At 36.8% G+C, this 144,179-nt stretch overlaps 1 protein-coding gene across 4 annotated transcripts; it reads left to right on the forward strand.

Moving 5' to 3' along the window:
- The first annotated feature begins 2,415 nt into the window (after nt 1-2,415).
- Nucleotides 2,416-91,146, forward strand: LOC124368742 (homeobox protein cut). Of its 4 annotated transcripts, none has more exons than XM_046826078.1 (13): nt 2,416-3,314; nt 55,852-55,995; nt 78,598-78,779; nt 79,095-79,240; nt 80,393-80,707; nt 80,901-81,644; nt 83,024-83,187; nt 83,381-83,553; nt 83,923-84,197; nt 84,900-85,150; nt 85,631-85,889; nt 86,256-86,662; nt 87,124-91,146. In XM_046826078.1, exons 1-13 carry the CDS (start codon nt 3,234-3,236, stop codon nt 88,231-88,233), a joined length of 4,251 nt encoding a protein of 1,416 aa, XP_046682034.1. In that variant the 5' UTR covers nt 2,416-3,233; the 3' UTR covers nt 88,234-91,146. The 4 variants fall into 4 exon arrangements, with proteins under 4 accessions (XP_046682034.1, XP_046682035.1, XP_046682036.1 ...); XM_046826079.1 differs by having other exon boundaries at nt 83,923-84,185; XM_046826080.1 differs by having other exon boundaries at nt 83,923-84,128.
- The last annotated feature ends 53,033 nt before the right edge of the window (nt 91,147-144,179 follow it).

Below are 144,179 nucleotides of genomic sequence, written 5' to 3' on the forward strand. Positions count from 1 at the left end.
TCTGGTAGTGAGCTATTATTATTATAAGTTGGTCATACTCTTTATTTATTCTTAATCGAGTCCACAATCTATATCCAATTACTACCGTTTATTAGTGGGAAAGTGCTAACTTAGATTTGGTGGGTTTTCCATTTGTAATGATCATGTTCTTCCTATGTTGTCTATGTTGTTTCCTATATCCTATGTCCTATGTATGTTCATGTTGTCCTATTTAGGTTTAAAATGTAACTTAGCAAATCATTGCAGTTTATGGCGTTTATATCACTGTAATTAACAAACATCGAAGCCCCGGTAACATTTGAAACTGCATTTCAATATTAGAAACAATAAATGATATTGTTATTACTTTTTTTAATGGAAAACATTGCTTGAGCTGTTTTGAAATTGAACGAGTTGAATACTACGCGTTCTACAGACAGTTCTTGAAAATGAAATGAGTACCATTGTTTTCAAGTCCACTGTCGATTCCGCACTAGCACGAACATATAAATCAACGCATATGCTTCTTCGATGTCAAAATTTCTGAACTAACACTTTCACTATATCCAGTTTGAGCTACCACGGTGGACTATGACTGATCGACCCCCACTGTGGCGACGTCCACTTGAAATATAACAAAGTTATAATCATTCTTCAGTAGCTATATTTTTTTGGAAATATGCTTAAATTGATAGTTACAGTTTCGTCAGTTCTTGCAATAATCAGCATCACTGACAAATCACTTTTGCTGTGAAAAGCAATGGAGGAGTCAAACAATTATCCATTTGTGGTTGAAGACCTGATGGTCGGTTGAAACGTCCTCATAATTCCATACAATCGAATACATTCCAACTTGAAAACTGCCAGAATAGAAAATCAGAATGTCTTACGACAAATTGTAGCCTACTGGGCAGGATTTGAACAAAATAAAATAAAAACTTGGTATTTCTAAATAATAGGTAGTGGCCAATATTAGTCTTTTTACAGTACTTTAAAATTATTTCAACTAAGGGCTGTTCACAAAAGAAGCGAATTCAATGAGAACTACGGTTGAAATTTATTAACTACGAAAATCAGTAATAACAAAATATTAGGATGATATGATATTTTAATATTAAAAAAGTTTTTAAACAGGAAATCTTTATGCGAACAAAAGTAGTACCTCAATGCTAAATATTTCTCAATAAGATTTGGAAAAATGAATATTCAGATTTTTAAAATATGAATTCCTAGATAAAAAAGACACGGAATCTCCTTGGTTTCTCAATTAATAGTTCGGAATTGACGAATGTTTGTTTTATAAGACGTAGATACAAAATCAAGTGTCATACTCACATACTCGTTTTCGTTGCGGGTACGAACAGATTCTGAAAGACCGAATTTAGTCTTAATAAGGAAAGTTTTAGGTGGTTATATTCAGGAGACAATATCGCAGTACTGTTCGACAAAGAATACAAAAGAAATTCGCCACAAAACACAACCCGGAACAGTGTTATACACGGAGCGGCAACGGTTCTTACACGGCGGAGTTCCAGTTTTACTCAATAATGCATTGCATAGATCGTACTGTATTAGTCATTGTTAGGAATAAGAGCATTTGCAATATACAAAAACTAATTAATAAGCAGTAAACGGGTTGCAACAAATTATTTTTAACTTGGTATTTTAAAGACTGTTCATTATCACCAGCATAAGCAAGCACACGCCCACAAAAAATAAATGTAATTATTAAATTATGGTTTAATCCTATTTTACAGTAAATGGAAACTTATTTTCAAATTTTACGTTGTCATATTTATACTCATGTTTTTTTTTTTAACGGACATCTGGACAATTTAGTTCAAAGATGGTGGAAGTGTCACTCCACGCGTATAATTTCTCAATAGAATGAGAGGACGTGCAGAAGGTGGTGGCTACAAGACAAGTCGAGGTACACTCACGCCGGCTAGTGCTGTAAGTGAATAGAAATTTCAATCGAGGCAATTTGTAAGTGAGTGCCGTAGTCGGTAAGTAAGGAAGGGAAAGTAGAAATGTATTTGCATGTAGTAGCTGTAGATGTAGCTATAGCTGTAGGTTGTAGGTGTGCTGGCTCCCCTTTCCTCCCCCGCGCGTGGACATCAGGAGCCGACGTCAAATGTGCGCAAGCACCGAGGAAACAGACTAAAAGAATGGGTTTAAACGGCCGGAGAGGGTAGGAAAGGGTTGTCGAGGCATTGGATGCTGCCGGAGATAGAGAGGGAAAGAAAAACGAAAAGAAAACGTAAAAATGTGGCGAAGCGCGCACGGCACGCAGTGTCGCAGAGTTTGCGCCGAGTTCGATTTTTTCCCTCTCTCTCTCCGGCTCCTTCGGTTATCCGCCTCCCACCGAGCTCTCGGGTCCCTCCCTCCCGCGAGAGGTTGCCGCGCGCCCCGCTAGACGGCAGGACGGGTCGGACGGAGGATCGTGGCGTGCGCGCGGTCCGCTCTCTCAGACTACATCAGTCACATTTGTTACGTGGACGGGAAACCACGTTCTCCGCTCACTCCGCCTCACGCTCACGATCACCGAGATACTACAGGCGGCCAGATACTTCCGCGATCTCGACACCCGTTATATCAGTATTTATTTTTTTCTAAATTTTTAATTAATCAAATACAGAAGAACAGTTTTAATATTTTCTGTCGATTTCACGATAAATTTTCTTTTTGCGTCTTGGAAGAATTTATTGACGTCGTCAAGATCATCAAGAGTCGTCTCGAAGATGATGGACGGTCACACCGGAGGGTGGAATGGTCGTCAGCTGGTGCGGTCTCGCCAGTAGTCGACGGCGGAAGAAGACAGCGGCCGCAGCGACAGCAGCTTCTCAAGACGGCGGTCTTCTCCTTCGTGGGTGCCTCAGTGCGGTCAGATAAACACATTATCTCAGTGTTACAGACATTTCAGTCCGACTTTCCAGTATTTATCTTTGTGGTTCACTGTTCTCGTCAAGGTACCGAGAGACTGTCGTTTAGGACAAAGTGGTCGAATAGTAGATATCTGTGATCTGTACGAAGTGCGTAAGTTACAGCCGAGATTCGTGGTAAGGTATCCTGTCGACAGCGGTCTCTTATCACTGACTCAGATACAGTATTGTAGGTTCAGTGTATCGAAGTGGACCAATCGAATACTTGAATGAGAGTTGTTGGGACCAATCGGAGTACGGAGATCACCACGCCCGCGCCCCGACGATAAGGTATCGCTTATCTATTAGCGAGATGACTTAGCTTCTCGAGTGATGGATATTCAAGCGATGCAGTCGATGGACTGGCTATTCAAGAAAGAACGAATCTACCTGTTGGCGCAATTTTGGCAGCAGGTGAGTCTGCAAGTTTCTTTTCAACTTTTTTGCAAAATTCAATTTTCTATTAAAAAATTGGACTTTTTGTGAATCGGAAAGCAGGATTTATAAGTACCGGCTCGGGGAAACGGAAGCGAAAGAATGTCAAGTGTTAGGCTAAAAGTTGGCGCTGCCGCGGGGGAAAACTTTGTTCGACTGCGTAATCGCGGATCTTGACCGCCTTCACTCACACTACCTGCCCACAAACTAGAAATTCTCGTATGGAAATAGCATTTACACATATATACATGGTTCAATAAACTAAATTAAATAAAACACCAAAATATAGAAGAAAGTATTTTATTCCAATATGAAGTTACCGATTGTTCTGTGAAGTGATATTACTTGCAAAGTGTTTTGTTTCAGTGATTGTTTTTAATTCAATATCCATCATATTTCTTGTCTCATATTCTTTGAATTTTATGGTACTCAAACAGAATTAAATTTTGGATAAATTCAGTAAAGTAATGCTTTCAAATTGTTTTCGTCACTGTCAAATATAAAGTTTGTCAAAATTTATCAGCCAGTAAACTAAACCTGAAAGATCCAATGAAGAAATACAATAACAAACGGTGAAGTGAAATACAATAGAAAAGTGTTGAGGTAATAGTAGTTGGAAATTTTGTACGAGATATAGTGAAAGTGTCCGTACAATAATTTTCCAAAATTGTAGTGGCAACTAACTGTCAGTGATTTTGGTGTTTGAACACTTGAGTGTGTAGTGTCGTGTTTGTGCGTGTGTTTGTGCGCGCAGGGCTGTGTGTGTGTGAGTCCGCGAAATGTGTTGTTTTGTCTCTAGTACGTGAATATTATCAAGTGTCCGTACTATATGTACTCGGGTGTGAATCAGCCGTGTTCACACACCAGAATTACTGCTATAGCTTGTTGTTTGATACGACCCGAACCCTGCTTCTCGTTACACCTCACCTACGTTTTCCATATCATAGTTTAACATGTGTATTCCCTCAAAATTCACTGTCATCCGTAACAAGTCACGAAATTTTCAGTGTATAAGTGCATTCATCAACATTGACACTCAAGCTTAAACTAATAAGAACATGTTTTCGTGAAATCCATTTAAAGTGATATTAGTTATGGTGCAATACAGAAGAGTTACTTTCCTCCTGAAAACTTACTTTAAAAATAAAATTTGTCAATTAAATACAAACAAATGCTACATTTTTCAAAGTAACTGTTGAAATTTCAGTGAAATCTTAACTTTTATAGCCTACATTATTGCCAAAAATTGCATTATCAGGTGATTGAATTTATAGTGCTTTTTCTAAACACTAACGATGTTTTATTAGTTACAATGAATAACACGGCAAGTTTCTTGACTTTTCTTGTGTGTTCTGCGAAGAAGATATACAACATGCTTTACCTCATTACCAAGATTACTTTGAAATGTTGAGTGAATTAAAGACTATTACATGCAGTGTTGTTTGAAATTTGAAAGGACAAATTAAATTTTTTTGTTACTGTTTTCAACAACCGACGTTTACACATGAAGAATACTTGTGTGCATAACTATTCTGTGCAAATTGTGCGGTAAATGTTTTTCTAATGTCCGCTTTAAAATCGTCCGTGTTTTTAACAATAAAATAAGATCATATGATATATAAACAAACATATATTAGAATGCGAATATCGAAAGTCCAAGTATAAAATCTTCTTTTATCGCTAATTCTAGTTTTAAACTGTCCAATGCCAAAATCAAACATCAAGATTATAGAATACAATAATTATTTAATTTGCATCGAAACCGACAACATCAAGATATTATATATATATATAAATTATTAAAATATTGTGAAGGATATTACAGTATGGCTACACCAGATTACATTTAAACGAGAAATTACAATATATCAAAGTATGGATCAAAGTATTATATCATTCATGGTCATTAGAAAACTTTTAGAGAATAATTTGCAGCATTACTTTAAAAGCAAACTTATAGTTATTTAGTAAAGAGAATTTAAATGTTATTGATTTGATATGAGATTTATATTTTGGAATCGTATACAATATATATTTACAAGTCTTTATATAACTTTAGAATAACAAGATGAACGTCATTAATATTTATTTGTGTATTGTTGTCTTATGGTGTTTGATAAAAACGGCGGCCTTCACGAATTCGACCATTTTCTTTAAAATGTACATTAATTTTAACTTAAATATTTATAATAAATTATTTTTCAGACTGTAATATTATTTTTTTACTTTTTTGACGTAATTATGTGGAGACTCCGATAAAAAATACGTAACACTTATTTTGGATATGGAAAATGAAGAACTTTTCACGTCGCTTCGAAAAACATGGAACACAACAGAATCGTTTTTCTTCTGGCATTTAATTACTGATTTGATTAATTATTGTTTAGTCTGAAAATGCAAACTTTATTAATGAATTATTTATAAATATAATGTGTCTTTTGCTCATGGTTTGAAATCAGCTGGAACACGTCGATCTGAAGATGGAATTAATTAACATTTTCAATGTATAATTTAAAATTGAATTTTTAAGATCCAATTACTATTGAATTATTATAACATCATATGAGTAATTTTAATAATGAAAATGAATCCGCTGGACTACTCTGCAGTATTTGCAATTAATTTTTTCAATATAAAATGTATTAAAACATTTTCGAAAATTAAAACATTATGCCATTGATTAACAGAAACAACATATTGGCACAGAAGGAATGGCAGCAAGAAATTACAAAATTCATCCTCTGAGTACTTTATATTATATATTAAATTAAATTAAAATTCAATAATCGGACTAATGTCAAATTAGCGCTGCAAAGTTCAAAGAAATGTATCTTAACAGTTTCTGATAAAGACTAATGAATTTGTTTTCATATATACAGTAGAGACAATACATGAACTGACTTTAAATGGAGATACTATGAAAACATAACAGAATTCAACAAGAGAACTCAATATTTTGTTCTAAAACTTTTTCCAAAATTACAGCAAGAAATATATCAAAATATGAATATTCATTTCATATATATTTAAATTTTATATAAATCACCATGAAATAGTGTTTATTAACTTTACTTCTTGAAAATGTCATGTCTCTGTATGTCTTTAAAAGAGAGAATTTAAATTATTTATGATAACGAATAAAACAATGCTTTTATAATTTTAATAATTCATGATAAAAATGGCAGTTGAAAAAGTCAAAGATATTTTCTTCACACAAACAATTTTTACATTGAAGAACCAACCTTTCTTGTGGAATGATAAAGAAGATTTCAGCTTTTGCACAAAATTACTTTGTAAAATCTCATTTTCACACTAAATTATTCTCACTTTATTTCATTTGCAGTACTTATGTGTATTTGTGATTGTAAATATTATTTCGATCACTAAATGTCACAAATAAATATCAACACACGATTCACTTTTTATCCTATAATGTCCCTGCAGACCATATAAAAAGACCATATAAATAAAATGACCCTTGCTTTTGTGTTCCTTTTAACTCTTACCCTCACCTATCTAATGCCACTTTCTCTTTCCAGCTCAAATGCTCTATAAATATAATATTGTTTCTTCATGTAGGCTATATACTAACAACCTTTCCGTCAAATAACTAACAACTGTAACACATCTACTAAATAATGTAACAAAACAATTATTCTGTAACAAACATTCTGTAGTATGAATATAAATTGATATTTGACATGAGTAATATTACGATTATTAAAATTCAAAAGTTTGTTCAAAAGTATGTGAAAATAACAATACAAAAGTAACTTTCAAGTAATGTCATCAACGGAAATCTGTATCCGAATTGGGTATGCTTTGGGCAATGAGAGGTTTGATTAGTTTTTAAAATTATTTAGTTTAAATTTGATTCTTGCAATGTACCCGAATGTAGAATAACTGCGGCAAGTCAGTTTGCCGTCGGCCGCAGCTCAGCGGGATGTGCGGAGCGGGATATCGCGACTATGTGACCGCTTCAGACAAATTTTATAACAAAATATCACCAATGTATCAAAGATTTATACCAAATTTTATCAGTACATAATTTTTATTCTCTTAGATTTCAGAATTTTAACAAATAAATTGTGATATTATTATAACGGTATCAAAGTTGTATTACGCGAAATTTTTCGATGTTTCAAAATAATTGTACTTAAGTTTAAAAATGTGTTTAAAATCTCCTTGTAATTAAAAAAAAATATATATAAAACTTGTGCTTTATATCAAAGCAAATCATACAAAATCGTCATTGTAAATGAAAACTTTTTACAACATAGTCAACAATAATTAGAGGATTTTTGCGATAGAATCGTATTTCATTTTAAATGTATACTCAACATTAGTTATAATGTATTTTTTGTTTTTCAAGAAATTTTAATATTTTTTAAAAGCTGAAGAGAGATCGAATTTGGTTTTCATCATGGAGTAAAAATGTAAAATTTACAGAAAACTATTTACAATTATTTTAAATACCAAATATTGTACAAATCATTGAGTTACGAGAATTGTTAGGACCAAACCGATGTGATTGTCGTGATTCCTTAATTTTATTCTGTCAATGTTGCCAATACCACATTAAAACTTTTTACTATTTGTCAAAGAACAATTTCTTATATTACTTTATTTAAATTCAAATATTTCTTGAGATAATTCATCTAGCCCACATTGTAGCGTATATTTTTGGTCGAGTGTATTGCATTAGACTTGTAACTTGAGTTTTCCACCAATTTCATTACCAAATAAAAATGTAATTTATATATATATATATATATATATATATATATATATATATATAATTATTATATATAATTTATTTAAATGATTTCGAACTTTAAACTAAATCTACATTTTATCCTATTTCCCATGTATAAACATTTTAAAATTAACTCTGGACCTATCCAAACTGTAATGTTTTGTGTCCGAACAATGAGTTTGTAACATCAATGATTGTACTTCTAATTGAATAGTACCTGAAATTATCGTATAACTATAACTCCATTAACATTATTGAATGTGTATGTTTCTTCAAATTTAATATTGTCTTTCCGAATCTTTCCGAGTACAGTAATTTAAAGTATCTATGTTATTACTAAACGCAATTGTTACCCAAACTTAATAGCTTTTTACAAATTATTGTAATTGGAATTTAATAATAGATGAATGATTCCAAGAATATAATTAGTGTTGCGTAAATCAGGATGAATTATAATTATAATATATAGCTAACTATAATACTACTCGAGTTTTACTGACTATTGTAAAAGTAATTAATGAATAATAGAACTGTCGTCCATTCTATAAAGTCCAAATCTCGCAAACATTAGTTCATTTTATATTATTTCGCGTGGTGGCGCGCTCAAGGGGAAAATCAATTGCACATATTATATATAGAAATATAATTAATTTGATAATACTTAATTGAAAATATTACTCCTTCTAGAGTTTTCACGATTTATGAAAAGTCCAATTTTTTGCATGGTATTTATAAGTGAAGTATAGTTGTTACAATTTTCTGTGTATTTTATGTTAAATGTTATTTTATTTTAAGAGAGTGTCCCGCCGAAATTGTTATGACCTTTCCCGTCACGCTGGACTCTGACGAATTCGCATTCTTGGTATAAAATTGTGGACTCTATGACAATAGTCAAGTTCTTCATACCACACCGATTTGAAAAAGTGATCGAGTAATAATTTTAAAACTTCGAATACAACAACGCCCTTAATCAATTAAAGATCCTTCCACTTTTAAATGTAAATTTCAAAAACACGTTCCACTGTTGTCGCCTTCTTTTTCAAACCATAAAACAAAATATTATGTTAATACCATCATTTATATAATCATTAAATTACATCCAGTTTTATAAACATAAACAAAATTAGTTTTAACACTCTTTTTATTTACGGTTCGACGATTCTAACTAAACGTTTGCCTTGTTGGTAACCATAAATATGTTTGAAAATAATAATTAAATAAATTAGAAATATTTTTTTTTTAGCAAACAAATACTTGCATTGGAAAGTAACTGTTGTGTACACATAATCAGTGTCCAATTTCTAGAACTATAGAGAAGGGAACAGTAACTCCTGGGTGTCTGAAAATTATGGAATACCTCCGAAAAAAAGGGGACGAATTTTCAAAACCCTTTGAGGTCACAACACGGGGGACTTTTCTCGGGCAAACTACTTATTTTTCAGAGAGAGAGAGAGAGAGAGAGTTACTGGAACGTTGTTGCGTCACATTTTATATTGTATAAATATAATGTATCAAGTTTAATTTAATGCATTTAAAATGGTTTTATTAATCATTGTTCGTTCTCTACAAAGTTGTTGGAAATTAAATATCTACTTAGTGATGTGATAAGTGTCGCTAAGTGGACTTAATAGAACGATAAGTTCAAAATACCTAAAAGGAATATACTGTTTGAAAAATAATTTGTCCAGATAACTTCTTTAGTTTGTCGAGTCTTGACATAAAATATTTTACGTTGCTTGTCCGTAAACTTTGTTCAGCTCTGCTGAGCATTGTGTTATATAGCGAAAAACACTCTCAATTTACATATAATTTCGGTCACTTGAAGACACACGAGAAAAAATCAGCGACATCGACTTTTTAGTAATGACTGATCACTATTTATAACTGTATCAGTTTATTAGTAAGTCAACGACAGATCGCCTTTAATACATTGATATTGCATAATTTGTATAGAATAATCTTAAAACATGCAAAGATACAACCCAGTGCAACAACCGGTACTCGATGCGAAGCTCCAAATTGCGTAAAATGCTCTTAGTCGTTTGAACGCAATAATGTCGAACATGTAATGTAAATTATAAAAAAAATTGAAGTGTATTTGAATACGCGTACTAGAAATATTGTAAATTTTTACATTTTTTATATGTTTACCCTTAGAGATCGCGAATCTGTGAAATATTATTGTGATTACATGTAAGAGTTGCATCTTACCATCCCTAATCGAACCGTGTGTCACGATATGTGCTAGAACCACGAATAATGTAAAAACTTTTCATGACGAAAACAGCAAAGAACTTATATTTGTGTCATTGGTTCTTTAAACACTCACTTTGTGTCAAAGCATAGTTTTTTTCAACCATTGCATTTTCAAATTAAAATCTGGTTTTTAAACTTAATGTTTCGCAATTTATGCTGATTGAGCGTGAGAGGTTAGTGGTGTTAGTGGAGGATGTATGGTTGTGAGAACCTTGCGTTAAAAATAGTTGATCCTCTTAGTTTCCATATATTACGACGTTTTTACACTAGGAAAACGTGTAATTGTCAGTTTAATTTCAAAGGACGATTTCTTGAACTTCGTCCGCTGAGGTTTCCCCAAGGAATACGCGTATCGAAAGCTGTTAGTTGTCATCATCTTGCGAGCGAGGGCCGATGATATCAGTGCAGGACCCGGACAGCGGAGACTAGGAGATAGGGGGACATTACCCCGAGAGCGTGGGTGCCGAGGAAGTCAGATATAACGTTGCCGGCAGTCTTAGTCTACTTTACCATGCATCTTACTCGTGAACTAGTTCCAACAGTCCATATGTGTTGGGGAACTGATCAACGCGTACAGATCCGCCGCTTTCCCATCTCGGTCTCGCGCATTCAAAGCAAACTGAAACTTTAGAAATCGTTCCCAAATACCTAATGTTAATTATTTACTATTTACTGTCCTAGTGCGTAGCATATAGAATTACTTAAATGTGTTATTCTATAAATAATCATTTACAAATTATAACGCTATGCTAAAGTCTACTATATAAACTCAGTAAGGAACATCCAAACTACACTTCCAAACTTATGGACGAGGTTTTATGTGTCGAAATAAAAATTCAGTTTCAGGACACATAGGTCCTAAATCACTTTGTAACCCGAACGTAAAAAGCGGAAATTGAAAGTTTTCGAACTAAAATAACTTAAAATCCAAAATAGAAAGTGGATAAATATCCCTTTTATATAAATATCCCTTTTAGCAATATATATTACCGTGTACGGTAACTTATTATATCGTGTGCTGTAGAATTCATTTAGAGGTCTAAAATAGACGATTTCCAACCACGGTGTTTTTGGCATGGATGCCATAGTATAATATGATCGTCATTTGTTTGTTTTTATTCAATAGGTGTGTACCTTTAATAAAATCTCATAAAAATAGTTACATTTCGTATTTCTTTGTTATACGTGTGGGTTCTAAGTTATTTCTAATTTATTTTAATTGGAATCCAACATTTTGAATGAAAGTAAAGATGCCTTTTCACTTTGTGGGTTTGAGTGTAAAAACCTATCTAGAAAACCATTTTCTTCAATATTGTTATGAATGAACACATAGTGGATACCTGGACTACAAAACATTTGAAAAACAATTGTTTCTGAAAACTTTTTCTTATTTCCGTCTAATAATGGAAACATCCTGAATAACAATTCGACTAGCTAACAAATAAACCCCTCCATATTTTTATCAACCTTTTATCAGCCGATAAAAATATAACAATTAAACAAAAAGCGCTTAGATGCGTGTTAGTGTTATTTAAAATAACACTCTTCTATAATTAAAAATAAGGCCGTAAAATTGTCTGAGATTTAATGTTGTTCTTGTGGGTCTAAAATCAAAATGGCCACCAGCACAACCGGATAATAATTGTAATAATGAGAGAAACCTTACAGCTCTGTAGCAATTTAATTCTTTTTGAAATGGGCGTACGGACTATCCGTATTAGTATCGAATGTTCGATTGATCTTTTCTGTTTCGATTTTGACTCGATGTTAAATATCGATTGGAACTTTGCAATTAAAAGTAACTTTAAATATTCAAAACGTGTGGTGAGAGTGACCGAAACGATGGCAAATATCGAAATGGAAAAGTTTGCAAGGCTTGGAATCGGTGTTTCAAACGAGAGCAACCAGTGTCGGCGATAAAATCTCTAAACACCAGGGATCGTGAAAGGCTCTCGTGCAAGGGATACCAAAAATAATACCGGGAAAGGTATAACAGGTTCCCCAGGGTGGGTGCCCCGACCCCGACATGGGGGAGGCTCTGCTCCATCCCTCCATTGACCCGATTGGAAACCGATTCATTGTTTACCAGTAGGCTGGAGTAAATGTTTCCTGTTTGATTCGTAATACGATTGTAACTGTTGCACGTTCCACTTTTCAGATGCACTTCAGTTGCACTTAACTGTGTATTGCTTGCCATATATTACACTTGTGCTTCGTAGTTCACATTGGCAGAGACAAAAACTAGTCGGTTTTATACTCAGCCGTGTTGCAAGTGGCTTTTCGTTTCGTGAGTTCCACAAACCTCTTTTATTGTTACTAAAAAATATGATAATTTTATATGAAAGTATCCTATTTTTACAGAATTCGAATTAAAACAAACTTTAGGGTTTGCAGAACCCCGGACTCCTTAAAAGCCTATTCAAAATATATTACGCGTAATACATTACGTAATAGCTTACGTGCACATGTTACTCTGTGGTGTACTTATATTATCATGTTTATAAACATTAGTGAGTTTAAAACAAAGCTATTTTTTTAAACTCGAAATCTTTAAATTTCACTTCTTCCAACTCTTTTCGGATACCCTGCTCAAACTCAGTTTATTTTATTTTTCAACTCATAATTGTGTACTAGATTAACGATTATTACTTATTACGTAAATCATTGTCGAAATCGCGGCCACTGTTTTAGGATTAATTCTTATTAAGAAATCGTGCCAAACTTTAGTGAGGTTAACAAGTTCTAACGATATCATGCGATTTATTTTCACCGCAGTTCATTACTTTGCCCGAGTGCAAAATGAAAGTATGTTTAACGAAAATATGATATGGTTGTCTGTGCAATTGTAGTTAGACATGACATTTTACAGCTGTAATTTACAATGTCACATATGCAATCATATGCAGAGTGTTGTTGCTTGAGATTATTTATAAAGATATCTTATTCTGCAACGTAACAATTTGTTTCGTCATAATGCCCTTAAAGAAATGTTATTGTTAACATTTTCTACATTTTGAATTTTGTTTCGTTGTATTATCTAGTCTTAATGAAGCTGGTGTTCTGTAGAAAGATTAATCCAGGTTTTTTTTTCAGAACAATAATGGTAGTTGTTTTATAAAAGTAGGCTATGCCACTTATGTTGTTTCCAGTTTAGACACCATTTACGTTTGTCGAACAACATTCTCTGTTGAATACATTTTCCAGTTGTATGTAAAAGATTGTAGCAATTATTTTGCACGGTTTTACTAGAAGTACTGTATTTTTGGAAATATCTCACCTTCTGTTACATCACCTAATGCGTAAGCTGTATAGTGGAGACACAAATACTTTCCTGCATGAATATAATACTTTAATTGCTGGCATGCCCAATTTCGTCCTAAAAAACAGAACTATTTTATAAAATCGTGTTTTCAAAATTTGATGAATCCTAATCCAGAAACACTCTGTACACGGTACCGTAGTATAGTACTACAGCATACTTCACATCATGTGTACAGTTCACATAATACTATAGTCGGTTCCCCTCTATAAACACGACTAAGTTTGCACCACTGGTGTAATTAATACAGGTAGAGCTGCCTATTTAATAGGCGAATGGACCGTGGACTAATGCAACTTAGTCGCGGCGCAACATGACGTCATTTTATTCGTAATTAAAATCTTATATTTTAAAACTATACGTAATTTTTAGTTTACACATATAAGTAGGTATTCATTCTAGTTTGATCAATATATAGTTTTTCTGGACTCGAACCAGAATAGTAATAACGGTGCGACCTCTTGGTAACTATTAATATTCATACCTAATAATTTCCGTTCATATCTTATTTTAAATGGGCTATTCCAGTTACATATTTGCATAAGCTCCATGTGTGATTTTCAATTGAAACATGTTGTAGGAAATGTCAGGCAAACCAATCATTTCAATTTTTGTATAGCTATAAAATATGTAATAAAATATTGTACTAAAATAAAAATGTATTTATCTAAATAGCTAACTGGACTCTGGAAGTTTGGCCATGGAAATTTTTCTTGGAAAAATCAAAATGCTGTATATGCCTACCGGTGTTTTATTCAAAGCATTACATGTAACTTACTATCGAATATGGTAACACCATTAATCTCCGCCCTATAGGGGTCTACAACATTGAACTGATAAACTAACAGTATCATGTGTAGACAAGAATCTTTTAAAATTCTACACTAATAGCTTCAAATTAAAAAAAAAATGAATTATTTGTTAGTGAAAATAAAATTCAGTAACTTAAAGTGGTAATTTGAAGTGAATTTAACTTTTAAAGTATACTTCCCATTCATATGTTGAAAAGTAATATTATAACATAAATATTCGTTTTTTTTCATTCAAAGTTTCTTGTAGGCCATCGCATGTCCTTAGCCCTCCAATAGTGATTAAGAGAATGCTTATTCAAGTTGAAGGAAAGGCTCGATTTGTTGTATTTCACTTTATACTACATGATTTAAATGTAAATTTTATCGTAATGCATTCATTGTAAGATGTAGTGTAAATTAAAAATTTGTTTGTAAAAACAATGTCTGCGTAATTAAATTTATTGGATCTGTTATCGTTATACGGGTGGTTTTAATTGCCTAATTTTCAAATCTAAGAGGACATTTTAGACGGTCACTGTTCGAACATATACTATGTGTCCTGTATCTATTTCTGTATGGAGGGTGTGGGCTCTAGAACAGAGCGCAGAAAGAGGACGTGTTCACTGTGGGCGGACTGGAGAACGAGTGGCCCTAGTTTTCACAGCGGCCGCTGGAAGCGCCACCTCCCAGTCTGACGCTCGGCCCAGCCCCTAACCTCCTTCCACTCTTTCTATAACAACTCACTATCATCGATTGCCACAATAAAACTACTTATTGTTATTAAGTGTATAGTGATCGCGATACCCACGCCCCACCCCCACCCCCTCTACGACAGTGCCCTCGTATTACATGTACTCTATCTCCTCTCGCTCTAATCCGGCGGTGTTTGATTTTTTTCAACTATACTAAACGAATCTGCTACGGAATTAAATTTCAAACCGGGAGAAACGGTATTAAAATATTATAGCGAGGCAGGAATGAAGCCCTGTTGTCACAGCCTTGAACATCACACATCGCTGGTAAGTCAGCGGCGAACAGCGGAAACACTGGAAACTTCGCCGCAACTTCAGTAGACCGCCCAGTTTCCATTCTTTCTCGGAAAAGTTACCATCTATTTTTTACTTTTCTTCGATTTTTATTTGTGATCTTGCCGTTTCCCCGAACTTCGATCACGGTTTTGCTAGTTAATGTACACGATAGGGTTTGAAACTGATAAACGTAATAATAAAATGAAATATAGATCATTACTTACCTTCTGTCACAATATCTATGATAAAAATACACAAAAATGTGTTTATTTCTCAAGAAGCAGTTAAAATTTAACGCACAATTCCGTTTGATTGTCATTCTTACAAATCCGGTTTTTCATTTATATGATTCTTTTCATAACGGATTTCCGATCAAATATTTTATTTTTGGATACGTTTATATATTTCAAGTTAAAATTTTAAAACAGCTGTTTACAATATTTTTATTCCGCTCTTTACTTTAAAACCCATAAAGTTGTATATAGTTGTATAATATTGTATATAGATTGGTCGAAAAAGTCTGCTATTAATAAGCAATATTTTCATCGATAAAAATAAGTGAAAATATATTCAACATCTTCTCTAATTAATCGAAAAAGAGACCTAAACTTCAACTAGCTTTAATCATTATTTCCGTGAAATTGTATCTAAACACAAATCAGTAAAGCGAGTACACTGAAAAATATGCATTATTTCGACTGTATAAACAAATCAACCATTGCAAGGATAATTGTTTAAAACTCATATCTCAAAACGAGCCGGCAATAAAAAGATCTCCATCTGAGCCCTTTGACTGAATATGGTTACGCATGTAGAAGGTTTCAAAGCGGAGACCGAAATATCACCAGCTCCTCGCTTAAAAGCGATATGAATTTGACTTGCAACAGCGAATCGGTTAAACCACCAATAATTCGGGACGCTTTAAAGATGTTGCCCTTTAGCCGGGCCAGTCATTAAATGACTTTATCGGATTCGGGTTGTGACTTTGATGTGCCGCCTTTGTAGTCATTGCGACTCGAACATCACATCCTACATCAAATAGTGTTCAGGTCAGGCGACATCATCCGCTACGTTCTGTTCCGTCCGTTTTGTTCTTTCTATCAACTAATCAATTATTGTTCTCTCATCTCAATCAGCCAGGCCGAGTCGACCCGCGATCCGCTAATAGACTTTCCGCCCTTTCATCTCTTCTAAGAGACAATCAGACAATAAACACGCCTTTCTTTTATCTACACCAATTACTTACTATCTGTATTAATTATTTGTCTTTTTGTTCGCTAATGAATTATTGTTCTACCGTTTCAATACCCTTTACTCTATTTATCGCCTGTTTTACTTGACAGCTCAATTTATAAATCCTTTACCCCTTTATTTGTGATAATGTATAGTGTAATGCCTAGTATTGTGCGTCTTTCTCTCCGAGTAGGCCTATATCTCCTCTTTAAATTGAAAACCTCTGTGTTTTCTCGTGGACAAAACACTAACAAAGTATAAGTTCTTGAGACAATAGATGACATGAAATTTGAGATTGTTAGTATTAGATTTATTAATTATTACTTATCGCAGTTTTTAAGTCCTCAAGGGCCTTAAACGTGTCCGATTCAAATGGATATAAGTTAATTTTCAAAAGTGTAGTACCATTTGGTAAGATCACATTGCAATTTCGTTCTGTTAGTTTATTGTCCGTAAAGCTTGAAATTAACCAGAATTGTTCATAGAAAGCTCATTTGATACCGAATTTCTTCACAGAAAACTATGAGAAGATAAAATACTGTATGATATATAGCCATTACTTGCAATGTATACAACTAGCTTCTCTTTTAATACTATAAATAAACGTTTCATGCATAATACATTTAGTTTTCCCCCCAATTTTATGCATTTGTTTTGCAAATAGATATAGTTTAATTAATGAGTTTTGTATTTTGGGTAGTAAGTTATGGGTGGTTTAAATTGTATACTATTTTTTTATTTAGAAATATACTTCAATTTTGTATTGGAAAAAGGTGGGAATATTTAAGTGTGGGAATAAATAATTATATAAGTCCTTTTACTCTCGCATGTCTCCCTGAAGAAATAAAGACAAAACATGTGCCATAGTTGAAAGCTCTTCCTTAACATAATCTATAAGAATGAAAAGAAATTCTACTTTTTAAGGTCTTTGTTTAAAATTTTATTTGACGATGTAAGGGAACATGATTTTTCCGGACATTTCCCATTGATACAAAAATTCAGTAACACTACGTTTCGAGATCTGCAATCTGATTTCTTCTTCAGGTAAATAACTAACCTAACAAATAACTACAATCTACGTTACCAATGCATAACAGAACGTTTATCAGGTTCTTTAGTTATGTAATAGAGCTATAAAAAGAGTTTTAAATGGATATTTCAGTTCCATTGAGTGTAAGAGGCCGCGTGAACATCGCTCCATTAGAGTGCAGAGTGCAGCCGGTAAGCTGTCTAGGTGACGTTGACGACACAAAGAGTGAACATGAACATGAACTGGTTCCATGGACCTCTGGACCGGTCCGGTCCGCCGTTCCCGGCTCCTGCCCGGTCCGGCTCAATCGCTCATTGCAACACTTCCCTGTTTGCTCACTGTTTCCATTTATTTTCACCCCACTTCGGCTCCTGACGGTGATCTATCCCCTCGCAGTCTGTGCTCCTCAGGCGACGTACTGGACATTGACTCGACACCCGTGCCCTGTCTTGCACAACTCTTCGCCCTGATCCGTTCTCGAGGACTACCCCGCCATTGTGACACTGTCTGCAGACAAAACTAAGTAGCTCATGAAAAGATACTTTCAATACCCAACGCTCAAACTGGATCGACCCTTCCTCTGTACGAAATCACAAATACGCTGTTCCCCGAACTAGTTATTTATTCCTTTGGTCTCTCGGAGAATAAAAACGAAAACCGTCCGTTCCTAGCAACGGAGCGATGTAAATCCGCTTCTATTTGAGTAAAAGTTGAAAGCGGCTCAATATCCGCCTATGTGGAGCGGGGTGGTGATAATGGGGGGATGTAAAACAGAACCAAACATATTATCAATATGGCGCAGTACACCAAGAGACTGCAAACAACTATTTAATAACCGAATTTCTTTGATGTATGTTCAAGCATGTTCTCGGTGAGTTCTGGTCTTACTACTGCCTGTAGATTATATGTTGCGCGGAGTCGGGCTTCCTGCAATTTCGAGTGTTGTAAAACATATATAAATATCGCCAGAACATTTTAATTTGAACTCATTTAAGTTCCATCCAGATTCTTTTTAATTCTTCGTTTTTAATTGGAATGGTCTGTTGATAACGAATTATTATGGAAATCTCCACAGGAACCCGATTATAATACTAGAAACATTTGTAACCAATAGTCCAAGTCCGGTTTGAATTTTCCTTTAATTCGCAATAATCGTTCATACACGAATGCAGCCGATTATTGCATAAGAATACATTACGTCATTTGCATTTCTTTTTTTAATTTTGTCTGATAATTTAGTTTTAATTTCATATTTAGTTTAAATAACCACTAAAGTGATAGTAGAATCGAAATCGACAATCCGAAATAAAAAAATACTCACTATAATGGAAATCTTACTGATACATACGGAATAAGTTTTTATGTTAACAGTGACTTAGTGATGTAATACCAGTCAGTGTATATAGAGAGACAAACAAGGGGTGGGGGAGGGTAAGCACGTCAGAACTGAGGCACGGACACTGTATCAGAATCAGATAGTCAACATTCGGCACCTAACACCGTCAACAATTGATTTAGCCACCCTTTCAATCCATGCCCAATATTTGTCTGCACGACCAACCCCTGTTTTTGTACTTTAATAGCTCTTCATTTTCTCTATCAGTATATCATTCATTACACGATCATTTCATCGGTTTTCATTCACGCGTTGAACAAACAGTATTGTTGTTATTTAACCGTCTGCTTTATTTTTGTTTGATTTTGTTCGACATTGCTCGTCCACGCCGCTCCGTACTCGCGCTCAGCGGAGAGCGTGTATGTGACTAATTATCAGCCTATATTTATCCACCCGACAAAACATAATAAATGTTTAGTTCTATTTTGTTTTTTATGTTGTTTGTTGAATCGTGCTTGTTTCGTTCCTGCCAGCTTTCACCTGGGTCGTGGAAACAAGCAATGCTTGCGGTACAAAAAGTTTCACACAAAATCACACATAATATCAGCTTGAAAGATTTAAGGGTTAACGGTGTTTTAAAAATATACGTTATGTTTTCCTAAATCAAATAGAATTCTGTTAATTCGATTTAGAGTAACCACTGTATTAACAGATACGATTACAGATCTACACGAAACCAATATAGCGTTTAACCTGCACCTTGCATTTCAACAGAAAGGGCGCTTTAACAAGGTCGCATTTTACAAATTAATTAATGAAAAACCTAGAACTGAGTTTGCTTTATGGAATCTGTTGTTGAGCAAATGTCGCACATCCAATTCTGCTACGAGGTTGTACGGTACTCTTCATTATTAATTATTTACTAGTGAGTGCTAAAAACTGTAATTTCAGTTATTTTCTGTTGTTCATTTGGCGCTTTTATGATCGTGGTAATTATGTTGGACTACTTATCGAACACTGCTTTACGCAACATTTCTTGGCTGAAAATTAGAAGGTGGCTGATGAAAACTCGGTAGTTACGTTAGGTAACTATTGCAGTTAGTCAAGTACGGTTAGCATGTGGTGTGTCGTCACTCGACGCGTAAAGGAGTCAAGTATCTCGATTGCCTACTCGTTGGCAGGAAGGCGCTAGGCCCCTACGCCCCCGCCCCAATTAAAGACTCGTGTAAAAATGTTACGTACAAACCCAGCCACACTACAGCCGTCCGGGTAGTGGCGGTTTATTTAACCTAAACAACTATTAATATGTACATAACTCCTTCTACAATAACAAGTTTGAAATGTGTGTAACCTTTTAAAAACTGTGCTTTTACAAACTAAAAAAAATTGTTAGTTGTAAAATTAAATTTCAAACTACTTGACGTTTCAAATTAATTATATTAGTGATTTTCATTACATTTTACGTGCGATTCTGGTGAATATTGAAAGCCTCACATTAAGCATTTAGTGCTTTTTAACCAATTTTTAATTTAATTTCACTACAACCCGAGTGGGTTAGTAACCTTTGTGCTATTTAAGTTGTATCCTTTTTTGGCAATTCCAAAAATCAAGTCCCGTAATATTATATACAATTTGCAGTCGATAGTAATATTTTTGGGGAACCACCCCATTTTTTCACTTCAATATATTTCTTTTAAGAAATTAAACTTAAATCAATACCGAGTGGATCTGATATCAGGACGTACTCTTTACCTTGATATATGTTCTTCTATATTTAAAAAAAATACTCTAAACTTGTATCTATTTAAATCGTGAATCCTCAACTAAGGTTAATCTGTTTAAATCGTTTATTTCGTACCTGCAAAGATTGCTTTGATTGTAATACTGGTAATAGTTACCATAGTGCATTGTTAAAGACTTTAATACACTATACCGATGTAGTCAGGTGATAAATTGGAAGCCTCTACCCGGAACGTTCTACGTACACGTGACAGTTCTACGCGATGTGCATGTGATCACTGTAAGCGACACGGTGCGGCGCACTGCAGAAATCACCTGTTACTGTCGCACTGTGACTCGTACACGTGACAGTTCTACGCGATGTGCATGTGATCACTGTAAGCGACACGGTGCGGCGCACTGCAGAAATCACCTGTTACTGTCGTACTGTGACTCGTACACGTGACAGTTCTACGCGATGTGCATGTGATCACTGTAAGCGACACGGTGCGGCGCACTACAGAAATCACCTGTTACTGTCGCACTGTGACTCGTACCTCCCTTTCTGCGAGCTCTACCCCCCATTTATCGGGCTTTGTGGTAATTAAATCGTTCACACTTTCCTGCAAAAAGCCAATCGTCAATTTTGCGGAAGCAAAAAACCTTTTGTGCAACCCCTAATCAACCGTTCGTTTCTCCTGTACGGTTTATCTCATCCAGCTATCTCCCCCTCCTTCTGTTTAGTGACATTTGTTTTGCAAGCATTTAGGCCTATTAGTACTATATAAATACTGTATTGAGGTAACAATCTAAATCGTATAATACAAAATGAGGTTGAACTATAGTCTCTCACCAGCGAAGTTGCACTCTTTATGTACTACTTTATGTTTATTTTTACCAAGGATTTTCATAATTCAAACGATTTCATTTTGAAATGTTTGTGATCGTGTGAAGTTACAAGGAAATAGTTCTTTTGGCGATCAAGTGTCAGGAATAAATGTATTTTCAATCTTCCATGCTCTTACCAAATAAGTTACAGTATTTGTTCTAATTTAATCACTACAATTTTTAAGAAGAAAAATCAAAGTTTGGTTGGCTCTTTGTAACGTTGAAATCAAACCGGGGATATAAGAGAGCATATTTCTGGAACACATAGGTTCCTTATTAGAGGTTTACCAATATAAATTCATATAATTTACCGAGTGCAAAAAAGTGTAAGTATATTTTTAACTTGTTAAATTTTAACTACCTAACATTGATTGGTGGCAAAGTTAAGAAACCTAACAGGTGGTTTGGCTCCTGCCAGCGAGTGTGCCATGTTTTGTTCGTTTTACTTGGCTTTACACATTAATGTGCCATAATTGTTAGTGTTGGTAAGCGGTTCCAGGCGGAGAGGCTATAGGGCGGCGGGGGCAGCGGGAGGGGGCAGAGGTTAAGTTTAGTTTAGGTATCGAAGGCGATTGTCACAGTCACGCTTGCGGTCGAACGAATCGAACCGGCAGCTCTCCGACTCTTGGCACCTCCTACTAACACATACATAAACTATTTTTATATCACTGTCAACCTAGTAAGGGTTTTAACTGATCAAAACTGGCCAAATTATCGCCCTCTGTCCTACCTACCGAAATAGAATCTTATTTTTGCTTAAGCCTTTGCAACAATTCAACTGGAAATAGTTTCTCACCCAGACGACCTACACATGTGTAAAACAAAAAAACATCCGTGCTAACTCCAATAGAAATATTTCGGACTGTGCGATGTATTTCTGAATTTATTCTATTCGTATGTAAAAAAATATAATAAAAAACAAACAACGAATATGCAGGAACTTACTAATAATACAACTAGTTTGATCGGTTAGTGCACTAGGCTATGTCTGTTGTAAAAATATGTTCAGGTACTCCAACTAAGTAACGTACCATTGAAAGTTACTACAAATAACTTTGATTTCGGCTACTTACTGAGTTGAGTTTTAGTGGGAAACAATATTGCGCTTAAAGTATGTGAAGCTGTCAGATACGAACTATACATTTATTACTTTTATATCCATAGCCTATATAAATATTGTACTGTTTGAAGTCATATAAATGTTATAGCAAAAAAAAATTCAAAACAACTCTTCCCTGCGTAGATTTCATGCGGCTTATGTGGGGATATTTAAATAAATTATGTAATATGTACTTATATTGTTCGAACAGTTTTTGTTATATTTTTTATTTTTTTTACGCTGATCTATAAAAATGTTGATATAATTTTAAGTTCTATTTTCGTATTTATGACAGGATAAATTGTTAGTCACTATGTGTTTTCATTTCGGAAACCAATTTCTAGTTGTCCTCAAGATTTTTATAAACAGTGAAACCTACAAGGGTCATTCCCCACATCTGCCTCCCCGTCTGTAATAATTCCCCAATATGGCGGACACCGTGGTATAACGTGCACCGTGCCCTAGTCGTGGGCGTGCACTGCAGACTCCGCTGCACTCGGTGGTATTCCAGTCCGTTTGGCATGAGAACACATTTTCCTTTTCTAAATGTACTTGCGCAAGATGAGAATAGCCACATTCACGACGGCAGGTGGGCCACAATGGGCGGCCGTGTCCCCGGTGGCTGTCGGTGGCCGTAGTGGCCCGGTTATCAGGATTATATTGGACTCGGTGTCTGGCGCTGGCGCTGCGATACAGTGTGGCAGCGGCACAGCGATCTTCTCGCCGCGCTCGCCAGTGTGTAGGACCCAGGGCGCGTGTGCAACTTCTGATCTATTTGGGAAACACCTGTTAGTAATCAGTTTCCCTGGTGTTGAATACGCCGAACTCCGTCTTCCCCTCACTTCGGCCGTCTTGGCTCCGAGCATTCTCTCCGAGATTTCTTCGGTTTCACTCGACTCGAGTGATCAATCCTATTTCGTTAAGGCCGACAGGCCTGCCACGGACAATTGCTTTGTTTTAACTGTTCAACAGAAATCAGTCGTGGTTTATCTTTACACGTGAGGTCTGTTTTGTCCTGGACGCCACATTTATTTGAATTTCCTACAGTTCGATTTTCCTTTTCTATTCACACAGCTACTCACACAGCTTTGTAGTTTTCGAACATTTATACTTTTGAGTACGGGACGCTTTGAAATTCACACGATTCACACTATGTCACAGAGAATCGCGGTAACATAAAAAAATACTTTAAAGTGTGTTCGTCCACATAAAATTCCTAATTTCAATAAATGAACACTAATTTCCACAATTTCGGCTTGCATTACTGCTACACTCACTTTTTTTGTAAAACTCGAAGATTACTTTGTAAAAATCTTCTTTGCACCCACTCCAAAACGGATATACCCGTATATTTCCGTATAAATAATTAAACCTCACATCACTTAGGATACTCGAATACGTGTAATGCTTTATCGCATACGTTGACGGTGAAAGATTCATTCATAAGACCATCAACTAACAGTGTATCAATGTGTCCTTGCGCTCGTGTAAATCTCACGGAGGGGGGAGAACCAGAATATTTCGGGAAGGTTGCAATCGCGAAGTCGAAATGATCGTCGCCATCGCTTATACCATCAACGCCAGTGTCCACTACTAATTATAATAATAATTCTAAATGTAGACCCGCCGTTGCACTTTTGAACGTGAACGAGGATGTGATTTTTGGCTCGCGGTCCCTTATTGTTGCTAGACCAGCTCCACAGCACGGCCTCACTTTCTTGTCACCGTAATTAATAGTCTTCTGTCGGGTTTCTTCCCTTGACCCGAACGAATGCAACATTTTAGCTGTTTCTCGCCGCACCTGTACATTAATTCGTGTGTTACTTCAGCTGCGTAAATTCACCAAACGGACTCGTATGGTAACTAGTGTGCATCAGCAGTGGGCATCTTACCGCCCCGACCCTCTACATTTCACCTTCTCTTCTTTGTTTGAAGTTTGTCAGTAGTAGGTGGACGGTCGATGAATGCAGACATACCGTGACCTGTATTCTTTAGTTCCGTTTTAATAATTAGTGTTTAGTGTTTTTTTTTATTAAGTGCACGTTTTAGAGTTAGTAAAGTTGCCACACAACTAGGTGACTGTGATTCCTGACTTATGTGTATCGCAACGCTCTGGTATGATTTCTTTATTTTAACCTAGATTGTAATTATGTGTTAGGTTAGTTATTTACCTGAAGAAGAGTTCAGATTGCAGATCCCGAAACGTAGTGTTACTGATTTTTTGTACCACTGAACGATGGCAAAGGCCGGGAAAACTTCTGTTTTCTTTAACCTCCTATCTGCTTTAAATTGAGTGTGGAGTTGTACACCGCCGTCTTCAGACGAACTGTAGCTGATCGTATTCAGACGATGAATGCCGGCAGCAAAGTAGACGAAGCGGGACATCACGGAAGTAAATGGGTCCCCTTTCATTTAACGTATCGGGTTTGTGCCCATCGACATACTGGAGTCGAACCGGACAAAAGTAATCTTGCCTCTGGAGAGGGACATCTGCAGCGGAGAGAACGGCGGGACGGCCGGGGGGGGGGAGGTAAGGTCATAAACCGGAGAAAGAATGCCAGATATAAAGTGGGAACATTAGGAAGCTGGAGAACACGGGTATATTCAATAAGAGCAAAACAATGGCAATAATAAATGTAATGTATAGAGTGAGTGCTGGCAAAAGTGGCATAAGAGCCGGCAGATGTCTAATAAAATATATAGGATCTCATCGGTGGGTGGGGAAGGGGTGCGGGGGGCGACGGCTCGGGCGAAATAGATAAACTCATTTGAATATTCCAATTGACTTTATGTACGATGGGATCGAACCACGACTGTACTGAGGAGCCCGACTCCGAGATCGGGCGGTTCTATTCGCTTCTCTCCGATGAATTTTCGAACTGTCTCTAAAATATGGATCTGTTTCGAGTGAGAGACAAGTGAATGTTTATGCGTGTGTGTGTGCGTGTGTGTGTGTCGGAGGGAGGGCTGATACGATGAAAGGGTTGAAGGAAAATGGAGAGGGGGGTATTGAGCCTTAGAAAATGAGGGCTGATGAGAAATATCAGAGGGTTTGGGCGGGGGGCAAGGGGTTGCCGGGTAATCAATAATATCTCGTGTACACAATACCATCGGATGAAACATTATATATAGCTTTGATTTCTCTTTTGCATAGCATCTGTCTCTGCGCCTCGTCGCTCCGGTCAGCGATTCCCTTGTCTTCCATCGCGGATAAATAAATGTACTTAAGACGACATCAAAGTACGCGCTCCCTCCGCCCGCCGATCTGGTACATATTAACGCACCTTGCGCCGCAAATTGTTTGCGACTTTCTAACTTCTCAGCGATCGTTTCTTCATCAAAGAATCCACCGCGGATCCACCCGTGTAGCCTGATATAAATACGAGCGTATATACACGCTGCGTTCTTACTAAATATCTTATAAAAAACTCTTAACTTTTTTTCGACAGATTTGCCTTTATTAGTTCATTTTACACGTAGAATAAAGTTAGGAACTCATATTATAAATTATTTATTTGATTGTTGTATAAAAAAATACAGTATAGCAATAAAAATTATATAGTTTTTTATGTAATCACAGTACACAATAGTTATTACGGTTTGTGTGTTTATATACTATTCAAACTTACGCAAAGTTTCACAGTGAAGTACATGGAACACGTACGAATTAGCGATTTTTAATTTAAGCTAAATTGATACGAAGTGTCAGCGATAACGAATCGATGCTTGTCAAGCTGTAAGAGTAAAGATAGCGAAGTGAAAGAGAGATAGAATGTTATAATTGATAAGGCTTGGAGTGAGAAGAGATGCAGGGGAAGCGGTGTTATTGTTGCAAAGCAGTATTCTGTCAGTGTTTACCGATAGTCGCAGAATTAAGGCGGATTGTTTCATTAGGAGAAGCTCCGCTTGAGCGCACAAGGTAGGGGGTTCTACAGCTAACGGAATTATGCCTAAGAAATGTAACACTCATGCCACATTCAAAACTTAAATTATTGTCTGCTCAGATAGGGGGGATTAGTGGGTACAGCTCCCCAGGGGATAAGGCGCCATTGTTTCTGAGAGCACTCTTACTTCTACAGCACCGTTGCGGCGTTGCATCACTACCCTTCTAGTTGGCGGCTACAGGTATATCTTCACCTACGCCAACACTTACAACTACACCAACACGTACACCTTTATCTATACTTTACTTTCGAGTTACAACTCGGCACGGGATATGGAGCCATTGTTTCTGAGAGCACTCTTACTTCTACAGCACCGTTGCGGCGTTGCATCACTACCCTTCTAGTTGGCGGCTACAGGTATATCTTCACCTACGCCAACACTTACAACTACACCAACACGTACACCTTTATCTATACTTTACTTTCGAGTTACAACTCGGCACGGGATATGGAGCCATTGTTTCTGAGAGCACTCTTACTTCTACAGCACCGTTGCGGCGTTGCATCACTACCCTTCTAGTTGGCGGCTACAGGTATATCTTCACCTACGCCAACACTTACAACTACACCAACACGTACACCTTTATCTATACTTTACTTTCGAGTTACAACTCGGCACGGGATATGGAGCCATTGTTTCTGAGAGCACTCTTACTTCTACAGCACCGTTGCGGCGTTGCATCACTACCCTTCTAGTTGGCGGCTACAGGTATATCTTCACCTACGCCAACACTTACAACTACACCAACACGTACACCTTTATCTATACTTTACTTTCGAGTTACAACTCGGCACGGGATAAGGCGCCATTGTTTCTGAGAGCACTCTTACTTCTACAGCACCGTTGCGGCGTTGCATCACTACCCTTCTAGTTGGCGGCTACAGGTATATCTTCACCTACGCCAACACTTACAACTAACACCAACACGTACACCTTTATCAATTTTTTACCTTTTTGGACTGTACAGTTATGATTTATTTACGATATCATCTCAAGCCCTGATGTCAGTTACAGTGTCAAGTCAGACATGACATTTTATCGCTGAAAGTAATATTTATATTTTCGACCTATAACCCTCCTGACAACCATTCTCCTACGGTCATCACTGCACTATGCCCAGCTTATAGTTACATTACTTTTGCAGTAGTAATGAGACAATTCAGAATTGTGTCAATTCTTGATTTTAATTTGTTAAAATAACCGTTACAAACGATTTGGCCGAGCTAGCTACAAAATTGCACATAAGTAAAATCTAACGAAGTTTCCTGCATATACCTGTTTTTTCATTCCGACTTTTATTGATACTCTTTAATCGTGTTCTAAAAAATTTACTTGGTAAGTTCTGTTAAAATTTTACAATTCGTGAAAAATCAGTTCATTTGTAGTTCATACAAATATGTGTGATACGGAAAGTGTTAGAGAGTATCTTTGTATTTGTATGTTAAATAAGGACTGCTAGGATATTTGAAGATAACATTTTGTTACCACAATCGAATAGCTCTGATTACGAAGACTAATAACAATCGATGATTGGTCAATTGTCCTGGACGGACGAACGTGCTAAGTTGTGGACGTCGCCTCAACTTAACGCATTATATCCTGGTTTTATACCAGTTCTTGCTTCCTCCTAACATCAATGTCGTCTTATATTGCGGCTGTTGGTATAACTGGCCCATACAGCTCCCGGGTCAGGCTCATAAATATAACTGTTTTGTGGTCGTATTATCACGACAATCGTATCTGTTCGTATTGAACTATCGATGTTTTAAGAAGTATCTACAAATCGATTGTTCAAATTTGTGCACTCGGAAACATAATGCGGAAATAGCACTAAGTACGAGCTCTCTTACGCTCTTAATGGTCGTGAAATGTCTAAGTTTACATCGGTACTGTACCGTTTGTATTTCGTCGAGTTTTGGCAAAATTTATAGTTTTGATTTACAGCTGTGGCTAAATACAAAGGCCGGGCGTACACCCAGCAGCCATCCGCGATCCATCTCATTTCATCGCATCGGGTTATTTTGAGGCAGAAACTTGTGAGTCAGATGACACTTTACTACGTTAGCGTCATGTCTGGTGTCCGACCGACTCGCTCCCCCTCTCCCCCCCTCAACACGAGGTCCGCGCACACGCACACGAACACACACACCAGATGTATTTTCGATATGCCGCCCCCGCAACTGCCTCGCGACCGACGGGTGGAGGGAACGTTTGAAATCGAACGTCTTAACGACACTTTATTTTAGTTGCCACTAATTTCGTCGGTGGTGTTCTCGATACAGCTAAATCAATGCCAGACCGCTGCTGGTCGGTATTTATAATTTCGCTAGTTTTGTGACAACGATATTTCAAAGAGCGGGAGCCAACTTAATGTTCGGCCAAAATAGATCGCTTGACAAGACGCTCTTTGTGCATCGCTACCACGCTACTTGTCCTTTATCTTAATGACGCGAGAAATCAAATTTCAATGTTTCCCTGGTATAAACAAGGGCGAGAGAGTCGTTATTCCTCGGCCTCACTACAAACAAATGGCAGTGGCAGTGGTACTATAGAAGACACTATCCTGAACTCTGCCGTCGCGAGATAGTCGCTATTCCTCGGCCTCTCTACTATCAAATGGCAGTGGCAGTGGTACTCTACAAGACACTATCCTGAACTCTGCCGTCGCGAGATAGTCGCTATTCCTCGGCCTCACTACAAACAAAATGGCAGTGGCAGTGGTACTCTAGAAGACACTATCCTGAACTCTGCCGTCGCGAGATAGTCGCTATTCCTCGGCCTCTCTACAAACAAATGGCAGTGGCAGTGGTACTCTAGAAGACACTATCCTGAACTCTGCCGTCGCGAGATAGTCACTATTCCTCGGCCTCACTACAAACAAATTGCAGTGACAATGGTACTCTAGAAGACACTAAGGCTTTCGTTTAGGCGTCTTCAGCCCTTCTGATTACATATTATATCGGTAACTCGCTACTCCATTGATACTAATAACTGTCTTAAGTTTCTAATTATTTCATTTCGGGAGTAGTTTACTTCTAATTTTCTGATAACCACAAGTTATAAGTAAATTGTTTACGTACTATCCAAACGTCTAAATTGTATTGTTTTTCCAGACCCCATGATTACAAATTTCTGTTCTAAAAATGCCACTCTAGTGACATACTGACTCCAGTAGAAAACATTAATTAGGAAGATCAAATTTCAAAGTCACACGCGTTATTCATGGTATCTATAACTATATGAATGATCTTATGTATTTTAAATCCTGTTTTCTTACGCTCTTAGAACGACAGTAGTTGATTTTTCAATGTTTATGGCGACCCAAGGGGGAAAGCAATGTAAGGTTTTGTCCTATTGCCGGGGACGGTCGCTGGGTGAGCGGCGTGTGGTGCCTATAGACAGCCGTCTTGGTTTTTGTGTGATGATGTCGGGATGGGACGGGGAAGGGCAGGCCGAGGGAGTCCCCACCCTATCCTTTCAGCGGCCCATTCCGTCGGATAATTACATGCATGTGGTAGCGATCAGATAAGAGCCTTCTATCAGTGACTGCTACTTGATCAGTGGCTAAACAAACACACAGACTCGGTTCGCTCAATAGCACCACCGCGTAGCGCGTAGCTCGGTAGCTGATAGCGTAGCGCGTAGCTCGGTAGCTCGTAACGCAACGGGTCCTGGACCACAAGGCGGCCTGTTCATTATCAAACACTTTGTGAATATTGTATCAATTCTTCAGCTCATCGTTCTGTATGCATGTATGTATGTATGTAAAATTTCTGTATGCTTTGCCATAAAATTTCAGTACGCTGTTCAATTATTATTTACCCAAAGGACACGATACGGAAGACAAATGACTCCGAGGTTTGTTTATGCTTAAACAAGTCCATAATATTCTGCAAAAATCTCAGTCGTGTGCCATCAGCTTTTCTCTTTCAAACAGTTCGTGCATACTATCAACAATAAAAACATAAGTGTGACGCGAAATGCAGAACAATTGAAAATCATAAAACTGCGGGTGTAAAAGTTGTCCGCTTTTAGACCGATGAATTGCAGGATCTCCATCAAGTAAATAAATTAAGGAACCCTTGACTAATGCAAGTGGACAATAAAATCTCTTACCAGACGGTGTAACGAAAGAAAGACAAATGACAGGGCTAATCAGCTCGTAATACCGAGATACTTAAGAGAACAACAATAACAGTAATAATAATAAAATCCAAACAAACAGACAAAGAGAAAAAACGTCTCTAATACAGCGAACTAGATTGGTTATGGCTCTCTGTAACAACAAAGGTTACACCGTATCAAACTAGCTCTCCGTGTCTCTACATATTAATTGACCTGTTAGAATTGATCAGGAGTGGTTAGAGTCGTAAGCTGAATCCGATTAGAGTAGATCTTGAACGTAGTTGCGTAAGTGTTGAAGCTCTTCGAGGTTGGACTAGGTTATGTTCTGGTTCAGGGCAGTGCGTGACTTCCCATGGCAATTAGATCTTAGATCTACCCGTACGAGATCTCCGCCGACGTATCCTTGTGTTGACGACTTAGGGGGTAAATGAAGGTCACATCTTTGTTAAGAACTATCACTCGCTGTGTCATCGTTTTTGTCTTTATTTTACCAAACCGTAAAAATTCTCGGTATGATTTTTTACGCCCTGGAACGATGTTCTGTCTCAACCAAGTTCAGGAAATTTAGGTTATGGTTACAATTATGATGACATCTAAAGAACTCGCTCCCAATACTTTTCTTTGCAACAAATATGGTAACTAATCTTAATACCGTCCCATTTTGGTGCGATTATTGTAGTTCATGGTGACGTCTATACTTCAGCTACAATTTCAGCTTGGTAGAAGATCTTTGTTGGCTTATTACTTTTAATAGCTGCGCAATATTTGTGTAATATGTTTTGTTACTAATCCTAAAATTCTTGCCATCGGTTGGGTCATTCCGCTTTCGAATATATTTATTTATGAAAAGAACAAAATACATGACACCTTACCTCTGTTAACGTAAATTGGCGCCGTCAGAAATCTGATTTGTTTGCATCCTTTCGTCACTATTCAACAATCCTCCCTTCATGGATATTTACGATTGATTAAGTATTTGACATCTTATTGGCTTATGAGTCCTTGATCAAGTTTATAGAAGAAGGTTCTCGCAACAATATTTATCTAGGATTTGATCTATTATTAGCTCACATAATCCGGTTAAAAGTATCATACCGTGTTATTTATGAAAGGTTTACTGTTCATAGTGAATTTTGATCATTTGACACTTACACACTTACTGACACAAACCAGTCTTCTGGCAACGGATATTCTTTGTTCTGGCAACATAACGACATCAAATAATTGTTATGTTCTGATGACTTCTGTCTGTTCGATGTGTAACGAAGTCTCTGTTAAGCGTTCCACTGACATCAACGAAAATTTCAGTGTATGAATTTATTGACAATGTTATGAGGATGAATTGCGTTAACCAAACCTCTCTAAGTGTTCCACTGATATGAGGTAAACAAAGTCTATATACATATTGAAAATGTTATAAGTGCAAATTTTCTGATTGTCTTTAATAACGCCTCATCCCTCTGGGTTGGGACTATGGCACCATTTTTGTACCAAGACTGTCATCATATTCTTCATTGTCTCGCGAAGCGCGGAGTATGCTGTATTTTATTACATAATCTCCTATTTGCTGAAATGCGGTGTACATAAATACCATTAACCAAGTATTAAGTAGATACAAGGGAACCTTGTGAAATAATTATCTCACAATGTGTGCTCATACGGGTGCTTCATCATATCCTGGCATGACAGTTTTATGAGTATTTGCTGAAGTATCAACACCGGTTGAATGATGTAATGGTTATAATCGAATAGTTGTGTTTCATTAGGTGTACTATGTAAGAAGATAAGTATAACGTGTAAAAGAAATGAGTGCACTCTTTATGCCATTCTTGAGTTACTAGTTTAGGAACTTTAAATGTTGTAATGTTCTGAAAGCATAGGACACCTGGAATACGATGTCTCCTCCCATACTATAAGCAAGTGAGAGACCTTGTTTTCGAGACGAAATCTATAGTCTGGTGGGCTGATCTGACTCTGGGTACTTTATCTTATCCAGGTGATGACGTAAGTGACACTCGTATCTCAGCATCCCATCCATTGTCTCCGGCGTCATCTCTTCTGATTTATTCACTTTTGTTTTGCACTTACAACGCAATTATTAACGGCTTCGGCTCTTCGTTTTCTGTTCTATCAATCTGTCACCGCCCAGCCATTCACAAGCAGGCTGAGTTGGCATTTCGTGATTTTATCATTTTAAAAGTACAAAGTTTGATACGTTTAAAGTGTGAGAGAAAGTAGGGCAGAAAACCCCCTCATATCTATATTTTGTATTGAAGGACAGGGAAGACTAGCTATGTACGTAGCACTGGTAAGTTTCCCGACTCCTGCACGAATATGTTGCTCGACTATCAAACCCAAAGCAGAGCCTACATAATGGCGCATCTTGTCCGTGTGAAACCAGAGAAGAGATGAGAAAGTCACTTCCGAGGGATGTGTCTATCTGTTAAATTGACGTTTTTGTGTTTTTTAAATTGGACGCTGAGGTTCCTATTTAGGCAAAGTGTGGTGAAAATGATCTCACAGTGACTTCTAGGCACGCATAAAGGGAATATAAAGTTTCTTGCTCTCGAGCATTCCCTACTTTCGGGTATGGACGTTCATAGATATTATTTTACCCGTGGGAGTCCCCACGGGGTAAAGTTTTCGTTTTACTTGCAAATCTGCGAACTATTACATCGTGAGGTGTCACAGGCGAGAGATGTTCGTCCGACGTTCGAGGCACGTACCGAGGATGCTGCGGAGGTCCTGTGGACGAACGTACCGCAGCGGCAGCAGGACGGACCGGACCGTGGCGGGCGGGGCCAACGATGATAGGAGGGGGCACGGCACTATCTCCTGCCGCGGTCAGCACTTTTATACGGTATATAAACCCCTCCCACTTCTAACCGACATTCTTTCTTTCTTTTTCTACAATCGCTCCGGTGAGGTCGTATCGGATCGCGTTCGATCGCTGAGGGCCGAGCGGCAGTGCACGGTTGGCCCGCTGCCCGCTCAAAGTGGCGACCTGTCAGCCGAAACGGCCCCTCGGAATCGTCAAGGTCGTTCCCCGCCTTTCATAAAACGTTTCGTTGTACGGCTCGTCTTGAAATATATATTTAATATTCGTCGAGCTGTCAAAATATTTATATTTCAGAGCGCTTTACTGCCGGGTGACGACTGTTAACGCCTGCATCGAGTATCGGAACGATTTCCTCGGTTTTTGACGAGAACGAGCGCGGCGGCGCAACGATGATTTCTTTCCGTCGTCACCGAAGTCTGAAGACACGCATCATTTCGCGGGCTGCCGGGCCTGCGCGCTTTGTCCGACGTTTCGCACGGTTTCGCGAGTACAATCATCATTGACTGTTTGACAATTACAATATTACATACGATCTGACGTGGTCGTCGCTCTGTCGCTTCGCTCGTTACTCCGCTCAGCCACAATGACGGTCTCCGGTGTGTGACTTCGCCTTGGCCGTTGACTTGAACGAGCGTTGTCGTTCTCCTCGCGGTGACTACAATTCAGTGACAATCGTAGCTTTATTTTTTACGCCGATTATTTTCACCGTCCCCCCCCCCCCCCTCCTAAACTCGTGAATAGGCTAGGCTACATCCAGGATAACCACTGTATCCGATGTGAACCATCAACTATTGATTGATCGTGGACTGACCCGTTCTAAATCAATAAATACATCTGAATACATACTGATAGTTTCACAATAACCAACGCCCACTAATTTACACCACCTCCTCTACATATCTCCAATACATTTCTGTCTACCTGAACCACTCCATCAAAACTTATTTAAGTATTCCGGGTGCGATAAAGTCCACTGGAAGTGCTCCTGTGCAGTAAAGATGCTTGAAGTATCTTGAAAATAATCTACTTATATTAAGTAGATTATATGACACTTCGCCCGCGCGGTGTTGGTGAGACCAAAATAACGGTACAACCTCAAATCTTAGAGGGCAGCACTGTTTTATTTACTCTACCTCCAATACTCGATCAGGTTTGTGAATGAGTTTCTTATTATGCTTCTGGTCAGATTGTTTATTTCGTGTAGTTCATATTGAAAAGTCGAAAATAATTTAGTCACGATTATCTCAAATAGAACTTACTTATTAGTACACTTATATTTACGACGATTTGTTTAAAACATTGCAAAATCAGCCCTGACTTTTAATTTCCATAAATCGCCACTCTGGGCTACTTTGGGAACCAATCGAATCGTAGTAAGTATTAATATGTTGGCTGTATCATATCTGGGAACTGGTCAAGGATAACGCCTGAGGCACGGCGATTCTTAGAGACAATGTTTTTGAGTACTTATTGATGTTTTGATACCGCAGAGAAAGCACAACAAAATATACAAGAGAACCTACAAACTATTTTTAAAGTCTGGGCGGACGCCAAGAAGTTAGGGGTCAAGAGTTCTACTCATTTATGTCTCGGGTGTGTAAACACAAAGGCTAATAAAACTGATATCCACATTTCCCAATAGTTAGTGTAGCCTGGTCGTAAACCGGTGCCGAATCTCCAGGCGTGTGTCGACACCGCCAAAGTCTCGGAGTGATTACGGGATAGTGCCCCCGCACGGATGCATACACAGGACATTCGTTTGGGGAGTCAGATATTTGGCCCGGCTCCAGCCAGTTTCTGGGAGGACGCCGTTTTGTTTCCTTATAAATATATACTGCACGTGTAAGTCAGGGTTCCGGCCCCATATACACAGAGCGGACCGACATTATTCGTCCTGACCCCCCCACACATGAAGAAAGGGGTCGGGGTACTTCTTTAGGAAGGACCCCGAGACGTTTTGGCTCGGGATCCGCCCTCAAGAACGCCGGATTTTACAGTAAATTTCATCTCTCTTATCTATATCTTGGTGGTCTATTGTACTGCAGTAGACTCAAAGTTCCGGACTGTACTGATACAACCTTTATGTATATTTTACTCTTTCAATCTCTACTCTAAAACACAATTAGTAATACGAATGATCACACATATACGAACTAAATATATAAATAAAATATCTTTATACTAATGTAGTCGGTTGTTGCCAAAAACAGTTCTGATGAGTGTCATCTACAAATCCAACGATGACACTGAACCATTACTGCAACACCCAACACGTCATCAATCGTTGGTTGAATCACTGTAATTTGGAACAGATATACGATTCATTTAGGTTCACACAGTATAGTGAGTAATTATAATACTGATTGAATGAAGTATGGCAATGGAGACAAGATGTTTATTGTCCGAGAATGAGTAAGTAAGGTCAAAAGTAGAAAATGAAATTAATCCTCTACAGGATTGAAATGGAAAACGTTACAAACAAACTTTTTTTGATAAATATTTGTATATTGCGGTGACTATTCTCTTTACCCTAAATATTAACGTTGACTTTTTATTTTTTTCTCTTAACGTTTGTCGAGTAAAGACTCTAAAAAACAATTTTCAAAAAAAAAACTCCAACATGTCTGACTAGAACACAAGGGTTAAAAAGTATCGTGATTCCAACTACTGATTCATCTTACTACTTTAATCTAAAAATTAGTTATGCGTCAGTGACGTGCTATGTACTTGCACGCCCGTGGCAAGACAGGGGGAGAATCCCGGGGGGGGGGGGAAGTAAGGTGGATGAACAGGGTGTGGGGACGGCAAACTCCACAATCTTGGAAACAGATGGGGCTATTAATTAATTAACGAAAGTCGCGCTTCCCTACTTTATTGAAAGGCTTATACTTATATTTAGAAACTTGAAGACAACTTGGAACCATCAAAGAGTTAAAAAGAGTTGGTCAAAGTCGACTGCGAAACGACAACCTGCATTAATTTAATTAAATCTATAACACTTTTCCCTCAAGTTATTGACTCTGTTATAATGCTCCTACAGTCGCGTTATATATAATGTTACATGTACTTTAATCTGATTAATGTGAATATTTTCTGTTCGTTTGTCACACTATTTGTGTTTGTTTGCTCAAGAATAGCTTACGTGTTTTCCTTGTAATGCTCATTATAAAGAGCGCTTCACGGTGTTACAAAGCAAGCTGTACACATTTATTACCGAGAGAAAAGTTTTCGTAAAAACAGATCATTTGTGTCTGTAGATAGCGGATGAGAATTCATCATATAAACGGTAACTGTAATAGCTGCTGATTCATCCTTAATAGTCAATTTCTTTGGCTTCTTTGTGTTTGGATCGAAAGCAAATAAATAAGGTTCAACACATCTCGTGTAGACTAGTATATTCACAGACATCGAGTGATAAGACATATCGTATTGATACGTACACATGTCGATTGGCCGCATTATGTGTTTTGTATCTCCAAACCACAGAAACCACCGATAATGTGCCGATGAGGAAGCTCATTTATGTTTCACATTCTCGAGCACACAACTTCTGTCCGCGGTGGAAAGTGTTAAAACGAGTAAACAGGACCGTTTAACATTCGAGGGGGAGAGGAGTTAATAGTCCGGTAAACGGATCGGGGATTTCCCCACATCGGTGAAAAAGTCCTTTGAAAAAATTACGATATTCGATAAACAAATCAGGAGTGTAAAAAAACAAGGGTTGTCGGTCGCATAAAGCGATGCGTTCGATATGTAAATAGAGGTTAGGCCTATTGTGAGTAAGCAAGAGATGTCGGCCGCTCTTGTGTTAGGGAGCGTGAGGGGTGGCGGCAGAACGGGGGAGGGGGTGGGGGCGAAACTTCAGCCTTCGTCAAAGTTGGCAAAATCAAGTAATCAGTGACAGTCAGTATTATTCCCGACTCGAGTTCTAATCGGAGAAACAAATGAAGCTCCAAAATAGAATCACTCTTTTGTCTGGTGCAGAATTCAAATGAGTCGACGCGTTGCAGCGCAGAGCTCAGTCGGAAGTCAACACGCCAATCAACAAATCATCTGGAACGATTGTCATCTGCGTTTCCTGTCCTCTCTTTTTTCATTATTGTACATCATCGATTGAGCCTTCCGTATGCCATAGACGTGGGTGATGTGCGATGTGCAGTGCGTGCGAGCGCGTGCGAGCGCGTGTGCCACCCCGACCGTCTAACCGCATTGTCGGCTAACTTCCGCCGTTCTGAATATTGTCCACGCCCTTCTTTTTTCAACCCATTCAGAATTTTATCACTTCCGTTTTTTAAAACGGTTTAGTAAACTAGCATAGTTTTACTGTTACTGACCCAAGAACACCAACGATACAAAGTTCAATCGACTCCTTAGACTGAACTTTCGCAATACTTTCAAATTTGGAGAAAGTCGGAAATGTAAACTTTCCGAAGTGCCGCATCCATGCGCGATCAGCACGTGCATAAATGCATGGATTTCCTAGTGATTGACGTCTCACTTGGCATGGATATGACTTGTAAATCGTAACATCGTTTGCTGGCCGCCATATGTCAAGGAAACGTTTATTGCAGGAAGTTACGATAAGTTACGACTGGACCAATAACATCATTTAAGTGTTTATTCCACGCAGAACTTACATAACTTATCTCACTCTCACTAGAGCGGTGTCATGTGAATCAACCAAGTCTTTAAAACTTGATCACTTCAAAGGGCTTCCAATCAAAGGCAGACATTGATTGTTTGTACCTTCGCAATATTTCCTCCAGTCTAATGATAGGAAAGCGCAAAAATATACTTCATTATGAGTGATGATAAATGAAAAATTCTAAGATAAATTAAAGAATAACTAACTATATCAGAACTATTAAAACAACATTTTAAATATTCCATTACTGTTCATTTAAGGTTGACCACAAAAAACGATATGGTCCATGAGAGGCTTATTAAAACTTCGATGCTAAAAGTAATACAACTTATCTTAGAGCTTAAGTAAGTAAAATCTTCTATGAAAACGCTTCACACCGCGTCTAAGATTTTCCAAAACACCTACAGCCTCACAATATTTCGGCCTTGTTGTGGGGGAACAGTTTCAGTTCACAAACGTTGTCAAACCTGATCTTCTCCCCGGATCCAGGTCGAAATGTCTCAGCATTTTAATTGTGTCAGCAATTTTCAGTGTGAACTGAAAAACTTACTTGGTAGTCATGACACTGTCCTACTATTTCTGCATGGTCGTTCACTAGCGGTTTGAAGTCTCTGATTTCCCAGAACCCCATGTGCGTATATAAGGCGCTTACTATAGCTGTGACATGACATGCAGTGATAAGATGTCTTATTTCTTAGTAGATAAGCAGGTGGATGACTCGTGGACGAGCTGCGATTTTGTCTCCTACAGCTGTAGAACGCCTCAGCACTACGTGACCTCTGTTATCAGCAGCGGGACACTGAGTTCAACATAGGTTGTCAGCACTCAGCCCTGTGGATATATCATATTTCACAGTACTATTCCCCGTGCTGTGTATCACATGGTTCTCACAGTATCCTGCATTGTCTTAACGGACCCCTACAACGGTATACCCGTAACTTCAAGGTAAACTGAAGACAACAGATCTTAAAAACCCAAGAGTCAACAAGTAAACATCATTTGTTGCAATGGAACTCAATCTCGATATTTCACCGATTGCGTTGATGCATATTCTGACCCGCATTATTTCGAAGTGCAGTATTTATTTAGTTAAACAATTGTAACAGTAACACTATTTCATATTCATTTAGATCTTAGCTTAAAATGTAACAGTCGATGTTGCCAATCATGCAGTTACAACCATTTTACGTTGACTTAAATTACATACGTAAATTGTAACAACCGATGTTGACAATATACAATTACAAATACTTTACGCTCATTTAGTCTCACTTCGAAATTATAGCAACTGATGTTACCAATTGTAACTATTACAACAATTTTACTTTTTTTAGATCTCACACTAAAATTAAAAAAATTACAATCATTTTACGTCAATTTAAATTTTACTTCGAAAATGTAGCAATCTATGTTGCCAAGTTTACTTATGACTGTCTTCAAGTACAAGATCTGCAAGACTATATAAAAAAACACAAAATTGTATCAATCGTGAAATCAAATATTGCATATTAGTGAAGTGTCTCAAGCCTAGTTACGGTTTTTAGACAAGGTAAGTTGGAAGTTTCTTTCACATCCACGTATTTTGCATTTAATAACCTTATCAAATGATCGGAGATACCGATCCTTAAGACCTAATCTGCCCGTCCTCATGGGCCACTGGCCTGTATGAGGATCTTATCAAACAGATAAGGGGGAGAGTCGATACAGTACAAGGTCGATGGTACTGATAACAAGTGCTAAGGTCACAGACAGGATCTCAACATAATCTAACTCAGATACGAAGTCCGACGTACTAGACTGTTTGGTTGTCGGTTTTCCCCAAACGACTGATTCTGTGACAAAACCTAAATACTTATAAAACCTTAGAACTTTGAATTATTAATTTTAATTTACGTATTATTGGAGTGACAACACGAGACTTTAACTTACAGAAGGAAAAATAATAGCGAAGTAGTACAGAGGTTAATTGATCATTATGATGAAACTTTACGCCCCCCCCCTCCACATGGTCCAATGTTTGAGAATACATGGGTTGACTATTGCTTGTTCAGCCACTTCTCAACAGTGGCATAGTTCATTTCTCACCCTGACGTCACTTTAATTAATGACTAAATTAACGATTCACAGCCAATTAGACATACAATTGGCCAAGTCAATACGTGCTGGTGTGTCTCCCACTCACTAACGTCACTTGGCCGCCATCGTCCTTCGCTACAGAAACATGGCCAAATCAGCAACCTATTCTACGCATAAAATGTTTGCTACGGGAACATGGCCAAATAAGCAATCTATTCTTCAAATAAAATGTTCCCTACAGAAACATGGCCAAATCATCAACCTATTCTACAAATAAAATGTTCGTATCAGAAACATTGCCAAATCAGCAACCTATTCTAATATCAAAATGTTGCTCGCTACAGAAACATAGCCAAATCAATAACCTATTCTAATATAACATTTTTAAGTTCATATGTTATGTATTTTAATTGGTAGTGTATCATTTGCTTGTACAACCAGTTTTGCCATTTAGTAAAAATAATAAAAGCTTAGAAACAACAATTCATATTGTGTTTTTGATATTTTAACAACAGTTCCTATTCTTTATAAACCAAGAAAAAGATGTACTCTTAAATGTTGATTTTGACCGTTTTATACTGGTTTTGGTATTGGTTTGAAATGTTTTTTTACTTTTTAAATAAGCCGAGTATTTCATGAAAATAACACGTCAAATAAACCTTAACCCACTGAAATACGCCATTATCGATCGTTTTCTATCTGATTATTTTAATTAAACATTAAACATTTATTCTTGTGTGGAAATTGTTTGTTTGTTAGCTTAAAAATACTATTTCATTCTGGGATAAATTATTCTTTTCAATCAATTACTTATTTAGGTCACGATTTTGCAGCTTTTGTATTAACATTTGGTACAAAAACCAACGTCTAATTTTGTTTAAACTGAATACATATATATAGATAGGTATTCACGGATTCGAACTATAATACGTAAAATTTGAGTATAATGTGTGGTTACAAAATTGTTTTCCATCGAAAGACTGTATCTTACATAAAACCCTCTGTTATCAACCCAAAGTAATAAGAAAGCAAATTGAAGGTGAAAAGATAAGACACTTAGTGTTCAACAAATAAACTTATATCGTACAATATTTAACATTCGCAGTCAAATGATCTCAGACACTAAGTTACATTTCATTACACCAGTTAAAGTTGTTTTTGGAGGAAACTGCGCATTTTTCTATCTAACAGACCGATAGCGTGTTGGGATCAGTTTCTAATAAGTTTGTTCCCGCGATGACGCGGTGCGACGCTACTTGAAAATATTAGACTAACAGTTAAATGCCTCATCTCCAAATATTTCGAAACCTATCACTTTTCTCGGTGATCTGTGGCACTAAACATAATGGCTATTAAAAGAATGGGAAGAATGTTTCCTGAAAGTGATTTTTGTGTTGGACTAAACCTACTGTGAATTTATGTATCCCTAATAGTACTCCTGATATTTCTGCAAATTATTAAATCATTGTCCTGATAGAATCACGAATACAATTTGCTTCATACTGATTTTTAGACGTAAGGATTCAGCTTTCCAGCTCTTACAGTTTTTAAGATAGTGCAATAATTATTGGTTTGGAATCATTTTTAATTTTTAGATTGTAACCATTCAAGACAGTTTCCTCGAGAACAGAAACGGTTGAACAGAAATTTCTTATCTCCTACGAATGTTTACAGGTGTTTAAAGTAGGAAACCTAGACACTTTTGCAATCAGGTCCAAATAAAATGGCTGAAGATGGAAAACGTGATTTTTTACAATATTTACATTAGTTATAGATTCAGGGTGTGACATGTTTTTAATGGTTTGTGACTTACGGAAATTACATTCCTGTAACGAAATATGACAATGTCACCTTTTGAATAGAGTTCTCCTTAAAGGAAGTACATTTTTATAAGAAAATATATGTCACACCCTCCATCCATATTTTATATAGATTCTGTAAAATCATACCCTTTATTCAACAGCCTTTTTTATGCCTGATTATGTCGTAATATACCTAGAATCGTTAATCTATTTGCAATGCCTAGGATTCCTCGTAAAATGATTTAGACGATTTTCTATTTTCCTATCTTCATTTTAAAGAGCTGCGACAGAATTTCATCTAAAAAAATAAGAAACATATTCCAACTAAAGACCGATTGAGGTTAAGGGGCAGACAGAACTTTACAGTCCAAACTTCACCTGTAATACAGACATTTTTCATTTCATTGACCATTTAAGAAAGGTGTATCTGAATTTGAAAAACACACTTTTTTTAAAGTCACTGTTTAATAATAAGCGAATGTGGTGAAAATTATAATGACAAGACTTAATATCGTAATCTTTATATTTAACAATAAATAAATACGAACCTTTATTTAACATAAGTTCACCTAATTTTCTTGTTCAGTATAATTTAAAACTGAGTCTCATATCCTCCTGAAAGAGTGGTGATGGCGGCAAGTATACACGATACACTCGGTGCCGTATATCTTCGATAGGTCACGATGGCATAATGTTTTGTTTGAGTCTACAGGAGGTAAACAGTTTTAGAACAATGGTGAAGATGTAGACACAGCACTAAATTAACGGAGTCTCGGTGCAATGTAAACTGGGCTCACTTCTTCCAAATGGTATATGACGACATAGGGCTTCCGGTCGTAGGACATGACTTCCGTGCTAGGATCTTGTAACCGGCTACTACAAACACTCATTAGTACAAGTCATTAGTATACCTTCATGAAGTAAACATCAATTAAAAGAGTTATCATTACTTATTTCTTTAAATCACATTTTCTCTCCTGCAGGATGGAATCGGTGTCACTGATAAAATAGTAAGTAGTAAGTATTTACTTATGTGTTAGCTGCAATCACTGATAAAATAGTAAGTAGTAAGTATTTACTTATGTGTTAGCTACAATGTTACACATTAGTCAAATTTAGATAGTGTACTGACATTGGAAATAATGTAAAGTGTATACCTCGGGAGAAAAACACTCCTGAAATTCTAAACCCCTCATTCCATCAGGAGTGCAGAATGATAACATCGATAAACAAATCACTTATTGCTGTGTAATGAGTGAGGTTTAATGTAACTTGTATAAGAATAAAATTAATACTGAGAGCGTAAGGCGGAGAAGTTGTAGAAAAATAATCTTTCCAAAAGTACTCTACACTTATTCGCATTACAGTAAATCAGGTATTGGTGAAGAGGAATTTACGAACTCTGCAGAGAATCTGGATTGCAGGCTGGAACCCACAGTTATCTAACACAAATTTGTAATTACACCTAATTTTAAATGCTACGGGGTGACTCTTCAATGGTTTATAACGTCCAAAGTGCAGATAAGTCAAACTACTGTTGAATTTCAAGTCCAGCTCCAGTTCACCTTCCTTTAATTTCGGCGTCTGGTATCTGACGCTGTCTCAGACTTGACTCCTGGTATCTGGAGATCGTGTACCTGATGAGACAACGAGACTACAACTTCACCTATTTATAGGTGTCTCTGATGTCGAAACGAGGTAAATTCTTCGTTTTGAACTTCTTCGTCGTCGACTTCTTTGGATCTCTTCAGACGAACATGACTCCAGATTCCAGGACGGTGCAATAAAAGGATGGTAAACTGGAACTGGACTCGAAATTCAATTGAATCAACCCTTCCTACCGTAACTACTAATTGAAACGAGATCGTTACAACTTTGAACCGATCGGAAACGATGATCGCGGAACTCCCACTCCATCAAACTGCCGGTTTACAGCTGCACATATGTTAACAGGGACGATTCATCAACTGTTTAAAAACGAGGGAACTGTTCAAAAAGCGCGCGATTTATGTGCTGTCAGTAGATTATTGGTGTGAGTTATTGTCGCGATTCGCAATTGATGACGACCCGAGAAGAGCCGCCTGGGACGCTGCGTCGTGTTGATACGTGTACTTGACGTTGTTTCAATAACACCCGGTTTTTGTGATTGTCACACTCACGCGTGTCACAAATGTCACCGCTGTCACCAAAGTTGTCACTGTCATCGGCCGTCAATGTGGAAGCGCCTCACCGCAGGTAGCCTCACCCTCACCTTCGCGCCCCCTCACGACTTGATACCTCGCGTTGAAAATGTCTGTTTCAGTTATTTACAACTAGTTTTCCTGTTGAACTAAAAACTAAAAATACGTTTTGTTTGTTTACTATACATGTCAAATTTCTTTTTAAACGAAAATGGTGAAAAAGTCTATTATAATTTTATAAAAAGTTTTCTACAATACAGATGGTTCACTATATAAACTCAAAGCATAGGCGTATTATATTATTTAATGTTTTAATATAAAGAAATGTTTTGTACCTCTAAGGTGATATAAATGTAGGACTTAGCGTAAACGATTAAACCAGTATTATCGATAATTTTTAAATTACTGAGAAATGTTAAAAATTAAACATGTTTAAATTTAAACATGTTAATATGTTAAGATAATTCGATCACACCTTACATCCAATTATGATGAAGAAGGAACGCGTTCAATGATGACGCTCCAGAGTGAATAGCAACATAAGTCAGAGTGAGGATATAGGGAATCTGTGAGGTGCAAAATCAAATCAATTCAGGAATCAAAGTCGGGCACCGAGAACGATAAGGATTAACATTCCTGAGCCTCATACGAGAACTTAAAATCTTATCAAAATTTGTCTATAAGAATTTTATCATAATTCGATCAAACCTTATATTCAATTATAATTTTCCCATGAAGCAGGAATTCGCTCAATGATCTCGCTCCAGAGCGAAAAGCAACAAAGTCAGAGTGAGGAGATAGGGAGTCTCTGAGGTGCAAAATCAAATCAATTCAGGAATCAAAGTCGGGCACCGAGAACGATAAGGATTAACATTCCTGAGCCTCACACGAGAACTTATTGAAATTTGTCGCTGAGAGCACTTCAGATGCTTCTTTCCCCGAGTAAAATTTCAAATTTCACTTCCTCACTCGTTACACTACAGTTTGCCAATCGCAGGGAGCTAATGAAATATCCTGCGGGGCGTCCCTCCACCTCCCCCCGCACACCGCGGCATCGCGCCCTCCGATATCTCGGCAATTAATTGTGATATTTTTATCTTTCCGTAAACGACGCCGTTTAAAGTGAGCCGGCTGATCTGCTGCGCTTAAACGGTTCCATTCCATCCGATCCGTCTGCATCAGAATCGATATCGCTGCGAGACTCTACTGCTGTGTGCTTATAGTCGCGGGACTTGCTAATGGCTCTTGTTTCGACAATTTAGACTACAAGAACAGTTGCTTTTTGCTACTGTGCTCGTTTAAAGATGTTTGGCCACAGAATGGAGTTTTTATTAAGATTTATTTTATCATTATACAAAAATCTATTTAAAAATTCCTCAAAAATTATATACGTTCGGTGCTGACTAAAGTGGAAATTTTGACTTAAGAACGCACTATGAAAACCTAGGAGCCACGAAAAAGAATTTCAATTCGTAATAAAATATCTATCATGGTAAATCACATTCAAATTCGAGTGCGTCACACGGTTTGCACTCTGTTATATCTTGCTAGAATCCAAATTCTTAAAGGAATATTTATTGCTCCAATTCTTTAGAAAGCGACCAACTGTACTTTTATTGCGGTAACTTTACTGTCCGCATCCGGAACTGTTGATGTTTAATTCGAGATGAAAGTTTATTGTGTTGAATCCATTACTGGTGGACGAAATGAAATTAGCACAAATTTCAATAACCCGCAGAAAGCAGATGTGTGCGGCGTTCCCCATTTCCTGTGATTTTCACTTCGTGCACGATACGGAGGCAAAAAATAGAGAAGTATAGCGGGCAATAAAGAGCGGCATGGAGGGGGTAGAACCAGCGACCGTGCGACGTGGTCACTGAGCGATGGGTACACACAGGCATAACGGCGTGGCGCACCGAGGATCCCTTGCAACATCCTGTGATCGCACCGAATAATCACCAGATAGCCGCCATCGCCGTGCGCCACAGCCGTGGCCACAGCGAGCCACCGACCTGAGGAGCTGATACACTGAACATGTCGGTGACGGCATAAAATACGACGTTTTCTCGAGACCGGCCACTTCCCGCCATCAGCGATCCTGCCCGGGTAGGCGCTAATTTGGAGGATTAGATCTTTCAAATAGTCATTAGTTCTAGTGTATGGCCGTAGTTCTGGTTGGTGGCTTCGCAGGAAGCGACAACTGGCCTGCCGACTGCGAGGTCGTTATAGAGCGAGCTCCGCTCTTATCCATTACGAGTGGAAACTACGAACCTTCTATCAGTATCGACCGATATCGTGTTTACTTATCACTTCGGAGAATACCAGCATTAAGTTTTTTATCTGATTACGGTCAATACGACTGTGGTAAATTATTCAGTATTGCCGTTTTTTCCTGTCAACAAGACTCTAGAGCAGCTGCGATTTCACTTGTTGGTGTTGGTGGTGGTGGAGACGGGGGTTGAGGAGCAATAATACTTTCTTCTTGGTGTTGTCAATAAGGAACATATAACTTTGCCCACTCATTTCGTTTATTTTTTCAATATTGCTAGAGACCCCTTATGATCCCAGGCTATCGTAGGCTTGATCTGGACAGTGTATAAGGTAGTGGTGGGGTGCGGTGGTACATCCACTCCAATACAACGTCATTTGCTACATATAAAATGTTGATCATTTACTAATCAGGGACGAATGATCATTTAAAAAATGTGATTCGGCTGGAACTGCAGAGAACAAAATTGGGAGAAACATAACGTAAGCCTTGATATCTGACACCTAGGTGCAGTAAAATTTATGAAATCCCGGCAGCAAAACGACTATAATAGTCGTGAATCTCTTAAGCTGATATTAAAGGACTCCTCGCCAGGTTAATGGACTCTGTATTTTAGGACATACCATGATTATTGTTGGTGAAATCATAATTGAGTACAATAAAGAGGTATCATTTCCAGATTGTCTTGGTAGAAATCATATTTTCCCCCATAAATAAAAATTAACGCAGTATCAATCTTTTGTTAAAGATTTATTAAGCTAAAGTGAAGTATTTCTCCAATTGCAAAGACGAAAATAACTGTAATAAGCTCAACCTTTACTTAGCATTTATTTGTATACGTGTGTAGGAGTGCCGTAGACGTAGGAACGTCACCCCCCCCCCCCCGGGACGGGCCGAATGTACCTGAAGGCCTCGACAAGCAAATATTGGGACTATAAGGCGAGTAGATAACGGTAGTGAGGTTAGCTTTACTACTGAGGTAAATCACTCAGTATAATACTGTACAGGCTTAGTAGATAGTAGGAGTAAACAATACGAGGAATATATTCACAGCTGACAACTCCGCTATTACCCTACTTACCTACAACTATTTTATTGTTTCTTAAGGGATTTCGGTACTCTTTCGTAACCTGTAAGCGTTTTACAACGGGCTTACCGTACTAGGAAACATCGCTTCGCAGCCATTGGTTAATGCTCATTATCTTTGTTAGCCCTTCTCTACACCCCGGTCGCTAATGCCTTCGACAACATTGCTTCGTTCCGAAAGTATACGTTCTCAGCCTAACGGGTAACAACCTTTCGGAATTTAGGTTACCCGCAACTTTTATTTAAGGTCGTAAAAGTTGTTTTTAAATCTAAATATATAGCGGTTCGAAATCAACATAGCTAAAATAAAAGAGGTAATACGTTTATAGCATAACATTATAAATTAAACAACGTTCTGCAGCATTTCCTTTCCTCCTTTCTGAAAAAAACTCATTAAGCTGATATTAGAAAATAAAAGAAGTTAAATCCTCTTTGAATTGGATAATAATTTTCCGCATTTAAACATGAGCGTAATATTTCAATACAAATAACGTCTATTTGATAAACGAAACCCGGGAACGAATGAATAAAATGTAATATCCGATAAACCCCTCCAGAATTTCCGTAACTCCCGATCCGGTATTCACTTCTGTTCCTGTAAGTAGCACTCGAATATCATTAATGGAATCCATTTAGGAATTTAGCACAATAATAAGGCAGGACATATCGTACGCGGCCTGCTGTGGGTGGAGTACGAGTATGCGCTACTGCGCGGCCCACGCGATCTATCGGTACATCTGTGAAACAGCGTTTTTTACAGCGGATAGAAGCTAAATGCAGCACCATTGTCCAACTTTTTTACGAGGTGTGACTACTTCTTTATACGTTTCGCCTTAAACAACTTGTCACATTACCGTACCCCGTATCTAAATCAAAGTCGGAAAAGCGGTAGATTCTTCGTAATAGTAAATATTTTACTTCAGTTTGAAATACTCTAGGAGAGTAAATAACTTTGATCTTCCATATCCGAGTCTTTGCACATATCATAGTTTTTCCCAATATTAAAAAAGTAACATTATTTTGTACAGAAAATTTCGAAATATGTAATTGTGCATTCATTTAATATTTAATTAAAAGTTGTATTTTATCACAACAAAAACATTTTTTTTAAGGAGAGGCCATTAACACTTTAAGCCTTATTCTATCCGCCCTAATGGACCATTGGCCTGTGCGAGGATCTTGTCAAATAGAATAAGGAGATAAATATAATACTGATAAATAGGTAATGGTCGAAATATGTATCGGTACATCCGTTGAATATTTAATTAAAAGTTGTATTTTATCACAACAAAAACATTGTTTTAAATGATATGTCATTTAATCTTTAAGGCTTATTCTATCCGCTCTAATGGGCCATTGGTCTGTGCGAGGTTCTTATCAAATAGAATAAGGGGATGAATAGAATACAGATAAAAATGTCTGACGTTTTATGCTCACATAGGATGATTTATTAATGCCATCTTTTTTCCATCGTTATTATTATTTGTATCTTATTCATCTCATAGAGCATTTTAAGCATCTTCACTATATTCGGCCTGTCCCATAATCATACTAATTGTGTGATGCACCTATTTCAATTATGTGTTTGTCTCGAAGTGAAAATCGAGAGGACCTATTTTAATTATGTGTTTGCTTCGAAGTGAAAATCATATAATTGCCGGGCATTCGTGAAGGATTGCGATGGGTCAGGGCGTCGGTAGCGAGTCCGGCGAGGGATATATTTGTCTTGCCGTCCCAGAGAGGGTGAAGGAGTCGAACTCGGCCCTGGCGAGGGGGTTTTTTAAATATATCCAATAGCGGATCCTGCCCCGCCATATGACTACAGAAAGGGGTAGGGCTGGTTAATTACTTATCAAAGGGGTGCTAGCATAAGGGCAAGGGACGGTTTTTCTCCAAGTATCATGACGAGTGTTGAAGTTCGCTCTGACGTTTTATCTCCGTCGAACCCTTCCTTCCCGCTCTGCCCGCTCTGCCCGCTCCGCCCGCCATGCCTCTCCTCCTCTGCCATTGTTCTGATCGATACCCACACGTATCTTTCCTGTTACACATCCTTATTCCCATTGTATACGACAGAGCTTCGCCTTTGGTCTCATTCTTACTCGTAATGAACTGTCGTTCGTGGCCGTATCTCGTTCGGAATCGTCGCCTTTTGTGTAAACTGGTAAACTGTTTCATTCCGTAGTTTTGAACAGGTGATACTCACCAGCGTAAAATGGTCGAACTATTTGTAATACTTTGTATTACTTCAACTCGCTCACAACTTTTGTTTATTTCTGTACGAGATCTACGATTAAAAAAAAACTCATTTAAAAAAATAGGTACTGTATGAAGAAAACAGGATTTTTCCGGATATTTGCCATCGTTCAAAAAAAATTAGTAACACAACGTTTCGAGATCTGCAATCTGATCTCTTCTTCAGGTGAATAACTAACCTAATATATCAACTAGGTTAAAATAAACAAATCGCACCAGAGCGTTGAGACACGCGTAAGTCAGGAATCACAACCACCATGTTGGTTGTCGACTTCACTAACTCTAAAACATGCACTTAATAAAAAAAACTAAACACAACACTAATTATCAAAACTGAACTACAGAATTCAGGTCACAATAGGTCTGCATTCGTCGACCAACCACTTATGTCTCACGTTAGTTATTTACCTGAAGAAGAGATTAGATCGCAGATCTCGAAACGTAGTGTTACTGATTTTTTTGTATCACTGAACGATGGAAAATGTCCGGAAAATGCTGTTTCCTTCACACTCATTCCACCGTCAAAGACAAACTTCAAACAAAAGTACTGTGTGTTACCTACATTTCTTTGATTTATTTTAATACAAACAATAATCTATATAATTTGCAGTTATATTGACGAACAGACAGATCAGCTGGGATCGCTTCGGATAGATCAAAACTCTCCTGTGACGGTACTCTTTCGCGGTAAGTGAAACGAAAAAATTGTCGAAGACGCTTCGAGGGGATGAGGAAGTAATAGATTTTGCGGCGAGTAAGGCGTAGAAACTGAATATTAATAAGTTTGAGAACGCACACCGAGCAGCCATAAGCCCGTTTCAATATTGTTTCAGCGTATTATTCATTCTGTTTGGAGCATTCTTCACCGCCCCTGTTAACTTTTCTTTGATCCCATAAAATCAGAATATATTCCCCGCAACGCGCTCGGTACGGGGCCCCGACTTTCCTCGGATATTGCGGCCGAACTTGCTCGCATATTCATTATTAGTATCGGAAAGCTGATATCAATTGGCGAAGATGAGGGGAGGTGTGGGGGAAGGGCAGGGTATTTCCCTACAGGGTTGCCGTTGTGGCCCATTCATCAGTGTGGGTTATCTCTACAGAGTACTCAGAGGATGAGGAACTGAGTGGGGACAATCAGATCAATCGTAAGGAGAGCCCACGGACCTCCCGAGCTTCGTAAGCGAGACACTAATTCGTAAGGTGTAATTCTGACACGTTTCTCTAGATTAGACCAGCTCAATTTTTGTAACAATCATTTAAACAACTTTGATGTATTCCCCACTGGATGCGATGTATCGGAGGTGGGATGGAAAAAAGGCACCGGTCCAAAATTTGAAAGGTAAGAGAAAGTAAATAATGAACTTTCAAGGTTACAAATCATTTATCAATACCTAAGCGAGTAAATCACAAAACGGGCTGTGTAGATGTTAACATAAAAGCACTTTTCAATGCCAGTTATATTATTATTGCAGTAGATTACTCGCACTATGGAAAATCTTAAAAATTAAAGATTTTACATCCTTAGCTTGAATTGAGATAGATCTCAACCTGAACTACCTGTTTGGTAACGATGACATCAGATTTACCAAAACATTATATACAGTTCTTCTCTCCAAGATGTTTTTTCTTTTTTTTTTTAAAAAAAAGGGAGAAGACGATCCCCTTTTATGCCTTATTCTGTCCGTCCTCATGGGCCACTGGCCTGTGCGAGGATCTTATCAACCAGAATAAGGGGGAGAGTCGATACAGTACAAGGTAGATGGTACTGATAAAAAGTGCAAGGGTCACAGACAGGATTCAGGATTGTTTTATTAGTCGAATTAATTTGTACAATACCAAAGAACTATACCTAATTCCACCCAAAACAGACTGAGTTATTAATCAATAATGAAAAGTAATTTGTAATAAAATACCCATTGATAGTGGGTACAGTGGATTAAATAACTACAAATCAACCATACTGAACTATTATTTGATTCTGATCGTGTCGTACCTGTGCACTCGCGACAGGTACAATACAAAAATAGAGGAACACCAAACCTTTAACTTCCAGAAGTGATGTTCTAGCTTAAGAAAATCAGTTGAAAGAAGTTGGTGACGGTTCAAGGAACGCACTTGAGACATGCTTGATGTTAAAATAAACTTAATCTTGATATCTTATTTCCGTATAAAATGAAGCATCAGTCTTTTAAAGTCCCGTAAGAAACTCCGCTGGGCCTTTGACTATAATCCTCAGAAAATGAAACCTTTGCCCAGGACGTGTAAAACATTTGGCTTTTCGGGGGATATCCTCGGAGTCATCTCTCGTTTACTACTGTGTCTCTAATATCAATTCGTGGATGGGTGGGTGCAAATAATATGTACAGACGGAAACTACACAGAAGTTTGAGGAATGTGATCCAGTAAAACTACATTCCTGTGACGAGTACGGGAATGCGCCAAAGAATGTACATTTTAATCACACATCGATTACGTAGAGTCGATAGTCAGTGAGTTCCTGTACAGGTACAGACTGCAAAGTACGCGACGAAAGGATAAGTAAGGGTGTGTAAAGTGAGTGAGAGGAAGCGTACCGATCAAGCGACCGCACTGCAAGATTCTGGGAACGCAAAGATGGTTTCCGTTGATAACATTTTATGGTGTTCAGAATGGAAAGCTGTCGGGTGTTGAATTAAAAATCAAAATATATTGCTGTAACGGGCGTATAGGCTTAATAGGTGATGCGGGTGTTAGGGGGCGCGGAGTGTGGGGGCAGTATTGTTTTTTCATATTCCGAAGGGCGGGGAGGGGGAGAAGATGGGTAGAAGGTGAGCCACCCCGCTGAGGCGTTCCCTGTCTTGCACGTTCGCAAATACCTCTCACCGCTCAAAGAACGGGTAGCTTGCGAACGACAATTGCCGCACGATCGCCTCAGCCTCTGCGGCCGGCTGTGTGTTTTATTAGCGATCGCTTACCGATCCGACCGCTTTATGGCGTACATTAACGCTCGTACCGCTTATATTCGTCCGTACAAAACGGTACCGACAACAATACACTCGCAGCGTTATAGTCCACCACCTTCCCCTGTACTCCGGGCGTTGTTGTGTGGACTTAATATATCTATCCGCTGTAAAGCTTTACTTGTACACGTACAGCTGTTTACGGATACAAGAATAAAACATGTAATCGTAGGATTGTTGGGAGGGGGGGGGGGGGTCACGCAGGCTCTCCCAACTAAAACTGTCCCGAATCTCGCCTGTTGCATGGATTGTTACGGCGATATTTACCAAATCATCTGCTAAAGCGTGAGTAAGCAAATACCTTCCCGGTGCAAACTGGCCACACAGTACTGTTTACTGTTTCAGATATTTGATCCATTGTTCTCGTTCACATTATTTGCTGCGTCAGACACAGTAACCTCGCCGTCCGCACGTCCCTGCAGGTACAATCCAAGCCTACCATCCCTACTGCAGAGCGTACGCAGAGTCGGCACTACCGACGGAAGGTGGTTGTGTACATGACAAATCTCAACACGTACAAATTCACGGCTTGAGGGACTTGTACAACAGTGATGTAGCCGGAACCAAGACAAAACTATAAATAACTATGAATCGCCACGTATAGCATATGCCAAGTGTACGTGTGTAAGATGCAAACTAAATCGTTGCACTGTAATGAAACCGGGACCGACACATGAAATCGTGTAACTGTAATCGCCATGTTCTTCCCATAGCGTATCTCAAGAGTACGTGTGTACTATAAAAACCGAATCGGTGGTATTATAGCGCGTCAGAAACCCCTAATAATTAGCTGTAAACAACAATGTACCGTATATAGGTTTAAATTTGTAAAAAGCCCGTTCAATTAGTTATCAGAGGGATTTTTTAATTTCATATCCGAATAATAAAAAGTGGGGTGCAATATTAATGCGGTTAGGCGGGCCCTGTTATGGCAGGCGGATTCGATTGAGAGTACCAACGCCAGGGGTATGATGAACCATCATCGCATGGTGTGAGGCACCGTCTATTAAATATGGACGCTACGGCCTCCCGCGCTTCCTATTGTATTGCTCTATGCCACAATTATTGTCACTTTCATCTTTCGGTCGGCATTTTTATATTCGTTTGTCGCCCAGCCACAGCGCCCTGAATTATATATAAGGGCCGGCTTAGACGTTAATACTTGGCACATAAAAAATTACGCTCTATTTATACACGCGGATCGGGCATTCCCTTTGCATACGTTTATTAAATAGTGGCACGGCTGTCGAATATACAATGCCTGATTGCGGCATTGTTTGCCTCACTTTTGTGTCCCCCGCATTACAAATTACGTGGTATTGATAAAAAATTAAAATAAATCTGTTAATTAGGTAAGGGACGGGGGGAGTGGAGTTCGAATTTGTTTACAATCCACCCGACTGTGCGTGGTGGCAGAAGATCGATAAAGTTCATAGTACACTTTTTCTTAGTTCCTACTTTTACCCTTCAATCAGCATTCAATTGCATATTGTCTTTGAACAAGTCTCAGAAAGTCGTTTTATAATCGTATTCTTGATTTTCAAATAAGCTGTGTTTACTAGGAGACTGTTTAGACATACAGAGCCGTGCGTAGAAACCAACGTGTTGAAGACGGCACAAGTTATTTTATTAAGTATAGACAATTCCTTACGCCCACTAATTTAATACTCTTCGTACATACTTGATGAGTGAAGACGTCCACAAAAAACGTATCCGTCCCGAAATTCTCATCAATATCGTGACATCGCGTTTATTTCAAACTCGTAAGACAATTTAAGACACTCGGCTGTAATTATAGAAGATTATTCGTTCCCATTATCGTGAATCATAGATAAAGCTAAACCACAGATCGGAGAACCGCATTGACGCAAATTTCTAATTCGCCTAACTGATTCCTACATCCTGGTTTTAACCCAAATGGAAATTTGCCAATTGTCCAGGAATCATGGTTTCTTTACTCGCCTATCTAAACGGAAATGATAAAGGTTCTGATATCGGTGGGTTTATCTTGAGGGATAAAACATTTCTTTCATTTTGTCAACCAATTTACTGGTATAGTACTTAATTATATTACAAGTGACTGGAAAATATATCTCTTAATCATACTGCAATTATTAGTTATCCCACTAGATATCCCTTTTAGGGTTAAAGCAACGGTCACATAACTAATCCCGTCGTTTACCTTTTTTACTAATATGGACTTATTAATCTTGAACCCATCAATATTCATAGATGAACGAATCAAGCGTTGCTGCATGTACGGGGGGGTGGGGGTTAGGACACCCCTCTCCTGTACCTAAGAAGTAGCTGTAGCAGATTGTTAGTCTTACTTTAACATGGATCTCAAAATGTAGTTGTACATTAGAAGTGATCAGATGTATAAACCACAAAACTAGAAAGTAAATTTTCTTAAGTTTTTTTTTTATTTTTAGGGGGGGAGAGAACCCCAGACATCTTGCGATTACAAGAAATGCCTCCCTCGAACCTCTAATTTGCATCCTCTTTGTACAACATAATACTAATGAATTACTGCGACTTATTTACTGGAATATTCAACTGTTTAGTTACATAAAACAACGCTATTGATATTTATAGGATATTTTGAAATCGTGTTAGATGAAAATGAGAATATGTTAGCCTAAGTGCTTTACAACAGGTTGACAACTGTGACGTAACATTAGTTTTCATCTATAACTAATTGGGTCAATAGTCCACCGATATCTGTTAGTCTTACCTAACTTCTAAGAAGTTCCATTGTGTAATCGTTATTTTAACCGAATTTCTTTGATAGTTTATTTAGTGATGATGTATGTACTCAGTGATGTGTGTTGTGTTTCAGAGGGCCACACTAGCAGAGAAGGAAGTGACGGCGCTGAAGGAGCAGCTCTCAGCTTCAAACCAAAGTCCCGCCGACAAGATGAGCGGCTCCGACGACATCAAGCGATCCTCCGCGGAGGTCGAGCTCAATGCCAAAGACAAAGAGGTACCCCTCTCATGACCTCTGTTAGTCCTATTGTCTCTGCGGTTTTCTCGGTTACTCGCCACCGTGATAACCTATACTTCGCGGGATCACGAGTGCTGTCTGATAACCACCACCGAATTTCAGCTCAAATGGACGATTTGTTTGGTGGGGTAACCGCTAGGCGGCAGTGTTCAGGTCCCATTAGTTGGGCAATGTAAGAAATTGCCAAGGCCGGAATAAAATACCAGAGGAATCTGTTATGCCGAAGTGAATGCACGGTGAAACAATAAAATAATTGTTTCAAAGACAACCGTAAACTTCCTAACGTATCTCCGGTTACGTTTATTTGTAGAAAGACTACTAAACCGTTTCTCCGAAAGTATCACAACAACGTAGTCACGGCTTTAGTAACACTGTAAAACACAATTTATTACGGTCGGCGAAGACGAGTGCGCTATTATTCCTGCCACGATAACGAAAGAAAGCAGAGAAAAGGCAGAAAAAAGTCCAGAAAAAGCAGGTAACGGGTGGAGGACGCCGCGATAGAGTTCGCATCTATTTTAAACCGTAGTCCCAGAGAAGGGACAGAAGGAGACATGCAAAGAGAAATAGCGACGCTATTATTATTTAATTTTGTGTAAATGATGGGCGCAAAAGCCATTTCGCTGGTGTCTTAATATTTTCATCATCAAGAGAAACTATGCGTTATAAGCGTTCATGCCAAGAATTAAATTTAGCCCGGAGTCGCGATTTCGAGCGTTATTGCTGTATCTCTGCCGCGGTCAACTGGCCGCCATCAATTATTGGCCTATTTGTGCTCACCTGCGACTTCGCGCCCACACACTGCTTGTACACGTATGCGACAAAAAGAACTCGAGTATACATGAACACCCGTCTTAGAGACAGTCCGACACTAAGAAATACGCGCTTGTCTTTCATTTGTGTTGGAGTTTGTAAAAATGTAATAATGCATTTAGTTTCTTATCAAATTGTGAACTATTTTCTGACTGTACGTATTCACATCTTTCATACAGTACTGTTGCTCTTTATTTATGTATGATGTTCATAACCTTTTTGAAAGCATTATTTGCTTCCTCAGTTGAGGAGTATTATATTGCTCTTTCCACACAAAAAATGAAGCAATCCGCTTCTTTTCTGTAGTACGTGATAATGTAGAAGTCCACAAAACCAGGTGCGAGAATTCCTATCTAGGTAGCACAATAGAATCCCAGTCAATCTATAGGCAACTGGAGTCGTATATTATGTAAATATAAGAACTAGTTGAGGCATAAATTACCCTTGGCTTTGGCTATACAAGTTGTCCTGCACGCAAGTTGTGGCGATAAACGTACACGCTACCACTACCCTCCGTGTCCGCTCCACCCCCGCGATAGCAGCAATCTCGCCGACAAGCGACAATGCTACACCCACACACATCTCCACGATACCATTGTCTCCCCCTGGTAATCTCGGTAGCAACAGGTACTGTCACAGGTACCACCATCCGTTATCGGAACTTCATCTCCGCGATAGCAGACATCTCGCCGACAAGCGACAATGCTACACCCACACACATCTCCACGATACCATTGTCTCCCCCTGGTAATCTCGGTAGCAACAGGTACTGTCACAGGTACCACCATCCGTTATCGGAACTTCATCTCCGCGATAGCAGACATCTCGCCGACAAGCGACAATGCTACACCCACACACATCTCCACGATACCCCAATATAATCTCGATAAGTACACAGTGATACATCCACAAAAACCGTTTCCAGAGATCTTAGGTTTCTATTGCAATCAAAAGGGACAGTCACTTTAAGGTGTATGAAAATTGATAAAGGTTCAGTTAGAATAAAAACGTTGCGTTCTTAAAAAATAATAGCGATCCTTTTTTAGTCACTACTTCAAGATTCGATTAAAATCTTAGACAGTGTTATTTTGCTCTAAGAAGAGGTTGGTCGAAAGACGCTTAATCATTGCGCACAATCAAAATTGCAGAAAGGTTTCTTGTGACCAGGAATTGATTGTGGTTCCACACGAGGAGTTCCTAAACGTATTGAATAATGTACCAGTTGTTTTATTTTGTCATCAACGGTCAGACGTCGTATATCGTGTCTTCTGTTCGGTATGCCAGATCGAGTCAGCTTCCATCTGATAATCCGATATTCCGGGTCTGTTGGACACTCCGAATGGAGTTAACCTTATCTCATCGGTTCGTATTCCGCTCTGGGACTCCACATAAAGAGATCGGATATGATGGTCATACCTGGGCCCGTTCCCCCTCATACTTTAAGTAAAGGTTTTCGCCCATAATGATGAGCGTCGTACTCGTAAAACGTGTCAAAGGACTGGAAGCCACCCACCTCGTGTTATCTGAGAAATAAAATGTTTCAGATGACAGGTGATTCTCCAGCCACACCGCCGCGCCGTCTGTTGGCCGACTGGCGCCGTGCATCTCGGTCTCGGCAAATCGGTTTCAACTTTATTAGCTCTTTATGATCGACAAATGTTTACTTGTATCAGACCGCCTCTAGCTCTACCATCTCTACGGGTAAATTACACTTAATTTACGTCTTTATTTGTTTATCAACGGTCGTCTTCGTGTTACGTTCTCCTTTGGCGCTCTCGGCGCTTGATCCTTGTTTATTTACTTTTCTTGTTGTTTTTGAACCGAGTTGATAAGCGTTTTTGTTACTATCTTTGTTTTCGACTCCCCTCGACTCTTTTGACTTTCTTCCACTTTGTATTATCCTGAGTGGTGCAGTTTTACTATCGCGCTGCCCCCTTAATGGTCTACGGCAGGTTTTTTGTTTCCACAGTCGATTGTTTCCAAAGGAGTCAAGAAATGGCCGATTTTATCCTTAAATTTAAATAAAATGCCACACTTGTTCTCATAGTCAGATAAGTACTTCTGGTCATGCTCGTTCGTCGGATTGTCAAACTTGGAATAAGGAATGTCGGCATTTATGGTGACATTTTGTTTACCTCCTACAAAGATGGAATATTGTATTGTACACACACACATATATATATATATATATATATATATATATATATATATATATATACCAACAATATATATATACGGTATATATATATATATATAAAATAACTAAGAAAACTAAAAAAAATTGTGTTTACTAAGAACATTAATTTAATATATAACTTAAATATTGCATTTTCTGTCTTATTTTTTGTATGGGTTGGTTTAATTAAGCATAAAGTGTTTCACTGTTTGTCTGTTCATTATTAGTCTATTTTAAATTTATCACTTCGGAATTAAATTCTCTAAAGTCTTGGTTAAAACTTTTGCGTGCTGATTACCCATTTAATGACGTTAATATACTTCAAATAAAAAATCAAACACGTTTTCCGAGACCGAATTTTGCATATTTTGTCTGTCATCTTAGAAATGGGTGGTCTTATCAGGTCTGGAACGTATTTTATTCAATTTTTAAGTTCATCTGACATCAAATCCAATAAATCTAACCACTATCTCTACGCTATAAAAACAACAGCTTCGCTTTATATCCGTCCTTTCCTAGAAAATCGGGCGTAATCTTTCGCTAGGCGTAACTCGCAAAACAAAGCGTTTCTGGACCTACGTTTATATGAACTGTTTTCATTATTTGATGAGAGGAAACCACCTTAGAAGTTTGTCGGGTTACTCGTGGGTCACCCTGTACATGTAACTACTCTTAACGAGGAGAAATGGATCCGATCATTTCCATCCAGGTACCTACACCCTCCTTACCTGCAGGATACGCGTCCTCCGTCGCTCTCACCTGTGTGACAGACAATACTGTTAGACCTGAGAGTAAAATACATCTACCTGCACCTGTTCCCACGATTGTAGGGAAGAGAGAACTGGGAGAAACGCAGTGATGTTATAAGTTGAAACCTATGTTGTAGGCTGAGAGGATAAGGAAATGCATTAAGTGGAATCTTCTGGAACTTGCGGGTGCAAGTGAGCACTTCCTGTACACACGCAAGAGACACGCTTTGCTAATCACCGGCACTTGCGTCATCGTAGTGCACTCTGCTGCAGTTGCATTGCGAGTTCCCCAATACTAAGAACATGGCGCAAGCGAAGTGTTAGATACATGTTGCCGATGTACAATGTGTCCAATAAGTATAAATATAGTACAGTAAGTAGGTACTAACCATTTTTCAATATATCAATCCGTTAAAAAGTTGTTAGAAATGCAATCATCAATTATCCCTAAGTTTTACTACCCGGAGCATAGTTTCTGAAAATTAAACTATCAACATTTAGATTAGTGCGTACCTACATGACATTTATATGTTGCGTAACTCATGCACGGTGAGCAAACCTGATCTATCATTTGAGGTTATGTTTCATATTAAGTTGAATTATATTTATAACTATTTAACGGTTAGAGATATTTAACGACGGTTTGTGACATTGAACTGAGGAAAAAGGTAATCAAATCACTATATTTAAAATATTAATCCTAAATTTAAAATGGTGGTTTCAAGATGGCCGCTAAAATTCTAACTAGCCAAACTGTAAGAAACTTTAAGATGTACATTATTAGTACATCATTTGTTCACTCAGTCAACATACAAACGATAAAAATTAAACGATAAAACGAACACATCTCATTGCAACATCAATGAGAAGACAATTCAATGACCCCTGAAATCGCCGGCGTCTGTGTACCTAGTGCGCAGTGACATAAACGTCGGGCATTTATTGCCTGTTTGATTTGGGCGGTGCGATGATTTGAAAAGGTTTGACAGAGGTATCAGTGGAACACACACCTGGTGATTGGTAAACGCTTGAAGCGCTGGGTGGGGGAGGGGCTTCTCCCAATCTATTCTACGATAAGCTCGGTATTTCCTTTAACGTAGAAATTTAAACACGAATGGAATTCATACATTTTAAATTGTTTATTTCGTAAGAGCAATGCGTGGTACTTTTTGTGGATTTTTGTCAAAGTACCACTGTTAACTTAGCGTAACAAAAAGCGATTGTCCAAACAAAGAGTTAGTACAACAGTAACATCAGTAAACTGAGGTCAGGAAAAGTTTTGTGATCGAATAATTTGTTGGGAAGTCGCTAGCGGCAATATGTCGAATTGCGGGCGACCAAGCTTTTGTGTACGGGGTGCAAAAACTGCCAAAGGGTCGTCCATCCCACTATATCGAGGTCTGACATACGATTCATAGCCAATTTCTAGCTACCCTATTTCTATCTATTTTCCGAGCTGGATTATAAAATCCACTTTAATTGATTTATAAATTGTCGATTTAATAAATAGACATTCTTTCTCCTTTCTATCTATCTTTTTCTGCTATGGTATTAAAATACACAAATACAATTTGGAAAGATTTTGTACTACAATAATGAAGTTTTAATTAATTTGCTCCAAAACAAGCTACGGAAAAATAATTTTGTCTATTTTTTTCTTCAGATTTTACAATTCATTAATACCAAAGAGTGGCTATAGTGGCGTATACTTAAAACATTAATATATGAATCACATGTTCGAGTACATTTTCTCTTGAACAGTTTTTAGACAAAAGATTTCAAAGAGGCCAGTAAGGCAAATTTTTAATTTGTGAAGTATATGTAATTTATTATAACACTCGTTTACAGTACCGCTGTTTATGCCTTCTGTTCACGCATTGTCGGGGAAAACACTTAATGTACATTTTGTTTATGTTACTTTTTACAAGATATTTGGTAAATAAATAAATAAGTGTAATTATAAACGTCACTGAGAATAAATGTTGAACCGCGGAGATTCGCCGTAGCGCAGATTGCCACCCAATCGCAGAGCTTATACGGGGTCCGAATCTTTGCCGAAATCTGCAAACAGAAGGGAATTCTCATATCAGTATTCCTTTGATATTTCATATCGGCCACAAGGAACGCCGTTGCCGCCAATCTGCATAAAACCGGGAGAGGGACGAAACGATATGAAGAAACAAAAAGTGTCCACTGGAGATGAAATGTTTTTGGTCCTGTTCCAAGAGATGCAATTAGACCGCCCCGCTCTCGTATATTTTATTAAGTCTCGGGACCAGGCCCGGCAAAGGAGTCGCCGTACATACGTGTCCGCACAAAACAAACTACCCTATCATTATTTGCATATTGATCAAGGCCTAGAATCTTTATTACGAACGCGAGGGGAGCCGAGGTGCAGGGGCAGGAAGGGGTGTGGGCCGGTCCCATATCGACTTGAAACGACTTGACCAGTAGACAGAGACGGATACACGTGACTTTCAAATGAATCAATCTACGTAATGAGCAGCAGTGAGAGCGGGCGAGGCGGAGAGTGACTTAAAACAACACTCCGGACCCGGACGGCCTCGGCACCACCGACGTGCAGCCATCTTCGTGCCGATTAATGTGCTCTCCACCCTATTAACGGATCGATACCACTTGCTCATTCCGACTGTCACTCATCTTCCGCTCAACACAGCTTTTGTTGACTATTCTCTTTTTAGATCTCTATTCTCAAAATCTGATACTGAAACTAAAATTCTTCGTACTTGTCGAAATTACACATTTCCCTCGGTTTATAAAAATTATTACAGAACGCTTTCTACAATACGATAAAATAGATTTGTACAATTTCTTAATCTGTACGGTTTAAAAAAATTTCATTTCTAATCGATCACAATGAAATGCACAGTCACAGAATGAATCGGTATCCTCGGAATGTAAGAGAGAGAGATACCGAATAATTTGCTTCTACTCGATAATTTGGGTTCTAAAGGATAACGCTACAGAATATCCTCGGACTGTAATGCCTCTACAAGATAGTTTAGTGTCTCAAAGATTACGCTACCTCGGACTGTAACTGAAGATTGACGCCGCTACACAATATTTTAGGGTCTCGAGGATAACGCTACAGAATATCCTCGGACTGTAATGCATCTACAAGATAGTTTAGGGTCTCAAACATTACGCTACCTCGGACTGTAACTGAAGATTGACGCCGCTACACAATATTTTAGGGTCTCGAGGATAACGCTACAGAATATCCTCGGACTGTAATGCCTCTACAAGATAGTTTAGGGTCTCAAAGATAACACCACAGAAGTATCAGACACTGTCATAAACTAGACTCACGTGGCTGAGATTAGACTTGTCGAACACAGACGCCGGAATGTGGGTAATCTCTGGTCCCGATATGATAACACCTCATTCCATCGTGGCTTTCAATCTATCTGAAAACCGTACAAGAAATATCACTCATTATCGCAAACAATTGTAAGGATTTAAAGTTTTGAATGAGCAGTTTAAAATGTTCTCATATAGAACTTTACGATGAAGTGCTGTCAAAGAGTTGCTTCCCCTGTTAAATGTATATTTTTTAAAAGCTTTTTTTAAGTTTGAGTAATTAGAAACTAAAAAAAAAACTTTCGTAAGATTATCGGGATGATATTCAGGCAGCAAAGGTATTTCTTCATTATAATATTTATACGCTATATTTTTCTCTTACGATTTTTTTTTTTATTTTAGTATATTGCGATCAGTGCAAGTATCTCACTCAAATATTTTAACCGTGTTTCAGAGGGACTTAACGGTAAGCAACCGCAGGTAAATTAGAAGCCGATCCCGTGAAAATCACGCGCGGTTCCCCAATACCTATTGATTGCTCAAAGTTGACACACGGACGTATGTAAACACACAAGTACACGTGTACAATACTTGTGATTAAGCCACTATCGGTGGCCACCCCACAACCAAACTGAATATTGATACAGATGGGCCCTGGGCTTTCATTCGGACTTAATGTAATTATTATTCTGACCACCAAGTTCTCCAATTTGTACATCGTGTACGTTGTCCCACCGCCCGCCGAGCCGCAACTCACAGCCCCTGCCTCTATTTAGGTTCTCCTTTCATTTTCTCTATTAGAGTGGCGTACTGTTACTTCCCAAAATATTCATACCACCGCGTTTCCTTCTTCGGTTTTCCCTTTCCACCGTCCTCTTAATATTCATCGTATTTACTTTACCAAATTTAATTGAACTTCTCCCAATCTGAGTAATCCATTGCTCGACACATTACTCGCATCCTTCTCTTTACTCGGCGAAAAACACGTGTTACATAACTGTGAAAAACGCAACATTGTGTTTATTGTATGAAACCATTGCACATCATTAAGTGTAATACTCGAATTCCATGAAACTGTCGTTAGATTGGCTCTACGAAAAACGTACAATTATAAGTTTTTGAGAATGATATGTAATATCTTGAATAAAATAATTATTGAAACGTTTCCTAATCCCTGACATTGTAACAACCCCATTTTACGTGACGTCATCTACCAAAGTAGTAATCGATGTCTATAATGCACGCTTTTCGATTTTAATGGGGGGGGGAGGGGTAGTATAGCCCTTTAAGGCTAGTGTAATATGGAAAAGTGTGCATCCTGCAGTCTCATCTTCAAGAGCGTAATATAACTATGTTACTTAAGGAGTTAAATAGCTTTGATACCAACTTTATATTATGCGGATAAATAATGACAAGACTCGAGCAAGAAAAAGGATTTATAATTTAAACTCGATCACTGGAATTGATTTCAATACGCTAATCAGATTGTGTCTTCATGATTCACAAGTACAAGATTATTCGTATCGGCGAAATTACCGTGTTAGAATGTTTGAAGCCAGCCACAAATATAAGTCCGTTGTCGCTCCCCCAAGCTCATTCGAAAGAATGAAAACTTGATTTATATCCCCCTAGCCATTCCGCCCCGACTGGATGGTCGCGCTCGTCCCGATATGCAAATCGATCGAGTCCCTTGTTTATAATTATTGTCAGTAATCGGGATGATTCACACGGCAGGGTCAGGGGAGAAGCGTTGTGGCAGCCAAGGAAGCATCGGTGACAACCGGTACTCTAGACCCGCCTTTATATCAGGCATCTCATAACTTGAACTCCATGAAACATATCATGTAACAGATGGATCGGCAGACTTAGCCTACACACATTTATTCTCAATGCAACCTTAAAAAAAGTGCAAATGCCTTTCAAACATTCTTTATTCCAGAAATATTTGAACATCTCTTTGAGTAAATCAATCGAAATTCTGAAATAAAACTGTATATTTTGTAAATAGAGTGGTCATATAAATAATATAACAACCACTATGGAAATCTCGTTAAATATGTTATAATATCAAAACATTTTGAAAACTATTGCAGGATGATTTTATGAACCCCCTTACTAAACAATTTTTTGGTGTTTTTTAACAATCGTTAAACATTGGCATCTTTTAAGATGGAAATAAAGGACACTTTTGGGATTTCTAGAGCAGTTCAATGATTTTAGTTTGGAAAACCCTTTCTATAATTTCTGAGACCACCCTTATCGGTATCGACATCTCTTGCCGTGGAAGGGTGGTTCTCCGTAGTAAATGACCAGACGATGTCCTAGCACCGGAGTACTCACCGGTTCGAGGGTAAAGGGCAGTGTCAGCCGTCAGGTCGCAGCTGGGACCGGTCACCGTTGGCACCGGGATTACGACCGTCACCAGCACAGCGCCAGAGGAGGGTGCAGTCGCACGATTTGACAACGTCGCCGGAGGAGTCCCATGTGTCGCACCGTGACCAGGGCTCAGACGTGAGACCGGAAAGAGGGATGCAGACCGGAGAGTACACCAGGACACCACATGTGTGGATACCACCCTCGCGACATCCGGTCCATCTCGGCCTCCACTCTCCGAAGGCATCTCCTCTCTCGCTAATCCACGAATTATACGTTACCTCTAGAAATGTGACGTCTCTTCTCCACATTACGTTCGGATCCGCGCTCGCTAAACGATCCGAGAAGAGTCTTTAATGAGGCAAAAATAAAAGTGCACTGAGCAGTGAGCAGCGACTATAGCGACTAATGGTGTGGAGAGCTCGAACAAATCGTTATGTATGCATAATATCTTTCTAGTTTTTGTTCTGTGACGCATCCATCGCGAGCGAGATGTTCGCAAACCGGCGTGAAACACGTTACCGGCCCAGCCACCGGGGTAATCAACATTAGCATTTCGCTACCAGCGCCGGCATTAACGTTTAGTTCAAGTATTTGTTTCGATCTGGACGATTTTCCTAATCTCCTTTACAAATAAATTAGCTGTTTTCCTCAATCTATTTTTAAATGTTACGGAAATGTCAACGCCAAAATAGAATAATATAAAGTAATTTCATTTGTCTTTTTAAGACTCTTACAAATTCAATTAGATCGGAACATCACAGGAAAGTTACTAAACTGCAGACTACAAATTAAACTGATTAAATGTTAATCTGTCGCTACAATAACCTAACTGAACAATCTGGAGTTTGGTCGGAATTCAACAATTTGCCATTCAGTAAATTCTAAATAAAAGTTGCCTTTGTTTGTGTCCATTTCAGGGGCTGCCGTAATATAATTCTAAGTATTGCCAAAACTGGTATGACCAAAGGTGTGATTATAATTTTGGAACATTTTTATATAGTTTCTGTCGTTCCCAACTACTCATGTAGGACACTGCCTTGACAAATTAATACATGTTAAAAGAATACGCCTTATGAGTGTAATATTAAATTTGAAATTTTAAAATGCTCTGTCGTGGATAAACATTTTACGTTATATTATTTATAGTTACCACAACAGTTAATTTTATAAGACACTTAGTGTGTTACAAAAATAATTGTTTTATTAGTTATAGATAAATAATACTTTTGAGAGCAAAATGTTTCGGGAGTTTGGAAAACAACAAAATACAAACACCATTTCCCATTTCACACGGAAGTATCCAAATATTTATAAAAGAGCACATTACCTAAAAGGAAAGGAGAGTTTTTGGAACGATTTTAGTAAAGGTGGCAATAAAAATACTACGCGAGCCTTATTGTAATAAAGCCTGCGATACTATTTAATCGACGCGTATATTAGGTGAAAACCGACGACATGAAGGAACGCGAAAATGTAGCGATTAACTTTGGCTGGGAAGATAAGGTGAACCGTCTGCCAGGAACAAAATTCCCGGATAAATGGAGGGAAGAGGGACAAAGATCTGTAATGACGGCGGGAGTGGGTGTAAAAGTCTGAGAAGAGCCGACTTGGAAACGTCTTAAGTTAATGTACGCAATTAAGTGTCCTGCAAGTCGTCAATAAGTGGCATGCAATTGGCCGATCTCCCTTGCCTGGGTACATTATGTCAGGTTTATTAGTATTCGCCTCAATTTCTTTGATTAGTACACTCTACCTTATTGGCATTTCCCACTTTTGCACATAAAAACAGTTTGTTACCTTACCGTTTTAACAAATTATACATGTGTTGTGTAACTTTTACTTTTATAAAAAAATAACAATACAGAAGTTTTAATAGTTTTATTTGTTTTTCAAATTGTTGTCATTAGTGTTAAATCTTAGAAAAGTTTTATTACGGTTTTCAATATTTAAAAAATTCTTTTTGATGTATTTATGCAAAATCGACTGATGATTTTTGTTTACTACCCATTTTAATGATTTTTAAATTGAAATATGTTTTTTAGATGAAATTTCTGAAGAGAGAAAAGATTTAATATAAATTATTTTTAATTTTACAAGGTGTAGTGGGGATTTAAAGAAGAATTTTGGAACATTCAAAAACCCGAATACATTTTAGATCAATTCCAACAAGAATACGGATTTTTACAGTTTGTATGTGGAAGATGACCTGAGGAATGTCAGGTTTTTTGTATGAAAATTAGAATAATTTCATTTAATACATTTACTGAAGAAATGTGTATTTTTCTTAAAGGGTATTTAATTAAAAGTGTGATTTACTTAAGCCGCAAATTATTAAAATTCGACGCCATACACGATGTAGAAATTTCACTTCTTTTTCTACCAGTTTTATTTTTTATTTATTTTTTCCTGATGAAGAAATTTCCTACTTTAAAGGCACTTACTTCTTCCTGCTTTGATCCCATTTTTTTCTCCCACCACGGAAGTTATCTTAAAGTGTTATGATGTTTTCTGAACCAATTGCACTGCCATAAAACGATTCCTATCCATTATTCATTCTCGTTTCTTTCGGTGACTATAAAGGGCGAGGAAATGCCGTTAGTAAAGTATGGAAGCACGTGTTCCAGTCTACTCGAGTCGGCCAAAGTTGTAATAATCAGGTGAGGCAGTTTTGGGGTACTTTAATAAGCGATCAGTTTTGGAACAGAGGCTGAGTAGGTGGGTTAATTGCGCGTAATTAAGTGTCCCGAGTCGATAAGTGACTTCCAATTGGGCAACCTCTCTTTTATCGGCCAATATCCCCCACCCACCCCCTGCCCACCCGCTCGCCATCACCCCTTCCATTCAACACAATTTATAATCTGTAGTCAACTTTCAGCTTTGAAATACTACCAAACTTTATACTCGGATCCGTTTAAGTTTTCTGTTAATGCGACACAATTACTGAACGTTTCTTGCGAACGATTATCGGATCTCGGGAGAGTTCATTTTTTATAGATGAATTATTGTTGGCCCCCACTCCATGATTCAATATGAGAGTCTGTGTCTTTATTTAATCAAACGGAGAAGAAATAAATCGTACAATAACGCCAAATTAAATATTATAACTTAGTTTAATGTGCCAATTTTACTAAAAGGGTACTTTTTCAATTTTACCCAAAATCTATAATACGTCGTCTGCGGTAGACGACATCTCTTAGTATAGAGCCGCAGTGAAGGTGTTAAAACGACGTCATTTAAATAAAAAATGTCAACCACTAGGCAAAATTCCCACCGTAAAAATTCAAGCACTTTGCCAGTGCCTTGGTAATAACATAAAATTTCGTTCCAAGCTGTAACATATTCTACGTATAGCAAACCTTTAATGATGGAATGTCTTAATTAGGGTCAGCAGATGTTATACTAGAGTAAGTTAATACACCATCCTTGACAGTTTTAATCTTTTGTTGAGAGTTTTTATCACATTTCGCATACTGAAGTTCAAATTTTTTTCCTAGGATGGACCCCAAAACCTTTCCACCGAAAGTGCCCAAAGGCCTCACTGTTCCTTACATAGTTCCGTACACACATACCTTCCTTTGTTCAGGAAGGAGGGCGCCACTAATTGTCACGTATACATAAATACATCAATATTGAGCAACCGGGAGGCGAAGAGAGGAAGTGGGCACGAAAGCCCGGAGACGGAGAAATGTCCGGACAGACAGAAGAAGGAAAAGCGTGAATGTTAATGATGAGAATAATGCAGCGTACGTGTACATGCAGTGTTCTCGTGCGGAGAAATCAATGGAACATCACCAGAAACCGCGACAATTGTCGGTTACGTCATCCCGTGCCACAAAAATCAACTATAAACTATCAACATCCGCTTCCCCACACAAATGCTGGTCATCATCCAATAATTTGTGTCCGTCTGTCCTCGCTCGCTTTGGCTTTGTTTCGCGCTGTACCGACGTAACTCTACTCTGCATAGTACGCCGGGGGCGTTTCTAACACCATTCCGTATCTCGTTGATTCGATCCTTGCTTTGAAAAATTACACCAGTTTACTCTCGTTTCTTTCGTAATAATAGGCCGTTTTAAACCGATTGGAAGAGACGGCTCCGTTCCTGGAATTGATGTTCGTTCGCTTGACGTAGTATTTATTTGACACTGAGCCTATCTTAGGGCGTCATTACACCGTTATATTATTGTTTATTCACTATTAAAGACTGTTTTATTTCAAATAATTTTCATTACGTGTGCGATGTTAGGCAATATTAAAGATGGATCGTTGGTTTTGGATATCGCTGGTTTATACGTTCGCGATATTCAAGCAGGTTGACTGTAGGATAATACTCAGTCATCAAGACTTTGTATTATATTCCGATCGTTGGAAAACCTGACATAAAAGTTTAATTATTTCAACTCAAGCAAACCTTGCTACTGTTGAAATTATGGTTGGAAACAATGAAGTCCATTTTTGTATCCAGCAATCTAAACTCTTAACCGTGGAATCGTCATAAAATACACTGTCGTAACAGTGATTTTCTTGCTTACTCATCTAACTCCATGAATAAGTTGCGCTTATTAAGAAAAGTTAGTTCCCATTATGCATAACCTGACTAGCTTGATATAAATTTGATGAAGATTCCAAACAACGGATACAGAAGAGAGAAATAGAGAGAGAGAGAGAGAGAGAGTCGCGTACGAGTATAAGCTCCGATATACAATCAGTGCTACGATAGCTAAGCGATGTCACTGAAATCAAGCAATTGCAGAACAAGTCCAGGTAGAGAGAGAAGCCCCCCCCCAAGCCCCCCTCCGATCCTCCCCACCCCAGTATCGCTTTAATTGTAATTCGAAATGGTATTAGCCCCACAAGAGTATTTGCGTTAAGATTGACAGCACTGAGACCCAACAACCGTTTGACTTTATTGAGCATCTTGACGTTTTTCTTTAATTTTCTCAAGAGTCGTCCCATTCAACTACATGGCCTGTCCCCCTCCCTCTTTAATCCGGATCTTTTCATTTTCCCCTTGTTTTTCTTTTAATGTGTAAGCCATCTGAAACGAAATATTCTTTTTATTCGGCTAAACAAATTGCATTAATTATGTATTCCGTGTAACGTGTCGTTTGAATGTAAGCGAAGACTGTTGAGAAGGCAGATGACTCTATCGTTGCTTATAAACGATTGCCGTGAATAGCTGTTCAGCACGACCTTGGCTCGTAGTTCCTTACCCTCCCCCAATATTTCCATCTACTTTTGTTACAATCGTTGTTAAATTATCAATATTATATTTAATTTACGATAAATTTAAGTTGATATTATATCAAAAACAATTTTCTTCAACTTCTCTTCATTCCTTTTTTGTTTACGTCTTCCCTCTGCATTTTTCGTTTTTGTTACTAGCGATGTAAAAATCCATAAAGGCCAGTTTATTTTGTCCATATGCGCTCCAAAAAGGTTTCCAGGTATCTCTTGTTTGTTTCAAATTTTATCTCGATTTCTTTAGTATCGACTATCGTGCGGATAGTTTTTACTTCAAGTCGAGATTTTACCATCGTATCTGGTATTACAAGTATCATGCTCGATTCGTATTCCCACATAACTGTCTTGCTAATTCATACTTCCATCCACCGGGTTTTAAAAATCTGAAATTAGACTAATTTTTTCGCTTACGTAGCCATCGTTATCGTCAGTAACTTGTCAATCGTACCTTCTTTACGAATGGTCGAACAATTCACTCTAATCGAGACGCTGTTATGTAATAAGACTCTGCCTCAACGTCCGCTACATGAAAGCGGAGAATTGTTCTATTTTACTGGGAAATTAAACCTTTATCCGGTCTTCTAATTGTCCTTACGTCATTCGCAGCGATCGATAAACTTTGCGTTGTATTTGCATTCAAGTCGATATTAACTTAGAATAATGGGACAGATTCATACAATAAAATTGTTACGTATCAAGTTATAATCAAGTATTTCATCGTTAGTACCTCTATGGAAGTTATGTAAATGAAATTTATATCGTAAATAAATTTAAAATTGTGTCTCTCGGAGTGTTGGGTGTGTGGTAGTGGAGCGTCTGTGCCACGGCCGCTTGTTTACGCTCAGACTATACCTTGTGTGTGTGGAGGAAGTGGATAGTGGATGTATGGTAGTGGAGCGTCTGTGTCGCGGCCGCGTGTTTACGCTCAGACTATAACTTGTGTGTGTGGAGGGAGTGGATAGTGGATGTGTGGTAGTGGAGCGTCTGTGTCGCGGCCGCGTGTTTACGCTCAGACTATACCTTGTGCGTGTGGAGGAAATGGATAGTGGATGTGTGGTAGTGGAGCGTCTGTGTCGCGGCCGCGTGTTTACGCTCAGACTATACCTTGTGTGTGTGGAGGAAGTGGATAGTGGATGTATGGTAGTGGAGCGTCTGTGTCGCGGCCGCGTGTTTACGCTCAGACTATACCTTGTGCGTGTGGAGGAAGTGGATAGTGGATGTATGGTAGTGGAGCGTCTGTGTCGCGGCCGCGTGTTTACGCTCAGACTATACCTTGTGCGTGTGGAGGAAGTGGATTGTAGATGTATGGTAGTGGAGCGTCTGTGTCGCGGCCGCGTGTTTACGCTCAGACTATACCTTGTGTGTGTGGAGGGAGTGGATAGTGGATGTATGGTAGTGGAGCGTCTGTGTCGCGGCCGCGTGTTTACGCTCAGACTATACCTTGTGTGTGTGGAGGGAGTGGATAGTGGATGTATGGTAGTGGAGCGTCTGTGTCGCGGCCGCGTGTTTACGCTCAGACTATACCTTGTGTGTGCAGGTGGATCTGGCTGTCATAAATAATAGGTCAAATATTGTATTCTTATATGGCCCTTCTTATCTGCCTCAGATTTCTGTTGACAGTCTCCAATCAGGGCGAGAGTTGTGTCGAATAGCAGAGTCTGTGTAATCCTCTCAAACAATTCCGTATGGCATTTCTCCGTTCCACTTTTAAAGACGTTTTTAACGTTTTTCCGCCTGTCCAGTTTTTAGTGTTACAAAGCAGAATGATATACATAGTTTTTCTATTTTTTTCTTTTTCGATTAAATAGCGACAAAATAAACTGAAGATTTTCAAAAATACCAAACAACCAAACTTTTACGATTAAAAAGTTTCAAATAAAATCTGAAAAATATTATAATTAATTAAAACAATGAATATTGTTTTGTACAAAGTACATTTAAAAATCCTCAGTTCATTTAAAATAGCAGTTAGTAAGGAACTTTAAAAACATCATCCACGTATATTTTTTGGTAGCATAAAAACGTGTTAAAAACATATTTTCCAGGAATCGCATATTGAGGCTTGTGCATGATTAGTACTGAAATAACCTATTAACACATTCCGTGCAGCGATTTACTCATATGGCTATACAATAAATACTATGCACAGAAGTTAATAATTTCGGTTTTATTTGGAACCTAAAGATGCAAACAAAAAATTACAAAACTACCGATCGAATTTTTTTAACAACCGTCCAATTGTCCTAGATTTGCTGTTTTTTGTATCTCCTAAATGTAATATAGAGGACGGAAATCCGCAAGTACAGAATGCCGAAGACCCTAAAACGATTTCTGGAACTGACACGTTTGTGAATCCTTTCGATCGTGAAACCGGCAGAAGATGTATCGCCGCGCCGCGTCATAATCAGCCAATAAGTTATTATCCCGCACGCGTGCCCACATAATACCTTTTCCCTTACAACAGCCAACTTTTTCTGTATTCACAAATGATTCAATGTTCCCCACCCCCGCTCTCGTTTCCACTCACTCGATTACGCTCGTCCCGGATCCGCCGATTCAGAGAGCACCGACGCGACGGTTTGATCTTTTTAATTATTCCAAACATCGGATGCCGTTGAATGCGGCTGCTCCTATATTGATGTTAGTGTCGGCGTGCGTTTTCTTATGTTATTTTCATGAATGGTTTGGCGCACTAAAGCGATGGATTCTTTTGATACAATTCATCGCGTTGTGTGGATACGGTATTTAGCAACCGTTTTAACCGAATTACAACTGTTCCCGCTTTTGTTCCTTTGGTTATCGGTTTTAACCCACGGTCGCTTTACAGATAGCTCAAAAGCTGTGAAGCCAGTGCGAGAATAAATAATCCCTTTTTTCATCGATGGTGACTGTCAATAAAACTCAGTGAGAGCTCATAAAATTGGATTGGACTGACGGTCTCAAAGTGATCTTCGTTTCGGCCTTTATAATCATTTCGCCGATTTTAACCCTTCCACTGCCTACTCGCGGTACTCAACACTGTCTGGAGATGTTCTTATAGACTAACAAGTAATATCTAATACCATAAAAGGCGAATGAAAATGTTACAAATAAAATAGGGACGCATCAGGTAAAATAAGGATCGGCAATTGACGAGGAAGCGAATACTTACGGGCCCAACGAGATGACCCGTAATATCGACATTTTCGAGTAGCGCACCAAAAGAATAACAAGAACTTCAAATTAGTTGGAGTCCCGTCGAGGGAGAAGAATTCAAAACGCCATTTTGGCACAAGATGCTCATCGATTGCAGGTGAAGTGGCAATACATCGCAGCAACCGTTTCAAAAGTTTCTCTCGGTGCTTTGTGGGCTGGGAAGAGATCAGTGGGGGAAGGGGGGGGGCGGGTAATGACAGCAATATGATTTCAGAGACCGGGACTCAGAAAAACAACGTTTTGAGACAGAGCGAGTCGATCTGCCCACCGGAGCGCAAGGCATTGGCAGGGTTCCCACTTAAACAGTACGGACATTAGGTTTATTATGCGTTCCTCGATGTAAATTTACCCGTGAACACATACAGTTAACGGATCTTCTATCTCCTTCATTACTCTGTAAAAATCCCCTCAAGGTCAGATGGACTGGCTGGACGTTCTTGTACCATCACTTAGAACACTAATATTGTTCTCGTCCACGATTTTTATCTCCACCCGCGTTACTAAATAATGCGCTAGTTTGGTAGCAAAAAATCGTGCACGGACCTAAACACGATTTCAGCCATACTTGCTACCCGCCCGTCGACTCAAGGCGAGTGTGGAGCCTGTACCGCTCAACAGCTACATAAAAGAGTCAGCATATGACCATCTAGGAGCCGAGGTCAAGGTGAAGGCAAGAGAAGGGGTCCTCCCGGTCACAGCCGTTGGATGACATCATGAGTTCGTTCCGCGATCACTCACTCCAACTTTTCCAACATGCGTAATATAAAGAGGTTTTGGGGAGATTCCGATTTCTCATTGTTTTTTTTAGTTTTTTTTTTTAATTTTACGTTTGAAAAGCCGAATTTCTTGCGGGCGTTAAAGATTTACAAGTGAAACAACTAATCATTGTTTATACAATTGGTTTATTTTGTTTATTATTTTATATATTACAAAAAAAGTCAACGTAAACAACCATACAACCTTCGTTCAACATTAAGTTTTATATTTATCGTGAAAGAATTGACTTTTCAAAGTAAACGATTTTTTGTTTACACTAATTAGTTTTTTTTGTGTTCCGTGTCACTAATCTATTTAACAACAAACTTAATTCAAGTTATTGTTGCTGAGTAGACTGTATGTAAATGGAACCGGCCGCTTCAAGTTCCTCACGTAACTCGGTACAGTAACAGTAATTGGTCAGGACCGAGCACCGGGAGGTCATCCTACTTAGTGGACATAAGAGTTTCTTCCATATAAAAGCAAAGTCGTGTCGGGACGGCTCGGTCGGGATGCGGCGAGTGTGGATCCTATGTGCTCTTTATTTGAGTATTATTATTGATTATCGGAATAAGGGTTCGGGGATGGGGAGCTTGAGTGATTAAACGGCACAGTCTTCGCGCTCAGCCTTGCTTCTGACAATTAGACAGATTCCCCCCACCCGACCCCGTCCCTTCCGATTCCCCTCCAATCGATCGATTAAATATTCAGACCTTCGTAGTCTGACGTCCTATACAGTTCGTATGATGGATATTCAGAAATGATCAAATCCTTGAGCTCCCCCGCCCTCCCCCTCGCCCACCAGCACAATACCCCGCTCCGAGCCGCGAGTTCTCTTTACGCCGCACGTCTACGTCATCACTGCTACAATACTCTGGGCCTGCTCCTACCCACGTCCTCGGGGTGTTGACGTGCGAGTAAAGTCGCCGGTGGAGATGACGAGATAGTGGCGGGTGTACGTGACGTACGGTGAGAGCGTGGCGTGCGGGCGAGTGAGTTTGGCGTGTGCGTGTCACCACACATGACTTGACAGTATACAACACTTGACAAGTTGTCGAAAACCAAAGTCCAAGTTCTCGTAAATGCGACTAATATTATCTTATTAGGGTTGGCAGGAAATGTACAGAATAGCATTAACAAGCATCACGCTTTGTAATAAATCAATTAAACTAAGACGTTAGTCAAAGTAATGCAATTAGTAATCCCTACGTCCAATAACTATTAAGACAAGCAATGTTTCTTTAGGCACTTGTTCACTAAGACAGATTAATTAGAACTAATATACTAAACAAATTCCACGGCTAGCTAGAGTCAGAGATATAATAAATGCAGTAAACAAATTGTGTAGGCACCGGATCACTGCGATTAATTAATTACAACTAATACAGTAAACAATTCTACAGTCACCGGATTGCTGGAGTCAGAGGTGTAATGAATGTAGTAAACAAATTGTGTAGGCACCGGATCACTGCGATTAATTAATTACAAGTAATACAGTAAACAATTCTACAGTCACCGGATTGCTGGAGTCAGAGGTATAATGAATGTAGTAAACAAATTGTGAAGGCACCGGATCACTGCTACTAATTTTAGAACTAGTACAGTAAACAGTTCTACAGTCACCGGATTGCTGGAGCCAGTGATAAAACTGATGCAGTAAATAAATTATAAATGCATCGTATCACTTGAATCAATGACAGATCTCATACTATAATAATATGGTTAGCAGCTTCTGTACAACCTGGCTAAGCGATATAACTGGCATTGAAAGAAAGTTTTCTATTGACACAAGCGTCCTGCGACCATTATAGATATGAAATGGTAAACAACGTTCCTGTAGCCACCGGATCCACCTAAGGAAAGGCCGCTGCTCACTCTCATTAATAAGGAAACAAAAAATATAATGATAGTCTGCCAGAAGCCAGAAGCGATGCAGCACGCGAGGTAACTGGGGCATAGTCTGCCCCAATTAGCCCCACATCCTTCAAATCCGCAATCATAATTGCTATACTTTTTATTGTTCTGATAATTTATCGGGTTCTTTTCGTTGTTTATGATTGGCAATGGTGTAGTGTGTCATATGCTGTTTCCCCGTGTTTGGAATTGATCTATCTTTGCATTTATCTTTCGGTAAATTATTTACTGCTTGATCGAAAAACGCAAAATTACAGGGCAGCGTCCATCGGGGGTGTGGGAATTTCGCTTCTCAAACAGTTTGAAAATAATAAAAACCCCTATGAGAAGGATATACTTTTGCTAATGACATACGTATTACATAAAGTGTTTAATTCATGCACTTTCAGTTTCAAAATCAAAAATATAAAACATTATTTGTTTCGGGGTACCAGAATTGTTTAAGTCACTTAGTTGTGATTTTATTTTATTTTCTTTATTTGTGTTTCAGAGGATAAGTGTAAGAGAGGACTGTTAAAGTACTAACATCACCTCTATAAATAGATACGCATTTAATTTCATAATAAATCTGAAGAAAAGAGCATACATTGACATAAGTCTTGCGTAAAAACTTCGGTTAATATAGCTAGTAATTTATAGCTAGCTGGGATGTACATTGGCGCACTTTTCTAAGTAGATCAGTAGAAGAGAGGATAATGTATCTAATCAAATCAATTAATGGATTAGGTATAGACCGCCCCCCACCCAAAAACACGAATTCTGGATACGGTACTGTCTAATAACGATGTAATTATTCTGAAATCAAATAATAGTTAGCAATATTTTGATTCACCAATGAGAGGACTCATCGTGATACTAATTCACTCAGAGTTCAAATGATCCAGAGAACGCCAGAAGTATTGTACAAAGATTGGCACGAGATTAAGAAAGCCAGTGTGGAAGCCAGAACCTTGTCAGACAAAGGCACAGACGCGCATTTAAAGTAGAGACCGTGCTCAATTATCGATGGCATTGTTTGATTTTCATTAGGTCTGGAGATAGGCCTTCTTGACGCGAGGACCTGCACCCTTCACCCTATGCCTATAGTCCCCGCGCCTCACTCCTGTTTACTCGACTTCAGGAAAACATTTGTTAATTTATCCTGAATAAATCCACCGCCATTTTAGCATGAATGTTAGTGTCCGTGCAAAGTAGGATGAGGACTGTTGCAGAGGAATTTGCACACGTGGCTCGCATGAATTTAGTTATATCGGTTATGTCAAAACTCGAATTGTTCCTCAATAGCTCACGTAAGTAATATTATTCATAAGCCAATACAGTTCCTCAGCCAACACCAATGTCTATTCCAAACTGTATAATAAATTAATTACAGGTAAACCATATACTTTTTTGCTTTTTATTTTCTAATTATGATTTTTTTAATATACTAAATTAAATCAATAATTTAACACACGTCGAACTCCATAAAATATGGTTTGACTACCTCCGAAAATATATATACTCGTAAAAACTAAACAATTTTTTTGTTTAACTTGATATCTTCTACTCACAGCTGTATTTAATTTCAATGTATGTGTATTTCATAGTCGACGTTCAAATTCTTCACTTTACCACGTTTTATTTGAAATATTATCACTGATTGTACGAGTAAAACCGATTCATGAACCCCTGTACGTATCAATTATTATATAGCGTCAGTCTCTTTAATCCTTAGTGACTCAGTGACACGTACCAACTTTATTTGACTCAGTGGGGAGATGACACTTCGTCGTCTTTTCGAAATATTCAGCTCTTGGGTCACATCGCCGAATTTCCACCCGCATTTAAAATAATTTGCATCGAGTAACTGCTAAATATTCCTCCTAATTGCGTGCAAGTGGTATCCAGGGAGTATCCAACTCTGTCGGGCCTTGACGTATCCTGCTCCAACCCCCCCCCCTGCTGGAACCGCTATTCTCGTTAGCTTCGGACAGCAAACAAATATCAATTCGGTTACTGTGTACTCGACAGATTCACATAATATCGTGTTTGTTTCAGATTTCCCAATTGATCGAAGACGTCCAAAGGTTACAGTCTAGTATAGGTAAGCTGCAGGAAAATTCTGCAAACCAAATCGCACGACTAGAAGAGGAGCTGGAGCACAAGCGACAACTCATCTCCAGACTGGAGGCACGTCTGGACGCACAAAGGGACTACGAGGACCTCAAACGTCAACTAAGGTACGAAAGACTCTAATCTCACTCGACAATAAGTATTAGGTACTTTTATTCTTACAAAACTACTGCCAATGGCGCAGTGTAGTGGGTACGGTGGTTATCGCGAGATAACAAAATCAAGCAATGTCGAACGTGGCTGCTGCTTGGATGTGACCGCTGAGCGATCCTGTCCTTGCAAGCAGCCAACCTGCCCGGTCATTGGTGGTGGTTCGGAAGTCACCTTTATGCCGTTAGTCCCCAGGTTAAGTGTGTCTGGTAAAATAAGACATTACTCTACTTTACTATGCAGAATTTACAGCTGTTTTATTTGCGTTTCAGCTTCCTAAAGTCGATAGAACTTCCACCCAACAGTGAAGGCGACGTGAAGACGCTGGAAAGTCTGCTTCTTGAAAGAACCAAGGCGGCCCAGCACCAAGCCGAAGCTCTCAAAGCTCCTCCTTGCTCGACCCCTTCGGACATGCATGGTGAGTTACTTGAATTAACACTGGTAGTGCTACAAACAAACAAGAGGTCACTAATAGTTCAACTCATGCATTTTTATCCAGTACAAATATCAAAACCGAAATCTGAAATAAAATGATAGTAACACCTGTCTAATAAATTAATGTATATAACAGGAGATTATATACATAATTAGTGGTTTTGAGTTCTACTCTACCCCAATTTGGCAAAATCTTTCTATGCGTCAGCCCGTAAAATTTTTCTTTGCGATCGTAATAAAGTATACAGCATGTACAATTGAATCACGTCTTATTTTTTAAGCAATGTATAAGACATAACAATAGCTTTGTCGTTAATTTACTTTTAAAAGAACAGATTTGATCATTCAATCAAGACGTGATCCCCAAAATTTGATATATACTCGTAAAATAAGAATCTCCAAAAATATACCACGGCCTCGGACGAAACTGTCACGTTTTATTCTATAATAGCATTACTCTACAAATGCAATAGCTTTTTTAAAAGAGTAAGACGATACTATTGTGAAGTCTTATTGCCACCAACGACCAACAGCTCATGTTTGATGACAAACAACTCCACATATGCCACGGGTAGGCTTGGAATCAAAGCTCGGAGACCTGTGTTTGATGTGGTTGGGCTGCAGTGAGGCGTGTAGCTCTTCACTCGCGTTGTTTGGGCGTTTCAACAGTTCTGTATTTTTTGGCACACGCCCAACTTTGGAAACCATCAAAATTTTTGTATCTAAATGTGTCTACAAATGCCACAAATAATGGTAAAGGTGCTGGATTCGTTTCACCGGAGATGTGTTCACCCGAACGTATAAATGAACTAATATGAAGGCAATTCTCAGTGGCAGACCTGGCGGAGTTTTAAAATAAAATAATACATCTCGACTATTGAAGTGTATGTAAATTACTCGTGAATATCTCGTACGTTATTAATTAGTAACGTTCAGTCTCCGATAACATTTACATGAATTTACATTGAAAAGCCGAATATGTTATAAATTCGTTGTGTATGGCGTTAATGTGGTTTTCTTTCAACAAGTCATTATTATCGAGGAAATAAATGACGTAGGCCAGTTGATTCCTTATTAGCTACGTTTATGTTCTGCCGTTGTTGGGTACGGTGGTGATACTTACATGTTTGGGCAGGCGCTGCAGACATGTCCGTGGACTCGAGCGGCCCACTTCTGTTCCCAGCACCCGCGCCCCCTCCGTCCCAGCCGTCTCTACAGAATGTCGAGACGTTCGGCTCGTTCCTAGGGGAAGAGATAGTGGCCAACTGGAGGCGGTCCCTGGAACGGACGATCCTCAGTCAGGGATCGACGCCTCAGCACTTGGGCCGAGTACTGCCGCCTCCTGACGGCCGATCCTCCAGCGTCGGCCCCCTCGCCCAGTCCCCGGTCAACGCAACCCCTCCGCCCCCTCACACACCGACACAGAATGTCGACATCTCCGACGATACCGGTAACAGTCTTTCTCTTCTCTCTCTTGAGATTCTCCTGTAAATCCTCCAAGTCATGCCTGACCGTTTCGTACATTTTGTATCTCCATTATTGTATGGCTAACATGTATTCATAATATGCAATGAGGCATAAATAAGTTTGTGAAACAATTCTAAGGTATCACTGTATTTTCATGGATTTTATGTTCGGTGCAGGAAAGTCAAGGTTCGAGGAGCGAGAGCGGGAAAGGGAGAGGGAGCGAGAGAGTGCAGAGAGGGACCACGAGCCCGCCGTGACCTCTTCCTCCGGCAGCCATCGACCCTCCAGCTCGCCCGCGGTCTCGGCGGATCTCCAACTCAACGGCAGCTCCACGCCCTGTAAGAGCCCCGCGGCCGAGTCCGACCTGGGCTGCAACAACAACTCGCCACACCTCAACAACAACAACAACAACATGCCTGGAAGTCTAGTCAACGGTTTCTGTGGGCTCAACGTCGGCCTGAACAACAACGTTCTTCACCCGTCCTCTCAACTGAATTTCAACGACGTCATGAAGAGCCCCTTCAGATTCGACGATAGGCCGTCGTTCCGGTTCGGCAGCGAGGACCCCGGAGCGATCGTCGGTCGGTTCGGCGAATCGCTGATCCCGAAGGGCGACCCGATGGAAGCGCGGCTCCAGGAGATGCTCCGGTATAACATGGACAAGTACTCCACCCAGAACCTCGACACCCTCCACATAGCGAGGAGAGTGAGGGAGTTGCTGTCCATTCACAATGTGGGTCAGCGCCTGTTCGCCAAGTATGTGCTGGGACTGTCACAGGGCACAGTGTCTGAACTGCTCTCCAAGCCCAAGCCCTGGGACAAGCTCACAGAAAAGGGCCGCGATAGCTACCGCAAAATGCACGCCTGGGCTTGTGACGACAACGCCGTCATGCTTCTCAAATCTCTCATACCAAAGAAAGGTAATTAAAGAAATCTCATTACTCTTTTTCGATGATTAGTCTGGCTTGAAACAGACAATAAATGATTTAGTATAAAGTGTAAGCCCTTTCAAGATTCAAATGACAAGACTAACGACAAATACCAATTTATATCAAATAGACATTAATTAATATTACCCAGTTCATTTACACAAGCTTTAGCACTACACTGAACACATATTAAATTAGTTTCTAATTGTTTTGCTTTAAACGTATTAACTTCCGTTTTTATCTTGTGGAATATTATTATCCTCGGTTGATTCGGCGGTCGGTATCTTAGCCGCCGAAGATAAGTGACCTGAGCGGATAGAGCCAGGATCCTTATCGCTGTTGGTCGTCGCAACCGGGATCGAGGGACTGGAAACTGTATCGATCCGGGGACATTTCCTACTCGGTGCAAATATTAGCCTCGACGACGAGGCCACGATCAATCAAGTTAGCAAAGCAAAGTAAACAAAGATCTAAATAAAGTGGTGTGGACCCGAGCTTTGTCTTAAACCCATTCATTAGAGTGGACGGAGCGGTGTTGCGGAGGGAGGGGGGGGTCGAGGTGCTCTCATTGGCACTTGTTCCGAACCGTACGGCTGCCTAATGACTTTGTAAGTTGAGAATAATGAGCTTGCGATGCCCTCCCTCCTGACCTATGACCCGCACTACATTAGCTTCTGACCTCCCCACCCTGAGTATTTTGGAACTGTGTGTTTGGCTACTACAGTATTTATTGTTGCATTAGAGTATCCCCATTCACTTCCACTCTCTGCTACCGATCTCCGGGCGGCTATACTTCCTCCCACATCTCTCCCTTTGTCTTCACCGCCTGGGCTCTGCAGAATAAGCAACAGAACTGAACGAAATCCTCGCTATACTTCAGAATTAATTATAGGTCACACCTACGTAAAAGTAGTCACAGATTTGTTGATTAGAATAAATTTGTATGACTACTGCCGTAAATTGTTAGTTGACAAATTTATTTCCATTACAATGTATCGATGTGCTTGTGTAATTGTCCAATACACTAGTTACCCTTTTCCTATTTTCTCCTTGGAATAACCAAGAAATTCAGAAGAATGCTAAGGACGATTTGAGAAATTCTGTGTATGGCGAATGAGATTGGTGACATTGAGTTGTCATTTTAATTTTATTCTTAAGTGTTATATATTTTTGTTTGAAATTGCAGAATATATAACAATTACCTCTAATGTGAACGGAAAAAAATTGATGATTTATGGTTGCTATTGTAGACTCTAGCGTATACAAACAGAGGATTTCTGCTATATCTGTTGGGAAGCCTAGGGCATAACTGAGGAAAGGCACCTTCGTATTCATACATGAATATTTCTAACATTGACTGTATGCTGTAGGTGTTGGTTCCGGCAAAGATAGTGGAATCCCTGCCATGTTCGCCAGGGACACCGGAGATATGACTGAAGAGAGAATCGCCCACATACTCAGTGAAGCCAGCCATCTCATGAAAACCGAGGACAGCCACAGCAATGATGACAGTAGATCACCAACACAGCCTCAGGTAACAAAGAGATCTATTCTTCAAAATAAGAAAGACTTACATGATCATGAAAACTTTACTTTCATATAACTAAACTACATTTTCTAATTTTTGTACTACATTATTGTGATTATTGAAGAGCACATCACATTGTATACATTGATTGTTCCCAATGTACATTTGCCAAACTGAATAACATTCTGTTGTTTTTCAGCAATGTTCATCACCACCTGGCAGGGGAGATAACTCCCAGAACCGAAAACTAAAGAAGTACGAGAATGACGATATTCCTCAGGAGCAAGTAGTGAGGATATACCAGGAGGAACTAGCCAAGCTGATGGGCCGCAGGTTCGAGGACTCTATGAGAGGGGAACAGACATATCCTGGGTAAGTCTATGCTGATGATGTAATTTATTCGGAAGTAGTGGTTTTATGCACTGTTCCTTTATCCTCATATCTTACAAGACATTGGAAAATAGCTAAATACACGTGTTAAATCTTCTTAAGCTTTCAGAAACCAGTCTTTTCTAAGAATACACTAAACTAATGTTTAATGTATTCATCAACCGAAAATTCTTAGAAAGGCAGACTAATCATGTAATTTTGTAAGAACTCTTGTACATTTTTGATGTTTTGCTAACAAATTTTCAAAATATTTTCCAAACGAATTTTAAGAGCAGATTACTTTGTATTCTTTAAACTAGCTTCCTAATATTTGTTTAAGTTTTCTGTATTGAACTTTTTTGTTTCTTTCAGACTGTTATTCCCTCATTTCTTCGGCAGTGGGGCGAGCGGGCCCGGGTCTGCAGAGGAGATCCGGATGGCTCTGGACGCGTACCACCGAGAGTTGGCCAAGCTGAACTCTCAATGTGCGAGTGTTCCCGGTGCCAACCTGCCCGGCCTGCTGGCCCTGCAGCAGCAAGCCCTGAGTCAGCAGCAAGTCCTCACAGGACACCACAACGGTATGGCCCAAGACCTTTCCTTACCCAAGGAGCGCAAGGACGCCAAACTGCCGAATGGTGAGCGGCCAGGTAGCGGAAGCGCACAACCCACTTTACACTAATTCCCTAGCTAGCTTTCAATCAAACTGTTCAAAATTACTTCCTTGTGTGAGTGAGCAACTTTTTAAAAACCTCAAGTGATCCATTTTTAAGAAGCTCATAAATACTTAGAACAAAGTTGTCATAGACAATTTTCCGGTATTGTTGCAGCTTGGAAAAATAAATACCAAAGCTATCTGTTACCAAATACAATTAATTTACAGTGTACCTATAAGGTGATCAATAAATCCTCTCGAGTTGAAACAGAAAACCTATGTATACATAAAAAATTCAAAAATGAAATTTTACTTCCTAATTAGTTTTTATGAATTAAAAAATTATAGTCTGTGGGCTTGTATGTTTTTGTGTTATTATATCTATGTAGTAGAAACAACAACAAAATAGGAAGAGAAATAAAAATAATAGTTTGGGTTTTTGAGTATGCCCTATTTAGAGGCAGTTAAATTTTCAGTTGCTTAAGGGTTTAAAATTTATTTTACCTTGAAACCTATTTGAGACAACGCTTTTTTCAAAATTACTTTTAAAACAGTATATTATTAATTTCATTTTCATAATTTCAATGTATTAGGACTAAATTAGAGAATAACTATATCTATTGGCAATTTATTGTCAGATTAAATGTAAAGAAGATGAGCTGTATGTCAAGTTATTAATCAGTAGTGTTGTGTCCAGGGATGTCCGCTGGGAGTTCAGCCAGTTCTCCTCTCGGCAACTCCATCCTGCCTCCAGAAGACTTCTCCCCTTCGGCAGCGGTCAGTCCCCTTCAGAGGATGGCTTCCATCACCAATGCCCTCATCTCTCAGCCCTCCACACCTCACCATCACTCGCCGTCCCAACGCCCTCTCAAAGCTGTCCTCCCGCCTATCACTCAGCAACAGTTTGACCAGTTCAACAACCTCAACACCGAGGAAATTGTGAGAAAGGTAACTTTCGTGTTGTTGAACCACAGGAAATATACTGATTATCACTAACAATTTTACATGAGTCATATCCTCGCCAGATAAGTTTTTACTGGCCCAATCCATAAACTAACTGAAATTCAGGACTATGCCCAAAGTTTCCAAATATCTTTACTTTCGTCAAAATCTTTTCAAGAACAGTGACAACTTAATCTTCTTAGCCATCATATTACTGTACCCAGAGTCGTCATATTAACCCACATTACCTATAGAGGGGATGGTCCAAACCTATAGAATTAAGTACCATAATTGATGCACAGAATGATTGCAAGAGGCCATGTTCCCTCACTGCTATATATATGGCCATCTGAGCACGTAGTAGATAGCTTAATTTTACACCAGCTGAGTTAAAAATTTGTATTAATAAATCCACAGAATCTTGATAGTTACTACTTGTATAGTACATCAACCGCAGTAGTTTGACACTATTATTTTACCCTGCAGGTGAAGGAGCAGTTGAGTCAGTTCTCCATCAGTCAGCGTCTTTTTGGTGAGTCGGTGTTGGGACTGTCACAAGGCAGCGTCTCAGACCTTCTAGCTCGCCCCAAGCCCTGGCACATGCTTACGCAGAAGGGCCGAGAACCGTTCATTCGCATGAAGATGTTTCTAGAGGATGACAATGCGGTCCATAAACTGGTCGCCTCTCAATACAAAATTGCACCAGAGAAGTTGATGCGAACTGGAGGATATGGAATAAATTCTCGTAAGCAAATATTACTACATAATGTTTATTGCAAACTACTTATATCATTTTTTTAAAATTTATTAATTTGAGAATTAATGTATAATCAGTTATTATTACAAAAATTCTCTACCTAGACCATCATACTTTTTTTGAAAGTTTGAATTGAATTGAATTGAATACTAGATTAACATGATTTATTTGGAATTTTGTTTAAGAATAAGTTGCAAATTATGTTGAGAAAAACAGACATCATCGTCAGTTTTTATCTTATGGTGTTCTCCACTAGAGCATAAAATTGTAAGTGGCATAAAGGTATTTTTAACAGTAAAATGAAAAAGTACTTAAATTACTTTCTGGTACTGAAGTGTTCATTTCTTCTTACAGCAGGATCATCTATCTCAAAACCATTGCCTCCAAGTGCAGGAAAGATGCCTCCGATGCCTCCATCAATGGACATGAAACCAAGTGACATGGGACTGAACCACCTCAACTACCTTCATCCACCGCAGCAGGTGCCTCCACCGCCCCCTCCACCACACCACATCCCCCCACCTCACCATCTGCAACTCAACAGCATGGAACACTTGAAGAAGAGTCATGGTGGTCCTCCGACCATGGTGCCCCAGTGCAACACCATGCCACCCCACCAGGTGAACTCCGTTATGAGGAACCTTGGCCAACAAGTAGCACCATCCGTCTATGAGATGGCAGCATTAACACAGGATCTAGATACGCAAACCATCACCACCAAGATCAAGGAAGCCCTCCTGGCCAACAACATTGGCCAAAAAGTAAGCATAGGGAGCATTAGAAATCTCCTCTATTTTGTATATTTTGAAGTAAAATAAAAGTATCCGAAGTATATCCATACAAACTCACAGTATAGGATAAAATATAAATTATTATCAATTAAGAACAGCTCAGTGTTTAGTTAAAGTACCATATGACAGTTGGACTAGAATAAAAAACATGAGGATGTTTTATAGTACAAATAGTAATACTTTGTGTACACTGTGAAAAAAATATTATCATGGTTCCATTTTGGTATCAAATTGTAAATATAAAAATTTATTCAATACATAAAACCATCAGTTGTACTTTGCTGATATCATCATGCATTTGAAATCACGAATCATAATTTACTGTTATTATTACTTTTAAAATGCTCTTGAATATTACTTCCCTCTTAGATATGAGTAGAAATAGTACTTCATAATAATGAAACATAGATTGAAGATGATTGTGTTTTCAGATTTTTGGAGAAGCTGTTCTGGGCCTTTCTCAGGGATCAGTCAGTGAGCTGTTGTCAAAACCAAAACCATGGCACATGCTCAGTATCAAAGGGAGAGAGCCATTCATCCGCATGCAACTGTGGCTGTCGGACACTCACAATATCGACAGACTGCAAGCCATCAAGTCGGAGCGGCGAGAAATGAACAAGCGACGGAGAGGGTCAGGACAGCAGGACAACAGCAGTGACACCTCCTCCAACGACACGGCAGAATTCTACCACAGTAGCGCCAGTAGTCCCCCCTCTGCAGCCAAGAAGCAGCGAGTCCTTTTCTCCGAGGAGCAGAAGGAAGCACTGAGGCTCGCATTCGCTCTGGATCCTTACCCCAGTCTGAGCACCATCGAGTTCTTGGCCAACGAGTTGACCCTCGCTTCTCGCACCATCACCAACTGGTTCCACAACCACAGGATGAGGCTAAAGCAGCAATCACCTCATGGCAGTGACTCCAGTCAATCCAACAGAGAAAGTCAGGGATCAGGATTCGATCCTAACCAGTTTAGAATGCTCCTCAGTCAGCGTTTAGGACTGAATGCTCTTCCCATGCCGTTCCCTACTCCTTATTTCCCTCCAAATCCGGAATTAGCAGCTCTCATGCAACGAGGAATTTTACCTATGAGAGAGCAGGATTCCGGGCTGGATCTGACTGTAAAGCACGAGGCGGGCTCCGATGACGAGGATAATGAGAGTAGGTTAGACTCTGAAGACTCGGACATCGGAGTACCTGAACTTCCTCAAGCTCCCTCCGGGTCGAGTAGACGAAAACCTGCCGCCCCCCAATGGGTGAACCCGGACTGGCAAGAAGAATCTGAGGTCATCATCAATGGAGTGTGTGTGATGCAGACGGACGACTACAACGAGAGGGAGCGAGAGAGTGAGACTGTGAGAGTGGAGCCGACGGCAGTAGTAGAGGAAGACGAGGCTCGAAGTTCCACGCTAACACAATCCTTGCCTCTGCCCTCCCCCTGCCCTTCCGACATCAAACAGGAACCCGTCAATGACGACAACCAAAAAACCGAACAAGAAAAAACGTTACAGACTGTTAAAGAAGAAAAGTGGGATAGTGAATTTTAATACAAGTTTTCCACAAGACTTTGGGATCGAAAACGGGTAAATGTTAATTAAATACTCGGTGTTCATAGAAAATATTAAATGTGATTTCGTTTTTGTGTTCATAGATGCGTGCTAAATAATGTAATGACATGTGAATCTGTTCATGAGTTTTACCTTATGGCTGAGATGTGCATTAAGAACACCGCAACACAACTTTTCATTGAACATTGCATGGAAAAATGTGTTTTAAACACTGCAAGCTGGTTTGACGGCAGTGGAAATGATCTCGCAATACCCGGACTGATCCACTCCGTGATAATACGTTATTTATAGATTCTCGATTAAACTGGAAGGTACAGTGTTATTAGTACTGTACTCTTCAATTAGATATGCTATATCATATCAGTGATATTCATTTGTGTACAGTATCACAAAATCCAGTGTTGTCTTCTTTACGATTCCTCAAAAACGTTGTAAATTATAATTTATTTAAACAATATGTGCAAACATTGAACATTGTAAGGGTGATATGGAAGGATTAGAACTCGTGCGTATGAATCTTGTATTTACAAGACGTGTATATTCTTATCCTGTATCCCGATTATATATTACCATTTGCAATGGAGTTAATATCAAAAGTGCAATCAACGAATGATGTTTATGTAGTTATTTTAGTTTATTATTCTTTTATCATATTTTAAAAATCTTTTAAAGATTAGCCTGGTGTTTCTGTAGATTCCTGTCTGACATGGGCATTTATTGTTTGTAAATATATTGCTGTTTCATGTAGCCATTCTTGTAATATATGTTAAGATCAAAATTGTTTTCTTGTACTTTTTTCTTGTTGTGTGTATATGTTATGTTGGAGTTGTTGATATAATCAAAGATGATAAATAAGACTGGTTATCATTGTTAGTTATGATGTCATCGTTTGACACACTCGACGAGTACAATTGGAAAGAGATGATTTTTGTTTTCACTTTAATTATAAATATATATATATCTCTCGTTTTCCTTTGACGTTAATAATGTATCCTTATTATTGTGATATAAAAGTAGTAGCGCATAATGTATTCTATTGGAGTGCGCCCAAATATTGTTTTTATACATCTAGGAAAAGAATATCCAAAGTAAACGTAAAAGTAAAGATGATAACGGTTCGCTTCAGACCTCTTTATTTTAGTACGTACAATAATGTACACATATTTATATTTCTGTTGGGTGAAACCCTAAAATTTGTCTTCTAAATTCTTCCGTGGTACTTTCTCGTATTAGTATAATTCAATTACACTCAGGACGTTCAAATTTTTCGTTTCAAAATGATTTGGTTTTCTATATTAGTGAATGGTAGATATTCTCGGTACGCGTGTGTGTATGAGTGTTGTATGTTTTCTACCAGACTAAATACGGCCAAATGTCGCTTTAGCTTGCCAACAGTGTAAATACTGGGAACCGGTCCTGTTCTAGAACTCGAGCGGAACACTCGTCATAGAATCATATCATGAAAATACCTCACCATCAATGTTACAGGCTGCTCTAGCTTTTTAATTTTTATAGACAAATTTAGTTTTCCCCTTCAGAGTCGAAGTTATATACATGACTAACTGATAAATATGAGTATTTATAGCATTTCACATGGGCATTTTCCATTCCTCGACACCAGGAATGTTTGAATTAGATTTAATAAATACTGTGTATTCAAATATTCCGCTGGTATAAAATATATATATATATTTTGCTCACGTTAATAAAAATTGTAAAGTCGAAGAAAACATCACAAATGTGATATTTTTCTAAAACAAACTTAGTTTGCATTGTTGTCATCTAGTCTTCCTAATACGTCTAGTCCGACTGTACCAGGCTGGACCGCAGAACACTCTTTACTTTTTTTATATTGTATGTTATTTACTTAGGTTACAATTGCAACTGTCGCCTTATAACTGAATATCAGTAGGCTGTTACTGGATCTGCACGAAAATGATCTCAATTCACACAAGTCACTGGTTATTTTGGTTTTTTTTTAGTCTAAATACTCACATAAAACAAGAAACTGTAATAAATTTAAAACTCCTTAAGACGATTTATAGATTTTTTAATTTAGATTATAAGAAATCAGAGATCCTAATCATTGAAAATTTTGAGTCAGAGATTTATACCCTAATGTTATACATAACGAAGTTCTTCCTTGCTTTGTTTTTCTTTGTAATTATAATCCTTAAACAGTGATTATTTTTTTGCGCCTTTTTATCTATTGTTTTTGGAAGATAACATTTATTTATTGATATGTTGTGATGCAGTATTATTCTCTATCGCATTATATAATAGCTATAAATATAAATATATATATATATACGGTATTATCGTAAGCTGTCGTACCACCAGACGGCTAATTGTACAGTTTTCAACAGACCTAGTTGTATATAACATCCAAAGATTGTTTACGCTAGATACTATTATACTATTATTATTCTATTGTCATCATTATATCTTTTAAATATGTTAACTGTTTCTTTTTTATCCATTTTTCATTATTGTTGGTTATACACATACATTGGATTAATTTAAAATCTACTGTACCGTTATAGTTTTTGTTACTGTGATCCAATGATGTTGCTTTGTTTACTCTTTAAGTTGTGATCAGGGTTAAAGCGCTATTTAAAAATTTAAGAAACCTTTAGTTTGTCCAAATCAACTCAGTAAATATATCATCATCCACAAAATATTTATTTGGCCATTGCTATCATATGTTCAGATTTTTTACTCCCTGTGGACTTAAAAGTTTTACAAATATATAAAAATTGTTTTATTAGTCAATATTTCTTCATTGTAATAAAATATTTTTCTCTTCCCACTAAATAAGATTATTACTACCTGAATGTACATACTTCCTCCATATCATTGTGTCTTCATTAATAAAATGAAGTTTCTAAAATATACAAAAGAGTTTTTATTTGAGTTCAATAGCTTGAGTGTCCTTGTAAGAGTGGTTGTTTGGAGCGATTTAACTGACAGCTAATATCGTACACCTTATCCTTCTGAGGCTGGGCAATCAACAACGTGTGGTCAGCATGTATATACATGTCATAGGCACAGGCACAATAGCTGCGAAAAAATACAACAACCAGAACAATAACTATATTGTAAAAAAAAACAACCATGAATCTGATAAATAATTACTTATGAATTCCAAACCTATAGATAAAAAATAATTCTCAGTGCTACACTATATTATGAAAGTTCACTTGCTGAATGTAAATTCCATTTTATATTCATTATTGAGAAGGAAACAGAAGTTTTCCGGACATTTGCCATTGTTTAGTGATACAAAAAACCAGTAAAACCAATCAGGGCAATATTGAGAATACTTAAAAAAAAGATCGAGTGATTTACAATAAACATTTTGCAGTTACTCAGTAATGCACTGAAATGGGTATACCTCCAACTCATCAATGTTGGTATAAGCATAAAACAATTAAATTTGAGTATTAACGAGAATATTTTTACTTTTCAGATATGAAAATCAAGAGTTAAATCTTATCCATTGAAAAACATTCATAGGTCTTATAGATAATTTGAGATATGTTTTATCACTGGCATAAAATTCTCAGGTCTGCAAGCATTTTATTTCACTTAGGAAAAGATTTTCATGACGCTGTTTTTTTGAAAAATCTAATATAATGGAAAGATTCTTACACCTGTATTGGAACAAATATATTTTTAAATGTCTGTTACAAAATGAATGTATTTTTGTCTGAAAAGGATTCACAACACTGAGTATTAAGTCTGTCAATGGGTCTGATTTAACTTGAATATCTCAAAAACAAACTCTTGGATTTTATGCCCATTCCAGTGAGAAGTACTTTAAAAGGAGATTTGTATTTTTAAATTTTGATGCGGGGGCAATCACAAAAAATACCCTGAAAAGTGGTCCCATCTAGCACTGGCATATCACGGGGGGTCCGTAGGTGCACATGTATCTGCTAATAAGTTGTTTTTTGTTATATAACGTTGGTGCAAAATTTATACTACTACTGGCGTACAAGACTTATGTTATTCTGCTTGCCGGTGCCGGGTTTTACATATTATTTATATTGGTACGTTTATAAGGTGTTTTTCCTCTCTGTCCTATTTCCTACTGACCCTCCTCGCCACCACTTGAATGGTGTGCAGCCGAAACCACAGCAAAATAGTGTTTAAAAACAATCATCAAAAAAGCTTCAAAATGTTTAGTACAATTTTCAAATATTTTTCGGGGATGTGCCCGGATCCCTCTTTTGGTCAGAACACCCAAAGTATGTCAGACACCTCCAAATCATGACCTTGCACATGCCCATGGCCTCTATTGAATTTAAAAACATTTATCCAAATGTCATTATAATTTCTGATATACAAATATTAAAGGAGAATGTATTGTGATGACTGACTAAGAATTTGACGGAAACATGCATTTTGGAGCACCCTGAGCTTGATATATGGATTCGTAAGAAAGTCTGTTGGTGAGTGTGTATACTCGAATCTTTTGCCAGTTTATCTGGAGTTGTGGATTTTTTTTTAGAATCCATTAGGTTTAAAAGTTAGCAGTTACACAGCTGTATCCTGCAAGAGGTAAGGATTACTTTAACAGCTTACAATATCTTGTAGTCATAAATACTAGGTGGGTGCTTGCTTGGGTTCTCAACATTAAACTCATGCCTTTAAAGAGATCCAAACCTTTGACCTCATATCATATAACTGGACTATCCTGGTGGAAAGAGAAAGTAACCATGTAGTTGTTTATCCAAGGAGCTAGATAAACCCTTCTCTAGCTATCTCTCTCTTGTATGTGTAGGGCAATTAATTAAATCAAGATAGAAATAGAAAGAAGAAAACACAATTGCAGGTCTACACAATAAGGATGAGCAAGTACAGTAATAATTGGAATGTATTTTGATTGTAGAAGAGGTAATACTATCTGCCAAGAAAGTAATAAGGATGACAATGTAGAGTAAGGTAAGAAGAACATAATCAGCTCAATTCATGAGCCTGGCGGAGAATATACAGGATGTTTATAAAAATCTTACAATTTCAAAAAATATAAAACCTTTGCTTAATCACATTATAAAATTATGACCAAAATATAGGCAATTTTCTAAAGATTTGTGACAAGGAATTTACCTAATTTTGATGTGTTTCACATTATTTGGATAAAAATAATGGTCTGCTTTCCAGTCAACCCATTTCAGCAAACGCTCCCCTGATTCTTTCTCTCAGTTCTTCTTTGGCATGGACCCGAACCTTGACTAAACCTCAAACAAAAAAATCACACAGGGCGATATCTGGAGACCTAAGGGGCCAAGATATTGGGCCATTATGGCCAATCGAACAGTTTGGGGAATGTTTCTTCCAAACAATCGCAACAAACACACTCCAATGGGAGGGAACAAAGTTATGTTAAAAATTAACTTTTGGCTGCAATTCTTCTAGTTGGGTAAGAGCTAAATTCTTCAACACTGAATCATTGGAAATGTTTCTGTTGATTGTTTTTTTCTAGAAATAAAAAAAGGGCCAATTACTCTATTGTGAGAAATTCCATACCAAACATTTAATTTTTCACTATACATGGTGTGTTTTTCATAACAATGTAGGGAATCCTCAGTCCCCATATCCTAACATTTTGCTTGTTTACTTTACCTCATAAATAAAAAGTAGCCTAGTCAGAGAAACATTATTTTAGATAATTATCTAAAGCCTATTATCGGTGTGTGTAATTGCATGTTCTTTATGCAATTGCATGGTTTAAGTTATATGGTATAATTGCAGCAAATTCCTTTTGTAGAATCCAGCCATGGAATATTACGATTAAACTACCAGCTGATTTAAACTTTTTGAGCCACTCATTCATGTGGTGGCATTAGGAAACTTTATAAACACCCTGTATATTGGTCACCTCACTCCATTAAGTAGAACTGAAAATGAAATAGCGAAATGTCTCCTTAAGCACCTAGAATATAATTATATGTAGATATAATTGTATTTTATTGAACTTAATGTGTTTGGTTGCAATGGAACACCAACAAATACTCGGTGGATAATTGGTGTGATTCAGAGAGAGAGAGAGAGAATTTTCTTTATTCCAAAACATACATTGAGCTACATTAAATGTAAACATCAACTGTACATGAATAGCGTCAATAACTATAAAAATCTAAAACTAAAACTAATACTAAAACTTATATTAAAACTAACACTAACATTTACGATTATTTTTTAAGCAGTTTTCTGCTAATTGTTTGATAATAATTCTCCAGTTGAGTATAAAGCTCTATTTGTGAAATATTTTTTTACTTCACTATCAAACTTTTTGCCATTGTAATGTTTTATTTCTTTGGGTAAACAGTTAAAACATTTTACCCCATATATTCTGTTTTCATTTCATAGAATGTCAAGTTATGTTTGTCAGTGCTGATTAATTACGTGTATTGTAGTCATGCTTCACTGTTAAAAGTTTTGTAGAATTACTTTTAACATATTTAATGACCTCTGTTACATAAAGACTATAAATTGTTGGAATTTTGAGCTCACTAAACAGGTGTTTTACTGAGTCTCGTCTGTTTAGGTTTAATATTATTCTAACTGCTTTTTTTTTTTGCATTTTTAGTATCTTGTCAAGATTTTGTTTGGATGTTGCTCCATAGATACTTATTCCATTTGCTAAATGTGAATGAATGAGTGCGTAGTAAATTTTTTTTTAGAGCACTTTGGTCGCATATCTTTGACATACGCCGTAAGGCGTAGATTCCAGATGAAATTTTATTTAATACATTGTTAACATGTTTATTCCAAGAAAGGTGTTCATCTATGATTAAACCTAAAAATTTGGTACAATTTTCTTGTGTTATGAGATCATTGCCAATTATAAGTGATGGTTAAATTTTGTGCCGATTTTGTTTTGTCGAGAACGTTATGAAATTGGATTTTTTTGAATTCAATAACAGATTATGATTTTTTAAGAATTCTTCAATGGCTGCTAGCTCAATATAGGCAGAAATCTCTATCTCTTCGTTCGAATTGCCCATTACTACCATATTAGTGTCATCTGTATATATACACATTTTACTTTGATTAATATTTTTGACTATCCCTCCAAGATAGCAAATAAAAAGTAGGGGTCCCAATATTGAGCCTTGGGGAACGCCATACTTGATTGTTTGCTGGGCTGAGACGACCTTCCTTAATTCATTAATTAGATTCACTAATTAGATGTCAATTCAGCATCTATAGCAGTGGTTTATTTTCTTGTTGAACTGCAAGGAGCTACTGTCCAGACATATGTTATAACTGTACTATTGTACAAAATGATATAACAAGCTGGACAGCAAAGCATCAGAAAGGAATTCAGACAGCAAAGGCTCTGCTGAACTTTATGTCAGAGTTGAATCTAGTTTTATTGGAGATCTGAATGGAGAAAACAGGACAAGCGCAATAAAGTTTCAGGACAAATAGGTTCCTGATTTCTAAATTGTCATCAGTTACCTTTGTTAGCTCAAAATCAGCTAGCACCAATGGAATTGTTATAGGTATAAAGATCTCAGAAATGACCAGCTGTTCTTTCTAGATACTCACAAATAAATGCAAACAGAATACTGTCCTCCAATCGTGGCTATAAGAGTTCCTGAACCACTCAATCACTCCTAATGGTTGACTTGAACCATTTATGTTTTATGATTGTAAATTCCCAAACAATTCCCACAAACAAATGGATTGTTGACTAAAACTATGCACCTGTACTATATTTACAAGACAACTTCTAGAGCAGTAAGAGAATTCGTAAAAAGTTAAATCTAGCCATGGATTCTTGGGTGAGGATAAGAAACTAGAGATGGCTACATTACATCAACTTGGCTCTCAAGATCTAGCGTACAAAATTGTACAACAACCGAATAGATAACAAAGTTTTTAATCGAAAATAAAATAATCCAACACAGTCAAATTGATTGGATCAATGGAAAGGATTGAGGATGGAATTTGATTTGCAGTCTTCTCGGTGTGGGTCATTTTATTTAAAGTAGCTTGTGAAATGGACAAAGAGCTGTAGGATAATATACAAACTAAATCTTAACAATAAAAAGCTCACATGAATAGATGCAGTGTAGTTTTAATGAAAACATGGACACAATCTTTTTAAGTTTGTTTAAAAAAATGTGGCACCTAAGCCAAAGTACCTACTCAAACACTAAATTAATTGATACATTTTTAAAGTGCACGCAAATATTTAACTTTTGAGCCACATGAGATGTAATTTTGTTTGACTCACCATAATTTTGGTTAAAATTTTATATCTAATAATTGATGATATGATTATAACAGGATTGCAATATGCAATCATCGGTTCAGGTTTGTAATGCTGTACATACAGAACAATAATGTTAAGATGCTAGTATACAAGTCTTTGTAAGTCTTGGGGTAGTTTCCTCAGAACACTGCTTTTGATGCAAGCATTTTACGCTCATGTATGTATATTCCCTCCTATTTGGTCAAATCAATCCCCTCCTTCCCACAGATCATGTTACTGGTTCATTTTTTTGTCTTCATTCACTAATTCCTACTGCCACTTTCTTGCCTGGAATCTTTCAGTTTAAACTTTCTTCCTACTTTATTTCATCTTTCCCCTTCTGACATTTATACTGTATATATTCTTTTTCGTACTGTTTGAAATCAAAATGTAGCATTTTTTGTTAACTTTATCAAATAGCCGTTGGCTTACCATGTGAGTGAAAGAGTACATTTTCCTGTACTATACTGAAGTCAATGGTAAATGTGATACCAGGAGTTGGGTAACCACTATACATCATTCTGTTTTGGAGGAGCTGAATAAAGAAAAATATGAGAGAATGAATGTATGCATGGAAATAAAACAGATTGTACTTACAATATATTAACACTCAAAATGGCCATCTAGTAACTTCTTTACTAGCAAGCTCATTTTAGCCAATTTGAAAGGTGTTTTTCTGAACTGTTATAAAATGTACATATATACAGGGTGTAAATTAAGTACTGATACGCCTGGATATATTCCAAACGGATTGAGATATCGGTGTACAATCTTCACCGTAACTATTAAAATACTTTTTTGGACTCTTTGAAGAATAAAAATATTTCCTCCCCTTTTTCACAGGGGGTAGAAGAGGGTCACTTTAAATTTTCAAATTGCATTCCCTATCTTGTGACATGTCATTTTAAAGTTCTATAAGGGGGTCTATAAGGGGGGTGATGAAACTGTTGTAACCCTAAAAAAATTCAAAAAAGTGAATAAGTAATAAGTATGGTGAATATTGTACTTTGATATCTAAATTGCATATATGTATTCCAACACAGAAATATATAAAAAAATTTAAAAAAAAGTATAAAGTATATACAGGGTGTCAATTAAGTCTGGAACCTCTTTTTAAATTTTTAAACCACAATATAAAAAAATACCAAAGTTCACACGTGCTTACTGGTGATAGTAACGCACATATCTGCCCAATTACCGACCAGATAATCCCTTTAGGGGACGGTCCAGAAGGAGTCAGACAAAATTCTTAAATAGCAGCATAGGTCAAGTTTGGTATCAAATTAAAGGTCTTACTTAGCAGAGTACAATGCCGCAAACCGGACTTTAAAGGTGGATTCATTCAGTAGTTATAGCTATTTGAATTTTAAAACAATTGAACAATGTAAATTATTAAGTATTACAAGTAAACACCAATTTTTAAATATCTTTGATCAAAGTAAGTGTTCAAAATGTTCCCCTACCATCGTCTGGCAATGTCCTAGGCGGTTGTAAAAGCCATCCACTGCATTTTGAAGGTAGTCACGAGGAATATCTTGAGCTTCTTGGACTATGAGATTTCTTAGGTGCGCCAAATCTCGAGGCTTAGTACGATAAACTTTATCTTTGAGATATCCCCAAAGAAAAAAATCCAGCGGAGATAAATCAGGGGACCAAGCAGGCCACTATACTGCACCACGTCTTCCAATCCATCTGTGAAGGAATATTGTATCCAAGTATTCTCTAACAAGGAGAGCAAAGTGTGGTGGCGCGCCATCTTGTTGGAAATAAATTCTTTGAAATTGTCGACCAAGAGCAGCTTGTAGTGCAGGAATTATCTCATTTTGGAGCATTGCTAGATACGAGTCACCATTTAAATTACCATTGATAAATAATGGGCCCATAATTTGATTTCCTATAATACCTGCCCAAACGTTAAGTTTCTGTGGATGCTGTGTTTGACTCAGTCTGCCACTTTCACATTCTAACAGTAGTTGTGTTATTGGTAATAATTATTGATTCCTGGCTTCGATTACTACATTGTCAGATGATGGGAGGGGAACATTTTGAACACTTACTTTGATCACAGGTACTTAAAAATTGGTGTTTACATGTAATACTTAATAATTTACATTGTTAAATTGTTTTTAAAATTCAAATAGCTACTACTACTAACTACTGAATGAATCCACCTTTTTAAGTCCGGTTTGCGGCATTGTACTCTGCTAAGTAAGACCTTTAATTTGATACCAAACTTGACCTATGCTGCTATTTAAGAATTTTGTCTGACTCCTTGTGGACCGTCCCCCAAAGGGATTATCCGGTCGGTAATTGGGCAGATGTGTGCGTTACTATCACCAGTAAGCACGTGTGAACTTTGGTATTTTTTTATATTGTGGTTTAAAAATTAAAAAAGAGGTTCCAGACTTAATTGACACCCTGTATATACATGCTTTTATTAATTTGCTTTAATTCGTTCCAAAAGCTTGCTTCCTCCTTCTAGTTTTGCCACTGGGTCGTCTATGTATGACATGATCGATTTAAAATTTTATTTGGTGCCGTAACTGAAGACGTCGCTTACTTTACATAAAATTGCTATAGGAAATGGAGTAATGCTAACTTTGTTGGTAGATGCAATTTACTTTTTTATTTGTATACAACGCCACAGTAGAGTACATACTTATAGCAACCATTGACATATTTCTAGAGGAACACACACAAAGTATAGTATTAATAAATGGGGACTTCAGCTGGACCCAGTTAGTTTCACGCTCAGACACACATACAGACTCAACATGTACAAGTGTAGGGAATCAGGACTGGCTGCATCACTGTCACGTTAGTTGTCACCTAGTGCATAGTCCCAATCAAACCCAGATTTTTGTAATTTGGAATGTTATCCTAAAGTGATTAGTATATATAGCTAGTAACAATCGTAGCAAGAAAAATTATACCTTACAATATAAAATGCACTTAAATTGGTATAAATTGGCTTATATATTGCACTTAGTCAAAGACCCTCAGCGCTGCTTACCAAGTGACAGAATATTCTAGATGGGTAAGGTTAGGGGGTAGGGGCCGCCTCCTATCGAGATCCATGAGGAAGAATTAGGGCACTAATCTCAAAGTCATGTCTCCTGGCAAGAAGGGAGGCGAGCTCTGAACCAGCCTCTCCAGTCAAAGCAGGCAGGGGACGGCACACCCTTATGTTGAGGCTAGCAAGAACCTTTGACACTTAGGGAACGAACCCCACCGACTCCAACGATCATCTCCCGCAGAAGACTAGACCTATTGAATTACCCTTGCACCCCAGAATCTCGACATTTGCGGTTAGTGATGTGCCGCTCCTGGACATCCATAAGGTTGCCCAGATTTAAGTGACACATCGATTTTTTGTTGTGTCCAGTGGGGGTTCAACTGGAAGGTATAAACCAGCCAGAAGTGATCCCTGGTTGGTATTGCTTACTCGTGAGTCTAAGATGTTTCTGAATAATGAAACAGGACCGGAAACGGAAGACGCAGAGTTGGCCCCAACCCTCTGTGCTCGTGAGTGTGGGGGTGCATGCGTGCGAGTTACTATCTGGCCCTTCAACCATAATCTCTATTTGCTAATACTGTACAGTTTTCATTATTCTACAATAGTAATTCTCACTAAATAAACTGATAAGTTATTTTTTATTTTACAAATATTTATTAAATATATAAAAATACAGGTGTTTGCTATGGATAATATTTGAACTGAAGCATTACAACCCAAGCCAGGAGAACAGTACACATCTGGGGCGATAAACAGCCTTGTAGTATGTCTGACAGAGTCCACCGCACCTAGGAACATACATCAAGATAGAGTTATTCAGTATTAAATAAATTTGTAACTGCGCGTAGGCCACTAACTGACAATAGGTTAGTAAATGAAGGTTGAAGGTGAATAGGAGGTTGGTAGTAAAAGGATCGCTCATGAAGTTATGTACAATAGTAACAATATACTATCATAAGAAAGCATGGAACACCAGTGGTGTAACTAGAACTCAGCTTTGGAGGGGGATGATCTGATTGGGGATTTATCTTCTTCACCCCACACCCTTAGTTAAACCACTGTGGTGGATATTAAAATAGATAACATTAGCTTTTTTATACAAGCCAAAACTACAATACAGAACAGAAATAGGGGCAATAAGGCATTAGGGGAAGATGTTCTTGTTTTAAGTCGTATCGTAAGCACCTCTCGTGATGGTATTGTACTCGTAAATACCAGTCAAATCTAATAATATTTTCTGATTGATGTATAAGCCATCAAAATTTTTGGTTTTGTAGTGATTTTGGGCCTTTGAATGTATAGAATTCAATGTTTTGCCTAAGCCACAGGAGATGTATTGTTAAAGATCTCTCCATGAAAGGAATTTGGAAGTCCAGTTACAGCCTGATTGTGAAATATTTTCTTTTAGAAAAGGGTTAGTATATTTAGCTATGAAAGACTGGTGTCCACACAGATTAAAGCACCACATACAACTGATTCACTAACCTTAGTTTGTTCAAAACAAGTTCATTCTATTTTTATTCTAACATGTTCATATTATCAAAGACAAAAGTCAGATCCCAAAAGGGTGACCAGGCTCTACGAGCTTTCGGATCCCAAAAGGGTCAAAGACAAAAGTCTGATTTGAAAAATGCGGTACTTTGGCAAGGTAATGTTATTAGGACAGGATGTGGATGGTAAAAAGTAAACAATAACATTACCTTGCCAAAGTACCGCATTTTGCAAATCAGAGTTTTGTCTTTGACCCTTTTGGGATCTGAAAGCTCGTAGAGCCCGGTCTCCCTTTTGGGATCTGACTTTTGTCTTTGATAAATACAAACAGTACCAGCTGTAATGCAAATTTCCAAGTTCCATGGCTACTTCGCCATACTGATGAGTTCCGAAAATAGAACGAAAACAGGATCAAACGCAAACTGGTTCATAAATCAATTCCCATTTTGCAAGACACTTTGTCCAGGCGATAAGGATTTGTCACAAAGAGATCGGTTACCCTTTTGGGATCCGAAAGCTCGTAGAGCCCGGTGATCCTTTTGGGATCCGTTACTCCGTGAGGACCAAATTAATTAACAAGGCGGTGTTATACAGATTATTTGTTTTCTCGAAAGTAAATTGTTTTGCTGCAGGAAGGTGTTGGTTTAAAATGAACTTCATGAATCGGTTGAATTCAATCTCAGAAATTCTTAAATAATATTGTTGTTATCAGCAGTTTTTTATGCGAAGATTTAAAAGTTTAAGATGAGATAATTTTGCTCAGTTTAAGTACAAGAGAAGATTTTGTAGTCCTATCTTTGCTTCCAATAAAGTCAAGTTTCATTTCATTTAATTCATTTTTTCATGGTCTACATATAACTCTTCTAAAGAAAATTCTTCGTTTTTCCTTAAAGGGAAATCATAAAACAATGAGACAAGGTGGTCTGTCACAACTTGCCTATTAGTCAACTTTGTCTTAATTTTTTTAACTAGCACACAAATACACAACTTTTGTGCCTATTGGGACTTTTACAATGTAAAAATTGTAACAATTTTAACATGTAACAAATAAGCATTTCCATTAGGATAGAGTAGGTCCATAGTTTTGGTTTTGTTTGCTGTTTTTGCTTTTGTTTTTGTCACAGCCCAAAAGGACTTCTCTCTACTTGAATATATTTGTCTACAATTAGCAAAATCTTTACAATTTTCTTCTTTTTCTCCACACCTAGAAATTCAACTACAATCTTGTACACCAGTTTTAATAATGTATTTTCATTCTTTCCTACGTCCTCTTCATGACTTCTATCCACCATAACTTGGTGTTTTCCTTGGTGTTATCTATATAACATTTCCTCCAATACTACGTATTGTAATTTTTATTATCACTTCTGTTTATGTATACCAGGCAGTATACCTGTTATTGTCAGGTAGCCATTACTTCTATGATTTTCTCTACTTTTTCCACGAATGTTCCGTCTTCTTTCATCAAGAGTTTTCCTATTACACTTCACTGCGATTATTCTATCAATATTCCCCAAGAGTCTACACATCAGTCCAGATGTTGTAGTGTTCTCTCATAATGACTGCAAGAACTTGAAACATCTCAACATATGACTTTAAAATAATCAACACTCCTCTTAATTTTTGAAATTGTTGTGGTATCAAACGAAGTAGACAAGACCAGTTTCCATATTTCCACTTCATCAAAACACACCTGTTAACTTTTGCAAGTAAAGAAAATATTTCTGATTTGACAAAAAGAAGTGAATTTCGTATATACATAATATGTTATGATGCGTAAAAAAGAAGACTTACGCAGAACAAAACAAGTTTTTCTAACTAAATATGTCCATGGCAAAGATACCACCACAGGATAGAAAAAACCACAGACCAAAATCTGAAATACACAATAAAGGACAGATTGAGGTACAAATGATATGAACTGCCGACCAATCCAAGGTTAGTTGGGACACACAATCAACATAATCTGATCTTTTTCAATTAGGAAGTAAAAATTCTCCATTTTCTGAAATACCGAACCAACAACCAGTTAGAAAAACCATCTTGGTGTCTTGCAGAAAGACAACTTAATTAGTTAACATCCGAACCTCTGTCTAAAACTCAGCTTGCGTCTTTAAGACTTAAAACAAACAAAAGAGTTAAAGAATGGCTCATATTTCGTTACAGGTAGTAAGAACTATTTTGAAGCTAGTGACTGGATTATTTATAAATGTGGTACTCTAGAAACCATTATAGTGAGATTCCTCTAGATTCAATCGTTACTTCATAGTCTTCAGATATTCTTCACTATTCTTTGATCCTACATTCAGTAGAATTGTTAGGATTGATGGTCTTGGAATCATATATTCCAACATTTACACAAAGATAGCAAGTATTAACTTTTTGTATGTTTCCACATATCAGAAGAACTTTAATTATCATTATTATCTTACTGGATTAGGAAGCTAGAGGTCTGCTAGATAAGACTGTTTATTCCTCTTTCTGATAGAGCTTGGGTAGAAAGATAACAATCAGAGATTTCCTGAGACTTATCTCCAGAAATTTTTCAATTCATTCTAAGACTGCAATTGACAACTTTATTACTAATATAGAACCAAACTTTACCATATATGGCTACTAAAATCTAGCCATTTGTCCGGAGTCTTGAAATGTTCATGTTTTCCCCCTAGATGCAGACAGTTCTATTTAATAAGTTCTCAGATCCACACATTATTTCACTTTCACTGTATATCCTTCTTCTTTTTTCAGTTTTAAATATTCTATCCTAATCCTAAGAAAAGCTTAAAACATTCCATCTAGCATTTTTTCTGTTTTTATTCACATTAAAAAAATTAAGGTAACAAACATATATAACGTGAATATAAGAATACCATGGAGAACGGTATACTTATTACTGTTTTTGTGTGATGCGAAGAAACACTGGAACAACGGGGAAAAAGGTGAAAAGATTTTCCAGAGTCATCGCTCAGTGATACAAAGCAATCAGTTATAACTTTCAAGATCTGGAATCTGACCCCTTCCTCAGGTGGATACCCGACTAAAAAACTACAGTCTAGGTTAAAATTAATAAATCATACCAAAACATTGTGACACAAGTTGTGTCAACTCCATGCACACTATCTCTAACATCTTTAGTGTGACCTTAGTAAAACTAACAATGTTATAAACTATACTAAATAAAATATGTATATAACACACGACACATCTGCTTGCAACAACCCTTGATAACTGACCATTGTCCGATAGGAAATAGCGATTGTCAAATCAGATACAAGATCACAGAGACAGGTAGGCCTTATTGTCATTTGTTCTCTAGATGAACTTCTTAAAACCATACAGTGACTACACACTGCATTTATTAGCCGACCAACCAATTTATCAACCAACCATGGAAATTAGTCCACTTTGTTTGTGAATACTGAGAAATAGACTAAAAAGAGAACCTAAAGAATCAAATTAAATAGGGAGTTCTTTATAGTCTAACCAATCGCAACCCTTTCCAAAACATTCCATTGTCAAAAATGAACAAAGAACAGGGACAATGCTCTGAAGACCTACGTTTCCTAGGTTAAAATTTCACGTTATGCTATTCAGCAAGATTTAAAGAAGTAAATTACTACCATAATTGAGGAAATGAAAGCTCTGCAAATAAATATAAACCACAATTATTTGCATAATAAATAACTCAAAAAATATAACTGAGCAAAATATTGAAGTTTTTCTTAGTTTGTTAAAACCAAAAATTCTTTTTCTGAAAGATAATTTAGTTCAATGGAACAAAGGGAAGAAACTTTGACATTAGTTCACTGAAGCTGTTGAGATAGCTTTATCATGAACTTTACTATCTACCATGTTAAATTTGAGACATGCATAAGCCAGACCTGCAACCGGGAACCCAATCTTGCTCTAACTTCTTGGATGAGGTGTTGTGGAAAGAAATTGATGAAAAATGCATGAACAGGAGAATGCATCAATGACTGATAGATATCATGATTTTTTTATATCAATAAAACACCGTAACTCAGAATTTATGATACTTAAATAAAATATTTTGAGTATGCATAGAGAAAATAAAAATCATTTGCAGATAGCAGATGTAAGTTTCAAATGAATGAAAAAATAGAATGAATGAATGGTGATGTTAAGAACTTTACTTACTTGGGAATGCTGATTCAGCCTCAGGGGTAGCAGAAGAAGCTGCAATTTTTACATTTGGAATAGTTTAGTTGTCAATACAATGCTCCATATTGTTAAAACATAACAATGAGATACAACCTAAATCTAAACAAATAGCAAAACAAGAAGTTTTACAGTTTTCCAGATGTAATCTTTCTGCTGATAAAACTAGAGGAGATCTAATAGATTTTAACATTTACTTAGTGTATTTTGCTAAATACAAAAGTTGATTTTCAAATGAAGTGATTATGGCCCAATGTCCAAAAGAACAACTTCACCATTTACAGATAAATTTTCTACATTTACCAACATACAAATGAGAATAACACTATTTCATTCTTCTTTATCCCTTCTACGTCCCATTTCCCGATAAACAATAGAGATTGGACATTCAAATATGTTTGATATAGAGGCCTGGACTCTGATGCCTAAGCAGGTACAGCTAAGAGGTCTAGCCTGGCCTAGTCTATCTGTGATGGCTACAGCGTCAGTTGGGTATATGCAAGAGGGAAAAGAGAATCAAAATTTATACCAATGACAACAATATAGTGCAATAAAAATGAGATGATAATACAAACACATTGCATGAACTTACTCATCTACTCGTTAAAAATAATCTATACACAATCTTTCCAGGAAATTCGAAATGCAAGAGCTATAAGTTCTACAGGAATATAGTTGTGGCACTTCTTATCCCTCGTATAACAATTTTTCAGAAAAGGTTAACATAAATTGTGTCAATTTATAAGAGCAAGCAGAAAAAAAAATTAAAAAGAGGTAAAAATAAATTTGGTACCTTCTCTTTATTGCAGAAACAAATAAATTTGAGAATACGGGAAAAATAAAGGAATCTAACTACCCCCTGACTTTATTGTTGGTGGAGATAAATATAAATTCCTGTGGTCACCTCTGCCTCCTCAGTCCTCATCATTCTTCTAGTTGGTAGTTGTTTGCATGTGTTTGTAGATGATGCTGATTCATTGGATTCCAGTATGTTGATGTATTGTATATACTGTATGTTAATGTATTCTGATTCAGCCTCATTTAAGTGTTTTGTATCAGATGATGGTGTTCTGTTAACAAATTTTCTGTTCTATTCATTTGGACATGTCACAATGCTTTGATTTTGATTTATTAAACTGATTTTTTACTTATGCTGTTATAATGCTTTCATCCTTATTAGTCAACAGCTGACAACGGTCTCATAGAATATCTGCACCATGGTTGCCCTTAATCATAACAAAGGACTATGAAACTCGTTATGACTCATCTTATGAATATTGGGCTTAAACCTCGCTCACACAAAGAAAACATTGTGAGTTTTCTCGCACTGTGACCATACACTTGTGCTTGACAGACTCATCTTGTCACTTTTCATGAGTACAGTCCAAGGCCTTCCTTACTCATAAGAACTTGCACCCGATTCTCCCTCATAATTTCTTTGTAACTATTTCGCTTTTCTGTTGTTGAACTAAAATAGTTGAACTAAACATAATGATATGCATAAAAGAACTATTTAAGTGGTAGAAAAATTTTAGGATCAGAATATAAAGAGTTTTATTCAGAGAGTTTATGGCAATGTTTTTCTTGCAAAAAATCAAAGTCTTTCGTACTAGTAATCCATAAATACTTAAAATCCAGATTTTTAAAATTTTAGGTCTTGCCTACATTATTTTAATGAATAAGAAGCAATAATCGTAACATAAGGCACTTGTCTAACCACACTGATCCAGTGAAGAAAATGTCCATTTAGAAGAAACAAAACTGGACTTGGTGAAGGATGTTGAACATTCCATCAGCAGAGCTGATGATTCGGATATAGGGGCTCAGGCAACAAAAAATAGGAAAGAATCACATAAGGTTTGCAAAATACATGTGATCCACATTTTGTATGTAATACCTGCCTAAAAAAATTTAACCAAAATTGTACAATAGACAGTTATTTTTATTCAATCAAGGATACGCATAAAATTTCAAAAGTTTCCTCAGAGTTTTATTCATTAAATTTCTATTCAAAGCAAAATATATGTGCAAAAATACAAGAACGGAACACTTCCTGTCTTAAACAATTGATCAAATATGTGAAGTGTTGCGTAACACAATAATGTTTGGAGGTTATATTTTAATAATAATATGATTATGTGAATAGATAGATATAAAAGGTATAATATAATTAGAAGATATAAAATCAAATACAAAAGCTTGAATAGTGACTAACAGGTTTATCATCTTCCCAGATAAATATACTTTTCCTAACCCTACATAAAAAATAAATTATTAAGTTGCAGTTACATTGCCATGCTTCAACCAGCTAGTAAATATTGCTGGCCAAACTAGGGAATTTGAAATGAGAGAGTCATACTGAATTTACAATCTGAGATAGCAAATTGAACTAACTACAGTGTGTTGGTTAACATGTATGAGAACTGATTAAATCATGTATACGGTTACAATATTTTATGTCATCATATGGTATGAACAATGACCAGGAGGTTCTTTTTGTTCTCTTAGAGTGCACCTAGTCCTATAAGGACTTTTGCGCTGCTTCCGAGTGACAAGATATTTTGGAGGGGTAAAGTTGGGGTTAGGGGCCGCCTTCTATCGAGATCCATAAGGAAGAATTAGGGCAATAATCTCAGTCATGTCCCCCCGGAAGAAGGGGAGGCCAGCTCTGTACCATCCTCTAAAGTTAAAGCAGGCAGGGGGTGGCACACCCTTATGTTGAGGCTAGCAAGAACCTCTGATATACCTAGGGAACGAACACCACAAACTCCAAAATTCATCTTCCGCAGTAGACTAGACCTATCGAATTACCCTTACACCCCAGAATCTCGACATTTGTGGTTAGTTATGTGCTGCTCCTAGACATCCATAAGGTTGTCAAGATTTAAGTGACACTTCAGTTTTTGCTGTGCCCAGTGATAGGTTTAGCTGGAAAGTATAAACCAGCCAGAAGTGATCCCTCTTGGGTAGGACCAGGAGGTTACTTCCCCTGTTTATAAGAATCTAAGTTTATAACCACTGAATTTAGTACTTTTGTTTGAATAAAAAATGAGTTGTTTCTCAAGAACTTTATTCAAATTAGTTGTGTATTACTGAAACACTATTCCAATTATGATAACCTTAATCTTAAAAATGAATTTTTTGTGTTGGTGCTGTGTTTGGATATCTTGAAAATGGAGTCTTGAAAACTACTGTACCTAACAAATTATGTAACACCTATACAGTGTGATTAAATCATGGTGGCCACCAATGGGCCCTCAAATATCGACTGAATTAGATTGTTGGGTAATGTTCACAATCTAAAAATTCATTTCTGTATTTATTCAACGGTCCCCACACACTTATAAGCCAAAATACAAACTTTAGTTTTTCTTTTTAAGTCATGAGGCATACGTGTGCCAAATTCCAACCTTCTGAGTAATCGGGAAGTTGGAGAATTGGTGTTAAAAATGAACTATATTAATTTTTATAGTTCAGTGTTTTCAAGAAATGTTATAATTAAGATATTTTGTTAAATCTAATCAGCTGTTTTCATATGAGTAAAAATGAAAAAAATAACGTTACTGTTGTTTTTGTATAAATGTAAAATAGATGGAGTTAGATAAAATAATAACATAATAATATTTCATTGAAGTTAGTCTTTTATTTTAACATGAAGTGAGAGTACTAGAAAATATAGAGGTTTAAATAGAATAACAAGTGAGTGAGGACTTTGCCTTTTATATACTATAGGAATTACATTCATATACAGAGCATGTAAGTTAAAAACTACAATCTACATAGGTGTAAGAATAAAATTATAAATTTTAATGACTAGCGTCAGCTGTAGTGAGACTAAAACGCCACAAGTCACAAGAGCTAAATCCAACACCACCAACGAATAGTGATCTGACTATTCACATTATTTCTGTTAGTCCTGTTAGTCTGTTAGTCCTGCAGAAAAAGATCACAGAGAACATTCATTTATGTCGTGAGTCATCATCTGACTCTTTAAAATAGCAGGATTTAATCTGTTAACATTTTATTTTCCAACTGAAGAATTCACCAATTCAATTAGAAAAGCAGTGGATCAATCAAAATCATCTCTTCTATAGAGGCTCATTCTGCTAACTTCTTTGCTGGGTCAGCTATTAAGATATTGATGAGCCTAAGAACTAAAGATTATTCAAGTCGAAAGAACCCAAATTTTCACCCAGCTTGGCTTAATAGAAAAGATGCCAGCATGAAGCAGCTGTAAGCTGATCTAATAAGTGGTTTATAGGGATTCAGTCACCTTACTGAATCTGAAAATCTTGTATAATGTTAAGAATGGGAATATGTAAGTTCTCAATCATGAAAGCCTCTTGAGCCTTATATCTGAGGGCCTATATTACTTAACACTGGAAGCCACTGAAAGGGACAAAATTGTGACTACTGATAGCATGATGGGCCTCGCCGCCATAGAGGACATGGGGGACCAATATTTGAAAGGTCGTTTTTGTCCCCCCTCCCCTAAATTTTATAAGAAATTTAACAGAAATCGTAATATTTGTTTTTAAGTGCATAAATAACACAGAAGGCGCACATGCCTGCCCGATCGTTCGCTGCCAGCAAGCATGGTGCTCGCTTGGCTCGTCACTGCTCGGGGCTCCGCAGTCCGCCCGCACTGCGTATACCTCCAATATATCTTCTTTAAGCAAGGGGTCAATTTGGATTATGTACTGTAAAGAGAGACAAGTCTATAATTTTAAAGTTAATGTTTTACGTTGTGGTGTGATAGACAGAATTTAATAAAAGTAGTGTGTGTAAAATAGAGCATATTAAACCTGATAATAATTTTTTATAGAATACCTACATATATATTTTAGTATAAGTTTTCAGTTGTATTTTTAGACATGTTTTCAGACCAAAAACAAATTGATTCAATAAAAAACCGGCTTCTAGAAATGTAAGGTTTTGGGTTTAAATTAGTGTTCAAACATAATTTTAAGATTTTTCCGGACATTTGCCATCGTTCAGTGAAACAAGAAAACAGTAACACTACGTTTCGAGATCTGCAATCTGATCTCTTCTTCAGGTAAATAACTAACCTAATACATAATTACAAACTAAGTTAAAATAAACAAATCTTACTAAAGCGTTGTGGCATGCCTAAGTCAGGAATCATAACCTACATGTTGTTGTCAACTTCACTAACACTAAAGACATGCACTTAATACAAAACTATACAAAACACTAATCATTAAAACTAAACTACGGAATACAGGTCACAATGCGTCTTCACTCGTCTACTGACCACCTACGACTGACCAGAGGGACTAGCCAATGGCAATCGTGACGGCTGGCTAAAACAAGATGGCGGAAATACAAGGGAAGGGGAACAGGAATGGGCCCTTTCGTTATTATTGGTTCATGCGAGATGAACTTCTTAAAACCATATTGTGACTCCGCATTGGTTTATTACAAATATCCGATCCGTTTGATACTTTTGGTTTTCTCTTTAGTTCATTTTTTAGAATTGGCACCCAAAGAAAGTACAACATTAGAACCGCGTTTAAAACAAACAACACTCTTAGACAAAGTCTCGTAAAAACAAAACCAAAAAATGGCACACAGGATTCCAAAAACTGTGTTTACAGTATAAAATGTAGCTGCAATAGGGAATACATAGGCGAGACAAAAAGACCACTAAACGTAAGGATAAAAGAACACAAAGAAAACACGAGAAAGGGTTTCACAGAAAAGTCAACAATTGCACACCATTGTTGGTCCGAAGACCATCATATGAATTGGGATGAAGCCCACATAATACATCGGGAACCACATTTCTTCAAAAGGAAATTAATTGAGGCAACATACATTAATTTGGCAGACCAACCAATCAGTCAACCATCAGTCGAGATTAGGCCGCTTTGGTTGCCAATTCTAAAAAATGAACTAAAGAGAAAACCAAAAGTATCAAACGGATCGGATATTTGTAATAAACCAATGCAGAGTCACAATATGGTTTTAAGAAGTTCATCTCGCATGAACCAATAATAACGAAAGGGCCCATTCCTGTTCCCCTTCCCTTGTATTTCCGCCATCTTGTTTTAGCCAGCCGTCACGATTGCCATTGGCTAGTCCCTCTGGTCAGTCGTAGGTGGTCAGTAGACGAGTGAAGACGCATTGTGACCTGTATTCCGTAGTTTAGTTTAGTTTTAATGATTAGTGTTTTGTATAGTTTTGTATTAAGTGCATGTCTTTAGTGTTAGTGAAGTTGACAACAACATGTAGGTTGTGATTCCTGACTTAGGCGTGCCACAACGCTTTAGTAAGATTTGTTTATTTTAACTTAGTTTGTAATTATGTATTAGGTTAGTTATTTACCTGAAGAAGAGATCAGATTGCAGATCTCGAAACGTAGTGTTACTGTTTTCTTGTTTCACTGAACGATGGCAAATGTCCGGAAAAATCCTGTTTCCTTCACAATCCTTCCATCGTCAAAAATAACCATTAAACAAAGAATAATTTTAAGGTTACAATTTTTCAAAAATGTTCTGAGGAAGGACCCCCCATGTTGCGGGGGTGTGCCCCTGGACCCCTATTTGTTCCCCCAAATTTTTTATGTTGACAACGCGGATGACTGATAGAGCTGATGTATGCATGACTTTGAGCTTCCTAAGTTGATCTTCGTAACTATTATAAGATATTAACTCTAGTCTTGACCTTGCCTTCTGTAAATCCTACTTGAAACTAACATATCAATCTAGAGCTACTTCCAAGTATTGTGGTTGTTCATTTTGCCTCTAAACCAGGTTTTAAACTTACAGTTAGTCATTTAATTATTAGGATGGAAGCAGGAAAGTTCAGCTCTGGAAAAGTTTAGTTTTAGTTTGAAATTGAAAATATGGCTCAAACAGAGGGAGTAGTGTCTGTCATTTTATCCTCTCCATATTATAATACAACAGCAATACCGCCAGCATAGATGATCCTTCTAGAGCGTCTGAAACACCACATCAGTCTATAAACAGAATACGACCAAGTACTAAGACTTGGGAGAGCCAGCCCATTATGAAGAAGCTATCGAAAGTCACTCTCCTTAAATCTCAGGTACACCATGACCAATCAGCTACTCAACATGAAACTTACAAGATGTAAAGGAAAGTGGCAAGGAATCATGTCATAAAGCTTCACTAGAAAACCTTTTCCCATTCTGTATAGTAAGCTGCGTACAGACCTATGACGGAAACTGGTATGAGTACTAGAACCTGATCACACTGTTACAACATGCTTTATCTTCTGCAAACCACTGTTATGTATGAATTATCAATAGAAATAATAAACAAAATTCCAAACTATACACTAACTTCCTCCCTGTACATAATACATCTTGTATTTCACTATTGCTGTAAGTCTAGAGTTCTGGAAATTCTTGTTTAGAATATTGTTTGTATTTACAAATGAAATCTTTCTTAAAAGATAATTTTCATGCAGTCTTTAATATTTTATGTTTAATCATTTAATAGGCTAAGGTGAAAATTTAATCAGAACTGTTAAATCGAGTCTTTAAAATAAAGATTTTAAAGAAACACTCTTGATTTTCTTCTCTACATGCAGTAAGTTATTAACAATTTTACAAGTTTTAAGATTTTTAAAACGATATTTATAGACTGAATTTTTAGGAAGACCTTTAAAATCTAATTTGCTTCCAAAGTCTAAATAGAATGTTACATATTTGTAAATTTGAGACATTTCAAGTTAGAATATAAAACTCGAGTACGCACCAGTTGGGGTATATGTAGTACACAGTAGCGGAGGTGGCAGCTGGTCTTGGAGTAGTGGTTGTGGTGGTAGTGGTGGTGGTGGTGGGAGGTGGAGGTGGAGGTGCCTGAGTGGTGGGTGGAGGAGCTGAAACAAAAGAAATGTTTAGTGTCAATGCTTATAACTGATAGTGATGTAATCCAAAATAGGGATGAGAACTTTAATGATGGTATATTTTCATCCCACCTTTTTAAAAATCTTACTTTTCATTGGCAAGATCTTGTGTTTTCAGTAAAAGACAATATATAATTTGACTGTACTTCAAAGTTTTACACTATGCATTGCATATCATTTGGCCAGGAAGCTTGAACAGTCACTCTTAAAATCCTTGTTTATTATAAATTATTTACAATTCCCTTTAAACAACCTATACGAGTCATAGAAATGGGAGGATACTATCACAGCAAAAGTTTTTGTTTGGTAAGTGAAGAAATGAAATAATTTTCTCAATGACTTAACAAATTTGTAAACAATAGATAAGCAGAAACAGTAGGTTGATAAACTTGATCAACATAGGTTTTATCATTGACAACTTGGAAAGTCAATAGTGTACAGAAATTATATATAATTCTTTATCTGCTTTCACTACAATACAATGTTTTACATCCTTGTTTTTTATATCCTGAATAGTCAATAGTTAGATTTTTACAAAGTTTTAACATTCAATACAATTTTACTATCTATAAGTCAAACTACGAAGCCTTCACCTCAGGAAAACCTAAGTGGTACAAACAGCAATAATAATGGTGGTCAGAAAAAGACACCAATTCCCTTTTCTGGTTAGTACTGGCTCCCAGTGAAATTCTTGCAGTATTGTGTTGTGCTGGTGGAGTGAAACAGAAATTGGTAGTGCTTTTTAGAGAATGGTCAGCTAAGAGGTCAAATGATTAAATGAACCTGTACTAAAAATATTATATAGCAGTTCGAATGTGGACGAAAGAGATGTCCAACAATTTAAGTATCCCATGGACAGTATTTTATGAGATGGCACCACAGGCATTTAGAGATGCTCACAGCTCATAATTCAGTTAAATATTTCATGACTTTTTTATGTTCAGTGAATGTCCACCAGGGGATACTATTTTCTTGAAAATTGAGTAATTGAGAGTTTATAGTAGTGCACTTGAATACAATATTGTGTAACATTGCACTTTCTTCAACCCACCTATTTTTTGTTTGAAGTTTGTTTTAACAATAGAAGTATTATGAAGAAAACCGGATTTTTCCGGACATTTGCCATTGTTCAGTGATACAAAAACTGAACTGTCGTAGTGGTTGGTAGGTGCATGCAGACCTCTTGTGATCTGTATTCTTTAGTTCGGTTTTAATAGTTAGTGTTGGGTTTAGTTTTTTATTAAGTGCATGTTTTAGAGTTAGTGACGTTGACACACAACAGGGTTGTTGTGATTCCTAACTTACACGTGTCACAACACTCTGGTATGATTTGTTTATTTTAACCTAGTTTGTAATTATGTGATAGGTTAGTTACTTATCTGAAGAAGTAATGAGATTGCAAATCTCGAAATGTAGTGTTACTGATTTTTTGTATCACTGAATAATGGCAAACGTCTGGAATAATCTGGTTTCCTCCACCTTATTACATCACTAGGAATCTTTTGCTGTTATTTACAGAGAAATGACTGTAGAGTTTTGATATATACTTTTTACGCAGAAGAGTTATTTTTTGTGCCTTTCTCAAAATGTTTTTATATATCGTCCACTAAGTCATATTCACTATCCGTGTCATCATCATGCAAAAGAAGCCAGTCCTCTATTTGTGCATCGGATATTTTCATGGTACAATAAAAAACTAGAAATAAAACTAAAAAATACTCCAAGACAGGTAACATGTAACAAAACATGTGGTAGCTGCCTGCACTGTGCGACTACAGTGAATTCAGCAAACACTTATGACAGAGGACGAAGGAAGTGCTGACATCTAGTACAAAATGCCTGAAATACAAGCATGGTGCAGGGTTGTCATAGAAATGCTACTTGCACAATATTTCAGCAGACAACAGAATAAAACAGGAACAATATAACAATGTGAAATATTACGTCAGTAGCACACTTTTACACAATCAATATGATGTAATGATATTTAAAAAACCGGCTATGAAGCTCTCTTTAACAATTAACTTGGGGACCAACGGCTTAAGGGTGACTTTCGAACCACCACCAATGGCCGGGAAGGCGGGTTGCTTGCAAGGACAGGATCGCTCAGTGATCACCTATCTAAGCAGCAACCACACTCGACGTTGCTTGATCCGGTTATCTTGCGGTAACCGTTGTTGTACCCGCTACACTACGCCATTGGCAAGGTAGTACAGTACATAATATATATTTTAATTCTGATTTCCACGAAGAGTTCAGAAGCAATCACACTTATAATACTAATCATCTTTAATTTATTCAAATATTTATTCAAGGACCAAGATGTCTTCCTGCTGGTCAGCAAGATTTTATTCAACAAAAAATGGCTAACATATACATATACATATATACAGCATACAAGTCATGTGTTGTGTGTATATTTGACCACACTGTACTAACATAGAAAAAATGCAAATGAAATTTCCAGAACCATTCAGTTTAAACAAATCCCCAGCAAGTTTAAAATTTTATAAAAAAAATATATTGTTGCTGAAGATTTATGTACAGTTGCTAATTGTAAAACAACTCAAGTTTCCCCCTTATTTTTATTTAAATATGATTACAAAGACTTGATTATACAAATTTATACAAACATATTGCCACTATTCCTTCTGTATATGTCATAAAATTATATGAAATAAAATAGTTTTTATTTCACATTTTAGTGTTATGTTTCTCTTCCATAAGACAGTTAATTAGTACGGTTAATTGTTCTTATTAAATTAATTTTAATACTGTAACCTATTATGTTGTTATTGAAGGTGCTAAATAATAACTCAGAAGGTTTAATCAGATAATCAATCAAGTGTTAATAAATACATAACCAAACAATAACTATTCAAGACACTACAACATATATATGTATCCATACATAGAGAAACAATTAAATATGTAATTCTTAAATCATTTCTGAAATCATTAGCCCTTTACTTTGGGGGCAGGGAAAGATCCTAATGTCATTTCTGATTTAAGATTTAAAAATATTAATTAGAAGTAAAATATTGATGAATTTGAAGTTTCCTCTTCCTTGCTTTACTAAACAATACGCATACGGTATAGTATTTTTAAAATCACACATACTAATACAATTTTATGAAAAGTAATTATAATTTAAGGAAACCATTCACTTAATTAGTGATCAACATAAGTAGATCTCTAAACTATAACAAATAATAACAAGTAATATTTTATTGAATAGAAATGAGTTCGTTTTATACTGAACAGTGGGTTATTACAGGTGTATTGAGATCAAATTCAATAACAATATTTAGAAAGACTTATTCACATTATTATTGAATAAAGTTGTTATAGATAATTATATTTACAAACTTAATTATACATTAATAAGTAAGTATAATCAATAGTATATAATATGTAGATAAACTATATTAGAAATTAAATGCAATAATTTGTATTTAACAAATACAAATTAACAACATACAATTGAACAAGTTTGTATTAATCTGTTTTTGTGTTAAACAATATATTAATATTGTTTAACACAACTTAACAATCTTCATATTCTATGCGACTGCCAGTTTCTTTATGATTTGATTCTGTCTTGTTTGTTATTTTACTTTGATTATTTCTAAGTTTTCTCTTATTAACTTTGGATAGTAATATGGAATTTGGAAATTACAAAATTTCAGTAGATAGGTCAGAGTTAGTTCAGGTACAACTCTGGCCAGTGGCTTTAGCACATATTACGCTGACTGCAAGGGGTGTTAACTGTCAACATCGGACTGTATCCCAGTCCGCTGTAGCCAGTGGCTTACACCTGTACAACCAGTACACAGGGGTTCACAGAGACCATGACAAAATATTTATCTTTAGTTTTCAATCCATATAAAGTCAATCTTAAACTCTGAAATGCGTAAAATGAAATGCCACACTTATGACCCCTCCCCTAACTGCATACTGAATCGGCTCCTGACCTACACATGCCCCTAAATCAGCCTAACACAGATATCAGCCTACATCAGACCTAAACAAACAAACAGACCTAAATCCGTCCCTTTACACTGCTTGTTAAGTTTCCTACATAGATTTATACAGAAGTTTAAAGAAATGTGTAGTTTAAGATTAATTAGGGAGCTGCCACTCTTTAAAAAAAAGTACAGTTGATTTTGTCATGAATTTCAAGTTATATATTTATAGTCATGCTTCAATGTAACTGTTGATAGTTAAATTTGGACTGGACAACAATTTTGTACATATTTGTAACTTCAGCTACTGGTGTTTTGTGGACAAATCATACTGTAATTCTTTATATCAAAAAGTTTAAGAGGTCTGCAATACTATCATATAACAATAAAGTGTTCATTATAAAACTAGCTCAAAAATAATGTAACTTCAAGAGCAATTGGTGCGATGATTTGCATGAAGGAAATTTATATCAGCTTAAAATATACATAAAATATCAAACTGCGGAATCAGGCATAAATGCATCTAACTACAGTTACAGTAGTCTTGTAGAGTATTGATTCTTGGGTGAACAAAATTCATATAAATTTTTAACAAACATCTTTCTTATTTCATGATAATTAAAATCAGTTAATGACAAAAGTGCTACCATAAAGTCTTAAAAACATTAATAATCTGTTTGATGAATCACTTCAACAAATTCTTTGGTTTTGGACAAATTTGTCCATAATTTTATCAGTTTTAGTTCCCATTTTGTGTTATGAGACTTATTCATATGTTCATAGTATTTATAATTTTAAAATTATTCAAACCATGGAATATCTGACTCCATTCATCTATATATAGTTTTCAGAAGTTCCACGAAAAAACACTTCCACAAGTTGGATAAGAAGAAAGAGTATTATCAGGTAAAAAGCCCATTTATTCAATTAAAGAATGTTATTATTTTCAAAATTCCAATTTCTTTGTATTAAAAAAAAAATTTGTAACATAAGTTTGCACTTTAGGTTGTGAACTTAATTGAGCGCACCTGGAGGCATGGGAAGACCAGGAGGGGGCATTCCTCCTTGTGGAGGAGATCCAGCTTGTGGAGGTGCTCCTCCTGATGGAGGTGCTCCAGCTTGAGGAGGTGCTCCTCCAGATGGTGGGGCCCCTGCAGATGGTGGTGCTCCTCCAGATGGTGGTGATCCTCCAGATGGTGGTGCTCCTCCAGATGGTGGTGATCCTCCAGATGGTGGTGCTCCTCCTTGGGTTGGTGGTGATCCTCCCTGTGATGGAGCACCTCCCTGTGGTGGAGCTCCACCTTGTGGTGGTGCCCCTCCTGGTGGAGCACCTCCCTGTGGTGGGGCTCCTCCTTGTGGTGGAGCTCCCCCTTGTGGCGGAGCTCCTCCCTGAGATGGTGCCCCTCCTGGTGGAGCTCCTCCCTGAGGTGATGCCCCTCCTGGTGGAGCTCCTCCTTGTGGTGGAGCTCCTCCTTGTGGTGGTGCCCCTCCCTGGGTTGGTGCCCCTCCTTGTGGTGGGGGAGCACCTGCTTGTGGTGGTGGTGCTCCTCCTGATGGTGGCATCCCTCCTGTTAAATTAATATTTCCTACTTGAAGAATTCTACTTGGGTGAACTTTTCCTTAATGATAAACCATTCATAATACTGTTTCTAATCATATGTTTTAAGTTTGGCATTTCTTGCATCACCTTAACTGTGTATTTTATTGATCTCAATCTCTAAAATAATCCCTGCTAAAGACCCAGAAGGTTTCATTTTCCATCTCATTACAGTTGCAGGGAAGGTACTGCTTGAAACATTGTGTTTTATTTGTTATTCTTGTTCTTGATGTTTTACTTTAAGTAATTTAGTTATTGCATCATTTTTTACAATGATTCTATACAGTAAATAAGCCACTGTAGCTTATATTTTACTATCTTCATCATTTATGTTTTTACATTATTTTTACTTTACATTTTAACAGCAACATTTCATTTACTAGATTTCAATTACAGAGTTGTATTCAGAACATTTTGGGTATTTTTCAAACATGGACAAATAAACACTCTAGAGTAAAACAATCTTTTGAAAAGGACCATGACTGTAGTTTCTACTGAGAAAAACCATTATTCCATTAATCATTCAAGTGCTTTCTCTGTGAACTGTATTGTAAAAGGTGTAATTGAGTTTTGACAAATGTTATCTGTTGTGGATACATTTAATATCTGTAGAAAAGCATCACATTGGTTCTCATAGATCTGAGTCATGCATGAATTTTACTAAAGAATCAAGTGAGTTTATGATATACCATACGCAACCAGGCTTTATTTTCTGTATTAGCATAATTTGCCTGGGATCTCTCCCATACTTTAACTTTTATTTCCTGATGGTTTAGTGTATAGTTATAGTGTCATTGATTGATTCAACACAGATTTTGTGAAACCTCCATTTACATTCTTCTATGCACAATTTTGCAATTGTTTAACCTCTTGATCAAGTGATCAAGTCAATGTGGTAAGTAATGTACATTCCATTGCTTCAGGCATTTAAATACACACTTTTTCTTCAGATTTTTAGAGTTTTCCCTCAAACATTAGTTAAAGTACAGATGATTTACTATATGCAGCAATTATTAGCATACTCTGAACTACTTTAGTCAGTGATCTTTAATTTTTCTTACTGAAGATGTTATTGTTTCTTTTGATACCCTGGTTACCATTCTTCGTGTTCTTCTCAATAGTTAACACCAATCTTCACAAAGCGGTAATAGGGAAGCAAGTTCCTTGATCAAGTACAGCTTACTTATTTTCCACCTACAAAACTGTACATTTCTGCATTTCATACGATGAAGTGGATAAAAATATCTCAGGTTTCAATGAGGCAGTCAGTCAAGATGCTGTGGCCTGATTTAAACCAGTTTAAAATTGTATGAATAAATCCATTATATCACATCCACTACAGATGACTCCATCATGCATGAGATTTATGTTTGGACTCTCTCAATATTATTTTCAAAGTTTGCATTAATTTGTAAGTCATTAGTATTTTAGCATTATTAGTAAATTGAATTATCGGTTGAAAACCATAAGGGAAATTTAATTAAACAATATGCAGTATAATTTTGCACCATATCTTTAAAGATGGAAGTCAATAGTTACAATCTTGCTGCTCTCGTCAAAGCTTGATCTGGAGTTGACAAATTTTAGAACTGAGTTGAACAACAGGTCAAATTTTGGTTGCTGCTTTCCGTTTTTGATCAATCGCTATTTTTTGCTCAAAATGCTTTTTGGCCTTCAGTTGTTTTGAGAGGGAGTGAGATAGAGCACAGTGCAGTTGTCGATCATACAGCCCAAATATGGGTCAATATTTAGAAACATGAAACTATCTGCACCTTCTAGGTGCAGTCCTACTTTTCATCAGCGTAGCACTAGCTTAGCCTTTTTAGCTGTTTGGCAAAAGTCTTGTACCACCCGATTAATCAAACCAGATTGAGTCTAAAGATTTTTAAAAACCACATCATGGCGGAGAATACTGATGATAAATGTTCAAGCCAATGTTTGTGTGCTTATAAGTTAATAGTTTGAGGCTGCGTAAGTTGATACAGAATGATCTGCGCCAATGATCTGCATAAGTTGATACAGAAGTTCCTGAGTCAAGATCTGATTTCCCAGCAACACTTCCTCCCCTCCACACACAGAGGATTTTTTATCAGTCTGGTATACTACAGTAGTAGTAATTTAAATGTGACATTTCAGAAATATCAGGTAATCTATCAATTATTTCACCCTTGGGTTAACATCCAATTTGTGTCTTATAGTTCCAAACCATCACACAATCACAAACTAACACAATTTTAACATGAGATTTTTGCCAAAAAAGTCAAAGCAAGTTCGGATTCACAAATATATGTCATAACAAAAGAGTAATTGCTTCCTATAAAGATGTTTAATCTCTCAATAACCATCTTATTCAAATCTTCCATATTATATTTTTGACTTTACGAAAACAACACAGTGCCTCAGGTTTTGGATGCTGTGTACGATTGATGAAGTTAGTCACACAGGAAATGGTTGCAGATATCTTCTCTAATTTGACATTGAATGGCTTTCTAAGTGTTCCTGTTACATACATCCCTTCATTTCCTGCTTATGTAGTAGATTAGGTATGCTGTAATCTGTGTAAATAATGTAGATGAATCCATGTTTGGCTATCAGTAACAATGGTAATTGGAGCTGTCCACCGTTTGCATAGAAATTTATTGTGTCAATTCAGAAAAGATTTCATAAATAACTATTTCAAAGAGATGAGCATGGTAGAGTAGGTTCAGTATATTCCTGTCCTGTGTTTTGGCTGAGGTTGCTTATCTCTCTCTACCTGTAACTGAACCTTATGCTACAATTCTAAAGTAGATGAATCTGATTTGTCTTCTTCTTGGTTCTTGTAGCTTCTCTAATTGACTTGTGGTTAAAGAAGCCAATTGTCAAAAACCTCGATCTGCCCAATCATGCAATTAAAGTCACATCAGTGGGTGTTAGGCATAAATAGATTTCAACTCAACACCTAAAGGAGGAAGATTTAACTCTGCCAGCATTAAAATCAGTGCTAACTCAGCTGAAAATATCAAATTCTAAAAGTGTTGTCTTATCAGAAGCATGATCAAAATTACATTTCTTGTGTTTCAATATTGTGAATGCCTTTCATAGTCAACAATTAGTACCAAACTGAATAGAGAATATTTGATGAGACTCTAGGATTGGAATTTTTGGGTAAAGAGGATAAAAGCAGGCTTTAACAGCCTTATCTTATCTTTTTGAGATAAGAGGAGCAGGCCTACCTTTGATGAAATCGAAGGTTAGTTCCCTTTTCCTTGACATAGACATAAAGTTGGACATAAATAGAATATTGACAACACAGTGTCACAGGACACTTTTTCAACTACAGAAATGCAATAGGTAACTACTCTTCCTGTGGTTGGCATAGTACCCAGTGGGCACAAAATATAGACCTGCTCCTCTTACCCTATCAACACTCTTTTTCAAGTAATTGCTAATGTTTCCAACACTTTAAACTTTCAAAATATTTACTGTTAACAATGAAACAAAGAACTTAACTGTTCGGTTTGTCTTAGGTAAATTACAACAAATATCAAACGGTATTTCAGTTTTTTAGTATGTTTCATTAGTTTATTAATCAGCGTTAAGTAGCAATATGTAATCTCAAAACATTATGTCTCTGTTTGATTCCTTCCACACCTACCTTGAATGCACAAAATAATTAATATTTAATTTAGTTGCCATGCCCCTTCGTCAACCATATTTTGGTTGCAACCAGTAAACAGATTCTGTCTGAGGGCTGTGAAAGTCTGTCTCTAATTTGCTTCAGAGTGCGGATTAGGGGTGCAAGAAGATTAAATGTGAGTGGAATTAGTTTTGAAATCAGAAGTATGTTATACTGATATGTGAGGATGCGTATTATATTATTTTCAATAAGACAGCATGCATTTACTTAGTTGCAGTTAAGGTTTAGTTCATAGTGTGTCACATGAACAAATATTTACTTTTTTCAACCTACAGTAATTACCTTTGATACATAATTGGTATCATTTAGGGTATCATTGATTTTAATTAATGATGAACTGGAACTTTATTGCAACAATGATACTATTGCTTTGGTTGAGATACATTGATGAATTTTGAAAAGAACATGGTATTTTAACTTTCTTCAACTGTGACCTAGTATTGGAAAACTGTCTTCTTGTAAAACCATTATCTACACCTTTGTAAGTTCTTTAGTCCAGTAATCTCCTCACACTACTTGTCACATGCAACCTAATGTATTCTGTGAAAGACATCTAAAACTTTTCAGCTCCCTGTGTAATAAATCCTTTAACTAATAACAAACAAATATTTAAAGACTGTTTTAAAACTATTGCAAGATTATGATTGTGTAAGGTGTTTGTGAAATTGAACGCATTGAAAGTGAGCTATTTATTCACTATAGTCCTTGCAAGTAATTTCTTTTGTTAGATTACAAAAATTGAAAATTTGGATTATCCATTGATCAATTTTAATAATTCTGAAAATTTTCTGTTAATAAAGCATTTGAATTTATTGCATATAAAATTATTATAATGGTTGTTTTGATTTTATAATATTAAAACTAGTAGTGAGCTTTTGTTTGCGTCTAAACCCCATTTTTACTGGTGCATTACTAAGTTACTGTTCAAACGGGATATTAGTCTCCTTTTTAGACTTATTTTGCTTGGGCCCGTACATTACAGATCTGTACATACAGACTTTTGCAGCATGTATATGGGTACGAAGTTAGTAGGCTACTGGTATAATAGAATATACAGAGAAAAATCAAAATGATTTTGGAAAAGCATTAAACACTAAACGTCTTAGAACAGTAGCTCACTAAGCAAGCATTTTGAGAACAAAAGTTTGAAAGAAACCTACTGAAGAAGGTTCCAAAATATTTCCAAGCATTGAAAATTATTCCGAATTGATCAATGAATGTATCCAAAGTTCTATTCGACTATTGAAGTGACTCTACCTGTTGTAGGAGGAGGAGGGGCCGGGGTGCTGGGTCGAGCAGTCGTCGCCGGACTGGGTGTAGAGGAGTTGACGACAATGACTTGTGTTCCGCAGCCTGAGCAGGGAACTTGAGCTGCACAACCGGAACAGGGCAGTTGTGCTCCACAGCCAACACAGGGGAAGCTCACGCCGCAGCCTGGGAAACAGGCATAGTTGGGCAACTGAGGGGCTTGAGGTATGTTGGAACCATACCACGGGAACGGCAATCCGCCATAGCCGGTTGAGAAGATTTGGCCATACTGTAAAAAAAGAGTTAATAAATAATCTTTATGAAATTGAAACACAGATTATTTGTAACTTGAAAGGGAAAATAAACTGAATGTTTGAATCAAGTAATGATTTCCTTGTATTAACATCATTCGCTGCTGGCATATGCAGAGTGACACCGTCTACTCTCTATCATCTCTCTACGCTGTAAGGTATCTGCCACAGTCAATGCGTTGGTTTTAACCCCATAAGAATAATGCTAAACTTTAAACGCTTTTAACCCTTATTTTTAATCAAAGATTTATAGGAGATGTATTATTTTAAAGATATCAAAATTCAAATTTTTGTGTTTTTTCCGATAATTATCTTTGCTATTCAGAAAACATCCTTAGAACTTTATTTTACTTTATTATTTAAGAACTGTATTGGAAAAGTATGCTCTTTACAAGAAAAAACTAAAAACTGTTTGGATGCGTATTAATATCATCTTTGAAATGAGACATCTCCCATGTTTTTATGTCCAAAAAAAAAAACATGAAAGTGCTTGAAGTTTATCTTTTTTCATATGGAGTAAAACTTAATTTGTTTGGCTACGTGCATTTCTAGCTTTTAGATGAGAAAGTCAGACATTACTGGAGGAATATAATTAATTCAAGTACTTCCATCCACTAACAACTTTAGCTTACTTTCTACATCCAGATATCCATGGGGGATTATTGATAATCATCCGCATCAAAGTATCTAAATAAGTTATTTTATTCCCTTACTAATATTTCCTCTAATATGTATATATTATATATATATATATATATATATATATATATATATATATATATATATATAATGAAATACACACACACACTATATATATATATATACACACACACACACACACACACACACACACACACAGTGTTCACAAAAGTGTGTCATAAAATTCTGTGGGTGATAGTATTTCATTTTGAACAAAAATACCCACATACGAACTATCATGTCGTATGTCATATAAACATAGGTTGATAAATGTCTCGTTTAGGCACTAGCCGCTATTTTATATTTTTTATCAAAAACTTATTATCTCTAAAAATAGTCAAGCTAAAAAAACCAAATTTGATACATAAAAGTGAATGGATAAGAAAAAAGAAAAAAAAGTAATTGAGTTATTTTTGTAATATTAACAAAACAGAGTCTGTTGAAAGTTTTAAAGTAAAATAACAAAACAACCAATATCGTTATACAAAATTACTAAGGACTAATTATTTGAACAATTTCCTTAGAATTCCAACGGTACTTTTTCAATGAAATTCGTCAATGCGAGCATTTAGATACGATTGCACAAGCCAGGAGCAACAAACAATTAATTGATACCTCTTAACTGTGACATGTTTGTCGATCCCAAACAAGCCTCTTGTCTGGCTTAGCTAAAGTTCAGCTGATTGCTGAGTTACAAAAACCAATATACAGCTCCTATGTTTATAATAGAAGAATTGGCACGTTTATTCCAAAAGGTGTACTTCTGAAGAATGATGTTACGTCAGTGTGGACTTGAAAGCCGAGTCTGAACCAAAGAATATGAGTGGAGACATTTGCTTATATCTTGAAAGAATCACAAATAATATTTTTATATCACTCTAAAATAAATATAACATAACAATTTTTTTTTTTAAGGAAAAGGAGAGGCCAATCTCCTTTTTGCCTTATTCTGCCCGTCCTCATGGGCCACTGGCCTGTGCAAGGATCTTATCAAACAGAATAAGGGGGAGAGTCGATACAGTACAAGGTCGATGGTACTGATAAAAAGTGCAACGGTCACCGACAGGATTTGAACCTGCGCTATCTTTTAAGTCCGGAAAAAACAAAATACATAAATTTCAATTTAAGAAGTGAGCAAGAATTTGATAATGAAATTATATATAAATGTATGGACTGTTTGCTTAAAAATACCCATTGCAATGGTAGATGTGCAATTGTGTCACAGACTTATAGTTTGAAATATTTGGGAGTAATTTTAGACAGGGAGGTAAACTGGAAGAAACACATTGAAAGTTTAAAGAAAAAGTTATACAATACACTAAGATGTTTCTATTTTTTGAAAAACAATGTGCACGGAAGATGTCTTAAGAATGTTGTATTTTTCATTAGTAAACAGTAGACTGGAATATGGTATTTTCTGTTGGGGTGGGACTTTTGACAACAGTTTGAAACCAGTTTTTACACAGCAAAAGAAAATTATTAAATTAATTAAACGAAAAAGTAAATTTGAACCATCTTGGCCTTTATTTGTAGATTTAAGAATTCTCCCTTTAAAATATATGTTTGTATATAAAGTATTAAAAATTTTTTTCGTGAAAAGTGGGAATTTGAATGAATTAAATAATTGTTACAAAGATAAATTGAGGTATAAAGAACGTTTGGAAGTACCCAAGCCAAATTTGACATTTTTTACGAAAAGTTATTGTTTTATGGGTCCTAGAATTTTTAATATTATTCCGAAAAGCATTGCAAATTGTACAAATGCTAAGTGGTTTGCAAAAAAAATTGAAGTTTTGGCTTTTAAAAAAAGATAATATTGATCACCTTATTAATATACAAGTTTAATTTGTTTGAATCTATATCGTAAAGAAACAAACATTATTCTAAGCGGCTAGGTTTGTTGAAGTTATATTGCCACAATTGCATTTATATAGTGGGACTTTATGTAGTTAAATAAAATATAAAAATCTTTGTAGCGCAAATTGTTTAATCTTGGAGAAGGAACCTCTACACAGGATTTGCCTTAGAGGCCCTATGTTTTTTGAAAGTAAATATATATTGGATATATACTAGAATATGTGTGTTGCATTTAAACTTATATATAGTATTTTTATTCTTTTAATTATGATAATTTGTGATATTGTATAGTTTAATTGCAGTCATTAATTTAGACTATATGTGAATTAATATTATTACCATCTTTTTTGATAATTTTGCACCAGATTATTTTAGTTGTGATGGATTGTAATTACTTTCGAAAAATAAATATATTCTATTCTATTCTATTCTATCTCTAACTCAGACTCAAAGTCCAGCGTCTTAGACCACTCGGCCATCGGCACTCCCCAAATGAGTCTAAGAAGTAACAATGTATTCTCTTTTACCATTCAATAGTGTTAAGTCTTTATGGTAGTATTTAATAAGTATAGATTTTTTCTCATGTCAAAATCCCATGTTATATCCACCATTAGGAAGGATAGAAGGCCACATCTCAATCATGTCACCATGGAAGAAGGTGAAGCTTGCTCTCTTCTAGTCAAACAGGACTTCCACATGTTTAGACTTACAAAAACATTTAGCACTAAGGAAGGTCATTCTCAGTAAACTAGACTGTCAATCAATTTCTCCCCTTTATCCTAATATTTTGACATTTGCCGTTATTGGTATGTTGCTCCTGGACAACCATTAGGTTGTTGACATTTAAGAAACACATCAGTTTTTGCTATACCCAGTGAAGGTTCTACGGCAGGTACAAACCAACTAGATATGAATCTCCCTGAGAAATGTGTGTATACTCGTACACATCACTAGTGGTATTTACTTGTAACAAATGTTGTGCATTAAGAGAAAATATTTTTAAGGCTTGATAAAATCTTTGGAAACAAGAGAGTCAGGAAACCTGGATCAATAGCATAATAAAACAAAAGTATACAGTATTTTCCTATTATATTTCTTATGCTGTTCTTGTTTCTGTGGTAACACATTATAATATCTATTTACAACAACTGTGTTTTGCCTTAGTCAATAGATGGTTTTTGGAAAAGATTAGTTCTGCATTGAATTGTTATTCATAATTTGCATGAAGATCCAAGCACAGAACATTCCAGAAAATTAACATACAAAGCGATACCTTTTTATAATTTTTCAAGGAAACACATTCATTCAGAAATGCTTTTGTTTAATTTTCCTACTTAGTAGTACATGTTTAATGAAAAGTAATGTCACTACTGAACAGCATTTTGTAAAATAAGATTCATACATATTTTTCGACATTAGCCATGCTAGCAGGGATGTAGCCAAAATTAAAACATTGGCGATCTACCTATGAATACCCAATTCTATCTCTTAACCAATTGCACCTGAACAATTATATCATACAAGTATATGTAGATGAAACCAGAGTTTCATTGTGTAAAATTGGAACGTGGTTGCTTTTTTTACTCTAAGCTGGTATATTATAATTTAAAATTTTACAAAATTTTTGGGAACGCTCAGTATATTTAACAAAATATCACATGCTGATAAATATCATTAACTTTACATACTAAAAGTTTTCTTTATGAAACCCATTTAACACCTTGTACTTGGCTTATTAGTTTTAATAAATAACTAACTCATACCCCACTATAGTAGGCTGAAAAATCTGAAGAAGGAAGAAATTGCTGTCCATATATCGGGAAGTTCAGAGGTAAAAACTGGGCACACTGAAACAAAATTTTGAAGAATCAGTGATAACAAACTTGCGTGATTTAAAAAATTAGGCAAGAACTTCCAGAACTTATCAAAACGAAAGTAGATTGTTCAATTTATTAATGTTATTGTCATTTTAAAGTACTGTACAACAACACTGCTTTTGTCTTATTTTAATTAGGAGGCAAAACTGAATAACCTGTTAATACATAAAGCCCAGATTTAAGGTGTTAAATGAATTAGGTATGATGGATTTGTATAAGTATAATGTACTTACTTTATGGTTGTACTTCTTTATTAAGATTGATTGAACTTATGGCGTGTATGAAATCTTTTGTTTCATTAGTTTTGTAATATTGTATGTTTGGAAATTAAAATGATCTTACAATCAAATTTAATAGTTCTTTCCAGATGTTAAAAATGGTTTAATCCACTCTGCTAAGTGTTTGTTTGTCTGTATTTTCCAATTAACTCACAACATTCAAAATGGTTTTAGTCGCCATGTCATTGTACATGAACATTTATCTAATCAAACTTAATTTATTGGGGAATTAATAAAAATATTCTGCATATATTCCAAATAGCAGCCAATTTTTTATTTATTATGTCGAATTTCTTGAAAATGTATATACAAACAAAAAATGTCAAGGTAACTAAAAACAGTATCTTAAAAATTGTTGAGTATTTGAGAGTGCAATTCTGTGTAAGAAAAACAGTGAATTTACCCAGAACATGTGTTAATTTATATGCTTTAGTAAAATTATTTTCAGTAATGAGATCCTAGGCTAGAGAAACACTTCAAATTATTGATTAAAGTTTATGTTGTCTACTTAGGCATTATTATTGGTGTTATATCAATTTGGTAATATTTAAAAATATTATAAAATCCATCATTTTTATTTAAATTATAATTCTTTCCAGTATGTAAGTTACTAATAAGAAAAGTATTTATGCAGTCACAATTGTATTAGCCAAAACACGGTTCTTTTTTGTTAGCCCACATCAAACCAAGTCATCTTTGCTATGATTTTGTATACATTCTAATATTTTAATGCTTTCTCAGACATTTGTGATCAGACCCTTGAGAGTTTTGTTCTGTTACTTGATAGCATTATCTTGAGGGATGTTCTTCTTATGCCGCCATCTGCCTGAGGCATTAGTAGATAAGATAAGATAAGAACGTTACCTGACCCCTACCCCATTCTTGTAAAACATGGTAAATCATGTGTCCACAGAATATATAACCTATGATTGGAGCGTAATGGTTTCTTATATAGTAGGTTGAAAGGTTTGGAGTAGGTCAACAAATATACCTCAAACAATTTTGTGTAATACTGTAACACTATAAGTATAATTTCGTAGAGGTGGAAAGAAGATATGCAAAGTGAGATAACTAACATTGTCAGAGACAATTTTTTTATTTCAACCCGTTTCCTAAGTCAAAGTTGCATAAGTCAAAAGTAGGAGCATTTGTTCGTAATAACTTTGCAATATTTATGGCTCTATTTCTAACAAAATAACAGTGCACACAATATAATAAATACAATATAAATTACATACACATTAATTTTACTATCCTAAGAATCTTTATTCTGTTCTAAGAAGCATATTTATTCTTAAATGATTGTGACGTAATTCAAATCGGATTTTAATTACCTAAATGTTAGTTTATCCTAATGTTTCAGTACTGTCGTTTATGTTTCGTAGAACTAATTCATACATAAAACTAGATCACGTTAAAAGTTGTGAACTAAATTACAAAAACAAATTTTAACAGTTTTGGACTCACTATGAAAAGGGAAACAATTAACTAACGATAACATGCAACAGTATTTGATGGCATCCATGGCTTTATTTGTATCTACAGTTTACTGTTTAGAAGATGCTGGTTAAGACGCTTATATGACCACACTTTAACTACTTTGACGTCATGATCAGTGATTTGACTGTTGAGCAATCGGACAGACTGCAGCGTGATCAGAATTACAGCATTAGAATTATTTTTAATTTCAGACGTCATGAGTACGTTTCACAATCTTTTCAACTCACGAAACTTCAAGAACTACGCCAATTCTATATTACTTCTATATTCAATTATCAAAATTAAATCTCATATTTATATGGTGATCATTTCAATTATATCCTATATCTATTTTAAATTTATATTATCATTTAGCTTCATATAAGTTTAACATTTGTGTTACTATATATGCGTATGATGTGTTAATAATATTGACGTTGCTTGTATTCAATTCTTGTGAATTTCTGGTATTTTATGAGGTTGAGTGGTAGAGCGGATTTGATAGCCCAACGATGCCCCTTTAATAGAGGAATTTTTCATCGGAATATTTCCTTACATTTCATTTCACGTTGTAAGATTTGGATTCCTAGTAAAGAGTTTTTACAAAGGTTCTTAGTTTCATATTAATAAATCCGCTGAATTAATAAGAAATCTGTAGTAGATTATACTAATCGTTCATTGCATTCTACTCGTGAGTGTGCCTTCAAAAAGCTTCTTGCAATGCTGAACTGTGTGTGTTGCTTGCCAGCACCAATCTGTTTGAAGGGGCTAAGAAAATTACTACAAACAGCTACAAGCTTAAACTATCAAATAACAGGTAGCTGAGAGGCAATTTTCATTTTATAACCACACGACCTAGTTTTTCGTAAAATGGATAGAGGCAATTTTCATTTTATAACCACACGACCTAGTGTTTCGGATAATGGAAAGAGGCAATTTTCATTTTATAACCACACGACCTAGTTTTTCGTAAAATGGATAGAGGCAATTTTTCATTTTATAACCACACGACCTATAACCACACGACCTAGTTTTTCGTAAAATGGATAGAGGCAATTTTTCATTTTATAACCACACGATGTAACCACACGACCTAGTTTTTCGTAAAATGGATAAAGGCAATTTTCATTTTATAACCACACGACCTAGTTTTTCGTAAAATGGATAGAGGGATTTTCCCTAGGAAATAAATTGATCCTCAGTTGCTGGTAATCGAAATGGAAAGATTTCGGAGGGTTAAAAATATAAAATTACAAATATTTTTACAATTTGTTTTTATTAGCATGACTAATTTAGAACCAACTGTTAGATTTGTAAATAGTAGTTATAGTACAGTACATTTACGTAGGCCAGAGAGTTAAACAGAGTGAGAATGTGATGTTCCTATTGGACTCTATTTATGTATGATGTTGAGATACCCTATGTACTAATCACGTTGACGCGGCTGTTCCCGAAAATGTTTAACTGTCGTATATTTCGTTTATATATTATGTATGTTTCCGTTATTGTTATTAAATGTTAAAAATTATGTTTCCTGCTTGCGTTCACTTTGAACTGTTTCAGTGCGCCTGAAAACTGAACTAAATTTTAATGTGATGAAGCACTTAGTTCAATATTACTGCAGCATAACCTCTCAAAATAAAGCAAATGTTATAAATAATAAAAAGCTTACTGACCTTTTTTGTTTGTCCATTGTACCCGAGTGTAATAAGGCGGAATTCAATTATCAAAGTTTGCAAACGGTTTCATGATGATTTACGCTTACAAATTTTCCAACGTTTTAAACCAAGATCTTCTTAAATTTTATGATTATTTCAGCAATCGTGTATAAATGAATAATGACTTTAATATTATAAAAATTAGAATCTAAATGATATACCTATCTATTCCAGGACTGACAATCTTTAACATGGTTTCCTATTTTATGGATTGTATGAGTGTTTTTGGATTTTAAAAGCATAATCTTACAATAACTCATAACTATTTGCGTAAGAAGACTTCACGGTTGACTTAAAGGTGTTTATTTTAATTAGGTTTTATTTATTTGACTTTTTCAATGTGAGCATACGTATAATCAAAAATACACAATTGCGGCACCGTATTCAATTTAGAAAAAGAAATACGTAATTATGGCTAGCCTTATTTCAGTACATGAACTATTGCTAGGACATTTTACTATGGATAACTACAATAACAATATTACGGGACATTACATAATATAAATAAATGTTATACTATTTCAGTATCGATGACGACTGATGTGCAATAGTCATTCTGCTTGTTTATTATAAAATCAAATAGCTATTTTTAAAACTTATAAATAAGATCGCATGTTAGCATCATCAAGCTGACTGAGATTGGTCTTTCCAGCCGTGTTTTCTACTACATTAGGTTAGACAATGGCATCAGATGCAGACAACTAAGAACTGCAAAAAGTTGTACCCCCACAGAAAGCTTGAGGACATAAATTCTTGACTAGAGCTGGGATGTGACTCAGAATTGAAGAGCATTAAAAACCAAATTACGGCCGGTCCTCAGCCAAACTGTCTAGACAAGTCCAGGAACAAAAATCAGGTAAAATTTCACCCTCACCATGCAGTCAAATCTTCTTCGTTTCGACCAAAGTGTCCGCTGATGTGTTCTCAAAATGATCTCCATCGACACATCCTCACTTTCTGACAAAAAGATGTAAAACTATCGATATAAAAACGTCTACTATCTAAGTGTTATCCAACGAGTAAAATGAACTCAATTTTCTCCGGAATTCCTCTGCAATAGCAACTTGGTTGAAATAGCCAGAAACAGGAAAAGTTTAAATCCTGTATGTAACCGTGGCACTTTGTATCAGCACTGTCGACAGGGTACTGAACCCACTTACGCCTTATTCTTTTTGATAACATTCTCGCGCAGGTCAAAGGGTCATGAAGATGAGCAGAATAAGGCAACTATACAAAAAAAAACCCGGACATAAATGACATCTTTTTAAAATGATCACACATGTTGGACTTAATACAAGCGCTTGTTTTCCTAGCATTTAAATGCCACCCTTACACAGTAACCTTTGTCCAAAGATTGCCAAGGGGGTGTGAAGTTGTCGCATTTTTGAAGCAGGCACATTTAGTAATTGCGCTTATTGCTACCGGCCAATAGCTTTACTGAATGCATTTTAAAAGTTGCTTGAAATCCTTTTCTAAAATTTATATTCCAGACATTCTTAATGTCAGCCGTAATCTGACTTTGCTAAATTTTCTCTGTGATCTAGCTCTATAGTTGTCTCTCATTGATGCTCTATCTAAAAAAAACGGAAATTTGATTGCCTTTACATTTAAAACTAAGTCAGACCCTTGTAGATTTAAAGGAAAATGTAAAACTTTATTTTGTGTAATCAATTGTATTTTATGATCAATAGAAAACCCATTCTGAACCTTAATTCTGGCCAAAGTTTAATTCTTGGAAGTTAAACCGTTTGCTGTTAGTTTCGTGAATTTTCTTGTCTGACAAGAAGATTAAATGTCCAGCAGCATGATCTAATCTTGGCCATTTCAACATTGTTATTCGGAACAGAGATTAATTCGCTGATTTGGAGTTTGTTGTTGTTATTTGTTGCCGTTCCTCGGATCCCATCAGTTATAATCCCTACAAATGGTTACAACCCTCATTCTAGGCATTCTGACCCTAGACTGTTCATGCAGTAGAATCTCATCATTTTGTTACCTGATAATTATATATATATATATATATATATATATATATATATATATAAAATTCAGTTTGCATTATATATAATATTGCCCTAGAAAAATTAGTAGTGTTCAAAATGAAGCGTAAGATTTAACACGCTTTTGTTAAAATAAAATGGGTTAAGCAATTTCTCACTTTTAAATTTTTTATAGACCGTTTTCTTACTGTGACGCTTGGCTAAACATACGTTAAACTGTAAGGTTTTATTGCCAGTGTGTGCACATTTTAGTGACTTTGTTATGAAGATCCTGGAAAGATCATTCAGTGCTCAGATACTGGGTAGACGGAAAGTAGTATGGTATGAAAGATTGGGTGGTATAGTTCAAGGCAAAATTAACGAGATCGCCGTTGTGCCTTTGTAAGAAAATTCAAACAGCAATACAGCCTTTCAAGTAAAATACAAGAATGGTGAAATACTGACTAGTCACATGTATATATTACGCTATCTGGTTAAAAAAATGAGAGGCCGATCCCCTTTTAAGCCTTATTCTGTCCGCCCTCAAGGGCCACTGGCCTGTGCGAGGATCTTATCAAACAGAATAAGGGGGAGAGTCGATACAGTACAAGGTCAATGGTACTGATAAAAAGTGCAATGGTCACTGACAGGATTTGAAACTGCGTTATCTTTAACTCAGACCCATAGTCCAACGACTTAGACCGCTCGGCCATCGGCACTCCTCTTATTATGCTATTACATAATAAGATTTCAAATGCTATGTACCGGTATTTTAAATCAATCTATAAAAAGGCACTAATTAAAATAAAACTTGAATATTGTTTGTGAAACCAAGCGTTTATATTATAATGCCCAAAGCATATATAATGCAGGCCTTAATAGGTTCACAAAAGAAAAGGTGAACGGTCTTTCTCATTGTTTGCAGCAAAACACTAGTAGGCTATGTTGTTCGTATAAGAGGCGGGAATCTATTGATGCCAACATAACAGCAATAATATCTCTATAATTCCCTTACAAACACCTGAGTTTTAACAGTCAAGTCCCAGAGCTTACAAAGTCTTAGATATGTTAAACTCCAGATTTTGTGTCGTAAACACTCGACTGTCGAAATTGATTTTGCTTTCCTTTAGAGCCTGCTGTGGTAAACTAATTAGAGTTTTATCCCTCAAGAAAAGTGTTAAACTCCAAACAATGATACGCCCTTATTTTTATACGTAGGATGTAGGATGGTAGTAGATGTCTCATTAATTCTAGATGTCATTTATATGTATTCAGACGCTTTTGCCCTGTAAATTACTATATATTTTTTGAATATTTAAAAAATAAATTACACACATTTTTGAGATTTTTTTAAATAGACAATAAAAATAGCAAACAAATTAAAAATTTGTTTGCTCAATTAGCTATATCTTTATAATCAATCATCTCTCAAAATTCTGCGACTAACAATAAGGCCATGAAAGTGTTTGCAGTTTAAACTAAACAAACTGCTAGACATCCATATCATCAGGAGAAACCGCCTCTCCTGAATGCACAAACGTCGTTCATTTTTTGGATAAGAAGGCGGGGATAAGATACTGGTTATCATATGAAATTCCTAGCCAGTAACATGTGGCTAGTGAAAAAGACGAAATTACAATTTTTTTTTTAATTGAAAAGGAAAGTACGCCCTCCTTAAATATTACTGTACTGTTATACATTTTAAAAATATTTGGTATGGGGTTATCAGTGAGAAAAATTTGAATTAGTGCACGATAAAAAGAGCAAATGCACTTCTCTTTTGGAGATATAGAGAAAAAAGAGATATCGAGAAGTCGATTTCCAAGAGCATTAATAGTATGGAGTTCAGGATGCTTTATCGTAACTTTAACTCATACTCGTGACCAAATATCGCCATTTACGTAATACCTCGTCGACCTTGTCGTATAAACAGAAAACATTAGGAGTAACCAGTAGGGTATTATTACTTTGGTTACCATTAATAAAATGGCCTATAATTATATAACTGATAGATTCATTATAACTGAGCTAATTTTATATTATCAACGTCTACCTACACCGCCAAAATGAGCTTGGCAGTAAGTAACTGGCAAAACACATTGATCAGCAAAAGATCAAAAAAGGTGAATGTGGTAGTAGGCCTTTCCTGCAATCTGCTGAAAGAGTAATGTCCTTATTCAAATCATCTGAACAAAATCGTTTCAGCAAAATCCCTAAAACTATGTAACATCATTTTCGGATACTTTTTTCCGAAGTTTTATGACTGAACCAGTAAATAACCAGAACAAAAACACCGAAACCAGATACAGTTTTGTTTACGACCTCAGCAATCGTCAACCACAAACAGAGTATTCCGGATGTCCATGAAACCCTTTCAAGAATTTTGTATGTGATTATTCATAGAAAAATTCAAAACACTCTTCCTGAATTGCTTAGTTTTCCATATGTCTCAAGAACAAGTTATGAAAGAAACTTTGCAGGTATTTTGTACTGTTAAGTCGGTATGCTGGGAAAACTTAAAAAATATATTCTCTTATTTAAAATAATATATAATTGTAATAAACATGGAAAAATCTTTTTTAGCACTTAACAATTCATTTTATGGTAATCTTCATTATAAATTCAAAAAAATGTATTATAACAAGTGTATGGTAATTTAGTAGCACCATCAGAAATGCATGTGTTTATGTGTGTGTGTACATACATTTCATACCAAACCCCGGCAGTGTAGATTTTTAACAATAGGCATATTTTCATTTATAATGTCTACCATCTTAAAATTAAAACTTTATAGTTACTGTTGCTGTTGTTTGTTGTTACTGTTGCTGTTGCTGTTGTTGTTGCTGATTATATTTCTTTCCTAAAATTGTCATTTACTTTAAGTTTTAATTTAAAAAATCAACCAATATAGCTTTAAAAACGCTACACAAAATAAAGACAAAGTTTTAATTTTTGTGTATGCGAATTTTAGTAATATGATTTTGTTAAAAACCCTCATTCATTTGGATTGATAATAAACTTTCAAAAATTTTGCTTCACATGTACTTTTTCTATATTTTACCTTTTTTTCAAAATTCTGAAAGAGAATTTTATGAATATCCTTCGTATTTTCGTAACTATCCCTCTCTTAAAATCCAAATGAATTCTAATTCTGATGCATGCTACTAATCATAGTTATAATCTGTTATACAAACATTGCAATTTATGTTTTAGCACTAATATTGTATTATCATAATTTCAATTTCAATCCATCCGACAGACGAGGATAATAAATTTCACTGTTTCCGTTAGTCATAAACTGAACCATTTCCTGTAGTCATGAGGCTGACCTAAAAAGTAGGATTTTATCAAAGTAATTACGCGATTATTTTCAATGTCTATCAGCTTTAACTGTTATTTTCTGTTCATAGTTTTTGTAACTGTCAACTCATTCGCATACCCGTAGTTGTAATAGTATTTTACAAAAGTGCCTTCACCTTCAGACAAAAGCTTAACTAGTAGTTTATATCAATCAATTTGGCACTGCATTTGTGTTTTACATTTATTTTGATAATTGTACAGTAGATTCAATAATATTTTCTTCTATGTAAGATTTAGAAATTTAGTATTTAGTGTGCTTCCAGTCTGTTTTTCGTTCATCAAGCCGACATATGGCCCCACCAGCACCACTTTAGAGGTCGTCAAAAATATCCATAAGATTTTCTGTTTTCGCTCAGAGGAAAGTCAAAGGAAGTCCCACTAATTTGGGGCTTAGACTTTCTTTTATTTTTTCGGTTTCTTTGGGTGATCTGAATATCTAGCACTGTGCCTATAAAAACATAACTTCAGTTCAGTTTATGCTCAGATGTTTATTTCTTAGTGTGTGTAAATTCCATGCCCTAGCCAGTATATGAATTCGAACCCCTGGAGTGATAATAGAAAACGCAGACCGTCTAGGTATTAGGGGAAACCACATTTTAACTACAGTGACTGAAATATGAGCTTCAAATCTAAACTTTTTACATTTCACTTAAAGATGGTGAAATCTGCATTCGATTTTAATTATTCTTTCTTAACTTTTAAACGAAATTTGGGTTACAACCCAGGTAAATCCTTTGAAGACAAGAACAACAAGAGAAAAAAAAACATTCAATCATTCCACCAAGAGAGGTAGGCATTGTAGACAGAATTTATAGACCTCTTGTAATCAGACAAAAATTTGAAGATAAGGATGTGCATGAAGGATGACTTGAGGAAACGACACGTTTCCAATTATTAAAAACAATTTTCGTAAGAATAGTTTTATTAAAAAACATGTCAATTTTGATTTAAATTTCATTACAAGTCATAAATAACTAAAAAACATGTCACTTCCACTTAAAACTCAGCTGTTTTTGTAACTGTCACCTCATTCCCATAAACGTAGATATGACGCTTTTATCTTCAGACGCATTCATAAGAGGCTGGTTAGATATTTCATACATTTCCTACTTTAAAGAACTGTAATTTCCTCGTGGAGTAATCCAAATAAAGTTTCTGCTTGTTCTGCCTTCAGGAATGATTGCAGATCATAAAACCTTAAGGAGCAATGACTTTTAGTTTTTTTTTAATCATCCCAACCAATAATCGATTGTGCCATATAATAGGTCATGGAAAGTACATGTCAGCTAACCTCGCGTTACTGCAAATAATCTTGAACTACTTTTAGTTGTTAGCAGCACCCTAGAGATCCGAATGCGAGTACATATAATGGATATCAAGCAACAGAACAAAATTCTGGAGAATTTGATCAGACACGCCTAAGAGAGTAACGTTCCTATCTTATATTATCTACTAATCTATGGCGACGAAAAATCACATCCCTCTAGATAATGTCTACCACGTAACAGAATAAAATTCTACAGGTTCTGTCTGAGAGAGCATTTATTCAATTTCATTATAATATAAACAAACTTATAGAATAGTTTGAGTGGTTTCATATGGCTACCAAAAATTACCTCCTTTTATGAACGGTTTGTGAATACACGAACAAGTTTTGAGTTTGGATCACTCTTCCTTTGTTTTTCCTCAGTGTGTCGGCCGATTACAAAATTCTCTCCTCAATAATTTCAAGAATATTGATTAACAAGTGTTATCCTTTTAAGGAGTTTTAAGGATAAATATTATTTTTCAAGAAAATTGTTTATTCTACAAATAAAATACATATCGCCCTGTCCAGTTTCTTTCAAATACGTACACTGTAAAATTTCACATAATTATCTTCAACCATTTTTTAATTTGATAAATACGGCAATATGATTCATTGGACTAAACATTTTCTTTGAATTCCGACAAGTCCTCGTCTTCGAAAATCGTATCTAAAAGGGCTGTGGCCAAAAGAGGATTTCTATCTTTTTAACCATTACACCCGCAAGTCTTGCACCACCATAAATTAATTTTTTAAATTTATATCACTTTAGTGTGCATGGCCTTTGTTGCAAATATACATAGCATTACAAGCAGTAAATTATATTTAAAAGTCGAGTTTAAAAGTTAAGTTTTATGAAGTTATTGTATTTAAAATTAGTTTCAATATTGGGTATTGAAATTGGAAGGCCGTTTTAAGACCTCACTTCTTGTGTCAAAAAACTAGTTCAATTTCCACTCCACTACATCGCAGTTCCGTTCCTAGTACTGAATGGAAGAAGGTCAAAGTTTTCCTGTCAACGCCGCGCCATTTGTGTCGCCTGTTTGTTGGCCTGTACCATTGTTGTGTCGTGTAAATGACTAAATAACAGATGACTGGGATATTTCAGCCAACGGAAATTGCCAAAATAAAAACACAAATGTCCTTCTACGTCCCACACAGAATTGTGGGTACATGTGGTGGGTGGTTTCTGGTGCCAAATAGTAAGAGTTACTTTAAAACAGTATTCTAATTTTTACGTTTTGTGTAATTTATTAGGACTTTTTGGTGAACAGTTAAATAAAAATCGTGTATGGTTGGTTTAGCATATTTTATAAAAAAAACATTTTTTTTTTTTACTGATTACTGAAACCACTTGATAGACATATAGCCATAAGATGTATGTCAGTAAATCAAACATTTTACCACCAAAATTTTCAAAGCTTAGATAATATTCAAAACTATATAATCAACTGGGTTTCTGCTTTGATTTAGAATAATTATTTATTAATAATGAACTTCTAGCTTTACTGATATAACGGACGCTCTTATAAGTGACATTTTAAAACTGGAATTAAATATCGGTCCATCCACAAATGCTCATAACGTGCTGTTACAGACAAAAACACGGTTGTAACAGAATAAAACCTGTTAACTAATATTAGGGCAAAATTGGCAACTTGAAGTAAAAATTATGAAACAATGCCGATTATTCTGATTCGAACTTACTTTTGTATTTCAAGAACCATCGATGAAAATACATATATCAGGTATACGGTGGACAACTCGATTTCAAACCCAAATTTAAGCAGCATTTCCTCTACTGAAGCCTTGAGAGTTCGCGGATTTATTACTTCTGCATTACTCTCGTCCTCAAGGCCGCTGGCTTGTTCGTACCACTGCGAGAAGTCTTGTGAGTAAACAGCAACAGGGGCCTCAACGCCGTCAGCCGCTTCGCCCAACGTCAATTTTGATGCCAAGAAGGGCTCAGGGCAATAACATTTGCATTTATATTCGACTCGTTTCCAAAATTATCAAGTTAAAAGCAGGATTACACAGACCTTTTAACTAAGATTAACTGAGAAAAAATTTATAAGAACACACTAATCATTTGATATATTATTACATTGCTCAACAATCTTTTTTAAGTTGGCTACAACACGAAAAACCGTCGGGGAAAAGGATGGAAACAGATGTTTAAGGATGGAACGTATGCTTATTCTGGTACCCACAATTCCCCCGTTTTTAACTCGCCTGTTCCGACTCGTGGAAAAACAGACAAACTAATGAGTCTACTGTTTAACAATTGCATTTAGTCTTTTTTTTCTTTTTGGACAAGAAGCTTATAAATTGCACTTAGTCCTGTAGGAATTATACCGCTGCTTTCAAAGTGACAGGGTGTGTAAAGTTAGGGGGTAGGGGCCCCCTCATATTTATATCCATGAGGAAGAATGGAGAATTAGAACACTAACCTCTAAGTCATGTCTCCCCGGAAGAAGGGGAGGCCAGCTCTGAACCAGCCTCTTCAGTCAAAGAAAGGCAGGGGGTGGCACACCCTTGTTGAGGCTAGCAAGAACCTCTGATACTTAGAGGACGAACCCCACCAACTCCAACAGTCATCTTCCGCAGTAGACTAGACCTATCGAACTGCCCTTGCACCCCATAATTTCGACGTTAGTGATTTTCGTGGCCAGTCCTGGTCATCCATAAGGTTGCCCAGATTTAAGTGACACATCGGTTTTTGCCGTGCCCAGTGGTAGGTTCAACTGGAAGGTATAAACCAGCCAGAAGTAATCCCTGCTGGGTTGCACTTAGTCTTAAAAGAACCTTTGCGCTTGCCTCCGGGGTGAGAGGATATTCAGGATGGGTAAGTTTGGAGTAGTTGACCGTTTCCTGTCGAAATTCCATGAGGAAGAAGAGTTCTCCAGCTCTGTTCCAGCGTCCCGAGGACAGCACCCTCGCGTGACCAGACTACCCATGAACACTAAAGGAGCTCCTCTCACTCCATCAGTTACCCTCTGAAGTAGATTAGACTAATTAGAAAGGCTAGATTTGAATGCCTGCAATAGTAGAACTAGTCGTTACCTCTGTCATCAATCTCGACGTCTTAACAGCAGCTGAAGAGGCCTACGGGCACGGTGTAACCTGCAGTGACATTACGCGTAATGCAATCGTAATGAGGTTTGTAGCATATTCGTATTACAATACATGCGCTATATACGCTAATCACGGAACTTATCACAAATTCATTTGACATTTGTCATCATTTCCTCGTAGGCTACTAATATATACGTATTTCTGTTGGGAATAAATGATTCGGAAGAGAACTGGACCTGATTCCGGTCAGATATTTGAAGACAAACTGATATTCAGTCACCATTTGAGTAATAAATTAATTACATTTATCCTTAGATAACGGAGCGTGTATATCCTGGATACCCACTTTTACTCAAGAGAAGTCTCGAGTATCTTCTTTATGTGTAAAAAATTAGCGTTTTAGCTTAAGATATGTTAATGTTCCTCATTTTGAAACTGGAATTTTCATAATTTTTAAAGTGCAGTCTTGGTAATAGAAATGCGTATGGAACATTTTTTGTTCATTTAGTATTCACGCATCCTTCTCCAAAACACTAACAAGACATAACCACCACGAATATGGACATAATTACGTTTTTCTATACATTTTGTTAATGTTTTTCTCCACTTTGTTGGCTTGAAAATTAGCAAAAATATCTATGTATGTGGCTACAACCAAGTATTAGATAGCATCCATAAAATGATATCCAAACTCTTACTTTCGACGACAAAACATTGGTGGGTTTGGTTACGACCAGGTTGTTAGCAAAAGCCGTCTATAGCAATTTAGTTATGTCACATCGATTAAGTACGGTAGATCATTTGGTTTTCCCTTCCCCCACCACCGTCTAGACCTGTTCCTTCTATACTCTCCGATGCTGGGTGATAGATAGGTTGTTGGCGTATTACCTATTCGATCATCGAGATCGAGTGACCTTGGCCCGTATCGCAGAATGGGACCTAAACCGGTTTCCGGTGACTGTAGTTTTTGTAACAAATAGCTCAAGTACACACCACCGCTGTATAGCAACTAGCTAGACGGATTATGTATACGACTTGTGTACCAACCAGTATTTTATTGCTAGCAATGTATACGACTTGTGTACCAACCAGTATTTTATTGCTAGCAATGTATACGACTTGTGTACCAACCAGTATTTTATTGCTAGCAATGTATACGACTTGTGTACCAACCAGTATTTTATTGCTAGCAATGTATACGACTTGTGTACCAACCAGTATTTTATTGCTAGCAATGTATACGACTTGTGTACCAACCAGTATTTTATTGCTAGCAATGTATACGACTTGTGAACCAACCAGTATTTTTATTACTAGCAATGTATACGACTTGTGTACCAACCATTATTTTATTGCTAGCAATGTATACGACTTGTGTACCAACCAGTATTTTATTGCTAGCAAGTATTCTACAGATACATTGACGTTTCCAGTATGTATAACTTCGACAAAATGCTCCATCCCGAGAATTCAAGCGCAATGTTATTAAAAAATGATTCAATGTGAGAATTAATACAATCTAGTGAACGAAACTGTTAATATTTATTGGTTTTGTAATACTAGTTTTCCAAATAACTAACCAGTACTGTAATGGTATTTAATTCACGTTTACAAGCAACCTTAATTGAAATATCAAATTACATTCTATTTCTATAAATACTTTAATGCCAATTAAAATTCTTTATTAAGTAAAATACCATACAATTGCACACCAAGCGTTATTACTCTTACAATAATACTAATCAAATTAATTACAACACCAACAGTATGGTTTTCAATATGGTTTTCCATATCAAAAGTAGAGGTTTCCTTGGAGTACTAGTGATAAATTTCATGAACAGTAATTTTCCACGGCTAATCGTGAAACGACTTTGACACCAGTATTGTAATTCAGATTTGAATTATTTGCAGATCCTTTGATTCGAAGACGAATTTGCTTCCGTTATTGACCAAATAGTTTAAAATTCGTTCTACCATGAAGTTACGTAAATTGCGTAAAAACTAATGTGATATAACGGGCTCTTAATTAATTGTTTCCGTAAATCACTATTTCCTTCAGTGAAACAGTTTTTCTGAACATAAATAATTTATTACTTACATAATAATTTTAAGCAACATTATATTGCAAAAGTGTTTCAGTCTCTATTCGTCTTTCTATTGTACCTATTTGATTTCTAAAACAACAATTCACAGAACACCTGTTTCAATCAAAATGTCAATATATAACATCTGCAAGCTGATTCTAACTGAAAACCTATGCGGCGAAATGAGTAATGAAAAAGGGGGTAATATTTTAGAACAAGAAAATTACCCATAATAATAAAAAATACTAAAATGAAAAAATAGATTATTGAGATAACAATTCGTAATATTATTGTAATAAGTATTATTTTAACTAGATTTACATTATAACACCAATACTCTTTAGACTGATTATAAAAAAACCAAAACATTTCGTCACATACAAGTTTGTATGGAATGTCATTTTTTGTGTTGATTCGTTTCAATATTATAATTTTACCTGACATCGAAGTCTTTTTTAAATAGTCACAAATTTAAATCGGTATTTTTATCATTAAATTATGTTGTTGGACAAAATCTAAAACAAAGGTACAGGTGACATTTGAAGACTGTACATTTAACTGT

Source organism: Homalodisca vitripennis, chromosome X (assembly GCF_021130785.1).
Source record: "Homalodisca vitripennis isolate AUS2020 chromosome X, UT_GWSS_2.1, whole genome shotgun sequence".
Taxonomy (NCBI): Eukaryota; Metazoa; Arthropoda; class Insecta; order Hemiptera; family Cicadellidae; genus Homalodisca; species Homalodisca vitripennis.

What these genes read in the sequence shown, in the direction of transcription:
- LOC124368742 (XM_046826078.1), top strand. Translation starts at nt 3,234, where the DNA reads ATGGATATTCAAGCGATGCAGTCGATGGACTGGCTATTCAAGAAAGAA. An exon ending in GACCTCAAACGTCAACTAAG is followed by an intron (nt 78,780 to 79,094) that starts GTACGAAAGACT and finishes TTTGCGTTTCAG; the next exon opens with CTTCCTAAAGTCGATAGAAC. An exon ending in CCAACAACATTGGCCAAAAA is followed by an intron (nt 86,663 to 87,123) that starts GTAAGCATAGGG and finishes TTGTGTTTTCAG; the next exon opens with ATTTTTGGAGAAGCTGTTCT.